The 144,179-nt window shown below is 39.7% G+C and overlaps 1 protein-coding gene across 10 annotated transcripts; it reads left to right on the top strand.

The window, feature by feature from the left end:
• The first annotated feature begins 48,005 nt into the window (after positions 1-48,005).
• Positions 48,006-140,253, top strand: MEF2A (myocyte enhancer factor 2A). 10 transcript variants are annotated; one of them, XM_075207681.1, is made up of 12 exons: positions 48,006-48,113; positions 94,029-94,226; positions 95,015-95,218; positions 112,583-112,699; positions 112,768-112,905; positions 117,260-117,482; positions 119,438-119,497; positions 131,682-131,866; positions 132,367-132,390; positions 135,254-135,380; positions 136,877-137,003; positions 138,254-140,253. In XM_075207681.1, exons 2-12 carry the CDS (start codon positions 94,173-94,175, stop codon positions 138,585-138,587), a joined length of 1,593 nt encoding a protein of 530 aa, XP_075063782.1. In that variant the 5' UTR covers positions 48,006-48,113; positions 94,029-94,172; the 3' UTR covers positions 138,588-140,253. The 10 variants fall into 10 exon arrangements, with proteins under 10 accessions (XP_075063782.1, XP_075063788.1, XP_075063789.1 ...); XM_075207683.1 differs by lacking the exon at positions 48,006-48,113 and adding an exon at positions 48,137-48,224; XM_075207682.1 differs by lacking the exon at positions 48,006-48,113 and adding an exon at positions 74,960-75,116.
• Positions 140,254-144,179: the final 3,926 nt, after the last annotated feature.

Raw genomic sequence — 144,179 nt, 5'->3', positions numbered from 1 at the left:
CTGTAGGTTCCGAATCTGGGTCTGTCATGGCCTGATCTTACTGTCACGGGCACTAGGAGTCTTTACCCAGGGATCACCAGGTGATGGGCTTACCAGAGCAGTATAGATGGTAATATGGTACTCTGGTAGCGGGGTGATCACGGAACAGGAGACAGCAGATGATAGAGATGCTCGTGGAAAGTCTATGACTAGCAGCACTGGTAATATATAGGTAGTAGTACACGAGGAACTGAATGGACAAAGGAAACGTGAGGGTAGTCAGTGGTCTGCGGCAGCAAGTTGTACCACTGCTATAGTGAGGAGGAATGTCCAGCAGCAACGAGGAGGTGATGAGAGTCAGCGGTCTGCGTTTAGCAAGTTGTACCGCTGTCTAGGTGAAGGAATGGAATCCAGGTGGAGGTATCCGGGAAGTCAGTGGTCTGCGTTAGCAAGTTGTACCACTGCTATGTGTAAGGATACTGGAACAGGTGACTCAGGAAACAGGGATCAGTGGTCTGCCTCTAGCAAGTTGTACCACTGAATATATATGTGAGGAGGAGCACGGGGAGAGAATGCAATACAGAGGATACACGGGCACACTGAACTTGATCCCACGATGATATGCACAATATAGTAATGACTGAACAGCACTGCACAATAATACAAAGTCACAGGAACTATCCGGGCAAACGATAACACAGTCAATGATGGCAATAGTCTCAGCGGATAGTAAACTCCAGAGGAGAACAACTCAGTCCAGCAAGATATGCAATACACCAGCACAGTCAATGAGAAGTATGCATACCGTGGTTCAGGAGCAGGCTGTCAGACAGGAGTGCAGAGATACCTGAACGGCTGGAGGCCGGCAGGATGCGAAGTCCCAGGAGGGTGGAAGCGGTAATCAAGTAGGTGCAGCGCACAGGTAGGTAGACCAGCAGGGATAGAAACAAATACTCAGGAAGCAGTAGTATGTAGAACTGGACTCCTGGAGAACCCTGAAGAGTAGAGATGGTCTAGACGAGATGAAAGCAGCGAGGCGTAGATCCGATGCAGACTGGCGAGTTGACACCGGCAGGAACACTGAGAAGCACGGAGAGCGGATCAGCTGCTGCAGACACGCGTAGAACTGAGGGGTAGCAGCAAGCAGGACTCTGCAGGTACACGGAGGTAGCGGACAGAAATCAGCAGGTGCAGTCACGATGAAACACGGGAGAGTAGAGCTGAGCTGGAACTGTTGAGCATGGAGAGCAGCAGATAGGAATCAGCTGGTGCAGTCTCGATGAAACACGGGAGAGTTGAAGTGAGCTGATAACTGTAGTGCACGGAGGCAGCGGATAGGAATCAGCTAATACAGTCACGATGAAACACTGGAGAGTTGAAGTGAGCTGAAGACTGTAGTGCACGGAGGCAGCGGATAGGAATCAGCTAATACAGTCACGATGAAACACAGGAGAGTTGAAGTGGTCTGGAAACCACAGGAGAGTTGAAGTGGTCTGGAAACCACAGGAATCAGCAGCGCTGAATACACGAGGAAACACAGGAACACCTTCAGAGGCTCATGGGGAATGAGACTCCAAGATCAGGCAACGAGGTATGGAACTCAGGTGCTTTAAATAGGGAGTGTTGCCTGATCAGCCAATTAACTAAAAGGAACAGGTACTGAAGGTTTGAAAGGGCTGCGCATGCGCAGACCCTCAGGATGGTGGACGGCCACGGTTCCTAAACACACGGGAAGAAGCACTCACAGTCTGGTGAGTGACAGATCCAGCTTGACAAAACAAGAAATCTTTAACAACAACCGCACTATGGTCTTCTATGGAAGACCATCCGCCGCATAATGATAGAGAAACCGACGCAGGGTCTATTTATACTGTAGAGGGTTTCCCATGACAGTGTGGGAAACCCTCCTACAGTATAAATAGACCTTGCATCTGTTTATATTTCAGCCTGGGGTTGGTTTGTCATTGACCCCCTACCAAGTGTCCCCCTACTATAGTGACAACAACCCTGGCTGGTTGGCCTAGTACTGTTTTTTTCTAAAATCTGGGGGAGCCCACGCTTTTTCCCCTGAATTTGCAGAAACAAGCATTAGGCTGGCAGCACGAGGCTTAATACTGTTTAGAGGAGGGACTCTGCAGTCTGGGCAGCACTGTAATATGTACTGTAAATTATACACTAGAAATATGTTTAATGTTATCTATATGATATAGAGGTCAACAGAATTCCACTATGGAGTTCACCCCCATGCTGAACAGGCTGGGGCCATGTCCCAGTGTGATAGGGAGATACCACGCTTTGGAGGGGGATGCTGTTTTTTCATTTATTTATGTAATTATTTTTATTTACACTGCAAAGGTCCCTTACTGTACTTTGCCTCCCCTTTTCATTTCTCAAAGTGACAAAGTCATAAGTGATGAGTGTAACATACGGTTGAATCTACATACAGTTATATACATCTCCTATCATTGCAGATGTGCAGGCCCACGGTCAGGGACTGGCTGGCAGACTGTAGCCCGGGGGGCAAGCACACAGCAGTGACCCGTAAGCAGCGGTCCATACTTAAAGGGTGGATTTCAGTACAATATATATTTATCTATATAAAAAGAGGCTATTTTAGTGTTGCTTAACCCATCAATGATAAATCTTAAATAATGAAAACAAATAATGCAACAAAAAATATAAATTCCTCTTTATATTGCATTTTATTTTATATGTTCTTTCTCCCTACAACACTTTTTTTTTTTAACATACCCGGCTGATTACAATGGAGTATAAATCATATTTTAGCAATAGATTACATAATAATGTTCAATTACAGTACAGAACATGGGCTGATTTATTAAAATGCAAAAAGCCCTTTTGCTTTAAAAACCTGATGTTTTGCCAGCAACAGGGCTTGTCTTTGCTTCGCACTATATACTAATAGGGTCATTATTTGTTTTAGAAGTAACCTAAAACAAATATGAGGGGTGCTACTGGGAGGAGCAGCAGAGCACTAGGTGTCAATCTGACACCCTGGTCCAGAGCTGGATTAAGGCTCTGAGGGTCCTAGGGCACTTTAGATAGGGGGGACCTATGATGTAGCATTGTTATCATTTTAGAAAAATACACTGGCAATACTGTGTGCACTACTGTTAGGTGCACGCAGCTTTGCCTTCACGAGCAGTACAGTGTGAAGCGGGACATACCTCCCAACTGTCCTTCCAGTCAGATCAAATCCTGACTAAGTGAGACAGTCACTGAAATTCAGGTCTGCCCCATCAGATTCAGGTCTGTTGTCAGGCTGTTCTGCTCTCTCCTACCTGTTCTTGTCACTTTCACCACCTCCTGTGTTCATTAGATCAGTTGCTGCTTGCCTGGATCCTGGAATCTTGGGGGCCCTATTTGGGATAAAAATGGGTACATGAAATTTAGAAAAACTTCAACCAACCCTGATATTAAATCAATATAGTACCCTATTTTTATAATTAGGCCTCCCTCCAGCACCAACATTAAAATAACAGTACTCACATTTGATAAATAAATCTTTTCCCTCCAACTAGCCTGACATTAAATTAATAGAATACATATTTAATAAACAAACCTATTTATCTCCATCCAAACAGACACAGCAATAAATTAAATAGCATTTACTTTTAATAAATATTTCTCACAACATCCCAGGTATTAAATAATTAATATTCACATTTAATAAAGATACCTCATTTTCCCCAAACAGCCTCATGTTCAATTAATAGCTCCCAAACCACCCTAGTATTAGATAAAAGGTCCAATCACCCCATGTTAAATTCATAGGCCCCACTGTTAAATTAAATGGCCCCCATCATCACCCCACAAATAAAATGCACCCAATAATTATCCCCCACCCGCACTCCACTATTAAATTAATACCTCCCACATTATATGAAGACCCCCTTCCCTCACACATTATATTAGTATACTGGCAGACCTCACGCACACACACACACACAATATACCGTCACACCTCAAGCACACACACACACAATATACCGACACACCTCGCGCACACACACCACACGCATGCACGCACACACACACACTGTACTGGTCACGTCATAATGTACTGCATACACACACACACACAAGCATACACACAATGCACTGGCACACGCACACACACACAATATACTGACCCCCCTCCACACACACACAGACAATATATTGGCCCCTCACAATGTACTGGCACACACACACACACAATATACTGGCCCCCTCATAAACCAAAGACCCACACACACACACAATATACTGGCCCCCTCATAAACCACTGACACACACACACACACACACACACACACATACACACACACAATATACTGGCCCCCTCATGAACCACTGACCCACACATACAGAATATAATGCCCCCCTCATAAACCACTGACCCACACACACACAATATACTGGCCCCTCATAGGCCACTGACCCACCCACACAATATACTGGCCCCCTCATAAGCCACTGACCCACCCACACAAGCCACTGACCCACCCACACAATATATTGGCCCCCTCATAAGCCACTGACCCACCCACACAATATACTGGCCCCCTCATAAACCACTGACCCACACACACACACAATATACTGGCCCCCTCATAAGCCACTGACCCACCCACACAATATACTGGCCCCCTCATAAGCCACTGACCCACACACACAATATATTGCCCCCCTCATAAGCCACTGACTGACACACACATACACACAGGGCCGGATTTACCGCTAGGCAACCTAGGCACCTGCCTAGGGCCTAACGGCTCTCGGGGGGCACAGCTGGGGAAGCAATTTGAAAAATAAAGAAAATAAAAATATCGGGCGGATAGTCCTGGATAGAAGTCGCGCTCAGCGCTCTTCATCTTCTCGATCGGTAAATATTTTTCCCTCCTCTTCCTCTCCCTCCACTTTGTATGTTTAATCTCTTAGGACTCGGGGGAGTGACAGCTCTGGGGTCTATAATGCTTACAAAGCCCTGTTACCTCAATATAGGGCGTCTCCTGGCAGCGGACATGTTAATGTCTTTCACATACCTTCTAGTGTCACTTCATGTGCCTGTCACTAGTGTGTCACTGATTGTCACTATTGTGTTTCTATCCATTGTGGGTGTGTTATTGTGTAGATCATCAGTGTGTTACTTACTGGTGTGTTATTATGTGTTACCGGTGTGATTTAGCGCCTTTGTGTTACTAACAAGTGTGTGTTACTGATTTACTGTGTGTTACCAGTGTGAGTTAGGAGTGTGTCAATGAGTGGATCACCAGTGTTAAGAACATATATTCTTAGCACACTCCTTTTTCACTGCTGGTGCAATAGGTACATTATATTTACTTTCCATACTGCACATGATTGTGCCTGGGCCATTTGTTTTACATATATTCTGGACATGGAACTGGGAATATCAGTATACCCCTTTTGACAGCATTTGATGTGACATAAATTATTAGACATAGGAATAATTGGTAGAGGATGCACAGTTCCCTTCTTTTGCATTTATAATTCTCTTAGACATCGGCCTTTGATTCCATAACACCCCCTGATGATCATTACAAGTTGCTCAACTTTTTAACAGCTTGCCAGGAAATAGCTTTACAACATTACCAGAATAACTGTATGTAGTTTATCACACAGACATGAAATACATATATCAGGAAATGTCAATAGTCACTGTGTCGTGAATTTTCTGCCACTCACAGACTGTTTCACAGCCTGGCATGGAAGGCGAGGGGGCGCTGCGGGCATATTAGCCTAGGGCGGCCTGAACCCTTAATCAGGCCCTGGGTGGGGTAGTGTATTAATAGTGTGTCTGTGTTTATTATGTGTGTGTGAGGGGCCACTGTGTGTGTAAAGGGGGGGGGGGGGGGGCCCAAACCGATATCTTGCCTAGGGCCTCATGAGGTGTAAATCCGGCTCTGCATACACACACTTAATATACCTCCCCTGCACTTACCTAGTTCTGTTTGCGTCGCGTAGTGTGTATGCTTCACACATAGGATGACACCTGTCATGTGGTGCGCGTCCCATGTGACAGCAATAGGCGGCGGCCACACATAGTGGAAGGGAGGATGGGGGGACAGACCATGGCCAATGGGAGAAGGTGGCTGGTCTCGGAGGATGGGCCAGCCACCAATAGAGACTAGGGAGGGACCGTCCCAAACAGTTTCATGATATTGTTCATTAAAAAATGAGCTAAAGTTATTTTTTATATTTTAGGTTAGAGAATAATTGCTAAAATGTAATTGTATAAAAAATATATATTTGGTAATCCATCTCACCTGTTTCACAATATTCTGCTCATGCATTTGCCATGGGTTTTCAAGTTGAACTCTCCTTTGCTGAATTACATATTTGATGTAATTGAACCTTTACAATATTACTGTGATAATAAAGGACCCACTTCATTTCTTATACATTCAACTGAGAGGTATGAACTATAGGTGAGGGTCATCACATAATATTTGTGTAATTCAGCTCAGATTATAGCAATTGGAATCTTATTAATTATAAAGATTTATTTTGCTGGTTTAATGAGCTGATATAATAGTCACGGAATTCTTAGGCATGTTTATCATTGTTTTAACTTCTAATAACATAATTAAAATTCATACAGGCGTTAAGCTAATATAATAAAATAACAAGACTCAGTTATACAGTATGTACAAATACATGCAGTATCCCAACACTGCCAACTGAACATTGTCCAGCTTTCCTACACACAAGTATCAGGTACACTACTCTGCTCTCATTTTTCCCATTTATTTTCCAAATGTAGTGACCTTTACTGAATTACTCACATTTTTTTCAATGCAGATAGCTGCCCTAGAAAACTAGCTGAATGTATATATGCAGAAATGTTTGATTTTGTAGAGAATGTTAAATGCTTCAAGCAATGGTTAAAGTAGAAAGTTGTGGGCTACATTACAAGATTTCAATGGAGCCTCCAAGGTTTCTAGGGATGAACACCCTCCCCTCAGTGCATGAGGCAGGGAGAGGCTGAAAAATAGGAGGTTGTGGTTGGAGAGCTGGAAATGTGAATTAGAAAGGTTGGCGATATTACAGAGGTGAGAGAAGCTGAGTTCAAAAGAGTGACAAATAAAGTGGTATAGAGAGGAAGGCCACTCTGAGAGGCCAAAGGAAGAAGATAGTGAGAGATATTTGGCAGCAGAGTTGGCGGGTTTATCAATAAGAACATTGAGATAACCCAGGATAGGGGATGGAAGGTTAGAGAAGAAGAAGTAGGTGAGCCAAGCCGCAAATTACAAGAACTTAGGGTACAGGATTGCTGGGAAAATAGATGACCACAACACAAACACGGATTGGATAGTAGAGATGGATGGAGTGGACTGAGGAGAAGGAGACAGTGCTTGGGGGAATGATCTGGAGGCTGTGGTGGGTTGAGAGCTGGATGCCCATGCCATTGTCTTGTCAGCCTATGGGTCTGTGTGTGTGAAAGGAGAGACCCCCGTAAGAAAGACCATCAAGACAAGTAGTGTCAGAGGAGTAGAGCCAGGTTTTCGATAATGACAAGTAGGTTAAGGAAGTTGGAGATTAAGAGATCGTGATTGGAGGTGTAACGGTCCAGAAACTGAACAGGAGTGGTGTGGCTGAAGGGAAGGCAAACTGGAGAATAGTGTAAATGAAAGAGTAGTCAATGGCAGCTGTTATAAGGGAGACATAGAAAAATGGGAATTAGATGAAATTAATAAAAAGAGTGGAGAGGAGGAGTTGATTCTGGTACAGCAGGACAGTCAAGAAGATTTTCTTGAGACCTGATAGTAAACTCTGAAATTGCACAGTGTGGGTAAAGTCCAGATAAAACCCCTCATGCTTCAGTTGCAGACTGGTACAATAATGGTCTTAGATATGCGATAAGATGAAACTGTCCTTCCAAGTTTTACAAATTCAGGTCCCATGATTCCCAGAAATATGTGCCTCAGACTTGGTGCGATACCTCTCAGATAATTCCTACCTTGACCCTCTCCAATCTGGCTTTCACCCCCTCCATTCCACTGAAACCACCCTGGCTAAAGCAACTAATAATCTCATCTGCACTAAATCCAGGGGTCACTTCTCCTTGCTCATCTTCCTGGACCTCTCCTTTGATACCATGAACCACCCCCTCCTGTTGCAGACCCTTCTCTCTCTCTCTGCCTCTCTGGTTCTGTCCTCATCTGGTTTGCCTCCAACCTCGTTAACCGCTCCTTCTCTGTATACACGTCTGGTTCTTCCTCCCCCTCCCCCTTTCCTTTAGAAGTGCCTCAGGGCTCTGTCCTTGGCCCCCTACTCTTTTCGCTGTATTTTACCTCACTAGGTGCTCTCATCACTTCTTTGGGTCTTCAATACCATCTTTATGCTGGTGATGGTCAAATCTACATCTCTTCTCCTGATCTCCCCCCCTCCTCTCTCATATATCAGACTGCCTCTCTGCCATCTCCTCCTGGATGTCTGCACACTTTCTCAGAATTAACATTGCTAAAACCAAACTCATTGTCTTCCCTCCTTCCAGATCCTCTTCCCACCTGGATCTCTCCATCACCGTTAACACAACCATCCTCTTCTGTCCCCCAACTCCACTGCCTGGGCATCACCCTTGACTCCTCGCTCTCTTCTGCCCCCACATTCAATCCCTTGCCCAATCCTGTCGCCGCCAACCTTGCAACATCATCCACATCCGGCCCTTCCTTTCTCAGGGTGCCAGCAAAACCACTATCCAAGCACTCATCATTTCCTGTCTTGATTACTGTTATCTTCTCCTCACCGGCCTCCCCCACTCCCACCTCACCCGCCTTTCTTTGAAGTTGCACAAAAAAAAAACCTTAAATACCACAGTACAAGTTTTTATATGTAATGTTTTCCATTCAATTTAAACACTTGGAGGTTTATTTAAATCAAACACAGCAAAACTCTCATTTATATCTGTTGCACCTGATTTTCTGCTTTTATGTGCCCTCTATCATGCCTTAAAAAGTAATCCATTCACCTGTAAGTGGACGCATTGTATGCAATGACCTGTGATCTCAAAGGGACTTGTTTACGAATTGCATTTAGATGCAAAATTTGCACTGAACCATAGCAACTAATCAGACAAGAGGTTTCATTAAAAAGACAAAAGGTAATTGCTGATTGGTTGCAATGTTAGTAAATGAGCCCTGATGTGAGCAAAGTTGCAGATGCAGAAAGGATACATCAAAGTGCTGCCTATTTGAACTTGGAATCTCTCCATTTATTAAACTGAACTTTCTTCTGATTTCTCTCTATATCTGTCTTTATTTCATTGATTTCCTAGAAATGTCAGATGACGGGGGCTAAAAATGATATAAAAAGGCTGCACCACTCCTGAGATAACGCCATGTTAGGGCTGGTAACTTATAGTCCATAGAGAAAAAGACAAATAAATAGTAAGCTGTTGGCAGTCCAGGTGACCCTATACTGAAGGTGACAGACTCTATGCTATTGATAGAGACACTAATCTCTAGAGCTCACAACACACGCCCAGGTGAGCATTACAACAACGCGCTCTGAAGCATTTGAGCAGTGAGTTCATGGGCACTACAGACGTGAGGTCCAGATTATGACATTACTAAACTAGAAATTGGAGCAGCCAGCTTATGGCCTATATAGAGAATAAGTAGAGTACAAGATTCACTGTATAACAGAAATGAGCTCTTGGGCATTAGGGTATTGTGTTCATGGACTTATATAGAGGAGCTCAGGGGTAATACAGAGGTAATGTCTGGGGTATGGCAGCAGTGAGCTCCTGGGCAGTCCCTGTGCACCATTTGATGTGGATCCAGGTTGGTACAGAGTATGATATGAATTCATGGAATCCTTGAAGAGTGAAACTACAGCTGCTCTTTCACATAAACATGTGTTTCTTTGATGTGATCTGGAGACCAAATGGTCTGGTGGCACATTCAGGACCTCCCAAGGAAAAGAGCTTCATATTAAACCTATGTCTACTATTGCTATGTTTTACAGAAATGTGTCTGTTTTACGTAATAGTTATTTACATTTCTACTGTATATTCAAAAATACAGAAATTCTGCATTTAGAATATATTATAATAACATATTAGTATAGCATACAAAATTAACACAGAATTACTGTGGAATAGGGTTCTAAACTGAAGCATGCATAATTTTATCACTAAAAAAGTGACATCATGCTTTGTGATGTCATGTGACTATTTTTTGTGTCATTGTGCTTGTCTTTATGGATATATGCATGAAGTTACATGCATTGTGTTATTTGCTAGGGAAATACAGTTTTGCTCATTATCAGCCTGGATATATAGAAATAGGGTACTCGGCCGCCATGCCCCTTCCCACCCATCTTACCTGTGTATAGCATGCAGCTATAGCTTGGGGTGGCAGGGAAAGCTGGGTATGTCAGTGTTGCTGCCCTTCTGTGTCAGTGATAGGAAGCACTCGGGAAACGCTCAGGTTAATTTAAATAATTAAGCGCACACAGACTTCCTCATTGTCAGCCAATAAGGAAGGAGCATATTTATTTTCAATCCATAGGGCAGCCGGCACTAACTGAAACTGCTCTCTATTCGGTCATCTCATGAAGGCTCCAGCCCTGAAAACACCCGAATCTAAGCACAAAACAAAATATTGCATGAGGATGAGAGACTGTAATGAACTAATGGGGATGGAGAATACACATATTTGGAGGTGTTTTCAATTTAGTGGAAGTCTGCAGAGCCTTTGGACCTCATGGGGCAGCACAGTAGTTTAGTGGTTAGTACTTCTGCTTCACAGTGCTGAGGTTATGAGTTCAATTCCCGACCATGGCCTTATCTTTGTGGAGTTTGTATATTCTCCCTATGTTTGCGTGGGTTTCCTCCAGGTTCTCCGTTTGTCTCCACACTCCAAAAAACATACTAGTAGGTGAATTGGCTCCTATCAAATTGACCCTAGTCTGTGTGCGTGTCTGTCTGTGTGCGTATTAGGGAAATTAGACTGTAAGATCCAATTTGGCAGGGACTGATGTGTGTGACAGATATTCTCTGTATTTAATTATATTGCATAAAATAAACATTCTTCTGCAGACAAAGCCATATCTTATTCTTATTGCTCTTTATACTTAGAGAGAAGGAATGTAGGTGGGTAGGAGTAGGGCAAGAACAGTATGGGTGTGTTAATGTAATTGGGGCATATTCAGAGGGGGAAGCAGCCACAGATACACCTTGTACTTAATTGGTGCTCGACTCCTGGCACATGATATGTAGTGTTAAAAAAAATAATTTAAATTTTTTATATTTATTTTTTTTAAAACAAAAAGTGCCCCCCACACTCACCAAAAGATTTTTCTACACCAGCGCACATAACTTGGGTTGGATGTAGCAATTTCTGGGGTGTACACAGTGTGGTTCCCCCCAAAAACAGCTGCAACTAGCACTAGGCTATGACTATGGCTGGGCTGGGAACCTTATAACAGGAAAACCTGCAGCATGGGAGTCGCCTTGTCACTCAGCTTGTTCAGCCTGGGGCTGAACATGGGAAAATTAAATCATTTTGCTATGCTTCAGCCAATCAGAGGCAAGTTACTCTGATAGGCTCTTCACATACAGCTGCTTTCATTCAAGCAAGTACTCCGCTCATATTCAAAAAGTTACAACATGGAGTGAATGTAAATTGTTTATTATTAGATATGTTTGTAGAACTAAATGTTCCAGCTGGCACTGGCTGCCAGGACATGCTGGTACTTATATTTCAGCAAGCTCCAGCATGCACTGGCAACCACTGGCAAATCTACAAACACCAGCATGTCAGTGACTGCCAGAACTTGCTATGACTTATAGTCCCACCAACGTAATTAAACAAATTCAGTAAAGGGCTGATTTTGTGTGGGGGAGGGGGGATGAGAATTTCTTGCTGGTTTTTTACATCAGTCCTTCAGGAGCCGCAACAGATACGCCTCCTAAGAGGCATGCCTGTAGATGTGTCCTATTGTAAATAGGGGGCGTGCTACACTCTGTATGTCCATGCAGTAAATCCCCCCCACTCCATAGATGAGCAGTGAAAGGGCTGTGTGACACCACATGACAGTGTTGCTCTCACCTACCTGTTACTGCCGCTTTCACAACTTGGTACTGGATTCTTGTATGCATCCTGGAATGTTGGGACCTGTTTGGAAAATGTATAGGTACAGGAAATACTGAAAACAGACAATAAGCGAACACAGTACATAACACAGATCATGTAGTATATAATACATACATTATAATAAAACATTACATTTATCACACCCTCCCCAGCTATATCACGCCACCCCCCAGCCACATTACTCCACCCCCAGTCACATCACACCCCCCCAGAAACATCATGCCAGCCACCGACACATCACATCAAGCCACCCCACAGCCACCCCCCGACACATCACGTCACTCCCTCAGACAAATTATAACCATTCCCCCTGACACATTATGACATCCCCCCAGCCCAGCATACTTACCCATACTTGCCAACCTTGAAGTTTTCCCCTCCGGGAGGGGAGATCTCGGTGCTGTGTCCTGGGGGCACGCCCCTTCCATTAATCAAGTGGGCATTATGCGGTAGGTTGCCCTCCCAACAATTCGAAAGTCTCCCGGTCATTCTGGGAGAGTAGGCAACTATGTATGTACTTAACTATACTGTATTGGTACTAAGTGGAAATGTCCTGCAGAGTGAGCAGGAAAGCTTATAGTCTCACGAGAGTTTACACTCTGTAGGCTGTCCACGGACTGGGAGCACAGAACAGCTCCCACCCCCTAACCCAGTGTTTCTCAACTCAGGACCCCCTAGCAGTACATGTTTTCCATATCTCCTTGCTGGAGCACAGGTGTATTCATTACTGACTGACACAGTGTAGCAGGTGGTATAATTATTTCACTGGTCAAATGGCAATCCTGCACTGTTAGTGGGTCCTGAGGACTAGAGTTGAGAAACACTGCCCTAACCAAACCCATACACCCCCCACCCCAATCTGCGTAGTGCGCGCACACGGTTGCCACCCGATGATGGAAAATGTTTGGTTTTTTTTAAATTCTTTTTTAAAAAAATGGAACATAAATTAAAAAAAATAAAAATAAATACCTGCGTGCTTCAGATGAAGGACGGGCCTCGCAGGAATGCCCGGGCCCCGTTAATCTGTACCCCCTCCACATCTTGGCACGGCTACTTACTGTAAGTAACTTGTGTCTGTCAGTCCCCTTTCAGCCTCTCTGGGGGGCCTGGAGTAGAAAGTTCAAGTTACATGTTCCGCAGTTGGACTTAAGACCAACCATTAGGCTCTATAGGAGCACACTATAGATCAGGGGCAGGCTGGGCTGGGGGGCAGTGGGGTATCTGCCCCCCGGGCCAGTCCCATAGTGGACAACCTTGGGATGGGTCACCTGCATTTTTTACTTTAAAATGTTCCCAATAGGCTGCCGAGTTCAGTCTTGCCTCCGGGGAAAAATCTGCCAGCCCTTCCCTGCTATACATAGGATTTCAATCCGGTTTACCTAATCTACCTATCTAAATGCTGCAATTTATAAAAACAACAGATCTTCCTATTACGATGGAAGTTTCTCTGCAGCTAGAGCACAGTCCTTGTTGAGAGATGGTAATACGGCAGTACAATACCCAGTTCTCACTTTTACAGTTCTGAATAGATTTTTTTTAATGTGAAGTTTATTTTTCTGTAACTGTTCTGATCTAGTTCAGCTTCAGTGATTATATTACCCCATTATTTCCCTTCGGTTGATGGACAGCATAGACATGATCTTATATTATGGTTACACCCCTTTTTTCTCCTTTTTATTTAGTACTATTTATAGAGTATTTAATAGCGTTGCCTAGTGTAGCTTCACCTCTAAATACAGGCCAGCATGGCTCATCAGCCGTAGCCGTGTCTAACATAACAATATCACTATTAAACACCAATCTGATGAATACAATTATTTCTGTGCTATAAATTCCTATTGAACTTGTTACTGAAATTACAAGAAGTCAGACCTTCTACTTGAGATATATTTATAATTTTGCTTCTGCACATTTTATAATTAAAATAAGAAGCTGTTAAAAAGTGACTTATGTTTCATCTGAAAGTAAGATTTGTTCTCCTTTTCTGTTAATATTATTTACAATTTTCACATTGCACACATCCTAAGCCCTGAAAGAAATAATGCTACTTTAAGAGGAGACTAGGCCCAGCTGCCAGCTGTCATAGTTCTCAGAACACCTCTCATTCTCACACCCCCAACAGTCCCTGCCAAGGTCAAAATGTCCTTATCCAGACCTATGTCACATAACACTGTCAGACACAGCAGCCATGCACCGACTGACACTATGCGAGATGGGTGCCCATGTACTGGGAGAATGCAGGAATCGGGACTGATTGTTGACACTCAGATGATCATGGCATCAAAGCTGCAAAATCATAAGTGATTGGATAGCATTTCTAATATTTCGGAAAGACAAATGTGTGGATTATTTTTCATACATTTTATGCTGTGCAAACCTGCAGGTTAATGACAAGTAAGCTAAATAATCCCATACTGTGGACTATACAGTTATTAGAAGTTATTGATCAGTTCTGTAGCCATTGTGAAAAGCGTGCAACATTCACAGAAATAGACAGTGTCATAGCCCTAAATGCTGGCTATCATAGTTAGGTCCCTAACTGGTCACTGGCCACTTTTTGGCAGCAGTCTCTCACCCACAACACAAGATAGCTATTTATGCCTCCTCCCCATTGCTGCTCTAACTGATTCCTTGATTGCTTAGACCCAGGTGCTCCACCTGGTCTCCTGTACGTGCTCCACCTGGTCTCATGTACGTTCATGCATATTTAACCCTCTCTGCACCTATAGGCTGTGGTTTCCCAGGGAAACCATCCCTCTTTCCTCTATTAGAAGGTGGCAAAGTGTCCCAATTGCCACATACCCCTCCCCTTACCATTGTCCAGCTACACGAAGCAGACTCCGTATGGAGCACAAAACTGCCCTCTTAGTCATACACCCATACCTTTGGCTTCATCAACACCAGTGAAGTGGATACTGCGGGAGGTGCATTTTTATGGAAGTGGGCATCTGGAGTTTTAAGTTTAGGTCCTAGTCTATGCCCTCTCAGTGGGGTCTCCTCATGCCAGGTTTTTAAAAAAGTGATATGTTTAACTTGTCGTTTTTGACTTTTATCCAACTGGCGGACTCTATATCATCTTTTTATTCAAGAATGGGCCCCTGTAGTCAGGTTTTGGAAAAGTATTTTTACACTTGTAAAAAAAGGATAAGCAATAGCTTCATACAGCCCTATGTATTCCTGGCCAGTAACAGCGTAGTAGAACTCTTTCCCGAGTCTTATCTCCTAAATGACCACCACAAAGATGTGTGTGTGCGGTTTCCAATATTAAAGGCACATGTACCTGCGGTGTTAACAGCTGTTCAACTTTCCTTCCCTGAACAACCCCGTCCTATACAATAAATCCCCTTTAATAAAGAAATACGGCAGACATTCTGCCGGCCTGGCAGCTTTCACCACATTAACTTTTACTACAGATCTAAACAGAGTTTCTAGGTCAGCATCATTATGTTGATCCCTAGCAAAGTCCTGTAATTAAATGAGTCTTGGAACTGGGAACCAGTTGTCAACTTCCTCTGCTGACCCTAAAGTCTCCATGACAGTGTCACTAGTAAATGATTGGCTCAATTTCCCCTTTTGTTTCCTTGGAGGAGACTTGGGACGAGTAGTGGTCATGGACCTGTATTCAGCATCCACAGGCGACAGTTCTGTTGTCTCTTTTCCCGGACCCAGTGAGAGTTGGACAGGTTTCTTTAAGATTGGACTTTCGGCCAGTGTGTCAGTTACTGATATGTCCAGCCGAATCCAGTCACTAAGAACCTCCTGGAACATGGGAAAGTCTCGCCCCAGGATAAGGTAGATTTGGGGCTATAGTAGGCACTACCTCAACAGTTTGGCCTTTTAAAGGTAATTGGAAGTAGAGTCTGCTTGTACTCCGCAGTAGCTCCATGAATGCACATTACCTTCACTTTAAGTAACCTTGTAGACACCTCTTTTGGAACCAAAGAACTGGAGACTAATGTCAACTCGCTTACCGAATACACCAGCACCAGGTCCGAAACAGCACTCGTATTCATCAGGACAGTCATGCGGAATGATGGAGGACTCCCCATGGAGGGAGACATAGCGCAGCTACTAAGAAGGGCTGAACTCCGCCGAACCATGGTAAAGTCCATTGTTTCCTGTTGCTTTGGATATTCAGCACGGAAGTGCCCAGGTTCACTACATTCAAGACAAACAAGTGGAGAAACTTTTCTTATTGGCTCTGCCAGCCGTGGTGCCCACTTTGGCTTGAGCAATAGATTTGGATTCCCCTCTGGACCCTTAGACATGCGTTGCAGTGCTGAGTAATGGTCTATCACCATAGCAAGTTCCTCATAAGATTGTGGATCCGCTTGTAGCACCCATCTCTGTAAGCTCCTTTCTAGCCCACGGACACAATGGTCAATTGCCAGTATCTTCACCATGCGGCCAGGTGTATTGGTATTTGGCTGTAACAAACTCTTTATCACTTTAGAGAGATCAGCCATCTGTGAGCGAACCAATTTTCCTGGGCGATAACACCAGTCATGGTAGCGCTGAGCTCTCCCTGCTCCAGTCACACCTATCCGGGCCAAGATTTCAGCCTTATCTTCCTGACAGACAGCAGCCTGCTCATCAGATAAATAAACGTAAGTACGCTAAGCTTCACCGCTCAAATATGGCACCAGCTTCTCTTTCCTGGTTCCTGGTGGTCATTTTAGTCTCGTGGCAACTTTCTCAAAGGCTAAGAGATATGCCTCCACATCATCTGAGGTGGTCATTTTCTGCAAGACAGGCACCTCATATCATGCACCTGTCTCACTTGTGCTAGCTCTTTACGCAAGAGCCTAGTATTCTCTATCTGGGCCTCTGCAACCTGCAGCATTTGGGCCTGCTGTGCTTGTAGTGTAGCACCTACAGCTATTAATGCCCCCCTGCTGTTCCTGCTGCCTAGTGGTCACATTCACCAGAGCCCTCAAGAGTTCATCCATACTGCTATTTTGGTGTGAAAGAAAATGAAACTTTGCTTCCCTAAGCATAAATTAAAACAGACGGGTTTGTGGGAAAGGCTGTAAGTCACTTGTAGTTCACAAACAACAACCATCAATCAATGTCATACACCTGCTTTGTGGTTAAGGTTTGAAACACCTATAAACGCCACACATTTGCAGCAAAGATTTTGTAGTAAACAGTTTTACACATTTGCAATAAACATTTGAAATAAGCAGGTTATTGCAGTACTTGCAACATCAAAAAAAAACTTTATGCATTTGCTTTTGTGTTCAGAGATTGCAATACTTTTTGCATGGAGCAAACAAACTTTGTAGTCAGGAGGTTCTGCATAACTCGCCACCCTGGATTTGTTGGCTTGGGGGACAACAATGATCTAGCTGTCTTTTGCACATCCCACAATGACACCACTTGGGAAAAGCGTGCAAACAGCTCCTCACACAGGTTTCTGCTGAACCACATTGACAGGGCCGATGCTAGGGTTCCCAGCGCCCTAGGCAAAATTTCAAACACCATAGTTTGAAAATAAAATATAGAGCATGAGGTGGAAAACAGTATAAAAATGACTATTTGCCACCTCATGCTCTATATTTTATTTACAAACTATGATGGAAAAAAAAATTAAATTTTATTTTGCACCTCATGCTCTATATTTGACTTGCAAACTATGGGGTAGAATTTCTACCCCATAGTTTGACTTTTTTTGGCACCTCATGCTCTATATTTGACTTGCAAACTATGGGGTAAAAATTCTACCCCATAATTTGCAAGTCAAATATAGAGCATGAGGTGCCAAAAAAAGTCATATTACCCACCCATTTTCTTTTTACCTCCCTACTTTGGGCACTCTCTTTTTTAAAAAATAATAAATTATAAATAAATAATTAGGTTTTATTTACTTACTCTTTTTTCTCCTGAAGTCTGGTCAGTAGATGCAGGGGAACTCTTCTAACCTCTTCTCTCTTCTCTTTTCTTTTTTTCTCTTCTCTTTTTTCTCTTCTCTTCTCTTCTTTTCTTTTCAATGCCTGCTCCACAGGAGGCAGAGCGATGCATGCTGGGAGGGGAGGGGGGTATCTAAAAAGAACTTTATTCACACTGTCTGTCACTAACAGACAGTGTGATACTTACTTCTCCGAGGCGCCGCCGGACAGACTGTCACATGATCACTGACTCAGTCAGTGATCATGTGTGAGATGAAAAAAAGAAGAGGACCGTGGACACTGACAAACCCCGCCGCCGCTGCACTTTTCTGCCAAGCCGCTGACTAGATTAGAAAATCTAGTCAGCGGCGCCCTGCAGGTCCCGGCGCCCTTGGCAACTGCCTAATGTTGCCTAATGGGAGCACCGGGCCTACACATTGACATTTATTTACTTGTTAGGATGGATAAACAGTCTTGGCAGTGTCTTCAGCAATCAAATGAAACATTCACAGAAATAAACATAGTCCCATAGCCCTATATACTGGCTATAACAGTTAGGTCCCTAACTGGTCACTGGCTACTTTTTGGCAGCAGTCTCTCACCCACAACACAAGATAGCTATTTATGCCTCCTCCCCATCACTGCTCTAACTGATTCCTTGATTGCTTAGACCCAGGTGTGTATGTGTGTGTGTGTGTGTGCAGGGGTGGGCTGGACCGGGGGGCAGGGGGGCAGTGGGCACCCAGGACGCTCAGTCTAGAGGCTGTTCGGGACGGCCGCCTCCCCCCGTCCCCCGCCGTGGATGCAAAATATTTTTTTCGATTACAGGCGGCTGCGTCAGCGCACAGGTGGCCACATGGCGTGTCATGTGATGCGGCCGCCTGTGCGCCCCCCCTGGGCTGATGCCTCCCAGCCCACACCTGTGTGTGTGTGTGTGTGTGTGTGTGTTGTGTTCGTGCAGATTTAACCCTCTCTGCACCTATAGGCTGTGGTTTCCCAGGGAAACCATCCCTCTTTCCTCTATTAGAAGGTGGCAAAGTGTCCCAATTGCCACACCATATATAAGCACAAGGTTGTTGGCCACAGTATGGATGGATTATACCTTGTATTATGTGGTAGGTTTTAACAAAAAAATCAAACGTTTCAGCATTTTTATTTCTATTTAAATAAATTTTGTAAGGATATATTTTACAGTTGTTTATACAAGTAATTACATGACCCCTGCATTATATATGGGAACATGTGCTAACTACTGTGAAATATAAGGATATTAGATGTGACTGAGGAATTTCGTGGATATATAAAAGGGCAAAGCCATAGGCAAAAGATTAATTTCATAATAGCGGCCAATTTGTCACACAAATGGATCTGTGATCCTGTATAGTGACACATGCAGCCTATAGAATGGCTACACGATCACTTTGCACATTACATTACTGTGTGTGTGGATAGTATGTGAACTAGTGGCTTTTAATAGTAGCTTTTTCCCCATTCCTTCTGATGATTTCTTTCTAATGTAAAACATCTAATGTACAAGCCCTGCAATCCCTCTACACTTTATTCAAGTAGTTGAAGCCATATTCCTTGAGCATTGCACACATACTAAAATATTATGTGATACTTTGTAGGTTGTCAATTTTTTTAAAAAAAATGCAATTTTCAGGCACAAATATTATGAAAAAGTGTCTGTATTACAGGAATGGAAATAACTATTTTAATGCGGTTTCTCCCTGCAACAAAGTTGACAGTGAAAAGTAACTTTCTTTTAATGTATTTTCGCGTTCTCCGTTGATTAAGGGTTTATGCAATTTTGTAATTTTTCTACATCTTTTTTCCCTTTACTTAATATGACAGAGCTCAGTTAAGTCGGCCATGCAAATCTAAGCGGCAGAATCAGCTCTCAAGAGACCTTTTCGGCGTTTGCTGACATCCTGGGCCTATGTGCAGTAAATAGGAGGAGCCCCTCTGCGTGCTGCTGCTTGGTGAATAATTCTTTGCACTTTGGAAGTCATTACCTTCACCTGTGCTCACAGTGTAAGTGCATTTGGTTTGAGGCCTCGGTAACTGTTGGCTGCTGAACCTGCTGGTGGGTAGAGCCACAGGTGATGGAAAAAGAAATTGGTCTCTGCAGGGTAAGAAGTATTTTCAGTGTATATGTGATATTAAGCATCCTGATGTGAATCCAGATTAACTCTTTCACTGAAAGCTACTGTCTTCACATTCATCCATCATAACTTGTTTTATCTCAGAGCATTTTAAACACAATGTTTAAAAAATATGTATATAAATACTGCCTTTGAACATAGATCAAGAACTCTGGTACATGGGATTTTGTATGACAGATTATGTCAAGAATATGGTTTATGGGGTCAGAGGTCATCTGGGCGGACGACATGTATAAAGTGCAACACTGTTTTATGGCAAATTGAGTTTCAAGGGATGTGTAAAATTGCTACACAGGCTCATGAATGGAAGATGTCCAACAATTAATCAAGGATGACACTATTGGGATATGAATTTACCACTTTATGATGATATCTTGTACTTTCATGGCATTAAGGACCAGGCAGTTCTTTTGTTATGCTTCTCATTTACTTTTAAAATCTATATTTTTCTTTTATGGGTATGACATAGGGGAAAACAGGGGAATAAATCTGCTCACATTAATCTCATACATTTACCCCTATGATTTAATTTCAGTTACTAATGCTGAAGTGCCTAGCGGCTCTGCAGTAGCTGTACAGCAAGGTAGTTATTAAATGTTTAATGAGCGATAGGCATCTTGTATTGAGAGGGTTCCTACAAAGAGCACAGAGATATTGTTATGAGTGTAAATCTGGGAGAGGCCTAACTTATTCTAAATTAGGCCAATTTAGGGAGTTAAGCATTGTGGACCATTTGCCCATTTGGCAAACAGAATTACTGTGTGATCACCTCTTTCTTGATTTAGGAGTTCCTGCTAAAGCTTTTCATTTGGCAGACTAGGCCATGTCTGTGTAAAAATTTTAGTGAAGGCAGCATTTCCAGGGAAAAAAATCATGCACATACTCTAAAAATGAGAAACTATTATTGTAGGTACATTAAGTCTCCTGCAATACTTTGTCTAGACTTTAGTTTCCTTTACCTTCCAATATTACCAACTGGAAATTTGGAACATGTAAGGTCACGCCCTGGTCTGCCCAAGTCACACCTATGTGTCAAGCCCTCGCCCATTTCCCATTAGACCTTTGGGAAAATTGGTACAGTTCATAGGTATTTTGTACTCTGCTCTGTTTGTTATTGTTTGGAAAGAAAGAGGTGATGTAGGTTCTAGTTGCCATATATTAAGAGTACATGCTGCATATTGCCTACTATAAGCATTTTCTAGCTACTAAAAGCTATGGTATATGAAATTGTGTACTTCTCAATTAGACAATGCCAAGAATGAAGCTTATTTTGTCAGATAATATCATTGTGGTACATGCACAAGGGCCATTGTCCCACATTGCCTCCCCCCCCCCTTTCCTCATCTATGCTCTATTCATCATGTGTAGAACAGAGCAGTATGAACCTGAGATGCATCTCCGATGGGGCTGGTAAGAAACCTAGGAGAGCAAGTGATGTTCAAGGCAGACACACATGGATGTTCAAGGCAGACACACATGGATGTTCAAGGCAGACACACATGGATGTTCAAGGCAGACACACATGGATGTTCAAGGAGCCTACAAAACAAATGGAAGCCATCATGGGGGGATTGGCCATGCGCAAATATATACAGAATTTTGATTCTATATTGGTAAGTATCCTTGCACGCTGTGTGCTTCTTACACACCAGTATGCTTTCTAAGATTGGAATTGTAAATAGTATCTGTGCTATAAACAATGGAGGCAGAATTTGACCATAGGGATATATAAGGACCAGTTGGCATGTTTCTCCCCACAATTGTTTAAATTAGGATTAAATCCCACATTTATAGGATTAAATCCCACATTTATGATGTTTTATAGCAGATACATTGAAATACCTTCTGTTTTAAGAAGGCTCATGCTGTATTTTATAAGTTATAAATGCTCATTTACAATAGGGGGCTTCTCTGTTCTTTGCTTTTTAGCCCACCTCTCTGTAACCATAATGCCTATTCTTTATGTTGAAAATAGACTGAAATAATAAAATGTGGTAAGCAGCCTTCTCATTAATTATCTTAAAATACCTGATAAATGAAGGTACTTGTTTTCCTTTGCTAATGCGTAACTGTCATTTTCTCCACTGGGGATAGACTGTTACCCAATTAGTTACTATATCCCCAGAGAACATATTGTAAAATTTCAAAGAAGACATTTTTCAAATGGAAATTGAGTTGCAAATATATGTTATAGTTTAATTGGTGTATGGGCGATTTTAATCATTCGGTTGTTAATTGGGACAATGGAAGTAGTGCTTCTGGCAAAGGAATCTGTTTTTTATCTGTTATAAAAGACTCTTTAGCAAGCTGTAGAAGAAACAACTACAGTGAGATCATTGCTGGACTTCGTACAATATAATGTACATGGGAGGAAAATAGTGATCACAACGTATTAACATTTAACTTGAGTTGCAATAAAATGTTTTGTAAGGGACCATGTACAAAACAATGTATTTTAGAAGGGCAAAGTTTGGCCAGCCTAGAGAAGCATTGAAGCTTGTACACTTTGTAATGTACTCTTAAATAAAATCACTAAATGGCACAGAAACTAAATGGGACATTTAGGGGGGAATACAAATAGCCACAAGGTCCCGCAATGTGTCTCTGGAGCATTCCGCATCGACATAACGCCTCAATCTTTTTACTCAAAACATGTACTCCTTTTCCGTCACGTCCCATAGAGATGCAAGGAGAAAATGAGCAGGGATTCTGTACAGTATTGGCTGGCAATATCTACAGAGGCATCTCGCCCACAATTGAATTCGCCCCATGTACATAACAAATGGCAACACAATTTCTATCAACAAAAGACAATCATCTGGGTTAAATAAGAATGTATTGGAGGTAATTGGGGAAAAGGAGAACATATAAATTGTTTAAGCTTAAAAGGACTGAAACTTCATTATCCAACTGCCAAGGAAATTGTAAAAATCTGAAAAATGGGAATCTGGGATAGCAAAGATGGAATCTGAAAAAAAAGTATTGTACATCTAATCCCAAAATGTGCATAGACAACTCTAAAAATAATACTTACAATATTGAAACATTAAATTATAAAGTAGCGCAACTATTCGTAGAAGATAAAGAGAAAGCTGATGTAGTAAATAAGGTTTTAGCTTGAAAGAAGAATAAATAGCAGGAAACAATATGTGTGGTAGTAGCCTATGCATTCCATGAAATGTTACTTGTCCAATACAGGAGGCACAGTTACAACTAATACAGAAGTGGAAGCTGCTCAATCAATTTATAGGCTCATAGTAGGTGCTTGAAAAGGGTGAGGTTATCCTAAAAAGAACAAACACACAGAAAATTCCCCCAGCACACTGCTATAGCCAGCAACAGATCTGCCATTTCTACTGTAGATAAAAATGCAAAAGTCTTAGTTGCACACATTTGCAAATGTATGTTAAAGCCACCCGCCACTCCACGGCGCTTTTGCTAATAGGGTGGTCCTAACTCTAAACAATGAGAGTCCATATATTTGGGCCATACATATGTGTTTTTAAATTGAAAGCTAACTTACCAAAGAGTAAGTCTCCAAACAGCAATTCAGCACCAGGGTATGTATGCCATGGTAATAATTATGCTAATTATGTATTAAACAGAATACAATTGGAATAAACTGAGATGGAAAAGGATTTTGGAATACTAGAAAGATGACTAGAAGTGCACAGTGCCAGGTAGAGGCTGCAAAGGTAACTAAAATCCAGGGATGCTTAAAAAGGGGGAATTAATGTATGTAATGAATACATAGTATTGCCATTGCATAAGTCACTTCCCAATGTATGAAGAACATAAGAGAACTTGAGAGGGTTCAGAGGTGAAAAATGTTACTAATAAAGTATTAAATGATCAAGAGAGGTTAGAAAAGTTATGTTTGTTTACTTTGGAAAAAGGTACCTTAAAGGTGATATAATTAATATGCATACATATATTTGATGTCAATAAAAAGATTTGTCCCTTAAACTTTTTATACCAAGGGCCATACAGAGCACAAATTGTCAATTGGAATTAGGAAGGTTCTTCCCTGAGCATAAACGAGGTTCTTTTCTGTAAAGGTGGTTGAACTGTGGGATTCTTTACCACTTGATGTGGTCATGGCAAATTCACAAACAGCATTTAAAATGGATTGGATGCCGTTCCTACAAAAATGGTATATGTAGCAAAATGAGTGGACATTAAGGGGGTGATTGATCCACGGAATACAACAAATTTTGTTTTGACCTCGTTAAGAGCCACAAAATCAGAACTTATGAAAAGCTGAACTTGACGGACCTGTTTTTTTTCAGACTTACTGACTCTGTAGTGAATTGTACCCTGTGTAAGATTGGAGAAGTTATTGTTTAGGATGATGTTTCTAGCCCCAGGCATCAAAAGGAAGAGAGGGTAGTAAGTGGTAAAAAAAAAAATTGTTTTGTTCAAGATTGCTGTCATTGGCCTTGTGCCTCTCCCCTTTAATTTTCCACATGATATGATTTATGAGATGCAAATTTATTTAATGTAAAAGAAGAGTCTTGGCAGAGGAATTCTCACTACATGCTGCTAATTAATCATCTCCGACAATGAGTGAGAGAGACTCAGGTACACAGTATCCTTTTCTTAATTATAGCTTAGTGCTGATAAAGGGGAAGCAAGATGACGTGACTGCTACATGATTTTAATAGTCTCTTTAGTTAAACTCCTTTTCCAAAATCTCTACATTTTTTACATGTCATTAATCTACATGCTTAGTAATGTGTTCTTGGGTTTCCTGGTAATAAATAGGTTATGGGTGCTGATAATGTACCTTTTGTATCATATATAGAAATTAAATGAACCTGGATCACAAAAATGCTACAATTCATGTTCATGAAAATAAATAAAAATTCTTAATTTACTGCCAAGTAACGTATCCAGCTATTCAAGTTGGTAAATTCTAATTGGATTTAATGCAACATCTAATTGTATATTTCTGTGCTTCCCAAACAGCATGTTGGACTTGTGTTACTGTGGTATGCTGGGTGTAGGCTGGAGGTGCCACAAAAGAAAAAAAGGTAAAAATATGTAATGGGTGATATCATTATCATCATTTATTTATATAGCGCCACTAATTCCGCAGCGCTGTACAGAGAACTCATTCACATCAGTCCCTGCTCCATTGGAGCTTACAGTCTAAATTCCCTAACATACACACATACACAGACAGACACACAGACTAGGGCCAATTTGATAGCAGCCAATTAACCTACCAGTATGTTTTTGGAGCCTGGGAGGAAACCGGAGCACCCAGAGGAAATCCACGCAAACATGGAGAGAACACACAAACTCCACACAGATAAGGCCATGGTCGGGAATTGAACTCATGACCTCAGTGCTGTGAGGCATCTGAAATATATTTAATTGAACATGAGAAGGAACAGACAAGATTTGCATGTTTTCACATTGTAATGGTTATCTTATTTACCACAATATTTTAACACAGGTATGACACAAATAATTGATTACTAGACAGCTATTAGCAGGTGCATCATGCCATGTTAAATGGTTGGGAACCACAGGTTCAGGGCCAGCACTACCATTAGGCAAACCTAGGCAGTTGCATAGAGCGCCAATGGTTAGCGGGAGCATAAAACACTGAATGGTTGAGTGTCAATCATCCTGTGAATTGAATCCCCTACATGGACCACTGACTCAGACATGTAGGACAACTAGTCAGCAGCTTCTAACATGTGAAGCTGCTGACTCCTCCTCCTCCATGTCAGTATTATGCTGGGAGTGTGGTACTTGGTTATGATGTCACAGCCAAGCTCCACACTACAACTTTTCAATGTGGTGATGTCAGTGTTTTCGATTGCTTCAGCTGCACATGTCTGCTGTCAGTATTCAGGAACAAAAGGGATGAAAGTCTCTCAAAACATAACAAAACCAAGATTTAGAACCAGATTTAGTGATATTGTATCTCTTATACATTAAAAGTGCATTTACCAACTTACATTTCAGTTAAAACCAATTGAATCTACAAGCAAGTATAAATAGCTTCTGGACATTCAATAGCAGACCTGGGGGATAAATGTATCAAACTGTGAGTTTCCGGCAGGTTTGAAAAGTGGAAATGTTTCGTATAGCAACCAATCAGATTCTAGTTATTTATTTAGTGTATTCTACAAAATAATATGTAGAACCTTATTGGTTGCTATAGGCAACATCTCCCCTTTTCAAACCCGCCGGAAACTCGCACCTTGATACATTTACCCCCTGGTCTCCTCCATCCTCCTGACACTGACAAGTTCACAAATGTCTGATGGCAGCCGCTATCTTGCATACTGGTCTATGCATTTGCTGATTATTTTTTCACTCTTCCTCATCTCCAAGTTATTTAAGGCACCTGTTTTAGCAATATAGTGCCAGATCTTCAACCTGTAGCCTGCTAAGCTGCTGAAATATTTGGCTCCTCTTATTCCTGGTATCCTGTATCTGTGTCTATTCTTCAGGTCCTGGTATCCAGCGTCATAGGCCTCTCAGCTAATCCTGATATTCTGTATCTGTGTATTTTCATTAATTAATTTCAGAGTACTACAATCTGTGGGGTGAAGCAGCGAAGCCCAAACCTTCTTGCAGGAGTCCCTGGTAAAAACCTTCATCTTGTTATACTCCACGTCTCTGTGGTGGGTGGAGTCAAACCAAGCAGACTGCAAAGAGTCCAAACTGGCCATGTGAATTCTGTGACAGTGTGTAACTGAGTAGAGATCGTATACCTCACAACGCTGAAAGGATGACACATAGATAAAGTCCATCAGGTGGAGATATTATCCCCATAACATACTGTAACAAAAATGAAAAGCATACATAGAGTAGTACTGTACAAGAATAATGATGTAAAAGATAATGAAATCTATATCGTGTCCAGGGTCGGACTGGGCCGCCAGGGAACCGGGGTATCTCCCGGTAGGCCCCGACCCTGATCGCTCCCCTTTTCTCTGGTGGGGGGAGCCGGTAACTTAAGAAAAATAAATAAAAATAATACTCACGTGACCTTCTCTCTGCTCTGTTCGCACTGAATGTCGGACGTGACGGAAGCAAGGGGGATTAAAGGCAGCATGGCAGAGAGTGAAGGGGGAGCACAGACAGCATGGCAGAGAGTGAAAGGGGAGCACAGACAGCATGGCAGAGTGAAGGGGGAGCACAGACAGCATGGCAGAGAGTGAAGGGGGAGCACAGACAGCATGGCAGAGAGTGAAGGGGGAGTAAACAGACAGCATGGCAGAGAGTGAAGGGGGAGCACAGACAGCATGGCAGAGAGTGAAGGGGGAGCACAGACAGCATGGCAGAGAGTGAAGGGGGAGCACAGACAGCATGGCAGAGAGTGAAAGGGGAGCACAGACAGCATGGCAGAGAGTGAAGGGGGAGCACAGACAGCATGGCAGAGAGTAAAGGGTGAGCACAGACAGCATGGCAGAGAGTGAAGGGGGAGCACAGACAGCATGGCAGAGAGTGAAAGGGGAGCACAGACAGCATGGCAGAGAGTGAAGGGGGAGCACAGACAGCATGGCATAGAGTGACGGGGGAGCACAGACAGCATGGCAGAGTGAAGGGGGAGCACAGACAGCATGGCATAGAGTGAAGGGAGAGCACAGACAGCATGGCAGAGAGTGAAGGGGGAGCACAGACAGCATGGCAGAGAGTGAAGGGGGAGCACAGACAGCATGGCAGAGAGTGAAGGGGGAGCACAGACAGCATGGCAGAGAGTGAAGGGGGAGCACAGACAGCATGGCAGAGAGTGAAGGGGGAGCACAGACAGCATGACAGAGTGAAGGGGGAGCACAGACAGCATGGCAGAGAGTAAAGGGTGAGCACAGACAGCATGGCAGAGAGTGAAGGGGGAGCACAGACAGCATGGCATAGAGTGAAGGGGGAGCACAGACAGCATGGCAAAGAGTGAAGGGGGAGCACAGACAGCATGGCAGAGAGTGAAAAGGGGCCAAAGCAGCATGCCAGAGTGTGAAGGGGGACCAAAGAAGCATGGCATAGTGTGAAGGGGTCACCAAAGCAGCATGGAGGGCGCAGCGTGATCATAAGGAGGCAAAGCATGGTGATTAACGGGCACTTTAATGTGTGTATGATGGCGCAGCGGGCTTGTGGCAATGTAATGCGTGTGTGGTAGGTGGTTGCTAACTAATGGGTGCTATTTTGTTTGTGGGGTGATGGTGGGGCAATTTAATTTTAGAGTGGGGACTATTAATTTAAGAGGGGTGGTTTGGGGGCTATTAATTGAACGTGGGGCTGAGTTTGAGGAGCATGAGGTCTATTTATTAAATGTGAATATGAATTATTTTATGGAAGTGCCGGTTGCGGGAAATAGGTGTATTATATGTAAATGCTATTAATTTATTGCTGGGGCTGTCTGGAGGGAGGGAAATAGCTTTATTTATTAAATGGGAATACTATTACTTTAATGTTGGGGCTGGAGGAAGGCCTAAGTATTAATTGTGCGTCCCACTGATTTAATGCCAGGGCTGGTTGGAATTTTCTAAATGTACCCATTTTTTTCGCCAAATAGGTTCCTCAAGATTCCAGGATCCAGACAAGCCACAAGTAAAGAAACCAGCAGTCACAGGTGGTAAAAGTGACAAGAACAGGTAGGACAGTCTGTCAAATGTTCTGAGTCTAGTGGGATAATCTCGATTTTTGGCGACTGTTCTGCCCAATCTAAGGGGCAGGTCAAGACTATGTAGTTTTTATATACACACTGTATTCTTTATATAATACACTATGATGCTAGTTGTCCTTCGTGGGCTGACTACTCCCCTTCTAGTGTCTGGTCTTGCCTCTATAATGGCTGGCCACACCCCCTCTGGTGGGCCCCTAGCATTGCAGTCCCCCGGTGGGCCCTTCATGCCCCAGTCCGACACTGATCGTGTCCCATGGGAATTATCCCTCCTCCAAGTGTATCTAGTTCATAAGATAATTCTAAAAAATGAACCACGTGAGGGGGTCCTCGCAGGGTGTCTGCTTACAAGATTCCTCACGGACACAGCGCATCAGCGAAAACTGCTCATAGATGGAAGCCTTTGTTTTCCAGAACCAAATCACCGCTCATCACATAAGGAAAGATGAAGCATTCATAACATAATTCCATTTAATGGAACATCACTAGACCTAGCTGAGGTTTTGCAGAGATTGAGATTCATCCTTATGATCATCTGTCTCTGAGTTTTGGAGACCTTCACTAGGGACAAGAAAAGCTCAGGGTAAAAGGGAAATGTTTTTCCAGGAAGCTCCAGACGTTCCATCTGGATATTTAAGACAGTCCTCAAGCAAAGGGCCGGTCTCTGCATATTAACACTGGGATAGGCATATATGGTCACACCCCACCTTTAAGGGGTTTTACCCAAGTGACAAAACCCATTACTCTGCTCTTGTCTTCCAGGTACATACCTGACAATTCACCATCAGAGCCCCTGTAGCCCCACTGGGTGTTGGTGGAGGAAGTAATAAATAAAACCTAATTTCCTTCTAATTTTTTTTTCTGCTGAGAGGGAATTGGTATTGACTAAGAAATATTTTCATTCTTCAGTCTGTTTGCCCCACTGAGGGGCAGTAATATTCACCTTGTATAACTTCACTTAACTCATTAGAGTATGCCCAGAAACATTCTTCCGTCTTCTGATATGTTGTCATACTTGGCTGGCAGACTAGCTTGGCACTTTTCTTGGAGTTTCTACAATTTTCCGTAATCATATTTTGTTTCTTGAAAATGTATTTTAAAAAAATTAGGGAATATAAGAAAGGTTTCTCTGAGTGATCTGTCTATAATGATAGTGACTTATCTGGTTCAGCTACTCAGTTCGGCGTTGTCTCCTATTGAGCAAGCTGTACATACCCTTTTTGTTCCAAGTTTCCAAGCCCCGCAGTAGTATGCTGTTAATTGACATGATGCTACCATAATAAAACATGTAAATCACTTCATAGCAACATTACTTATCTGAACAATAAAAAAAAATGTTGCAGAACATTGGTGCCGTAAGAACAATCTCCAGTATGAACCAAGTCTGTGATTCCTCAGACTTCATTTCCAGTCATTTTTTTTTTACATAACTGTCTTATTCAAAAAATGAAGAAAGAGTAAAACTATATCTATACAAACATCTGTAACAATATAAAGGGGGCTTGGGAAAACAGAATAGTGACAATGCTAAACCTAATTTTCAGTTGTGGGGAGTTGGAGGCAGGGAAAGGTAGAGAGAGTAAGGGGAAGCAGGGTGGTGGCCCACAGCCATGGTGTAGGGAGGAAGGGAAGGGGAGTAGGGTGGCAGGCCACAGCAATGGGGTAGGGAGGAGAGAAAGCAGTGTGGCAGCCCACAGCAATGGGGTAGGGAGGAAGGGGAGTGGGGTGGCAGGTTACAGCAAAGGGGTAGGGAGGAAGGGAAGGGGAGTGGGGTGACAGATCACAGCAATGGGGTAGGGAGGAAGGGAAGGGGAGTGGGGTGGCGGCCCACAGCAATGGGGTAAGGAGAAGGGGAAGCAGGGTGGCAGGCCACAGCAATGGGGTAGGGAGGAAGGGAAGGAGTTAGCAGGGTAGCGGCCACAGCAATGTTTCACACATTGCACCAACTAATCTGCATTTTGGTCACTGTTCTTACCTGTTTCCTTTGGTTCTCACTCCATGCATTCACTTGCTGGTCTGAACTGAGCATGCGCACACCTGGGGGTAAATGTATGAACCTCCGGATTCTTCATCTCCGGCGAGTTCAGTGTCTTCAGCGCTTAAATTTAAAGCAGCGCTGCCTTGTAAAGGGAAGTTTCCCTTTACAAGGCAACGCCGCTTTAAATTTAAGCGCTGAAGACACTGAACTCGCCAGAGATGAAGAATTCGGAGGTTCCTACATTTACCCCCTGGTCTTTTCAAAACTTCCTGCATTCTCTTGTCTATTTGCCTCTCAGCTCTGTCTATTTAAAACACCTGCTTCTCTACTAAGGTGCCAGATCTTCAGGTCTCCTTACCTGTTAGGATGCTGTTCTCTCTGGCTCCCATCTGCACATCAGTCTCCTGTTACCTGTTCCATAATCAAGACCTGTGGTATTATTGCAAGACCCTCGTGCCTCATTATCGGTCCCGTCCTCAAGCTATTCGCTTTCCAGGGATCTCAGTTCATCAGTTCTCTGCAGTTCACCACCTCTCAGTTGGTATCCTGTGTTACCTGTTCCATGATCAAGACCTGGGGTATTGTTGCAGGAACCTCATGCCTCATAATCAGTCCTTTTCTCAGCTATTCACTTTCTAAAGAGCTCAACACTTCGGTTCACTGCCATTCACCTGAACCTATGCATTTATCATCCAGCAGTCCTGCTCCACTCCATGGTTCCATCTCACCCTGCTCTAATCCCCCTTAGAGGACCGTGACCTGTGGCTAGAAAGCAGCTAAATCCATATTTCCTTGCGGGGATCCCTGTTGAATACCTCTCTACCATTAGACTCCTTACCTCTCTGGGGGTAAGTCTATTTAAAGTGAGGCTTCAAGGCATATTCCAAACTCAGGCTCCATGACACAATGGGGTAGGAAGGTAGGAAAGAGGTAGCGGGGTGGCGGCCCACAGCAATGGGGTAGGGAGGAAGGAAAGGGGTAGCGGGGTGGTGGCCCACAGCAATGGGGTAGAGAGGAAGGAAAGGGGTAGCGGGGTAGTGGCTCACAGCAATGAAGTAGGGAGGGAGGAAAGGAAGCATTCCAGGTGGAGCAGCGGGAATTGGGTTTATTCTTGGCAAAAGCTTAAAAATCAGATCGGTTTTCAGGAGGAGGGGTATAAAGGACAAATGCAGAATCAAGAGGACAAGGAACGAAAGTCTTGAACTCCATCCAGATGCAGATGAGAACCAATTGAAGCCAAGGGACAGTAGGTTGTCTCCATTCTTCCGCAAGCTGGCAGGTAGCGGCAACACTATAAGTCGGATTAATTTATTCTGTTGGCGTGAGGCATCTGGAACCCCCAGTGAGAGGGGAAAAAACCTGGGAAAGAGGGGCACACAGAGGTGTAGATTTAAATTAATGAGGTTCTGAATCTCACACAAAAAGGTCTATAGTTTAGGGTAGTGCCAATAGGTGTGAAGAAAGGTGTCTTCCGCACCCTCTCCAGAGCTTTTCTAAGGCCCATCTCCCATGCTATATCTTGAGGGTCTTTGGGTGAAGACCGAGTGGGTTTAAGCTCGACATATAACAAGGACAAAAGACCTTTTGTTGGTGTTTGTCTTAAATAACGGCTTCAAAGGCAGCAAGAGGTCTGTAAGTCAAGCGACTTCTGATTGTGCTATGAAAGCCTGCAAGAAATTCTTATGGGGAACCTTAAATTAAATACAGCAAACCTTGACATACTCACTGGTCTATTCATGTGCATCAAAACTCTACCAGTTACTGTTCCCAGTAGATTCATATTTCTTATGAAACCCTGAGTGAATCGGAGATTGGTCCAGCAGTTCATTGTGATTCTTTACTGGGAGAAACTGCTGGAAAAACCCAGGAGGTTAAATAGAAAACTGTCAGTAATCTGCATTTGCTTCAGAGCTTTTTTTCAAAATGGTCACATAGAGCTAACAGAGTTACTGTAGGACCAAATGAACTAGCTTTTTGTTTTGGAACTTTTTATTTACTAATGCATTAAATGAAAAAAGTAAGTTTTTTAAAACAATTTAAAAAAAATAAATAATATTTGGATGAGTGTGTCATCGTATGTTTAAATCAGTGTACCTGCTTTACTTCCTGAAATTTCAAGTTACACTATTCTTCTGGTTTCCAGGTAACAAGTTCTCACTAGTAATTGTGATGCTCTGCAGAACTTTCCATAGAAACACTATGAATTTCATGTGACACTATATAGCTTCAATTTCATTTATTTCCACTGATCTTTAATGGGGAAGCCATTTAAGACCACTTTAATCTGATTGCCTTGAGCCTCCCATGAATATAAATTCCATGCCTACCTTCTATTAATCCCACATTGGGCAGGATAGACGCACATGTATAATCATGGGTAGTAAAGTAATATTATGTGGTGCATAAATATTTAATTATTATTATTATTATTATTGTTTTATAATGTCATACAATTCTCTTCTTTTGATAATGGCTATTGTACTAATATATTGTACTGTGCCATCATGTGTTCTCTCTCTAATATTGTTAAAGGCATTCTAAGCTTAAAAGTATTTGCATAATGATGCCCTCATAGCATGCTAGTATTATCCTTATATTATAAATATTACATTTGTTACAAAAAATGCCCCCATGTTATAGCTACACGCCTCCTTTTTATACTAGCATTATACTTCCTTATTATACTAGCCTAATGCTCCCAACTTACATAAGGCTTTCTTTCTGGATTTTCTGCACCTTTGGTGTAAGTCAGATCAATACAAATAATATGAAGACAACAGTACTGAAAGTTTAATACCTCACTTAAACAGTAGACTATACAGTGTAATGCAGTGTCAGCTCCACAAGCCAGGGTTGACAATGTAAACTATCAAACAATACTTTCTCAAAACATGCCATTGCTTTGTCTGTGTGTGTGTGTGTGTGTGTGTGTGTGTGTGTGTGTGTGTGTGTATAGTAGGGAATTTAGACTGTAAGTTCCAATGGGGCAGGGACTGATGTGAGTGAGTTCTCTGTACAGCGCTGCGGAATTAGTGGCGCTATATAAATAAATGGTGATGATAATGATGAATTGCCATTTTTTTGGCTTAAAAGCACTGTGGTGTTGCCACCTTTGCAATCCTATTACCTCCGGGGTGGCACACCTGCAACTCCAGAGGGTCCCAATCTTATTAATACCAATGCCCCCACAGCCTAAGGGGCAGGTATCTTCTAGGAGGGGGTCCACTTTATTGTTAACCATCCTAGAGGCACAAGCCCTATGCTGACCAAGATGGGGCTGGATATCACTGTGGCAGGGGACTACACACTCGTGCTATAGTGGAAAACTGCTCCAGTCCTGGTGAAGCTATGAAGTCAGGGGGTTAATTTTGCTTTATTATACTTTCAATTCACAACTTTTTAGATGAAATTCAAAAGGCTGGGGTGGTATAATGAGAGGGGGGGGGGGGGGGGGGGCAAGGCTTTAATCCCCCCAATCCTTTAGAACATGTGGGTCCTATGATATGAGCCATGACTTGCTGCTAACTTTTTTTCATTTGTTTCTCAGTTCACAGAGTTGGCAGCTTTGACGGGCACTGTAGATGGTAAATGTGATGAATCTTTGTCTTGCTCCATTATATAAGCTTTATACATAGCAGTGGTGTTCATTGTGGAAGATGCAAAGCCCATTCAACAAGAGTTTGTCCACTTTTATAGCTTATAAGATACTTTCAGATCCAGGCCAATAACCTTATACTTTCAAGAGCCAGCTTCAGTACTTTTATCATTTCCAGGCCCACTGGTGATTATGTTGTATTGTACCATCACTTTATTAACAATATATCATACACTACAGTAAAACTATATATGTCACACTGTACATTATTGCATGTTTACTGCTGTTTTGTGCAGTAAAAGACAACATGTGAGTGTGTAACATGACTTATCAGACACTGACACAATTCTGTATAAAAAGATTGTACGTACAGAGGCTATTCTACATCGCTTATCAAATCAGATAATGATAAAAGCATACTTTTGTACATTAAGTCAGATTTATGTAAGTTGAGTATTACATCAAGTAGGGAATATCTGTATTGTAACAACATTGCACTCATATTACATCAGCATTCACCTCATTTTATATAAGTAATGCCACAATTATGTTGTCACTACTTATTATATCAGCACTACCCCATTTTATACAAACATTACCCATCTGTAATGTAAGCCCATATTATATCAGCATTGCCCTCATGTTGTACTGGAGTTGACCTATGTTATACCAGCATACCTTGGTATCAAGCCACCATTATCCCAACATGAGATCACTTTTGCATTCATATTATGCTAGCACTGTTCTCACATTATCTCAGATTGTAAGCTTGCAAGCAGGGCCTTCTTACCTCTACGTATGTATGTATTACCCAGTATTGTTTTATTACGGTTTGTTCCCAATTGTAAAGCGCTACGGAATCTGCTGGCGCTATATAAATAAATGTAAGTGATGATGATGATGATATCAGCAATACATCCATGTTATACAGCATACCTCCATATTATATCCGCATTGCCTCTATATTAATTATACCATTTTTGCCCCCCATGTGATCTCGTGAAGCGATGCATACATGTGCTGGTCTGTAATGTCAATGTAACTCCATCTCTTCCAACCAGCTTTTGCTAGATCAACTTAGTTGCAATGTAGTTGGGCTACCCTCTCATACTTCAGCCCCAGGCCCCATACACCAACAGGCTCTAGCTGGGAGCCAAGGATATCTTGTGGGTTTGCTTGCAATGTGGATGTGAGTTGGTTCTACTAGGTTCTCTATCCTCGGTTTTTGGGGATGTACAGAATCCACAAAATTAGAATTTACCGTAGTTAGATACTGAACTAGGTTATTCTAGAAACGATTCTACCAAAGGCCAACATGAATTTGTGCATATTAAAGTTCAACGGGACCTAAATGATAATACAATGTGTGTTTTTTTTATGTTTTGGTCTGTGAAAAGAAAAATCTGTTCATGGCAAAATATTGTGGGGAAAACAGGATTCCAATTTGGGGGGCTGAATCCTAAGAATCTGCCTGCATGCCTAACTAAATAATAGATTCAGTGTATCCCTGCTTGTTCAGTATTAGTGTGAGGAAAGTGGGATGGCGGCACTACTAATTGATTCCCTGCACATCTCAATTGGCATAGGTGGGCCTAGATTTGCATTGTATGGCTTTCTGGAACAAAGCTATTGGTATAGGTCTCATCCTATAGAAAGAAAACCCACTTTCACTTCAGCAGAGAAGCCTATTTCTAGGTACAATGTAATGAAAAAACTTCACACACACAAAAGTGCCACATGTAATAAAGGCAATCCCAATGTTCTCCCCTTTTGATAATTATTTCAAACCATAAACAAGGCTAAACGTATCAGTTTTTGTAAGAGAAGTTCTTCAGTGGTAGGAGGTTGGACTATCCAGACACAGGGCTGCCATCAGAAACTGTGGGGCCCAGTACTAATCAATCTGGCCGGGGCCCCCTCCCCATACATGTGCACCCCTCCATCTTCGCCATACATGCGCCCCCTATCCCTCATCACAGTATATTCCCCCCCACTCCCTTATCACAGTAAATGTTTCCCTCTCCCCTGGCTGCAATCACAGTAAATGTCCCCCTCTCTCCCCCCCCCCCACAGTTAATGTCCCCCTCTCCCCCCCCACAGTTAATGTCCCCCTCTCCCCCCCAATCACAGTTAATGTCCCCTTCTCTCTCTCCCCCTTCCACAGTTAAGGTCCCCCTCTCCCTCCCTCCCTCCACAGATATGGTCCCCCTCTTCTCCCCTCCCTCCACAGATATGGTCCCCCTCTTCTCCCCTCCCTCCACGGATATGGTCCCCCTCTTCTCCCCTCCCCCCCTCTACGGATATGGTCCCCCTCCCTCCCTCCACAGATAAGGTCCTCCTCTTCCCCCCTCCCTCCACAGATAAGGTCCCCCTCTTTCCCCCTCCCTCCACAGATAACGTCCCCCAGGCTCTCCCTGTTTCCCCCCCCCCCCTCCACAATTATGGTCCCCCAGGCTCTCCCTCCTCCCTCCACAGTTATGGTCCCCCGGTCTGTCCCTCTCCCACCCTCAAAAAAATAGTAGCTCAGTAACTTACTTTCTCCTCCGCGATGCTGCAGCTCTGCCTCCCGGTCACTGATACACTGGGAGTGCGATGTGCAGTGATGACGTCACCGCGCCGGCCACACTCCCAGCCTATCAGAGTCTGGGAGGCAGAGCTGCAGCATCGCGGGAAGGTAAGAAAAAAAAAAAGGGGAGGGATGGTTGGTGACTTCGGGGCCCGGACAGTCCAGACGGAGAAGTCTGTCCGGACCCTTCACTGCAGTACTGGCCATACCCCCCTGATGGCTGCCCTGTCCAGACACATTGAACATTGAGTGCTCTTCGTACATAAGACGTGTAGTTGTATGCAGTATATTAAAATTGTATTATGATGATGTCCAGTGGTTAGGTTATGGTGTGGATTTGGAATGTCATACGTCCATGTAGACTGTTGTGATGCATCAATTCTCCTGCCAAATAAAAGGGACACTGGAAATTGCATTCAACTCTTGGCAACTGATATAATTGGTTGCTGTTGTACATACAAAGGTTAGATCAGAGAGACCAAATATGTATTTGTAAGTATTCATACAGTATTGTTGCTAGAAATGTGTATAAAATAATAATACTGAATTAAAGTCTCTTTCTGTGGCTTTGGTCATGTGGCCTATATCTGTTCAGGGGCAATGATATATTACATTGTAAAAATCAATCAATTTGTAATTCTGAAATGCACAATAGCCAGAACAACAAATATTTTGATTTAAGGATCAACTCAATTACCCAACCATCGTTATACTTAATTTCTGTGGGTAGCAGAGATCTGTCATTCAACCTTTGCTCTAACTGTCTTTACCCAGTTGGGAATAAACAAGACAGGGGATGTTTTACAGAGATTTAGATACTTTATGACTATAATTACAGTTTATGGCAACTTTATGTATATAACAATACCACTAGTCATCCTGCGCAATAAAACACACCAAAAAAGTTATACATTGAGGGCTCTTTCACACGTATAGGTTTTCTTCACGTTTTCACTAGTTAATATGTGCATTAAAATACGAACAAATAAGAGATAATGGTGTCATTCCACCATTGCATTGTAAAATTTTAAGATACAGGTGCTACTTGTACAACAGATGGTATTGGTCAGTTGGGGGAACTACCATGGGTGCAAGGTGTACAGCCTGGAGGTAAGGGAGGACTGGTGTCTTCATCTCAGTGTGTAGGGAGGGGGGAGACTCCCCCCTCCCCACACACACTCTCCCTCGTAACCTTGGGTCCCCCACACCACCCCCGAGGCTACAGCGCTGCTGTGAACAGTGCAAAGTCCTCTTCTGAGAGGCACATACTATTTGGACACTCCGGTTATGCGTTTTCAGAAAAGAACCCCACTTTTCAGAGCAGAGCGGGGGACCCCCGAGATTACAGCTGCATAGATGGGCCCCTGACCAAACTTTGCAATGGAGCCTGGTGATGTAGAGTTCCAACACTGGCCCTGGTAAAAGCGCATCACAAAATAAACATAAAAGATGCACTAATAAAACATGTCAAAAGTCTGTGTTAGCTGACGTGCCTTTGTATCCACTTTCTCAGTGCTTTGTGTAAATGAGACCTGAGAGAAGGTGAAGGACCATATACTGTACTGGGACTGTACTAGGATTATAGAAGTACGAGGCAAACCTTTGTGTTGCTTCATTTAAAAAAAAAAATAACGTTGCTTGTTTGTGCCTTTGCCGAGTAGAGGCTTACATACTGAAACAGCATTGAGGATGCTACAATAAATGTCAATATTTATGTTAGTTGTACAATTTTATTAAACCAAGAGAGCACTGTAGATTTTTTGGTAAGAACTCCAGCTCTGATGCCATGTCTGAAGCAAGGCAATGTTTCTTTGTTACCTTTAATTCACTGCTTACACACAGTGCATTAAGCCACTTTGTGGAAGGTATCCTATCAGTGCTCTAGTTCCCAGTGAATTGTTCGCTCACTGAGGAGTAAGACACAAAGTGAATATTGGATTCAGACCACACAATGACGGACACAGTGTAAAGCTACACTACAACCTAAAAGGTGCACATTTTTGTCTACTTTTAAAATGGCTGCAGAAGAGAACCAATCAGAACCTGGCAGGGGCGGGCTGGCCCGGGGGAAATCTCTATACACAAGGTAGCTATTGCCCTAGTGGTCTACGGTTTTACTAGTTAAAAACCTCTCTATTTAAAGACAGAATGATTCAAGTTGACTTTCTTTCCTTTTTCGCATTATTTTGCATTGCAAATTGACATCTAGGGCTAGATTTAATAAGCTGTGGGTTTGAAAAAGTGGGGATGTTGCCTATAGCAACCAAGTTTCTAGCTTTCATTTATTTAGTACCTTCTACAAAATGATAGCTAGAATCTGATTGGTTGCTGTAGGCAACATCCCCACTTTTTCAAACCTGCAGCTTAGTAAATCTAGCCCCTAATGGTTTATCCAGTCAAATTGTGTAAGACAAGGCAATGGACAGCAGGACATGAACATTCAGGGTGCACAATTACAAGGAAAGTGCTGGCAACATGTGGACCTGTACCATTGATAAATCTATAATAGTCTTTTGGGAAGGAGTACAGAGATGGTTAGCTAGCTCAGCAGCAGTGCCCTCCTGCAGTATAGTCATATTATTATTCTTTCCCATTTTGATGCTTTGCAGTAAAACAGTTAATATGGGACGCCGACCCGCAGGAAGCAGATACATGAACGTATTAAACAGTGACTTTGTGCAGAAGCACAAATGAAGCATCATCAATACTGTAGGTGGTCTCCCTCATTTATAAAACCAAGAGCGGTCAGGGTTTATCATTATCACCATTTATTTATATATCTCCACTGATTCCGCAGTGCTGTACAGAGAACTCACTCACATCAGTCCCTGCCCCATTGGGACTTACAGTCTAAATTCCCTCACACACACACATTGTCCTCATGCCCAAATTACTATTACCTCCCATGTTATTTTCTACATTAGGGCATAAATTATTCACAATATCTTAGATAAAATAAACACTATACAATAAGGTTTATTTGGTACTGAAAGTGTGTAAAATTTCAGGGCAACGTTCTGGGTTATTAGATAAGTATTAAGTTACAAGGAAACTGTACCTAAGAGTAATTTTCATCAATTTTCCCCAGTCTCTAGAGAAACTACTTTCCTCTATAGGACAGTTGACATGACCAATATTTATTGGCCAAGCGAAGACATCCGACAGAATGAATCTGTCCAACTAGACTAGTATAACAGAGCGTTGTTGCTGGGTGATTTTTCTCTGTTTTTTCTTTCTTTCCGGATAACCCCATCCTTTCAAGCATCTGCTGTGAACCTATAAATTGATTGAGCAAATTCCATTTCTGTACTGTGTAGAGGCATGTTTGGTATCTGAGCTAAGGGGGAGTGATGGTCCAATATTGCTATTTGGAGGCTCCAAGGGGTACCTCATGGTAAGTTGTCTCTCAATTTAAAAGCACATATATGTATGACCCAAAAATAGGGACTCTCATTGATTAGAATTAAGACCACCCTATTAACAGAAGCGCCTTGACGGGTCGAGCGGCTTACCATACATTTGCAATTTGCATAACAGAATTCTGCATTTTCCTGTACAAGTAAAATAGCAGTATAACTAGACAAAACTATTATAGTTCATATTAGTATATATAGTTCAAAACTATTATAGTTAACTATTAAGGTTATGAGGCAGCAGGAACATTTTCACAACATTCTACTGGGAAAAAAATATCTGTTAGATGATAATTTCCCCTTAAAAGAAAAAACAAACAAAACTTTTAGTAGTAGTAGTAAGCAATTGTATGCGTTTATATTAAAAAATGCACAGTACATCAATGTTACATCTAAGTTTTGGTGCCCAAAAGAAACAGAGACTTGTCCGAGGTTACGTGACCACTTTGGAAGCATTGCACTTTCTCAATAGATGTTCATTACAGTGTTACAATAGAGATAAAACGGATTTATAGATTGTAGTCGTCTGCTTCTGCCCCTATATAACTCAAACATTCTCTTTTTACAACTATTTTGACAGCAATAATGTATAAGGTGTACATATACCAAAACTATATTGCTTTATTGAACTACATAGCTATAACAGCAAACAACATTATATAACCTGTATAAAAACACAGATACTCCTGAATTCTCTGAAGTGTTGCCAAAATGTTATCTTTTTTTTTTCATCCATTAAAAACACGATTTTAAAAGGGTAACTGTTCACCAATATGCAGGGAACATGAAAACACAAGGTTTGAGATTTTAGTACCAAAAGAATTCTAAGTATGTTTTGTGAGGGAATATTTAATTACCAGCTGGGATGTAATGAATGGATAAAGGCTTTGAATAAGGTGCCCCCATGAAACTGTGAAATATATGACATTCCATGGATGGATAATGTAAACACTGATGGCATCTCAGACTTCTTGTCTACAGAACATAGCTGAAATATATTGTCCTCTGGGCGACAGACAACTGCCCATAAAAGTAAAGCAAATATTTCAACAGGGAGCAATACAAGTACGTTAAATAATTATATGCATTGCATTTGCTTCCCAGTGTGTTCTGTCCTGGAGTTTCATTAATTTTTGTTAATGATATAAATTATATAGATGCCAGATATAAAACCGTTCTGACTATACCCAGGGCCGGTGCTAGTGTCCACGGTGCCCTAGGCATTTTTAAAAAAGCTAGTAAGTGGAGGGGAGGAGACGGAGCAGAGAGGCGGCGGTGGTGACAAAATAGCCTCTTCCCCCCTCCCCGTGCATCTGAATGCTGTGCGGCGGCCATGACAGGTATGGTCAGCGGTCGCCGCACAGTTTTAAAGTCTTTTAGTATTCTGTGGCGCCCTCCAGAGCCCGGCGCCCTAGGCAAGTGCCTAACCTTGACTAATGGGAGCGCCGGGCCTGACTATACCACCACTTGCAGTGTTTACTACCTCCTGCACCTAAGGTAAGTTTCTATGTTTTTTTTTACTCCCTGCACATGGCCATGTTGTGTGCCTTTATGTATATGTAGGGATACAAGCAAATTGCTTATTACATCACACAGTACATAGTAATAAGAACCAATTATAAGCTTCCATTATGAAGTCTACATAAGTACCTAGAGAGAAAGTTGAAGTATGGATAAAGCAATTTAAACATTGACTATAGGAAAGAAGAAACCCCTCACTCAAGTACTTGTCTAGATGTTCTCAGAAATGCTATAATTAGGCAAACATCAAGTGAATTTCAACAAAAACGCAAAACAAATAATGTATCGTAGCAATTCACAATAATAGAAAACCAACTGACAAAACAGAAAATAAACAAAAAACATTCTAAAGACAATGGGGATTTCCACATTTCTTAAATTAAAAATACAAATTTTAATGTATTATTTTCTAAGAATAAGATATTGTAGGTGTAATGCTATAATTTTTTGGATAGCAAGTGGCCCCAGTACAATTTCACAAAAAGTAACCAGTACAAAGAGACCTCGGACTAACTGCAATGTGAGATGGGAAAATGTGTCCAGCAACTAAATAAAGAAAAGTATTAAATTAAAAGAAATTATGCAGATCATGTAAAAAATACAAGAAAAAATAGAAAGCAGAATTAAAAATAGGACTGATGAAATAAACAATGGGCCATAAGCAAGAATTCCAAGACAGAGGAGGAGGGGAAAGGTTCCACAGAAACTGATCCCTCATCAGCCTATCTTTCACCTATGCACAGACATATTAATAATAATAATATGCACACAAATGAATTTCACACAAAAGAGTATATAGAAGTAAAGGGTTAAAGGAGTAATCCCAGCTGCTATTGCTTGTTAACATGCAGGAAGGCTTGAACACCACAAGAGACTCTGGTTTAATCCCCCAGACAACAATCTGACTACTGCCAGTCTGAGTCTTTGGAGAGCAATAAGCGTAATGAAACAATCTATAGGATGGCACGACGGCGTGCACCAAAGCATTGGAAGCACAGGTGATTTCTAAACGTTGTGCATCATTCATGCTATTAGGGTGATGAACAAAGAACAAACTAACACAATGCAGAGCAGCTATATATCCCAAATGTGTCTACTTTTACAGGTCAGCAAATCCCCCCTATTTCTGCTCCATCCATCCACCACATTCACTTGTGTTCCACTGGCACCTACTGTCTTTCAATACCACCTCTAGAATGTAAGCTCTCATGGGCACGGTTCTCTATCCACATGTCTGATATTGTATTTTTTTACGTATATATTTAAGTATGTGTATTCCTATATTTGATATATTATATTCTTGCATCTAAAAAATAATAGGGAAAATAGGACTGGCGCTTACAACTTGATAAAATTAACAAATGAAATAGCAAATGAATAAGTCCCAATGCGACAATATATACAATGGTTCAAACTTGATTCATAACAAGTCAGAGAATCCAGAAAATCTATGCAACCGAAGTTCCTATGGAATTCTGATAATCTCCTCCACAGATGTTCGTAAATAGAAATAAACCAGAAAATCACATCATAACGTAACATGTATTCGCTGACTTTAGTGATATCGAAAGACCCTTCACGGTAATGTTTACATCACCAGGACATGCATATGTCGATCGTGTGGGAGGCAGTGACCGTTCTGCTCATGTGATTATGTTAAGGCAAGCGAGATGTCATGAACTACTTAGTCATGGACATAGAATGTATCCTCAACAGCACAGAGTATTTCAAAAGAGGAGCGTGCTAATGTTGTGGGAGGCAGTGACCAAGCCACTGGTGGGACTATGCTCGTGAAGACAGAACTGCATATGACAGGGATAGCTAGGGGACTGGAGATAAGCAGGAAGTCACAAGCAGCATTAGATAATGGAACGTACAGGGTTCCCAACAGCACAGAGCAATGATGTGAGTTTCCCATCAAACTTGTGCAGCAAGATTGTGATGTCAAATAGCTGTCCCTTACCTTTGTATTAAGCAACGACAAAGAGAGTGGTAGATTAATATATATCATGCATGTTATAAATACATATAGTAGGATTATTGCTGGAAACTAGCAGAAACCTGAATTTTTTTTACTGCGCCTGTTCATTTTTGTCTGCGTCTGCTCTATTTATAGACCACTTGTCTGTACAATCACCTGGAATAAATTCCTATACTGTGTGACAACAGTTTTCTTGTACCAGATAGAGTGGATAGAGCTCATCATCAACCATGCAGTTACTAGAAAAAATGTCATGATAACATCTTGTAGATTTCCCTATCTTCCATTTGTTTTATTGGCAGTGTGAAAGGAACTCCCTGCTTCTAGTCCTAAAAGACTTCTTGGGATAGTAAAACATTGCTCACTGCAGAACAATGGACTAGAAACACAGTAAATCGGTATTTGGGATATACAATGGCACATGTCAAAATCTAAAAAATTCCAAGACCAATAGTGTGCATGTGTATTTTAAATGTTGAAATACCTGTTTATTACTTTAGATAAATAATGCAGACTTATTACAAACTATCTAAAATGAATTAACTATTAAACACTTGAAACAAAACCTGTTTACCCCAAGTGTTAATAAGTGTTATCATCCTTCACTTTGCAGAGAATGATCATGGCATTTGCACACAAGGAGAAGTTTGCAAAGGACAAGGAGAGAAGTTGGGCAGAGTGACTGCAACGGACAAGTTAGATACACTGGCACGGCTTGCTTAGAAGAGCAATGTAGAAACAAGATTTCCTTTTGCACAGCGTGATAGAAACCTAAAATCTGAATTTGACAGAAAATAATTCACAGCTTCATCTAGTTGCTCTTTATATCTGTGTTTTTCTGCATTGTTTTTTCTCTTATATTTAAGAGCTAAATCTTACCAATAACAATAAGTTGGATTCCTGCAGTCTTGAATTCTTATATTCTGAGTCTCCACCCCAATGCTGGAAGACTATTTTATGGATCTATCATCCTTTTTGTAGAAAAAAATATGACTGTCATTTTGTCTGAACTACCAGTTGTATTCAATTGGGGATAAAATCCTTCACAGTTATTTTTTTATTTAAGTATATTGTATTCCATTTAGATTTGTTAAGCAATAATTCACAAATGCAATGCATCATCCGGCCATTCGTTCCCAGGATAAAGTTAATTGAATGTCTTGAAAAATACAGTTTTTAAAAAAACAAAACAAAAAAAACAAACAAGAATGATAAACACTCAAGTCCGGATTCATTAAGACACAAATACTGAACGTAATGTGCGTTCTTGCTTTTTTTTAAAAAACGCACGTCCGAATTCAACGAGGAGTGGATGTGAAGATACGTGTGGTGATGACTCTGGGTGTAGGTCTGCTCTCCTCTACTGTACAAGATACAGCAGGATACGTACAAAACATATATGGAATATAAAATCACAAAAGAAGGCACAGAAATGAAAAAACTATACAATAACATTCCTTATTAATAAGATAGTCGTTAATGACAAAATGTTTTTTTGTTTTTTTTTCCTTGAAATATATTTATGATTTAAATAATGTATATTGTACTTAAAATACATTTTTACAGTTGCTCCTGATTTTACAAATGCTAGGATACATACACAGCTGTCATCACTAATCTGCACTTAGACTAGACCTGGAGCAAGAGATACGGTTAACGTAAAAGTACCTGAGTGATGCCCAAAGCTTGAATCGGACATTGCTGCGTGCGCTCCAGATTGGCGAGCCCTTACTGTACAATGACTACGCCCAAACACACCTTCCCTGCCCCATCCCCTTCCTGAAATCGTAGGCTATAGTAGGTGTCCTTTGTGCTTGAAGATGAATTGGAAGTTGCTTCATTCTGTGTGAGTAATTGTGTGGTTTCTAAATACAAAATCGCCATTCACATCATTAATGAAGCAGGCCCAAAATTCCCTAAAAGATAAACACTAAAAATCAGAAACCTTCATTATAATAATTTAAAAAATATATACAAATTCTTAGTTTAAACTGTTGCAGCCACAATTTGACCCCTCTTTGTCTCTGGATGGAGAATGCAAAGAAGATCACAGGTGGGCTTCTCCTGTGAGCTGTTAATTGACCAGAAGAACATGTTGTTGGTGGACGATCTGAAAAAAGGCCAGGTCAGGTAGGTAGGTGTGAGAGGAATCAGTAATGTCTGCTTCACTCACCTTGCTCCGGATGACCCTGACCTTTATCAGCTGGAAACATGTAGGGGGGCCCACTCGAAAGCCTGAACAATGGACACAGGTAAGTAACCTTTAAGGACTAGGTTTCCCTTAGGATATTGTACCCAGAACTGAAAAGCTCTCAGGTTTTCGCGTTCAGGGAAGACAATGTATTGTCCATGGACAACATACTTCCTATTTTGTTTTCTTTTACAAAAAAAGGCTGCCTCAGCAGGAGTGTGGAGAGACCCCCACGGTTTACTATTGTCTTGGGATACTTTCCTAGTTCCTGCTGAGGAGGACTTTTATTATAGAGTCAGTGTTGTCCATTGCTGAAAGATGAGAGGACAATCTCCCTGGTAAGCCACAGATGTTGAAGACCTGCTGGATCGCTGAAACACTGGAAATAGTTTGCATTTATATTTAACTTAATCTCAGAAATAAATTAATCAATACATGTAATCAAAGAGAGAGACACCACTCTGTAATAAATTATTAGGAAGCATTTTAATGGAAGACAAACATGTGTTTTAAGCTATAAGAAACACATCTGACAATTCAATGTGATGGAGCATACCGCTTGGAGAGTCATCAGCTGCAAATCACTGTCTTAGAGGGATACCGACTAGGACTCATGGAGGGGATGCTGAATGTTGTAATTTGTTTGTATTTTGTAAACCATGAAAAGTTAGAAAACAAAATCCACAAAAATCAAAACAACCACACACACACACCTTTGTCCTTTAAAATAAAATAAATACAATGTGAATATAGCGGCTTATAAATCACACTTTGGAAAAACTAACATGTAAATAGCTTTAAAAAAACAAAACACTAATATGTAAAATATAGTCCTAAATACTAGTCCCAAAGATCATGGTATCCAATATTTTTCTTTTCTGATACCTTGCATTCCCCTTAACAAAACATAAGTAACTAAGATCCTGTTATTTTTCAGTTTCCAGCATTTTTACAGTATCTAGCTTTTGGAGACAAAATAAACAAGTTACAGAAAACAGCTAAGAAAAAAGTAATTATTATTCTTAACTGAAGCCTCCTCTGGCTATAATAGGAATATGCTGCTATGGTAACCAACAGCATCAAACTACTATTTATTAATTACCCTTAATAGTAAAACAAAACAATGCTTCAATGCACAATATTGAATACACACTCATTTGCATTAACTGGAACATTACATACTAATTATGGGAGTAATTAAAAACTACTACATTCTTCACCAGTGATAACAACCACTATAACAATCATATGATGTAATAGCTTTAAACCGGTTAGTTGGGCCCACACAAATGGGCACTAATGTACCGCTTACACCCCAGTAGCTGTGCTGAGAGTTGTAGTGTTATTTGTTTACTGTATTGTACTGTTATACCATATACTGTCTTGTTGCTTTTCGCTCTGTACAATGCTACAGACCTCATAAGGCACCCTATTATAAATAATAATAATAATAATATGATGCCTAACATGCATTGAGAGCTCCAGCAGACTAATGCACAGCTCTCACACCTTGTACATAGCCGATTAAAAACATTGACTGTAAGCAGCCGCACTGATCCCGCCTCTCTTCCTCCCATATTGGCTTAAGCGCACGTCAATCATGCCCCACTTAGCTCCCTTCCTTTCGTCTCCTGTCACTGTACTGGCCAATCGCCCGCAGCAATGGGGTGGATGACGTCATCGGTTGCTAAGAGGAATCCAACGTGCGAGCTGTCAAGCTAGCGGCCTCATCTCTCCCGCCTTATCTCCTGACAGGACAAGGGAACCGTTACCGTGACAATTGTTTTTGTGTCACGGTTGCCTTCCAGCGTCCTGCCCCTCACGCCGAAAGCCACTACGTTCTCTAGTCAGCGGGCTCCTAGATTTTTTTGAGCTGCCGCTGACGTCATCAACCGGGCCTTGGCGCGGAGTGATCCGCCCTCTTCAGCCCCCCGAGTTCCAGGTGGTGAAGCGGCTGTGGCGGAGTGTCACTAAGAAGAATTTATTCCCATCCACTGTTTGTGTGTGTGGGGTGCAGATTGGAGAAAAGGAGTTCGCTGGGTCCCGGTGGGAGAAACGTGCCTTCAGGTGAGGGGAGTATGGGAGGGAAGGCGGGGTATGTGTGTATCCAGCAGAAGGGTGGAATACATTGTATCACACAGAAGGCTCAGTGACAGTGTACATATAGGAGCACATTGGGTGAGTATACAAAGTGGTCTTCATGGAGGAGGGGCTGTATACAAGTGCTGTCATTGTGTTTTATAGTATATGTAGTCCTTGTACAGTCAGTGTGGTGAAATAATAATGTTTCTTTTGATAGATCCACTTTTCCTCAGCTGTCTGGTTCCCCAAACTGAGTGCTTCCTTCTAACATTCCTTGTAGTTACCAGGGTCTGTACCCTGCTCACCCCCTGAGCTGGGCATACACTTCACTGAGTGCCCCCCACCCACCCCCTAGCTGGGCATACACTTCACTGAGTGCCCCCCACCCACCCCCTAGCTGGGCATACACTTCACTGAGTGCCCCCCACCCACCCCCTAGCTGGGCATACACTTCACTGAGTGCCCCCCACCGACCCACTGAGCTGGGCATACACTTCACTGAGTGCCCCCACCCCTTGAGCTGGGCATACACTTCACTGAGTGCCCCCCACCCCTATGTTGTGCCAGTGACCTCGCTGATATTGTTTTCAGTGCGTGTGTCCACACCCCCTGTCAGTCACCCAGCGCACAGTAACTATACACCGATGTCATGATTGACAGCTCAGGGAGCTGCGGAGCCCACAGTCTGCTCTCCCTCCCAGGCAATCTCTGTCTCCTACTAGGATCAGACACCCTGGTCCTGCTGGAACACTTAATAGTTATCCAGGGAAACACACCTCATACACGCGGCATGTTGTATGTAGGGCTTACACTGAAAGTGTCTTGTTTTTATGATAAATATTTGCATTTTATTACGGTGTTTTAATAACGCTGGGTAATCTAATGGGAAAAGAATGTCTATAGCTGTATTGCACAGCAATAGTTTTTAAAAATGAACTCGGGTTTCATACAACCTCCATTTGTGGTAGCTACAAATGCATTACAATGCATACTATATGTACTTTCCCCACTTGATATTCATGTAATTTATATTGGCACTATAGTGGACTCATCGTTCATGTTTTCTATTTTCCATGATTCCCTGAATATCTATCTATCTGGCTATCATAGTGTAATTCGTTTCTTGTTATGCTCTTTGCCATACTCCTACTGTTAGAATAAGACCATACTGTGCAGTAAACTAAAATATTAACGCTCTACAGTTTTTGTAACTTTAGAATTGTTAATGAAAAAAATCTATATGTTTAGTGGATTATTGAGTCAATAGAAACAATTGCTATTGCAGCCTCTGTGTAAGCTTTGACAGTTTTCAGGGTCTTTATTAATAATATAACCTTCAAACAAACTGTATAATTGGGAGAATGTGCTCCCAGTGGTAACTTGTGTACTCACATAGAGGTATATCCAGATGTTCCTCTTGCTAGTTACTACAATATTGTCTTTGGGGAAAATGATGGATAAACACATTTGAAAAACAAATGTAATAGTCAGATTTTTTTGTTAAGAAAGTTCTATTGTGACAAACATGTTAACCTTCCACTCCTTTGTTGATGCCAAGAGTAGAATGTGATAATAATTTGGTATAACAAGCAAAAACATTTAATAACCTAAAGCGTGTAAATACTGTATTCTACGTTAGCTTCAATGGTTATTTGATGTCAAAGATCTTTATACCTGTATATGAACACATTTTAAGATTCTCCCTCACATGTACTGGCCATCTGAACAATTTATATTAAATTGTCCACCTCTTTTTTTTTTTAATACATGTTTATTTATTTTTTCCTAACACAGCTGTGAGTGTGTGTATGGAGATATAGATGTGTGTGTGTGTATATATATATATATATATATATATATATATATATATATATATATGTATGTGTGTGTATATACTGAGCAGCTTCCATAACAGCTGGGTTTTGTTGCCTAAACATAAAACTGGATACATAATCTTTATTTCTAAATCATTAACACTTACTGTTTACCAGATTGCCCACGTTTTAGTTGTTTAAATGTGTCTATTCCAGCTTGTTAACGAGTGTCTGTCTTTTGCAGAGCCATTTTCAGTTTTAAAAAGTTAAAGTTCTGTGATTTTTTAGTAGAGGTACATACAAAACAGCCCAAATACATATTTATGACAGGTCTGCTTTAATTGTAGTGTTAGGAGACTCGCTACACATCTGTCTGCAGTGACTGTATGGTTGATTTTCATTAGTAGACACTGTCACAATAGACACAATTCTTTCTGTGACCCTGTGCCTCTGCTGCGAGGCATTGCCATACACTGCAAGTTGTATTTGGTTTATTTTGCTGCTTATTTAGTTAGTGCAAAAGAAAAAAATAATTACACATAATGTCCATGTTCCATGTGACTATTACTAGTTTTAGTTCAGTTGACATTACACTTGCATGGTAATACTGAACATGCCCATGCTTGCCCATGTCAGTGGAGTCTATGAGGGGATATTTCATTTGTTTTACTTAACCAGGATAACAGTATAGTAGCTCCTACTCATGTTAATAAGTAAATTGGTAACATTGCTCTATGCCCATGTTTTTCAGTATGTTTAGAGGAAAATATAGTTGCTGAAAGTGTTCTATTGTGTAATTCAGTACTAGATGCAGGAAAAACATTGATTTATTTATATATATATATCTATATATATATCTATATATATATATATATATATATATATATATATATATATATATATACCATTGCCATACATGATGAAGATACCTAAGTAATGTTGACAGTAGCAATTTAAAACTATTCAATTTGCCAATAAAGGGTACAGGATTCAATACCAGCAAAATATAGCGTAGGATGCATTTGGTTCGATGTTTAATGATAAACATTTCCCCTTAAAGGGGTTGTGTACTGTTAAGCAAGTTATCTCCTTTTGAATGTAGATTACTGTTGCGCCTGTCAGCCACTATTCGCACACTAGTATCTGATGGCCATCTTTTATTTAGAATAGGGTTGCCTTGTGGTACGTCCATGCCTGCCCTGTCCTGCACATGGACAAAGCTGTCTCATGTATCGCATGACTGCAGAATCCTCCTCCAAGCACTGTGTCTGAAAGCGCATTGCTAGGACATGTGTAGTAGACTTCAGGAGGAAGAGCAAATGGCTAGAAGTGGCTTTAATGAAGCTAAGCAATGGACTTTACTGAAGATCGCTGGCTGGGCATTCACTCGCTATAATGCTGCAGAGAAGCATAACCACAGTGGAGTGTGCCCAGAATCAAGGAGCGCTTGGTATTATTGAAGATGTTATATAGTAGGGGCACATGGCCTACAGACCATGGTAATGTTGACTGCTGGAGTTAATGGTCTCCCAGGAGCTGAATCTAAAAATGCACTGCACCAAATAGCTTCAGGGAAGACCCTACATTAAGGCAGGTAGAGGCTTCAACCCTTTCCAACCTACCAGAAAAAACCCTAAACAGTTGTGGCAATCATTTGTGGACTTAGTGTTTGGAAACTGGACAACTATTTTAAAGAAGAAGTCCTTCTAGTGTGAATAGTTAGGCCTAATTATGTTATGGATTTCAGGGTCTGATGGCTAGCAGATGATGTTGCAGTGAGAACTGGGCTTATGCTGAGAACTCTATATGCACAGCAGCTTGAAAATACGGAGATTGGCATCACAGATATCTGTTAGATACACACTGCTAGAGTGTAATTAACCAGTGATCAAAAATATAGGCATTAATTATATGTGCATAATATGAGACCTCTGAGACTTTCACTGTTTTCTGGTAATCTCTCTGTTTAATCATGGGATGACTGGACATTCTACTTCCCATGCTGACAAAACAATCCGGCAGTTACTGTTAGGCACAGCTAGGCCGCTATAGATGTAATGTAGTTAGTGAAGAGGTCAGGTTGTCTTAAATTGGATAATAAAAGGTGCACAAGCTTGTCTTCCCACTGTAATTCTGATTATATCTACTGTAGGTAGCACCAACGCATGCCCTACCTGGTATTTCCTCCAAACGGTTCTGTTAGTGTTGCTTGTAGGAGAGAGCGGAGTTCTGTGGACAAGTTCAAAGGGAATTCTTTGTTTACAATGAACACTGGAACTATTTTATAGCCACTCCAGTTGCCATTTACTTATTAAATGTATATTATTTTAAACTCCGATATAGAAACATGTAATCTACTTGTTACACTCCCTAAAACTTGCTTTGTTATTATTTACTGATAAATAGTAAAAAAAAAAAAAAAAAGATATGAGTATGATTAATAATATTCTTTCAAACTGAATATTGTATAGTCTCAGTTTATTTCATAAAAAAATGTGTTATATCTGCATATTCATGTTTACAGACAGCAGGTGTTAGTGCTTCTAGTACGCTCTGTAAACAGGTTTACCTGGTGAATAAAAGCTGTCCAAAAATATAGTAAACAAGGACAGTAAAACGTGTGTATTTGCCTCCTTGTGAGATGCATTACCCATGAGAAGTACACAGAGCATAAAACCACTTATTTGCAGACTACAGAACTCCAGGGGGTATATTTACTAAACTGCTTATTTGAAAAAGTGGAAATGTTGCCTATAGCAACCAATCAGAGTATGGCTGTCATTTAGTAAAATGTACTAAATAAATGATAACTAGCATCTGATTGGTTGCTATAGGCAACATCTCCACTTTTTCAAACCCGCAATTTAGTCAATATACTCTTAGGTGTATATTTACTTTTTAAGAAAAAAAATCCCCCAACTAGTAAAATATTAGGTGTCCCCAACTTGCTCTGCTGTAGTCATGAAGAACTTTCACTTGAAGATGGCCTGCAGCCAGTGTGTTTGGAAAACTGAATTGGATGATCTGCACTTGACCACGGGTGCGGGACCATTGCCTTTCCCCTCTCTCCTTTAAATAAAAATAGAGCCACTTTAGTGGCTGTAAGATAGAGATCCAAGTGCTTTGATCAAGCTTTTCTGTGTGCTTTATGTGAAAGGGCTCTAAATATGATCAAAGCTAATTAACCTTTATTTTATTTTTTTGTATCCAAATAAGTTGCTGTTTTCAATGATACATTTTCAAGGCAGAGATTTGTGTCAGTTTAAGTAGTGCTTCATCACCAAAAACATAACGAGACCAATGGTCTCTTAACCTTTTTGACAGCCAGCACCCTTTTTATTCTCAAAATGTGTTTTCGCACACACTTGAAAACTTTCTGGCCATTGTGTTTATATGCAGAAGAGATGGAAATCCCATCTCACAAAGGTAGTTGGTGGCAAATGGTATCTGCATTGGCAATGCTGCCAGTTGTGCAAATGGTATTAGCTGAGCACACCAGAGTTTTCAGTCCATTTTCTTCAAATTCCATTTGAATGCATGCAATGAGAATAAATTACCATTGCTCATGGAATTAAGGTCAAAACACTATGATTGAGTGAATGGTCTTTTTGTGCATGTTTGTGGGCAGAAAACTCCGGTATAGCATGGCATTTATTCAGCTGGTTACTGCCAGCTTGCACCAATCTTTTTGCACACCGATTTAACAAATTACTTATTTTGTGTACAAAACTAGATGTTAAAAATATTTTCAGTTAAAAAAATCTAGGGTCATAACTCGCACCCCAAAAAATGTTGTCTCGTATCCTTATTTGTGCATGCACCCCTGTGTAAGAGTCTGAGCACCTTTCAATAGATGAATGTGCTGATGTTGTTGGAGGCAGCAACTTGTCCACTTGTGTGATTTTGTTAGTGAAGATAGGCCTGCATGTGACAGTGTTATGAGATGAATTGGTTAATGAAAGTCAGACCGAGATGGACTGTGGAAGGAGAGGGTTTACCCAACAACACAGATAAGTAACAAGAGGTTTTTTTATTAAATTGGTTCATGAAAACTGTGGTGTTAAACTCGCCTCTATTAAAAACTAATTTCCTACATTTAGAAATAAATGGTTCAGTTAGACTTTTCAGACAGGTTTATATGACTAACATTAAAAGGAAAATGCAGGCCAGTTACGTGAAATACTTTCAGCACATTCTAAATCATGCTTTGTTTATCCCTCTTTAAAATAGTTTTGTGCCTACTACCAGATTTGTTGAAATCTCTCGGAGATTATTTTACTATTTGATATAGTGCTGGTATGGTCCTATTTTTAATAAAAAAACAAACAAACAGTTTAAAGGGGGGACTTTCTTTATGTTGGCTGAACACATACCTCCAAATGCTTATAATTTATTGTGGAAATGTCATTATAAAATGTCGGGTGAAGAATTAGAATACAACTGAATTATGGTCATTTTTCCAGTAGAGGAAAAAAAATATCTAAATTTCTTTATTATAGTTAGCGTTTTGCTATATAAACCGTATTCTCTGGTTATAGTCAGCATGGGTCCAAAACATGTGTTAATTAGGGAAAGCTTTCTAATAAAACTGTATTGTTTTATACCAAGTAAACATTTGTAATTATTTTATTTATTTATTTATTTTTATACCTTTTTTTTTTTTTTTTTTGTATAAGAAGTAGGTGGGAATGCCAGCATAAGTTATCATCCATTGTGCACTCTTGCATGTAGATAAACGCTCAGGGCATTGGGACTGGCTTAAGGAGTAATCCATAGGATGTTCTACCTAATATAATATATATAGTAGTATGTGCACAGATAATTTGGTAATGATCCCTAAATATCTGCAGAAAAGACGACTACTTCTGTTCCATCTATAGCTGTATTAGTAGAAAGCCTAAGCTTATTTCTAAGTGTGTAATTTTTCCCTAATTCCAGTCTATATTCAATGTGAAAGTGAAATGCTATGCTGGTGTGTAGATCTCCCTCTCTCCGTGTCTCTCTCTGTCTCTCTTCTTTTTTTCTAATATATATATGTATGTGTGTAAAGTTCATACGTGTTGTTTTTTGTTTTACTTTTAAAAACGGTTGTCCCTGGATTACTACAGTTGTGCCAAATTCCACGGTCAATATTTTAGAGGATTTTTTTTCTCAAAGAAAGTCTTTTAAAACAAATATAAATTACATGTCCTCTGTGACACCTACTTGCTATCAATGGTGCAGAATAAACTGCATCAGTGATACCTTGGTAGCATCTACTTATAATAAATTAATTATGTACATATAATCATCATCATCATCATCATTTATTTATATATCGCCAACATATTCCGTAGCGCTTTACAATAGAGGACAAACATAGTAAACTAATAAACAAACTGGGTGAAACAGACAAAGAGGTGAGAAGACCCTGCTCGCAAGCTTACAATCTATTGGATATAATGATACAAGGCATCTTTTAAAAGAAATAATTTAAATACCATGTTTTTTTATTCTTTGGTACAAAGAAGGAAGATGCCCTCTGCTTTGTAGCTGGTACAGAAATGAAGTTCCCTATGAATTGCATGCACTCAGGACAAAGCATTTTATTCGAAGTGCTATTTATCTGCTATCCTATCTGCCGGGCAGGCTGTCTTCAGACCGCAGGAGAGCTGTGCGGTATAGAGGAAGCCAGCTCAGGAAAGTGCTCTCTATTCTGACAGCCCTGCTGGCATCCTGTATACCTCACAGCTCTCCTGCAGGAGGAAGCCTGCCTGCTAGAGAGCTTAGCTTGCTCAATAAAATGCCTTTCCCATGGAAAAATATATAGTAGAGCAAAAGAAAAAAAATAAATCACATCATTGTATTCTGCAGCTAAACCAAGACACCTTGTTTATTTTCCTTGGTCTCAGGATAACAATAAGACCACCAGTGGTTTTTGGCAGCTTGTAGGATAGTGCAGTTCTTGAGGAAATAAAGCAATAGATGGTACCGACCATAAAGTTGGATAATCGGATATAAACTATGGTAACCAGTTGGATGATTTTTTTCATTGTCTAGTTTGCACTAAACAGATAATGGTCAATTGCTGATTACTTGCTGTGGGCCAATGCAAAATTTCACCTAACCGCAGTGTTGGAAATGGTAAATATGAATTGGTGTCCTTATTTGTCAGGAATACTTACATGTATGTTTCTGTGATGACTATTTTTACTTCAATGCAGTACTGTGTAAAAGTAATTTTATAAACTAAATTCACTGTGTCTGCAAACTATCATTTTACATTCTGTTCACTGTATTCCCCACCCACAGATTTCTAATCCCTTTCTGTTTATCTAGCATTGTGTTCTTGGTGTACTTTATAATGCTAATTTATTTCACATATGATGCAAGTCCCCACCTTTATAGTTGTTAGTAAATCCAAACTGACTTGTTTGGTAATTTAATACTGTGCTTACATCTTGAGCATAGCACTGGTGCTGCATATCTTCTGCATTGCACTTTTCTATATTAAGATCCTTCAGGGACAGGGATCAGACTAAAGATGGGTAAAATTGTGTTGGTGGCTAGAAGTTGGCTCTTATGTGTGTGGGGATGGCACCATCTAGAACAGTCTCTGGATTTAGATGCCAATGTAGTAAGACCTATTTGGTGATTAAAGTTTCAATATCTTCAGCAGTAAGGTTAAAATTGCTTATATAATACATTTATCTAGGATAGTGACGTGATAAAATATAAGGCTTTGTATACTTGTCCTGCCAATACATTGTGATGTTCACTGTGTTTATATGTGGGAAAAACACAGAAGTACTCAGTTTTCTCAGAGGGCAAATAAAAGACAACTTTTAAACCTTGTATGTAGTTTTGTTAGATTTGCTACAAGTGTGTGTGTTTATTTTTTTGTTTTCCTTTTAAAGCAGCAATCCCATGAAACAATGAAGCATGTTTTCTAAAAGAATAATGCTGATATTTTCCTTGGTATTTGTTTCTTTAGGTTGCTATTAATGATATATAATTCTGCACAGTGTCATGGACTACCATGGCAACCACAGTCACATGATGTAGTAAGCAGAGAGGCTATGGAATTCCCTTCTGAGCTCTGCCTACTTTGTGTACTGTAAAATCCTCTCTTCCTTCTCCCCCCTTGTGCCTTCACATGAGACTGTGTCTGTGTATGAAAGATTTTGAAAAGGAGATCCTGGTTTCTAGAAGGACAGCTAAGAAAAATGCACGCTTAAAAGGTATTTAACTCTCTAGTTAAATAAAAATTAAAATAAATCTTTGTAAGTGGGATTGCTGCTTTAACACCATTTAATAATTTCCTGTTTTAAAGCACTCTTCTTAAAGACTGCAGTCCTAGAAAACATAAAGTATACATGTCATGGTCAAGTAATGCTTTGGCTACACTCTGTATAATCAGACTGATGCACTGTTCCTTTTCTTGCAAGTCCATTTAGTAATTAAAGGAGATGTCTGCCTTTTTTATGTTTTATTTTATTCCATATATTAAGCCCAAGGAAGCCTTTACATAATACTGTACATTTTCACCTTTGTGTTTCTGCTGTGGTGCAGAAAAAGTTTTGTAAGAAATATATAACAACTATACAGAGATTAATAACTAAGTAAGGAATCCCTTCTATAAAGCCATATGTAATCCATTCTCCTAATACTGTTCTATGTACAGCATGATGATTGGCAATTAGTGCAGCTGCCTAGCCATTTTGCACTGTTTGCTGAGAAGTGAGGTCTCCTCCATTCAGATTTAAGTGAAGGACTTAAATTTTTTATCAGCTCAATCACTTGGCAGTAACTCTGCAGGCATAACTATAACGTATACAATATTCTTTGGCTTATTGAGGTCATAGCATGCTTGTAACTACTGTTTTAATGTGCTACGCCATAACAGACCCAGTAAACTGAAATGTCCGGTCTTTAACATATACAATGACCCCAATTCCTGCTGGTAGCCTATAATGAAATCTGCAGTTAAAAAGTTGTTTGGGTGAACACCGTTGCCTCGTTGGTTTTCCATAGTCTCTAACGGGTAAATCTGCCACAATGGGCCATACACTTTATTACTTGTAAGGAAATTCCAAGCGCATATTACCCTCATTCATTTTCAGTATGTTGGTTATTGCCGTCATATAGCCTGTGGATGTCTCTGTTTCTTTCAATGAATGCTTTGCCTAGCCACAAATAGAAATAGCAGCAGTGGTATCTGAAGGTTATAATAAAGTACTATATTCCATAAAATAAAAAGTTTACTTATGTATGTGGAAATTCAGTAAACCCGTGATAGTTTCAATGACTGGGAAATAGAACATATGTAGAAATAAGAGTAAGTGAACATTTTGATATCTATATTCTTTTATGATCACGTATAATCATTATTTGTATATATCCAGGTTATGTATGCATTGTATGTATCCATACTAGGTTTTAATTTATTTATTTTTAATGAACAAATTGTAAATAATTGACGCTGTAAATATAGCAAGAGGGTGTATATGTATGTATGTATATATGGGGAGGTTATTTTTTTTTTTACTTTTTCCGTGAGATAGGCATTTCCATGCAGCGCATGCACACCAAAACTGTGTATGCATACGTCGGTACCTATATTTTTGTGTATCACTGACTTGCGTCCTCCTACTTCTGGAAACGAGGGGAGAGCAAGTGTAAGCTGAGTACGTATTCACATAGATGCAACACCGTCGGATATGGACACATCCCCATAAAACGCCTTTAAGAGGCATATTCCTTGCAGGTGCTGGAGGGATGGTGCAACTATACAAGATGATGATGATGATGGTCACTATGTAGCCGCTACTGATTGCGTATTGGCCCCACTAGCTGATCGTACTTCAGACAGTAGCTTTGTGGTTCCATTGTAAGAAGTTGCGTTCGTCTATTGGCATTACAGACTTGGGGGCATATTCAACTGTTTACTTTTTCCGCCGCAGAAAAAGTAAACAGGTTATTACGGTAATTCTACTCAGATTTCAGCTCGCAGCTCCCTGTGGGCTGATGTGAGAATGCAGGTGTTAAAAGATAAAAAAGTAATAATAATAGAACTATGAGAAACTCTACAAGGAACAATGTTTAATCTCACAGCGTAACAGAAGTTCATTCTACCGTCTACCTGTGGATTGTAATTTGTTAGAAAGACTGGCTTCTGTATGAAATGTATGACATTAGAAGAATACTCTTCTTCCTCCCAGGCATGTACAGTTTGTTTGCTTGTCTATTTAAGCTTGTTGCAGGAGCAACCACTGGGTTAAGTGTTTTTTCCACCCTTTATTTGTGACACCAGTCGCACGTGTGTGTGTTCAGTAAATAGATTTCGCTGCCAGAATCCCGCCTCAGATTAGAGCGGCTGGCACACATCACATAGGATTTTTTTCTAAACTGAATGCTGTTAATAGTTTTAACTGTAGCAGATATAGTATCCAATGAATGAGTAAAATATAGCAGCGATTCAAAATAAACACCCAAATAGATTTGCTCACTGTACTATGCAAGACTATTTCTGGCTATCCTATTCCCTGGGTTGCTTTCCAGTCAACACTTGTACATGACAGAAGATGTTCTCAGCTCCGGCGTTCTAATAACCACTGAGAATTTGTCAGATATGGTTTTATATTCTTTTCTTTTTTTCCCTGACATTTACCTTTGTTTGTCCATAAGCCCACATGGTGTGTGTATAGTTATATACTTTGTTTCAATGGGGTTTTTTGGGGTTTTCATTTGAGATGAGAACTACTAAATTTTCTTAATAAAATAAATAAAGATAAAATAAATGATTTAATCACTTCAAGAAATAAGACATTTTATCCAGAATGCCACTGCAATGGGTTTGTTTAATGACATTTTCAAGCATTTTATCAACTCTATTTTATGTTTGTCATACTGTTTCTTATAGAATGTAATGCATGGCAGAAAACCTGTTTTGGAAATCACACTCCCGCTACCGTGTCACAGGTGTCCTAAGCCTGACGTCACTGTTGTAGTGGCTACCGATGTTCTCAGAAGAACATTGTATTGTAATACAGCTGTTCTTCACTGAACAGCCACTGTAACAAAGTATATCTAGCCGTTGTTAACTTTCTGAGAATAGTTCTGTATGCAAAATAATTTCAGAAAGAGGTGTTTTAGTTTGATACAAATATATAGGAAAATAGGCAGAAATGCCACTGAGATTGTTACGTTTTAAAAATCTCTAGATTCCAGCTTGGACATGTAATGCCGGCTTGGTTGCTAAGGGTTACTGCAAATTTTTGCCAGCTGTATCCAGTTATAGAAGATCTAGAGGAAGATTCAATTAGCTGCGGTAGTGCATTTTTACTGTAAGTATTTTTATTGTTGTTTTTGCTCGCACTTTTATGAGGAAAGAGCCAAAATCAGAGAAGATTTTGCTAAAAAAATACAGGTGAGGTGTCTCTGCGACCGCTCTGGACACACATATTTGTTTCCTAGTTGAATCTCCCTCCTAATGTTTTGTTCGGTGCAGCCACAACAGTTAATGAAAGATATATATTTGCACACTAGTTTTCCTGATACCTAGACTTTATGGCACTGATTACATGCACAGCGCTGAATAAATGCAGTCAGCTTCAGATTAAATTAAAATCTGTTTCTAGCTAGATATTGAGCTGGTATTATGTGTTATTTCCACACCTAAGTTTTTTCCCAGTGGTTGAAATGTCACAATTTTGTTAAGAAATATAGATTTTTCTATTCTTTATTCATACATTAATACAATCACAACTTATCAATGGCCAGTTAGATCAGAAAATTCATTTTTAGGCTGGCAGATACACACTATATTCAGTCATAGCTTCTATTGGTTTGGAAATATTTGATTACTGGTGATAAATTTTGTTTATCTGTTATTCACAATTCTGTTCATAACTTTGCAGTTATCAGGATTTATAGCAGGTCCTTCTATGCATTGCAAAACAACATTTTAAATTGCTGTGCATGTGGAGCATGGGTTTACAGAGCCACACTTGCAGAGGAGCAGAAGTTTGATAGGGGGAGGTATCTTTAGGGGCGTTGCCTGCTGTGCGTAGTTACAGATAGCCGCTTCCACCTTGACTAGAGCTAGCGATCTTCTGGTTTCATAATATACTTTTTACGGGACTCATTTTGCAGCTCCATGTTGCAGTTCGGTAGAGGAGCGCATTTAACAAAGAATTTGATGACTGGTGGGGAAAAAAGACAACAAAATCCTACAGGACCATTTAGCCTTTTTTTTGCATATGTTGTTTTGTTTTTTGTTTTTAATTATTACTATTTTCTGAGTCTTAAGAGCCATATCTCCTATGGATTCTTGAATTCTTAATCTGTGAGGCCCACTCACATCTGCTAAGATACCATTCCATGGCTCTATCATCCACTCTGTACAAAAACTCAAAAATACATTTTATGTTGCTTTTGAGACTCCCATCTTTTTCCAGTATCAAGGTGTGTACCCTTGTTTATTTTTATTTTTTTTAAATGTCTTGATGGAACTCCACAAATACTAAATGATTCAAATATTATATTAATATATTATTTTTTATAATGCCATCACTATCCCTTTCCCCCTGAAAGCTATACATGTTCCTCTCTTGTAGTCTTTCATAGTAAGTTTTCTAATGCAGCCTATGTAATATTTTGGCCCACTCTACTTCAGCCAAACCCACTCGGCAACGTAATACAAATATATATAATTGTCCCCTTACTCTCGTAGTCAATTTATTTAATGTATGGGATAGTTCTAAAGTGTTAGAGGGCTGGATTTTGATATGATGTTTCCACTTTTGCATATTGCTCATCCAGAGAGCGCAGGGTATGTGTGCATCTAGAATGCTTTGTAAATTGCCTCCAATAGGTCATGCTAGTTCATGGGAAGTATTTTTAGGTGCATGTTTGTATCTGTTTTATTTTACACAAATATCCGTTCAAAAGACCCATGCGCTGCTCAGCATACTAACCTAGTATATTATTGTCCGTAATGGCAGCCATAGTATTGGCTATCATCATGCTGTGTGCCGATGAGTTGTGCACAGTAAGAACGCTGTTAGCTGAGCATCCTAGTGGTACATGTGGCCTCTGTATTACAGAGATGATGAATTTATGGGCGCAGTGACAGGCTGGTTCCTAATATTTTTATTGCCTTGTGTATATGTTAATTTTCTCTAACTGTTATGCCGTTATTAATTTCGTAAAAGTAACCATTAGCAGAATAATTGAAAAGCATATTTTTGCATGTTTTACCCTGAATTAAGAAATTTATGTAATTTTTTTTATTTCAATAAGCAATCAAATGAGAGCCAGAGGTGTCCTGAGGGAGGTGGATTAAATTGGCTGCAGTACACCCCCCCCCTACCCCACCCCACCCCCACAAAAAACATACATTAATGGTAAAACTAGTGCTTAGCAAAACTATTAAAAAGAAGTTTAAAAACTATAAGTTTTATTTTGTTAAGTGTTGGGGTATGTTTATAAATACGGATAATTACACTTCCCTGGTTATTGAGACAACCAATAACTGTATAACAATCTTGGTATATCTGGCCTTAAATAAAGCCAAGGTTTAAATATTGCGTAAATAATAGTGCATTTTATGCAGTGGTTATTGTGGCCAAGGGAAGTCGCCACAAATGTAACGTTCACATTGCTCATTCTTTGAAGTGCTGCACACTCTCTGTCAGTGCCTGTTTGGCTTCTGCCTTACTGTAAGTTGCCTGCCACAGTATGTCTGAATTCACTGTGGTAATCGGTGTTTTGTTGTTTTCAGGGATAAGTTGTACAGCCCCCTGCACCTGCAGAAGTTACACATTGCATCTACATGCTCGCGTGTGGCTTGAAGTTTCTTAATTTCTGTTTCATTTTTTTTTCTTTTGTCTTTTACCAGAATACGTTTGTAGATCTCTTTTAAAGACAACGTTTCCATAGAGTGACATCAACTCTACCGTTCTTTTCATCAAAGATATGTTCAATCTGGTAGCATGCATCACTTGCGGGGGAGGTGATTGCTTGTAAATAATGTGCTCCTTATAGTTTTTGTTTTCTCTTGTGTTATTTAAAGGTTTTAGAAAAAGTGTTAGTTTATATCAATATACTCCTCGCTTTATTCATTGGACAATAAAGCCAATGGTCTACAGTAGGTAATCTTCACAGATGTGCGTTTTGTTTCTTGTTTTTGTTTTGGTTTTTTTTAATACTGTTTTTTTTTTTTTTTTTTTTTTTTTTTTGTGATCTGGGTGAGAGATCAAGCAGAAGTGGACAGGGCTTTATAGAGCTGCACTGAGACGGTGTTATTTAAAAATGAACAATAAGTCAAACATTGGCAGTGCTGCATGAATATGCAACTAGTACATATACGAACATCCTCTCCACCATGGTATTGTGTAAATAAGTGGAAGACTGGCAAAAACCCAATGGGTGGAAAAGAAAATTAAAGGGACCGTGATGAAATTTCCCTGAAGAACTCTGTCTCTTGAATTGTGATCTGGGGTTAATGGGGTTCAGGTGTTTCATAAGCCACATTTACCCAAGGTTCATTGGCTGACATTGAACCTCCATTATTTGCAGGTTACAGCAGTGAATACCTGTAACACTGTAAAAGCACTGAGAGAATGGGAGGGGGGGGGGGCAGATTGTTGAGTAAAAATGAAATCTGATTGGACCGCTGTTCAGTAAATAGTGAACTCTTGGTAATCAGTTAGTACTGTGTAGAATGTACCATTATGGGGAAGGGAGAAGAACCCTTTTCATTTTACATTGTGATTAATTTTCTGAGCTTAGAGCTTTCTTTTTTTTCTTCTTTTTGTTTTTGTGTGTTTGTATAGTGATGGCGGCATTTTAATGCAAGTATTAGCATGCCTAAACAACCATTCAAGCGAGTTCTTTGAAATAACATGGTTTCCAAGTAAAATACTCCAAAGTAATGGTTGACTGATGTTGGCAAGACTTGTGTTAGAGTACAGGGAAGAATACATGTGTTTTCTAGTTAGCACTTCTAAGTGTGGGAACAACTGTTCTGGGAGAGAATTTTATTTAATTCCATGTTTTACTGCTGTAATATAAATATTGACAAATTGTCTATCTCTTTCAGCCGCCATATTTAATCCTTTTGTTGTCAGAACCACAAGGTTAGAGCGCATTGCTGACAGCACAGCTGGAAACAAATGGTTTAAAGCATAAGATTTAGTTTCTTACAATAAAACCTCCTTTTATGATTGGATGTTCTGGTTACAGCATCGTGAAGAATGAAGAGAAAAAAATCTTTCTGCTTACACTGCTAGTCTGTTGATGTCTTAAATGGAGAGTTGTTTGTATGTAGCCTTTTTAATGCTACATATTACTGTGTGTGTGTGTGTGTGTGTGTGTGTGTGTATTTATAGATATATATATATTATATTCTGTAGCCTCTTCCATTTAGCCTATTCCAGGATTGTCAAGAGAATAAGAGTAATTTTACAAACTGTAAAAATGACAGATCCTCCATGCTTCGCCATGAGTATGAGTGTGCCACATTTCATGGTGCATGTTCACTCCACTTGGAAATACCACCGGCATCTACATTTACTACATTTGTGGTTTGGTATGCTACTGTGCATTGTGGAAACTTTAAAAAATTCAACCTACTTCCGATTTAGGATCACCTCTTTATATACTGCTTAATTTGACTTTATTTATGTCTTTCATTAATCATGGGTGAGGGTGACATCTAGACTGTCAGGTGTTTTACATATGTCTATTTTCTGTGGGTGTTTTTTGTTTTTTTGTTCGTTTTTTTTTTTTTTTTTAAAGGTTTTCATTAACTTTGCAGTTTGCCTAGGAATGTACTTTTCTGCAGAAGGGAAGATGGAAGGTACAAAACGCGCTCCATTTAAAGCTCAGTGACTATATCCACTGGGGATTTTTTTGCAGGGAAAAAGTCGGTGTGCCCTCCTGCAAAACTAGAGATGACCCTGTAAGTGTGCTCTTCTCAACCCTTTTAAATAATCTCATCCCACTAAACAAAATCTAATTTTTGCATATTGCTGAACTATAGTCTCCAAATAAACCACCTATTCCGCCAAACTCCTCCCATTGGCTGGTGCACTTCCCTGTAAAAACAAGTGCCATGGTGCAAAAGTAGTCATATGACGTTCAAGAGCATTTGTGCAGCGGCTTTGAGGTTTTGCATTTTCGTTTTCTTGAATGTTCTTAATGCTCCCTTCCTTAGCAACCCTTTATTAATTATCTTCCCTTTAGCTGTACATATATTTCTTTTTATATATATATTATGTTTTTTCCAAAGATAATGTATCCAGAGCCGTAACTTAGAATTCTAGCACCTGGGGCGAGAAAGACAAATGCCGCCCCCCTAGCCCTCAATTTTAACCAAATGAACCTAAAATAGTCCTAAATTGCGCCTCCCTTCATCGTTGCACCCTGGGCGGTCGCCCCTGTCCACAGCCTTAGTTATGGACCTGAATGTATCTAATACTTAAAATACAGAAACAAGAGTTGGTTGTTGTTTGTGGGCACTATCGGAATGCATAGGACAAAAAATATTTTAAAAGCAATCCAGATAGGTCAGGTAAGCCCGACAACCATTTTTAATGAACCAAGGCAAGCTTTCCCTTCCCCAGCCCTTGTCACTGTGAGTTAGTTTACGAGTAGGTTACCAGCAGAATGTGGATACTTGGTGCATACCAGATTAAAGAACATACACTGATAATTCACTGATAATTCACTGACAATTCACCCTATCTGTTTTGAAGGTGATTTGTATCATGTCTGCTAGATCATTCAGAAAAACTTATGACTCCTATAGATCAATTTCTTGTAGATAGAGCATTTATTAAACGCCAAACCCTGCACTTCTAAGGGAGGAATGGAATTCACAATCTGTGACTGGTATTTGTTTTTGTGACTGAAATAGTTGTGGGAAATAATGTGATTGTACTTTGAGTGTTCAGCTTCTAGTACTAACATACATGCAACATACAAAATAAAACTTTGGGGATTTATTAACAGTATAAACAATTTTTGAGATGTTTTTCAAAACTGTAAAAATATGTTTTTTGGAGAATCAAAATTTTGTTTATAAAATTTTTATTAAAACATAATGCTGTTATATATACTGTATATATCGTATGAAAGCCCATAAAAAGAGGTTTAAAATGAGATCTTGCGCAGCTCTCTAGCTCAATCAGCTCAGCTACAAATGCAATTGAAATAAACGTTAAAGGCAAGTTTTTCGTTAAAGTGCATCTCTAAAGTCATATAACTTCAAAACCACTGCACATATCAGCCTAAGATTTGGGGATTTTCTTTACACCCATGACAGCATTTATTATACCAAATTTCATTAATATCTGAAACGGTCTGTTTGAAACCCTGTGTTGATTTGATGTGGAATGACCCGTACGCCCCATGAGGTACCTAGTCATTTGTTACCAGCCCCAAATGATGTGGCGGGCATTCTCTCTAAAAGAAAGAAAAAAAAAAAGAGACCTATTGGAGTTTTAAGTTGTCAAATATAGAGGTTGTGTAGCACGCTGTGTAGACTGTGCATATTTACGCCTGTGTAAAATAATAAATTAAATAAAATAAAAATTATAGCGAGAATGAGTATGTATATATGTGTGTATATGTATATATGTGTGTGTGTGTGTGTGTGTGTGTTTTTTGTTTTGTTTTGGTTTTTGTTTTTTTTTTGCAATTATTATTTCTATCATGTCTAAGAAATAAACTTTGGGAAGGCTGAAATTCTCCATTAGGAGGTGTAACAGTCCCTTATTTCTATCAAGTTTCTAACTAACAAGGTGACAGCCCAGTGCTTATCTTTTAGATATAACAATTCTGTTGGTCAAATAATTTGTGTAGTCCTACCACAATATTCAAATAAACCTGAGTTTTAGTGCCATTTTTCGGGCAGGTAGAGCAGAATGAGAATGATGTTTACACCTTTTTGGGATATTATGTGGTGAATTCAATTGGCTGCGTTACTGTAAAAATTAATGCGGCCTGCGCGGTATTACTGACGTTGCGGTAATAGTGTGAGTAATTATCGTTAATACGGTAATTTCAAAGCACTATTACCGCTCTCAGTGCGCCCTGCCTCGTGGCTCCCTGAGCTGGGAGCAGAAAGCAGGGCTAAAATTACCGTAATAATGGTAACTGATTTAGCGCTGCGTTACTCACGCCAGAATTGAATACCCACCCCCCATCTGTCAGTAGTTCTTTATTACTTATTTGCATTAGACTAACTTGGTCTATAAACTGAATTGGAGCATGTTGTCTGTACAGTTTTTTTTGTTTACTCTTTAATCTATTTTTTTTTTTCCCGTCAAACAAATATTTGCTTGAAATATCAGTGCCTGTACTGCGTGGGACTTGAATCCCATTTTCCTTCTCCCCTCTGCACATTTCTTGTGTTCTGCAGCTGCCTGGCATGTGAAAAAAACTGGAAAGCAAATGTCCTAGGAACAGGCTAGATAGAGATCTGCAGAGAGGAAACATAGACTATGAGGCTACCGTCCCACATAATTCAGTTTATAAAGCGGATGTTACAAGAACACAATCCTCCGTTCGAAAAAGAGCATTAAGGAGCATCCGTTTCCAGACTTCTTTAATAGTGTAGGGTTTTCTATTCATTGGGAAACTGGTTGATGTAATAACTTTAGATTGTACGCTCCTTTGAGCAGGGTTATCTCTCCTCCTGTCTTCATCACTTTAAACTCTGCTCTCCAGCTACCTTGCCCTCCTCCTCTCTGTTCCCTCTTGCTCCCTCCTCACCACTCTGGGGGTTTCCCTGCCTTCCGTGCCCTCTTGGGCTCCGCCGTATGCGGGACCTTCCCCTCTCCCCTCCCCCGCCCCTCTAGCTGTGCTTTGAGATCTCTGAGTTACTGTGCGTTTTGTTTACTGTATCGTGCTGTCTCACCTTAATTAATAATAATCATAACTTATATGGTACCAATATTCTAATTGGGACACAAGCATAACTGCGGATGAAAGGTGAGTATTTTGGCCCAGAGAAAGGTAAATCCTACAAACTACCTGTTTAATAGTTTGCAGCATTTTGATGTGGTGCATTGTTATTTTGTATCCATTGTCAGAATAAATTATGTAAGGTATTCTATTGAGGATATGTTAGAATTGTCAGATGTGTGACTTTGGTTCTGCTTTGTATTGAGTGGGCTTTGCCAAGCAGCATAGCTTCTCAGATCATGTGACACATTACCAAACATGTGTACACACATTGCTTGCTGCCATGGTTACCCCATGGCTTCTCCAGTCTATTGCATATATGTTTTCAAAATGCTTTCTGCCATGTTTTTGAGTGGAATCACATTTACAAAGTCTGGATTTAGTTAGAACGTTTTCTATAACCCTACAATTTTAATGTCTAGAGCATGAATTAGAAATTGAATTTTGCATTGTTTTTGCAGTGTTCCATATTACATTTCAAATATATTTTTAGTGCATTTCTGTAGTTTCGAAGCCTGTTGCGTTTTATTGACCAGGTAGTTGAATGTAATTGAGTAAATGTGAATGTTTTTTATTACATGGTTATCTGAAGTTGTTGGAGGTCCCTTTCATGTCTTTGCACTGACACTATTTAACATTTATGTCATGCAGGCCTATTCAAAAGACCACATTCAAAACCGTTTAATACTACCATTGAATAACCGCCTTGAACACACTGTGTAGGCAGTGAAGTTTCTATAGATTAGTGTGGCACTCTAAGCTGTAGGAGTGCCACTTGCTTGTGGTTTTAGGACAAGGCACAATGAAACCAATTTCGTCTTTCAGTTCCTCTTATTTTTACCACACTGGCATATATACAAATATCCTAGTTGCATGAGAGCTGCTGCATGCAATCCATGGGCGCCTGCACCATCTGTTATATATAGTGTCCATGGAGGTGTTAAAATATGCTAACATTGCATGCATTTGTCTTTAGTATCCAAATATAAGCAAATTGTACAGAGCGTGCGTTGGAAGGGCAGTGTCCAGCGTGTGTGTATGTGTGTGTGTGTATGTATGTGTATATATATATATATATATATATATATATATATATATATATGAATATATATATATATATAATATATATATATATATATATATATATATATATATATAATTTATATAATCTCTATCATATACTACTTTGCAGTGTTGATGTTTTTAAAATAGACCTGTGTGTGTGTGTATAGTACACATATACTGCATACAGTATATACTATAAAACATGCAATGTACAAAACATTTCTTTTATCCCTCATAACTGATTTTCTGGGCTCTTCAAGAGTATGAACACTCTCCTTGCCCAAATGCTTGTGATAACAATATAATGTGCACTGAAATTGTAATTCTCCACACATATTTGCTTAAGTGACGTGTAAAATACATTATATAGTAATGGAGCCTGGATAGAACAAGCCACAATAAAACCTTCTCACCCTGATATCTGTGAAAGAAGACTGCCAATGTTTTCAAGAGAGCAGTTTCTTCTTTTGAAGTGAATTGTTAAATGGAAAAAAAAATGGGTCAACTTCAAAATAATGTTTTTTAATAATACTAACCTCAATCTTAAAGACATTGCACTCCCTGATTTGTTTTAAATGCTGTATTTGGCAGCTATTGGCAGTTTTGAGGTGATGTGTACTGCTCATAACCAATTATTAGCTGTCCTCTATGGTGGCGGTTACCCCCCTGGTTTTTTTTTATGGTTTTTTTTTTTATTTTAGTCCTGCCACTGTTATAAGCAGCATCAGCAAGGGTAGATGTACAACCCCTTTTACCCAATAAGTTTAAAGAGTCCTCCAGACAATGGAGGCAGACTTTTTTTTTTTGTGGACTGAACCAATATATTTGAGAACATGGCCTATCCATTAAATAGGTGCTAATTATAACACAAGTTATGTAATTAGTTGCTGTTTAATTCATAGGCTGAATATCGGTATGGCCCTCTTTGTAGGAAGCACTTTAATCCTAAAACCCTCTTATACCCCTAATATAAGCACTAGTCCTAAATATGAATCTACCCCATTAATATGGTCTTCAAGCTGTGCCCACTAATGTGTTAAGGCTGCTTTAAAGTTTTAGATCCTGTAATGTGCAATCCTGCTTGGCTGCTCGCCTTTGTGTCTAAATTCCTAAATCTGGGTTCTGTAAGAATCCATGTTTGTGCCAAGTTCTACTTGGATGATGTGCTGTAATAGTCCATATATAATGGACTGTTAGAACATCTGAAGGAAAATTATACTTTGTTAAAGTACTTGATGGAAAATTAAGTGAGGATTCTTCATGTAAATGTGTGCCATGTTTATAGAGACTGGCATACTAGTCTATGAAAGCAAATTGAAATATTACTAACTTTAATTTCCCAGGGGTTTCTGAATTGTAGACTATAAATGTGTAGAGCAGAAGACCATATGTAGGTCGCCAGCAGATGTTTTACTGTCTCTACCATCCATATAGCATTTAAACCGGGTTTTAGATGTAAATGTAACTACAATGGCTTGTAGGCTAAGCTTGGACTTTTTAGTCAAACAGCTGGAATGTACTATCATTATCGTTTATTTACATAGCACCACCAATTATGCAGCGTTGTGGAGAGTTGTAAGACCTTCAGATATAATGTTAAAAACTCCATATTGCTTCTTCCATGCCATTACAACACACATTTCTCAAGCAATGCTGCACTATTGACCTATCTATAAAGAGACCACTATCCAACAACTATTAAAAAATTGTGGCTATTTCTGTCTCCGTTGCAATCTGCTGTGATGTTGTAGAATGTTATATCTCATCCAATAACTCTGATACTTAACAATTGTTACTCTACTTTTTAAAGGCATTGCTGTAATCAAAAGAATAAAAACATAAAAAGGACCCAAAGACACAGTAAAATGGAGTATTATATGATGTTCTTAACTCTAGTTAAATGAGAGCCATAGCAGACCTGTCGTATGGAAAAGCCTTAAACAACACTTTTGTGACATATCGACATGCAGATAAAGAGGTGTTTTATGGCCGGTCAATCAGTCCTCAAGCTCGGCAGAAAGATGCCTGGGAAAGCTCTCTATTAGTGGCACAAAGTATGATGCCATACCCATGTGTTATTACTTACATAGTCCAGCCACTCTCACTTGAGAAGTTCACGATAACAAAATGCACTATTGTAAAAAAATAAATAAATAAATACTTCTGTTTTTTCTAACTAAATAGTATTGAAAAATTACATTTTAAGTCCTATACTGAAATACAATAATGGTTTCATTGACTCTAACAAGAAATACCTCTCAAACACATTATATGTAGAAAGACCTACAATAAACTAAACTTGTATTCTTAAAATAGTGTCATTTTCAGTTTGTGTTCTGGCTAAATAGACTCTTGCATGTAATTTCTATTCACTACACGCCCATAATTATGCCTTAATCTATTTGCCACAGTATATCTCCATATCTATTGATAATGTAAGGAACAGTAATATTATTGTTTGTTATTTTGTAAATCTGGTTTCATGAGGTTGTAGTTGAACCGTTTTATTAATTGACCTCTTCCTGTACAGGGCTCTACAGTTTGTGTTTTGCTTTATTATGGTTTATTTTTGACACAAGCCCTCCCACCTCTATATAGTACAATGGCGGGAGTGTGTCTTCTTGGACCCTGCGTCTATCTATGTACAGCCCATTGAAGATTGTATTCTCCAGGCATTGGTGCCAAGAGAATTTTCAGAGCAGAATGGACTGTCTCAGTCGCACGGTGGTACCCGATGTGTTCAGGACCCTGACACAGCTCAGAAGTAGTACGTTCACTATAGAAAGAAATGGTGACCTTTCTGCTTGGTTTTTTGTTTTTTTTTTTTTAACTAAAAACCCAGATGTGAGCATAAACTTGTAAACTAAAACCTTTTATTTTCTACTCTACTTTTTTAATGCTGTATCCCTTATGTTGAGTTGCGTTTTGCTAGAAGTGCATCAATGAAATAGGGCTTTGAACAGTGTAACAGACATTGGGGTAGATTCATCAAACCTTCTAAAAAGTAAAAGTGGAGGTGTTGCCCATAGCAGCCAATCAAATTCTAGCTATCATTTTCTAGAATGTACTAGATAAATGATAGCTAGAATTTGATTGGTTGCTATGGGCAACACCTCCACTTTTGCTCTTTAAAATGTTTGATAAATCTACCCCAATGTCGACTTCACAATTTTTTGCAGACAAGTTCCCGTCTACAAATTTAACACTTTATTTTCTAAAGCAAACTGTGAAGCAGCATCTACAGTTTTATAGAGGTAGTAAGATAGATTTAACATATGAAGCCTCTGGGCAAGATTTGCCAATCGGTTAAATCTGTTGTGCATGTTTCAACACAGATTGAGGTATTAAAAAAAACAAAACAAGTATATGATGTATTACACAGTTGGCTTTGGTTGTGTAAAAGTGTGTTATGTGTTCATGTAGTATTCTTTGCTACGGGATGTTTTTTTGTTCGTACTAATGTGTTTCCCACAGAGGTCTGGTTCTGAGCTGATGATACATATGTATTAAAAGGATTTAAAACGCCAATGTCACGTTATTTATCTGTGTTAAGAAACTGGCACCGCGTCTTCCAGTAAATAGAGTGGAATCCAAAACCCTTTAGGGCCTCCATGTATCTGCTTCTGAAGAAGTACTCTGAGCTGTTCGTGCTGCACATAATGAACCACAAAACGCAAGATATTAACTGTATGCAGTGTACATCACTGGCTACTGACCTTGAATGACAAGCTCTGACTATACATTGTACCTCAGAGTGGCAGAGGACATGATTGTATTTCAGCTGAAGCTTACAACCCCTATTTTTGTTCATAGGCAGGTCTATCTATTCCTCTTGGTTCGCAGTAATAAAGAGACATTCTTCTTCATAGAAAATGTACTGTGTATGTTCATGCCGCATATAATCTGAGTACTTCCTAATGCATTATTTATAATTTATGCAGAAATTGTTTCATATTACATTTGATTCGCTAGTACCATTATAGCTTGCTTGTGTTGCTGTGTAAAGGCAGTCTTTATTTATAAAAAATGAAAAACAAATGGCTATCTAAAAAAAAATATACATATATAGTTGATGATTTGTGTCTGCTTTGAAAGATCCTGCTGGCCGCTGACTGGCTTCTCCGTTGTTTGTGTTTGTATAATTGTAACCAATGTAACCAAATATTCAATGTTTTTTTTTTGTTTGCTTGTTTTATATAAATAAATTCAGTTACTTTTCTCACACTTAGTTGTTGCTATGGTGATTTGCATTTTGTTATATTGTGTAGCAATAATTTGCTGTTTTGTGGTATAAGCTGTACAGCCCAGTCATCTGGTGACAAACGTTATAGATTGGAATACATGAAATTCTCCATTCTTTCAGAACACCCAGGGATTGTGTTTATCTTTTTACAATGTGCAAATGGCTTGTTTATGCAGTTGTCCATTTTCTTTGGTGTTGGGAATTATTGAGAACAGCTAGGTATTTACTAAGGGATTTACTTTACTTCGTTGTCTTCTGGGCTTGGATCCTGATTCCTTTTGGGGCTATTGAGGTTATGTTACCATGAAGAAGACGCCAGCTGCAATCTGGTCCGATTGAGAAGTGTATGACCTCTAGTGACATTGAATATGTTACTTTCTCCAAGTGTTCATTGCACCCAATTCCTAAATGTCACTGGACACAACCTCTGGGGTTTAGAGCCGTAGTCCTTAAAATTCATCGGACACTACTGAAATGTTTGTTTGTTTTACCGTATATATATATATATTATATATTAGAAAGGTGTTGGCAATTGGGGCCAATGCCCACAATTTTTTTGTGTTGTACACCAGGTGTAGCGGCAACCCTTGAAGTAAATTGTATACATCTCTGATATGACAACTCCGGTTAATCTCAAACTTAATAAAACTTTTTTTTGTGTGTGTGAGAGGTCAGAAAGCCCATAACATTGGAGAGATGTTTACAGGGTCTAGAGTTTCTAGTAATATTGCTCAATAGCAGATTTTAAGTGGACATTTGATATTTCTTGGTCAACTATACCAATAACGTTTTATCTTGGGTTCTACTGACAAAAAGTATGCATCCACATACAAGATACTTTCAGTTACTGCTGGTATACATAATATATACTCTGTAGAATGTTTTTAGTCATGTGATGTTTGCATTGTTTAAAATACGTCCCAGCTATCCCAGATATTTACCATTTTCACAATAATCGCTAGACTTGAGACCAGGCGATACTTTGAACTGCAGCTATTCTACGTGACACCTATGAATGATTTAAAATTCTACAACCTTTTGCAGCAGTTTTAAAGAACTTTAGTTGCAAATAAACACTTTAATGGACCAATGTAGTACATTTTAACAGTAATTACATATAATACAGTATTTTGTTTCTCCAATTTGTACTTCATATTGAATATCTTATAAACCTCTGAAAATGGTAGCCAGCGGTATAAAATGTGTTTACGAGTCCTTAAATTACCATGGTCTCATAAACAGCTCTATTCTCCTACAATCGTGTATTTCTATAGAGCTGAAATCTATATTGCTTCCTCATTACATAGGGCTGCAGTGTTGTTGCTGTGTTTTATCTTCTGTACTTTTCCTGCTTACATTTGTGCTTTTGGGGCTTTTTAGGCTCCCGTGTTTGCAGCACTATACGAATAGGGAGACCTCCTGCTCCAGACTGATAAGTATTGTGTTGTGTCCATTGGCATATCTTACCTGTCGTCATAAGGAATAAGAATATGTGTGTATTATGTAAACGCCTATTAGAAGTAGCAACATACTTGCCACGTTTTCTTTCCTTGGTCTTTTAAGAAGAATTGAGACACATCAAAAGGAGCGCTTAGGGCCGACAACTTCCCACTTCCAAGCACTATCTTTGCTGATGCAGGTGAAATGAAAGACGTAAGGCAGTGCTATCTCAGCTGTTACCGGCCCACCATCAATATTCATTGCTTCAGCTGCTATTGCTCCTCAAAAGGGAATCCGAGGGGGAGAGAGAAAAGGGGACGGCAGTGTACTGTGAGAAAGGTGCTCTCTCTCGCTCTGGGTGACAAACTACCAACACTGACTGTACACTTACATCTTCTCTCTCTGCCTTCTGTGGCACACACTGTCTGGATGTCTCTCCTGAAGCTGACAAGATTGGTTTCTGGCCAGCGATCTGTATGTATATTTACTATAAGTTCCTTTTTCTGCTTGATTGACAGCAACTAGGTTTCTGAGAAGTGTTTTATAAGGACAGAAGCACACTTCCTATATACAGTTTTATAGGCTGTAGTATAGAAGTAGGTGACAGCTATTACTTGTGCTTTCATACTGGTAATATTTAAGATTTAAATTAGATGTGTAACAAGAGGCACTTTTCTACTTCTTAGAATTCTTACTCCTGTAACATCTCAGAAACTTCTAAATGACTGCCTACAGTATAGAGTTTAAATTGCCAATAAAGGGTAAGGGTTAACCTTTTTATTTATTGCTTCTCTGCTTGTTTAAAAGGTTTATTTAAGAGGGGAGGTGGTATTTGTGGTTAGTTGGTTGGATCTAAATAAATATAACTTGCAAATTCCCAGTTGAGCAGGTGCCAATGCAGATGACATATTATGTCTTCTGATATTGTCTAATGCCTCTGTAGTGAAATGATCTGTCTCACTCCGCATACAGTACTCGGATCAGGTTGCATCTGTTTCTGCTTTTCAACTTCTTTTTTTCCCTGTTGGATACAAAGGTTTATCACTATGGGAATTCAATGTGGGGTGTATGTCTCAGCTGAGCTCCCAAACTGTTTTTTTCATTTTGACATTTAACCTTTGCTACCAGACTTAATGTCAAAGCGTATTCATTACATGGGCATTGCTGCATGGACCTTGTTAAACACCTCTTAAAGACCTTTTGTAAATATGGATGAGGCATTCAGTGACTGAAGGAGCTAAGAAATTAATACAACTTTGCAACCAATTCTAGCGATTTCTATTTATTTTTCATCCTCCTCCATGTAAGGATTTGGACAGTAGCCATGGGGGAATGGCTAATATCAATATAACATACACAAGACCTCCCTGTTCCAAAGATCGCACAATGTAATGGGGGTACTCGTAGATTGTTCATTGACACCTCTCTGCTTTTTTCACTTTTTGGTGTTTTTAAGTCGGTGCATTGATATCCTTTTAAACCAGGGCTGTAAGTAAAATAAGATTTTCAAAGTTGGAAGATGTTGGGGGTATAAATGGCACAAGAAAAAGATTGTCGGATGTGATGCAGGCACTGGCTGTATGCTGCGTTTGGCTGTTCTCTTTCAGCATTTCCTGAGTCAAAGATTCGGATGTGCCAAAAATGACTGTTCTACCATCTATAAATATTGCAGCTGTACTGTGTATGTGGTTGTTTCAACAATTATGAACAGTTTCTTTTGTGTATATTAAATGTCAAAATCCACATTAAAGTATACCAAAACGTAAGAGAATTTTTTTTTATATATATCTTCTGAAACACAGGTGACTAAAATAACATCTGTAAGTTCAGTGAGTTTATCTGTAGTCCTAAATTGGCAGTTACAACCCGTCACTTATATTTTACCCTGATTTGTGTATAGATGTATTTTATTTATTTTTATTTTACTTCTGTAGTTCAAACTGTTCCTGCATTCAGTTGGATTGCTGATAGCTACTTAGGTATGTTGGTTTATATTTGAGTAAAGAACTTTGCACACTTGTGGCTCTATTTAAATAACCTTACATTTCTGAGTACATTCTCGCATGAATCTTTTGGGAGCACCATCTAAGCCATTATTTGTGTTTCATGAAATGACTGACTGTGTTTGGGCTATAGACCTATACTGTTACTGACCTCTTGCAGTAACTGATATAGTGCTAATGCAATAACATTAAACTATGATCCTAGGCCCTAAATATTTAGAACATTATAGCAGTGGTTAATCTGGCATTGTCCTAACCACCTTGTAATCTACTTGTGGTTAGTGTTTTGTAGATTTGTCATCCCTGCTTACTAAATGTACAATTGTTTAGAATGATAAAACTTGACATAGGAAGTGACAATGCACATGAGAGACATTAAATTTATCTATACCTAAGGCTCTGGCTAAAATAATACCGCAGTCACCCTTAAATTCTAATGTCTCTGAATATATGGAAGCCGGGATAATGTATAATCTACATTACATTCATGTATATTCTACAGTATCAATGTATCAGTTAAATTGCACTCAGAAACTTAAAATTGAAAGTGTTTGCTTGTAACTTAATATGAACATTTTATTCTTATTATTGATATCTATCAGAGAACGAACATGATTCTGGGGCAGTAGTATGTCCTGAAGTTCATCTGTCCCAGTCCAGATATTTGCCCTGGCCCCCTCCACAACCCAAGTATTCTGCAACGCCTTACTTATCACACCACACAGTCGTTTACAACTGTCCTTCTATAAGCATAAAATAACAGAAGTAGGTAACCAGACTACCATCCACTCACCACAAATGTAGTCCTAATAACCAATTGCTAAAGTACTGCCCAGTTTCCACTGGAGGTGCGATTTCATCATTTATTTATATAGCGCCACTAATTCCGCAGCGCTGTAATGAGAACTCACATCAGTCGATTTGCCAGGGGAACTCAAGTGCCACTGATTGGTGCACACAAACAGTGACTGTTTCAAATGCTGAGCACACTGTCTTTGCTAATGTACCAGCTTTCCATTACAGTTTGTAGTTCAATAACATAGATATGCCAAAAAGTAAAAATAACACGTGGTGGAGGGGCGTCATCCTGCAGTTCTCTCCAGCAGGGTTGTGATCACTTCACACCATGTTCGAATCCAGTTGTTGCACAACTTACCACCTGTACATTGCCCGTGGCTGGTGGCCCAGCTGTCCCCTCCTTGTTCTCTTCCTGTGGTGACACATTGTTAAATAGATCCAACTGTTCTTTTCCATTGTGTCAGACCTTGGAAGAGCTGCTGCAAGTGTCATAAAACAAAGGGTCACTAATGTTTTCCCCATTACGATCTGTCATCCTGAGATTTGTTGAAACTGCACACAAACTGTCCTAAGGGATTCATTACACTGTGGGTAGGACAATGTTTCAGTCAGATGTTCTACAGCAGTTTCTGAATGACAAACAACTTTAACAATTAACCTACTAATGACATTGATGGGGGGTTTTAATGTGGTTTTTTTTATGCATTCTTGTATCTATCTATCCTACCTATCTGTCTAGCTGTGATACAGTCTACTACAGTGTAGTATTATCCCACATTGAGTTTGCTTAACCTTTAAGGTAGTAGTATACAAGTGTAGCCAGGTCCTGTAAAATGTTTGTGTTTGCAGGGGCAATCACAGGATTTCAGATGGGGGCGTTAAAAATCTAAAATATATAGTTAGAATGACAACACGGGATATATATAACTTGACTTAGAGGATTGTGTCCACCAGCAATGCCAGTGGCTGCCTTTGATCCTTTTTAGTGGAATAATATTTGCAGAAACATTAGCTCATATACTTTGGGGTTGATGAGCACTGATGTGTTCCTTTTTTATGATTTTATATTATATATATATTGTGTCCATAGAGTTGTGCACTTCAATAGCAGGCAGATCTAATTGGAAAGATGTTTTTTTGTTTGTTTTTATTTTTTTATGTTGATGTTTGAACTCCCTTTATATTCTGTTAACTGGACACATAAGACAACACATAGTATGAGAGTGTATAGCACAGTAATCATTGTATTTCTGTAAAGACCTGCACACATCCGCAGCCATTCTGTGAGCCAAATAATACTCAGAAGTATACTTATCCATTCATTAGAAAGCTGTAGCATCATTGGAACCAGGGATATTGCTGCGCAGAAGGCAGTGCCTTTAAATGCTAAGTAAGACGGTGCATTTTTAGTATATGGTGCCACTCTTAGGGCTCGTATACACAAGCGGCAATTTGGTAATATCTGTATGCATTTGAAACGCATCTGGGCACATGCGCCTGAAAGTCACATGGACATGTATTGGAATGTACACACAAGTGCTTTTTAACATTTGTTGGATATGCTTTTTCACTAACTTGCATGAAAAGGAGCACGTCCTAATCACTTCTGTTCAACGCACATCTTTCTATTGAAGTCACTGGAAATGACTTACAGTTGCAGTTCAACACTTTGTATATGTTTGGCCTTTGTAACCAAGCATTTGTCTCATGTTTTACAGAGTGAACAACTTCCTGTGGTCATAACAACACAGGAAGTAGTTTACATGGCATTGTTCAGTCTCCGCTCCGGAACACGCTGCTATTAGAGCTAATAAAGAGAAAGTAACAAATGTCATTATTCTATATGGACAGATTACAACTGCACACTCTTGACCCAAGTAAACGCCTCTCTCCTCACTAAAATAAAACTGTTCCAAACAGGATTGTTATATGTAACAATAAATAAATTCTATTCTGTATGGAAGCAAAAACTAGAAAATGGACAGAGAAAATTTGCAATATTGTTATCGTGGGTCTTCTGCTTCTTGAAGCCAGCAGTAGACTGCAGGGAATACAAAAGAAGTCTGAATGCTCTTCATTATTGCCCTCTGTGTTATTTTGGCTGGTTTTATTACTTTTAAATGTTAGTTGAAAACATATGGATGTAAATTGTGTTTTCTCTGCATATTGACCTTTATTACTATGCATAATGAGATCATTAATTCTGTATACTCTAATGGAGGACATTGCCTCTAGTGGCCAAATAACTTGGCGCTACCAAGCCTTAGCAGAACATCTCTTACACATGGAGTTTGCTTACTTGTTTGTAATGCGGTTAAAGTGTTACTCAAACAGATGCACATTGGAACTGAATTACAAACTGTTTCTGACAAGATAGCAGAACTGCGATCTTACAGGGGAGCTGGTACAATGAACTTCTTCAGCTGTATGTTCCATTATTTAGGTTATCTGCTACACTAAACATTCCTTTCAGGCTCCAGGGCAGTATTAGATGTTGCTATATATTTCTGTTTTGTTTTCAGCTGTTGTGGAACAGAGGCTGGTAGGGCATGATGCTGTGAAGGGCCACATTGCCTATGTTTTATAGTTATTTATGTTTGGCATTCTCTAGATCACTTATCTTTTTCGGGGTAACCTGTCTGCCATTTGACAGTCATACAAAGCAGGTGCATAATGACATACTGTCAAATTTTAAAAAAAGAAGTTGTCATTTTTTCATTTAAAGAAAACAAAATTGTTTTTGGAAATTTTGACCCTTGGTCCTCTAATTTATTATTTGACAATAATTATTTTTCTAAATCTTTGAATTCCATTTTTTTTTTTTTTTCTGTAAAAGTTTAATTGTAGAGCGCACAGCATGTCACATGATGGTCTGTTTTCATGGCATACAGGAAAAGATATCTGGCAACATATATCAGCAGACATTTACATTCTTAAATGTTTTCAACTAGCAAGTCCCGAATAGCCTGCTTATGTTTAATCTCTGACAGCCTTAAGTGGAATGTGTAGCTACATTTTCTGTCTATTTTTTTTTTTTTTACTGTCTGAATTTAATAAGATAACAAACCATTCTGTGGCTTTGAAGCAAGAAGCGTGTTGGCAGGACCTTTTTCTAAACCCTGCACTTTGCTGCGAATGTAACTGTGACTGGATCTGTTTTGAAACCTGAGTGATTGCTCGTACAGAGATGCTTTTGAAAAGATCATTTCTTTCCTGCTTTGCAGGGTGGGAGAAACTTGGATTGATTTTATTTTTTTTGACCATACAAAGTGCACCCAAGTTGCCATTGGAAAGGGATCTGTGAGGTGTGATATTCTTTCCGTGTCATCTAGTCCAATCTCCTCAAGCAGTTTTACAGAGATTAAAGACTTTAGTGTTTAGTGTAGAATAGCTCCAGGCCAGACTGCGTGGCAGCTCTCTCTTTACAACAAAAGCACACTCTGCTGATTTCTCTGTTACCTACAACATATGACAAGTTAGAGCAGTGTTTGTCAGCTCTGTTCCTCAAGTACACCCAACAGATCATGTTTTCAGGATCTCCTTAAGCATGCACAGGGGATTTAATCAGTAAATATCTCGCACAGAAGAAAAATCTGAAAACATGACCAGTTGTGGGTACTTGAAGATCAGAGTTGAGAAACCATAGGTGACAGGTAAAACATAATGGGGTTGAGGTTGGGTACATATGACATTTAGCAGGATTAGAGGAAATAGGACACATCTTAAGCTTTACATTATTGCAAAACTCATTTGGGGATGACATCGTGTGCATAAGTGAACAGTTTGTTGCTTGCCTTATACCATAACAGGTTGCCTGCTTTTAGGGTGGACATGCTGCTTTCTTCCACAGTTGTGAGAAAGGGGCAGACCATATGGAAGGTGACAAATCACAAATGTTTTATTTACTTTATTTTTCTGGCATCAATACATTATATAGCGCTGTATAGTCAGAAAATATTTTTTGAATTCCCACCAGGCCCCAGTGGAGCTTACAATCTAATTTCCCTACCCTAGGCACACAAACCTACACCAGTGTCGTTTTAGCAGTTAAACCTACCAGTATTGTTTTTGTTTTGTTTTTTGGACTGCATGCAGAATCTCACACAAACATGGGAAAAGATGCACATTTGTTTGCATGCAGCAGTGTCTCGCTTGCTACGTTTTTAGATATATTAAGGTAGAGTTAGGAAATATTGAATAGTAACCATGCTAAAAGTTGCTGTAACCCTTGGCAGCCAGCCAGCTTATTACTTTTATATTCTGATGCCCTTTAGAAATTGAAGTCTAATGTATGGTTGCATTGGGATAGGGCACCTTTGCATACATTTGTGTTTATCGGCAGCTTTCACAGCTTTGATATCCAATATAAGTATATTGTAAATGCCAAATGTCATCAATAATTTGTCTTTAAGATTTTGTGTCACACACCCTGCTCAGCACCTACACAAACTCCAATAGCAATATTGTCAAATATTCTGTTCTATACAGTATCCTCAGTGTACTGGGTAAATTAAACTACATGATATGTTTTTATATTTAATACTGTGTCTTAAAATATCACCCTTTTAGGTCTATTTTAAAATAAAGGTAGATCTATTAAACCTTGTACCAAACCATTGCCGTTGTAATCACTTTGGAGTCTTCTTTGTAATGGTAAGATGTGTTGTACACAGCATTTCCTCCTGGAAATACCGAAGCCCCATAAAGACAGAAATGAAGCCAGAGTTGTGTTTTACCAGAGAAGCTGCAATGTAATCTGAAGACCATTGAGACTTGCATATTCCCATTGATCCATTTGTACAGTGATGCTTACACTTGATAAATCGGTAAAAGTCATACAAGCACATAAAGCACTCAGACCCTGCTTGTATAGAAGCCCTCTCTGCACGGTGGAGAGTGCCTCCCATTAGCATCATCTTTCTGCTGAGCCATAAGCCCCTGTGTGCTGGATAAACACATTGTGGCAAACGAGGACAGCTGATAGAATACCTGGACAATGATGTACTAGTCCCATGATGTGTGTACACTTCTTTCAAGATCTCCAGTCACTTTAAAACAGCAGAAAAAGCAATAAAACAAATAGCCACTTCTCATCCGAGGTCATTGGCTGCAGAGAAAATGCTGATAAATATGAATAAATCTTGCATCCGTTCTGTAGAATAAGGCCAACCTAGCAATTTTCTGTGGGATTTGGCCATTGGGGACCTGGGCCACATTTAGCAGTCACTCCCCAAAAATAAGATCTAATCAGATATCCATTTTACAGCAGAGCGTGTTTTGCATGTAGAATTATTGGGGGTTGTTTTATAAGAATAGCCGTTAATATGAATGAGACGTTTTAATAAACATTATTACATGCTGTATAGATACGTATAACTCAACATACCCCATTTTTTTTGTCCAAGACTGCCCATTATCAGGTGACCAGACTGAATGGATCCAGCCACTTGGCTTCAGTGCAGAACAGCAAGATTTCCTTTGATCCAGTTATTACTGGAAGGGTTTCCCAAGAACCACATTTACCTGTTAGAAAGCATTTTATTCAGCACACTATGCTGTCTCCCAGGCAGGCTTCCACACAACAGGAGAAGTATGACCTGTAAAGGGAGCCTGCTTGGGATATAGAGTGTAGCTCAGAAAACAGAGCTTTCCTTTCTTCTGAAGGAACATTTTTTTTTTTTTAGTTTTTATTTTTTGCTAACTACATTGGCCACAAGGCATTATTTAGTTAAGCAAAAAAAATACCTCATAGATCCTGGTGACACGACCTCTTTAAAGATTCAAGGTCAACTTTATGTTCATTTCTCTCCCACACACTGTAACACAATTCATTTACACTGTAATAAACCTGCCTGTATACATAAACTTATATATGTCTCAAGATTTTACCAATTGGCTAGAGGAGTTTTAATATTTGTAGTATTTTAAATTGTAGTATTATTGGGGCTGTCTAATGCTTTTGCGTCTTTGTGTTTATTTAATTGTTTGTAAGGAAGAAACGGTAAAGATATAGATCTATGAATACATGTAAATCTAGGCCTTACTATTGCAAGAACATTATTCCCCAGGCTAGTGTGTCAGTGCTTTAACAGAACTAGCAAAATGTCAAACTGTGATATGACTAGAAATGTAAATGTATCTTCAATAGATGCTTGGAAGTAAAGCATTGACACTAGCAATAAGAAGTTAATATTAGGGTCAAGCTGCCCTTCTATTACAGAAGAGAATGTGATAAGAGAGCTGCAATCTCTGTCTTATTGTTCTATCCATCTAGACTGGCATGGTTGTAAATCTTATATCTAGCTGGAGATTAGAGGCAGCACTCTACAATGTATTAAAGGGACATTATAGAAAACATTACATATCCATGAACATTTTTCTTTTAGCTGAATAAAATGGTTGCCTTCATTTCTATGTTGGTATGTTGTGTGATAATTTGACCAGTAGGGGCAGCGATCCTTTGGAGTCCATGGGCTGAGGAAGCAGTGTGGAAGGCCCATGTGTGGCAGCCCATGTGGATAGGTTGTCTGGGTTACTCATCCCTGCTGGCCATGTTATATCGGGTGGTTATGCTAACTTTTTTTTGGGATTTTCTCTTCCGCGAATCTTTAAAGCAAATATATTTTCAGTTTTGCAGCTTTCAGCAATACATAGACATGTGTATAAATGTAAAAACCCTTTTTTTGAGTCGCTTTAATGTGAATAGGCCAGTTACTGTGAGGCATAAATAATGAAATGGGAGCGATTGCACATACATTGTAAATTGCGGCCCCCATCCAATTTCATTTCTGTTACTCCCAACTGACAGCTGAAAGATTTTTATCAGTATCTGATGGACATTTGTTTTGGGCCCATACAGACTGCAATTTGTTTAAATTTTTAGGTCCAAAACAACCTAGCAGGCTTAAAGTATTGCATCATTTGGAGGCAGCCCCTATGTTTACAACCATTTAAGAAATATATTTTAGCACTGATAAGCATCTGAAACATATATTTTATAGAGAAATATATATCTGTAGATTAAAAATATAATTACTTGAGTTATTTGCGCCAAAGTCGATACAATGTGAATAATGGCGTGGCCTCCTGCGGTGCGAATTCGGCTCGGTTCTCTACCAGTGTACAGGTTAGGTAACTAATGTTAGAAAAATACATTTGGTTTCAGTAACGTCACCCAGGCAGGTTACTGCACTTGGAACAGGCACAGAACACTTCTTACATGGTATAGTTGGTATAAACACACTTATCCCTAGTTAAAAGACACTTACAATACCAAATGTGTATATAGCATTGTTCCACTTCTTATGGAAAGGCAAATCTATGTGCTATAATAGTTTCAGTTTAGAAATTCATGTTCTTTTCCAGCTTAAAGTACCTTTCTGTCAAAGCTCAGAAATGTTCTTTTATTCGATTGACTGTAAAGTACATTCTTATGATTTACTTGGTAGTGTTCAATTCTTTAATGATTGGGGAGTGGGAGGGACTCAGTGCCAGCAGACCTCATTATTGTTGTAGTTATTAATTGACGTTCTCTAACTACTGTCATTATACTGATATGAAGTTGAACAGTATAGTGTTACCTTCTGGGTTACATGCACAGGATTGTGTTTTCCAGGTCTTTGGCTGGTGTAGATTGTGCAAAGGTTAACTGGGTGACCCCCATCATCTCTAGCAGTAAACTAACCATTGACAACTAATGTCAGAAGCTAATCGGGAAGCACAGAATCAGAATTTTGGGGGAACATATTCAAATTGGTTTTTCTCCACATATAACTTCAAATGGATCTTCTGTTTATATTCCCTCACTTTAGAGAAAAGACTGAAGAAAATGTATTCTGTAGTCTGAAGAATAGACACTTTTTTATCGCTGTACAGAAGACCATGTATGTAGAGTAATTTGCCTTAACTTCTCTATATAATTTACCATAATTTTAAAGTCGCGTTCCGCTTGTGACTGACGAAACCACATGATGAAAGGGTGTCTGCCTATACTGTTTATACGCAGACGTTTACATGTATCATAAGTGGAAACCTCATATTGCAACCTTCAACCTACACTGCAGCATGTCCTCTGATGTGTTGTGAAGGGTTAACCAGCTAGCAGTGTGGGATCATTCAGATGGCACACCCAGATGCAACGTGTTTAGTGGGGTATTGTACATGCTGTGACATAGAAGGAGGATTTCATAATGGGTTAGTGATATTTAGGTGTTTGTTCGCTGCATGCTTTACACAATTCTGCAGATCGAAATCATAACCTAGTTTTATATGAAACGATGAACAACATTTATCGAAGTGGAAATCATTAGAATTGGAGGTGCTGTAGCGTTCTGCTGGCAATTCCCGTCGGCTAGTTTGACAGCTAAGTTTCATATGCAGACTCAGCAAGAGGTGAAAAGATTGACAAAGAGCACCCTGGCTAATCTTTTCTATGGTTAGTAACGGTTACCTGGTCATCTCTGCAAACTCCGGTCACCTTACACACTACATCAGCTGATCGAGAGACGTGACATTAATACACATACACAGAGCTTTCAATGCTTATACTTGGGTCCCTGGTCTGTCACAACCCTATATGCATGAGGAAGGTGATCAGCAGCAAGTCATACATGTTAATGTGTATATTCCCCAATAGCTGTCTTTTACAGGTTTGCAGGTAGCAATATAACACAGAAACTATAGTAACTACACATTTCAGACAGTTGACTATACTTATAGTACACTGTAGATCAGCAGTATGGTATTACTTATAATACACAAGTGTTCCCAATCAATGCAAATTGGGGAACATTTAGAAAGAATATCCACCAGCTTTTATGTGCACTGTTTTTTTTGTTTCTGTTTTATAAATGTTAGTTTTTATAAGTGTCCCCCAATTGGTGCCAGGCGCTTGACCCATGCCAGGTCTGATGTGGTGTAGGACGAGTGCCAGATTTAACTTGGCACCTTTTTCATTTTGTCACTGTGCCCCTCTCCCCATTAAACCCCTGCCACATTTTCATGCTGAATAGCAGGGGTCTGAGATAACTACAATTTCTTGTGCACCCTGCATTATATGTGTGGTGCTTTACAGAGTGAGTGCCATTAGTGCCAACATATTCTTTTGCCCTTATTGTCCATAGTGATAGATATTATATACATTTCTGTAGCATAACATTCATATACTAGACTGTGTATTTTGATATTAGTATTTCTTGCTCTCTGACATTGGCTTGAATCCACAGTTTGCAATAAACCCCTCCAGCATTCTGAAGGTAGAAAACTCATCTGAAGCGTGAATAGGAAACACTATTTTACTATCGTACAGAAGAGCTTCAGCTGTGAATGCTTTTATGTGACAGGAATACAAGGCTTCCCCCATTTTTTTCATGTCACAACCCTGGAGAGTTTAATGTTTTCTGGTTATCATGTATAGCTGATCACCCTAACCCAGCGGTTCCCAAAGTGTGTGCCGCAGCTCCCAGCGCGGTGCTGTCACAGGGGTGCCGTGGTCAGGGGACTAAAAACACCCAAAAAAACTTTCTAATCCGGCGGCGCCCCGGGACCCAACATCCTCCTCCTTCCTAGCTTCTCACTGAATGTCACGTGTGACGTTGTCATGCCCGACATATTCAGTGAGAAGTGGCAGGAGAGAGGAGGATGCTGGGACCTGGGCGCCGCTGCTTTGGTAAGAAGAAAGAAGAGAAGACAGAAGAAATAAAAGAAAGAGGGCCAAGTATGGTAAGTAAAGAAACACAGGGGAATGTGAAAGGAAACCGTAATGGAGGGGCAAAAGAATGAAGGAGGTGCAGACAGACAATGAGCGTATGAAGAGGGGCAGACAGACAGTGAGCGGATGAAGGGGCACAGTGTGATGATTTTTGTACATGTTGTTTTATTTTGTTTGTTCTTATTCCTCTTAATATTAGCTGCAAATTATTCTTTGACAGAAATATAATTGAAAAAAATATATAAAAATATTCTTTTCCCTTGGATTTATGTGTATTATTTTTGCAAACAACTTACTAAGTATTTCTGTCCTGACCTAAATACTTATTATGTTATTTTGACTCAAATACTTAAAAAAACGGGACTGCTTGGTAATTATTTTGGAGGGGTGCCTTGAAAAAATTATGGAGACTCTAAGGGTGCCGCAAACTTAAAAAGTTTGGGAACCACTGCCCTAACCCATAGAGATACTGCTGCCTCTCTTGGTAGAATCAGGGCCTGTCAGCTGCTAGTTAGATTCCAGCGCTCCCATGTTGTGAAGGTCAGATGTCTACAGAGGTAATTGTTGAATTGTGCAGCAGCTGCTCTCCTTCACTAATGTCCAGGATTATCTGCTTTGATCAGGTGCAGCCTTATTACACCAGTTTCCAGGAAGCAGCTGATGCACAGGTGCCTGACTCTGCCTGCCAGAAGGTATACAGTCATGTGCGTCTACTGCCTCCATGTTGCTAAAAGACCTTTCTTTTCTATGTCCTGTTTTCTAATCCTTCAACATCCCCCACACCATAACATTGTCTCATATTTATATCATTGTCTCCTATTTATTATCATTGTCTCCTATTTATTATTTTAGGTTTCCAGAGGTGTTCTGTACATCAAGGTTCTTATCGTATTTTTTGAGTCAATGATAAACTGCGTGTGTTTTTAAGTACTTTGCATTTATGGTTCATTAGAAAGAGAAACCTATACGTACAAATTTGCCACTTTTGGTAGACCTCTATGACTTTCATCCTTCATTTAAGCTGTGGTGTCTACGTACTTTTCTAAAATGACGGGATAAAACTTAAACGGGGGCCAAATGCATGTACGTGTCACTGCACTAAAACATGGTGACTGGCTTTCTCTGTTTAATTGATAATGTATGTAGCTGCTAGGAAAAATATTCTTCATCATTTTAGTCATCTGGGGGAAGACCTTTCACTTAATTGAACTTTCCTAAGCTGCGGTTCTCTATCTGATTGAAGTTACAGGTTATGATATGTTTGTGTTGCCCACTTACTCGTACTGCAATGAATGAAAAAACCTGCAACAGGTGGAAAGTTCTTTTTTGTGTATGTGGTGGGTGCTGGAAGAAAGTGGAGGTAGACATGAAAGAGCAGTGTCATGGAGGTGCTTATGCAGCAGAACATTGAGGTTCCACTCTTGGGCTACCCAGGTTCAAATTCTGCATTTCAGCACATGTAAACCGATGTGAAAATACAAGAATTTTGTGTCAAATGATATGGTACATATTTGCTTTATTTTTATGTGATAAACTTGTGTTGAATGAATGTTTGTTTTTGTTTTGTGTTTTTTTTTTTTTTAATTTTCTTGTTCCATTTTGGTGCATCTGACACATTCATCCCCATAAGAGCACATTGTAAAGACACTGACGTGATTTAAGAAGTATTTACATGAAACTTGGCTCTCCACATCACATTTCATCTATTTAACCCTTCCTTTTGGAGGGGCTGGATGGTAAATGCTTTTCAGGACAGCGAATCGCCTGCAAAACTGATTTGCGTCTGGTTATTGATGAAGACTGGCGTAAATTTACTTGAGCTCGTATAGGGTTACTACATCTGCGAGGTTTAGACAAATTCAGGTTTTCTTTCTCCATAGAGCCCCACATCTCCTCCACCTCTCTAAATTTAGTGAGGAACAAGCAATGTCCTGTCCAAAGTGTGGCAGAAAGCGGGGTACCTTTTGGCACCTGCTTTGGGACTGCCCATGAAGTCTAGATTCTGGGGTGAGGTCATGGACTTGCACAGTACAATTGGGAGGGAGTGTGACCCCCCCCCCCCCTCCTCCATTAGTCCTAGAATGTGCCTCCTTTGTCATGATCTGGCGGGCAAGATGCACAAACTCATTAGAAAGCCACTGATTACGTTGTTCATGTTGGCCAGGAAGTGGATGGCTCCTGAGCAGCTGACTGTGAGTGGATTGGCCTGGTTATTATCACTCTTACCATGAAAGGTTCATGTACACGAGCCGTAATTCGGTGGACAAATATGAAAAACTCTGCCACAGATGGAGTACGTCTCCTTTTGATAAGGAGGAGTTGTGGGTGATAGATCCCCGACATGATGTGTACAACCACTCTCCAGCTGTTTGGTATAGGGGGGGGGGGGGGTGTATCACGCATTTGCGTTTGTTTCACTATAAGATGTTATAATTGCACGCACACGACTTTGTATTGTAGGCTATCTATATCAACTTTGTTCCCTGCAGATGTGTAATACATGGTTGGTTCATATGTATGATTTTGCAACTGCACAATGTTGGTTTTCATGATGCATGTTTAATGCCCCTGCGTGGGTTTAGCTTTAGTGTGTAGTTAAAGAAAAAAAAAAACCTTTTTTTTTTTTTTTTTTTTTTTTTTTTCTTTTTAAATTATGCCTTTATATATGCATTTGGCTTGCACAAGATAACTACTTCCTACTTTGTCTGACTCATCTTTAAAAAACCATCAAAAAAACCCGAAAACATTAAATGCTTACATAAACACAATGCGCTTTATAAACGTTTTTGTTTTACTTGCGTTTAACATGCATTAAAATATATATTACAAATGCTAGTGTATACGTGGCCTAACAGTACTCTGACGTTTTCCATTCCACTAGTTGCTTCAGCCACTGTAAACCTGCTCTGCAAGCAATTCGTGCACAAGGTCTTCCTTTACTTTATTCCAGGAAAAGAGTATAAATATTATATTATTTTTAGGGTCCGGTTCAATTCGGCCAAGTTAGCGTAGGAATAACGCAGCGCTAATTGTATTACCATTAATACAGTCATTTTTAACTCAGATTTTTGTTGACGGCCCCTAAGGCTACAAGCACAAATCAGCGTTAAAATTACCGTACTATGGAAATACTGTACACTTCTACCGTAATAACAGTAATAGTGCGCAGGCGGCGTTATTCCTTGGATAACGCGACCAAATTAAATTAAGTGTTGTATATCAAATCTTTTCTTCTGAAATCATTTGGAATGTTCATTAGTCAGTGTGTTGAGGGCTCTTTCTATAGTCTTGGGTTACAGATTCCCATGTACTAGAGGTTTTTTTTTATATGAAAGTGTTATGAGAGCACCCGCTCTCTCCAGGCACCCTCATCATTATCACTGATAGACAAGAGAGGAGAACAACATCACTGCTGCTGGAAGATTTTATTATTGTAAAAGGCAGCTGCCTTGATGACTGCTTGCCGTGTAGTATAAGCACAATGTGAAGAAGAGGGGCCCATTTCTATACTCCTATAGTTCTTGGTGCAGGTTTGTAGTCCAGTGTCTCCTAGTTCAGTGCACTAGTTGACAGCGCATAAATGGCTTCACAATCTAACAGAGTTCTCAATGTATTTCAGCTGATTTAGAATTGGTGACATCCTCTCGGCTTTGCATAATTTTCAGTAATTCTTCCCAATTTCTGTGTATTTTAAGGACAGACCTGTTGATCCTTTCAGACTTTGTTCTTATTTCTGTGCTGCTGCTTCCTGATGTTTCAATGACTGCTGATGTCATATTAAGCTAGGTGTTACATTTTACCCCATATCATGTACCTGCTAAAGTAATTTAGTGCTTGGAAGATTTATCCATTTCAATGGGATTTTGTCAGCAACAAATGTGTGGAGCTGTTAATTGGCTTGTTAGTGTATGTGTGAAAACTGGCATGGCTGTGAGTAGGAACCTTGACAATTTCTCGGTGAGGCTTTGGAATTTGACAAGATGTGGAACCGTGTGAAATAATGCGGATTTGGTCTTTATAACCTGTACATTTTATTTATTTGCTGCTCATTGTTTCTCTCCATTATTTTATTTTTAAACAACACTTTTAACAATTGGACTGGCCCAGGCAACCTTATATATTTGTTGCGGTGTCTCAATGTCCTGTTGGTAGAGGGCTGTATTGATGCTGCTATTGGGGTCCATTTGGAGTTTATTGTTGAGGAGTTAGAAGGAGCGTTACAAAGGCACGTGTGAGGGCTCGGGAAACTAAAATTAGTCAAAGCCGTTCCTTATTAGAGGTGCAGTCTAAAATTAAGGGTGTAGAAGGAGAGTGATGAGTGTCGCAGCGATGGGACCACAGATAACTCTGTATATAAGTAATCAGGATGAAAAATATGGAAAAAATAAATATACACAGACAATGGATATGTAAATATAAAGTGGGAAACCTGAAATATGAGAACAGGTTAGTTAATGAGGAATTAGAAGTGAGATGGGAAAGGAAAGGTACTGATAAACTGGAAGATGGATGGAAATATATACATGAAGGTAGAATTTAATGTAAAATGTTGAGAATAACCGTGAGATAAACTATATATAGAGTGACAAGTGCGGAAAATGGAAATACAATTACTGAGCTTACTTTGTGGGCAGAATGATCCTTTCCCTTCATTGGGGAAGCCATCATTGTGTATATGGTACCTAGATCTATAGCTCTCCTAATACTTTAGCCTTAACTTCACTTAGTTAGGATTGGCATGAAACAACATGAAAAAATAGTTTGTAATTAGTGCTTGTAATTTGGTAAATTGGTTTAACAAATCAAGAAAACAAAAGGACATACACTTACAAGAATGACAATACTTAACCTGAGAATGGTCACCTAAATGATTACGCTGATATAAGTAATCACTGTTTGACTTCTCATGCTCTCCTTATTACAGTTGGTCACCTGTATCTTTGTAGTATGCTAAAAGTGAATGATAAGTGGAATAGAGAGGCTGGAAGTTCCTCGCAACTTCCTAATATTATTTTTGTGTCTGTATGTCTTGTATTGTAAGGTATTTTTCCTTTTGTATTGTCTTCAATAAAAAACGAAATAAAAACACTTTATATAAAAATGATAGAGCAAACAATGGGGCACATTTATCATTATTCACATAAAGTGAAAAGTAGTTTTCAATCCTTATCGCAATGATAAGGATTGAACTACTTCTCACATTTATGTACAGCCAGCCGTGCAGAGAAACAGCAGTTCCGAAAAACTGCTGTTTCAGTGATAAAAAAAAACATACTTACCCCCCCCTCTTCGGAAGCGCTGTCTTCGGGTCTTCTCTTCACTCTTCAAGTGCGCATGTCCAGTTCCAAGAACTGGACAGGCGCACACAGATCCCCTCTCTGTCTCTGCAACGATAGTTGCAGAGAGAGAGCGCTGAGTGACAGGGAGGGATCATGTGATCCCTCCACACATGCGCTGTCCAGCTCTGCTCTCCGGAGCAGAGCTGACAGCATTAGATTTCCTCAATTCGGATGACGCTGCAGCTGGCGTACATTAACATGACAAGTTCCCGAAAAAAATGTTTTTTCGGGACTTGTTAGATTGCGGCCAGGAGCAGTCACCATTCTGTTGAATGGTGACTGCTCCCAAAAACGAAGAGGAGTGCAAAGCAGCAGATATCCATGATATCTGCTGCGATGCCCCCTTAATAAATTTGCGGAGGACACTGTGGGACTCTAATTACCCGTTAAATTAGGTCCTGGGGAGGACACTGCGATATAATGGCATCCCATACTATAATAATCCCTGTTTCTACACCTGTACCACAACTGCTGGTATTGTACAATAAATGTTCCTATAGTTTTCGTGTTGTTGGTCCTTTGCCAAAATAAGACCATGAAAGCAGACTATACTCTGGGGGGGGGGGGGGGGGGGCATTTTGTCATCGGGACCAATATTCTGCCTACCCATTCACTAGGAACTAGTAATGAGACACAAGGTAAGTCCTGTGTCTGTGATGTCACTCGATCCTCATGATTTCATAGGCTACGTTCTATATGTAAGTGGCAGGCCGGCTTTAAAGAACAGATTATGGCAAAACTAAAAATATACCTGCACTGTTGATAGGGAGAGGAAGGTCACTCCTAAGTGGCTTTCATGGTGGGAATTGGCAGTGTGCTTTGCCCTCACTTGTGTTGAAACAGTTAAGACGAGCACAGCATAGAATAAATTCTCACCAGACACTGTCCACATGTCTCCCGCAGCTTTACATCTGCTTACAGTCTGCTAAACATCACACACTTTGCATGATAAATAATTCCATGCAAATGAACTGAAGTATGGCACTTTTTTTTTTTTTTTTTTTTTTTGCTTCCTGCTTCTACTTTAGGGCTACCTCAAAGCATCATCCTAGTATGAAGGGATACAAAGTGAAAGAGCTAGTTTCAGGTATCTCCAGCTGTGAATAGGCCCAGATTTCCCCATCAACTGAGACAGAACTTACAGCAGAAATGCAGATTGATTGAATTTCGCCCAGATGCATGCTTATCAAGGAAATTTAGGTCACAGCTTTGCTTGCTTGGTCAACTAGTGCAATACAATGATATATTCCTCATGCCAAAGATTCATCTGAAATGTGTATAAATATGTAACTCTTTAATCTAGAATGCCATGAAAACACTCAGGTTTTCTCTTCAGTTTGCTTCAGTTAAACTAGATGAAATGCAGGGAACTGCCAATGTCATGGCAGCGTTTAATTTGATCTTTCTAGGCATAAATGTTTTTATTTTAGGGACATTGTTATTAGTAGTAGTAGTTGTAGTATTGGTGTATCTATAAAACCCAACTTGTGTGTGTTTTTTGCTATTTCTTTACCATTTTCATTTTGCTGTTTTTTAGATTTCTGGCTAAGAAATTGAAGCCTTGGGCTGTACCGAGAAAGCAATTGGAGAAAGCTGCTGACCATGCGTTAGATTTCAGGAGACTGCCATAATTTTGGATTATAACATTTATTCTGGATTGAATAAGGGAACGAAAGTGACAATGGGGAGGAAGAAAATACAGATTACTCGGATAATGGATGAGCGGAATAGACAGGTACTGAATACACAGCATATTATGTATATTTCCCCTTCTGTGGATCCATCATTGCAGCAAAGTTATATGGACACAATTTTCTTCAGTGAATCGTAATTGCAGAACCTTTACCTGTACACTTCACATCCCATCTGGCAATCCAGCTAAAAAGCAATGACCGTCTGCAAATAAGCAATTAAACAGCCTGTTATTTACACATCTTTTCAAGGCCACCATTCATGTAGACGAGCAGTTACCCAGAAGTGCTGACAACCGAATGTTTGTCACACAGCAACTATGTTTAGTGTTGGTCTACCTGTATGGTACCTTTTAAAGATGTGGGGAGAGAGAGGACAGTTTTGTACTCGTTTGAGGACTTCCATGGCTTCTGTAGATCTCTATTAGCAGATGGGATTGTGAAGTATTTTCAGGTTAGTGCATTTATTGTGTTCGTTTAAATGACAATCTCTGAATGTAATTTTTTGGTGAGCTTTGACACGGGCTGTAGTATTTTTTAAACTTTTTTTCACATCGGGATTTTGACATTGACATATTGCATTATGGTTTGTCCTCAAGTGGCATATTTTACACAAGAAAATATTATAAACTCTTGTGAGCAGGGCTCTACCATTTGTGTCTGTTTATACTTGTACGTGGTTTTCTGTTGTGTTTTTGTATGTATATGTCACTATCTATAATTTTTCTCAAGTACTGTACAGCAGAATAAGTCTTAAAATGCTAAAACATAACAGAGCAAAACACTGTTAAATAGATGGTGAGGATTACAGTATCCATTTTTGTCCCCACAGGTCACATTTACCAAGAGGAAATTTGGGTTAATGAAGAAGGCCTATGAGCTAAGTGTACTCTGTGACTGTGAAATTGCACTGATTATTTTCAATGGCTCTAACAAACTGTTTCAGTACGCGAGCACCGACATGGACAAAGTCCTCCTCAAGTACACGGAGTATAATGAACCACATGAGAGCAGAACCAATTCCGACATTGTGGAGGTAACAGCACTACTCTTGTTTGTGTTGTGTGCAGCATTTGTGGTACATAGATTAAGGGACCTCCACAGGCTGGCGTTTGCATGATTAAGGTTTCTCACATGCACGGACAAGTGTTTAGAAATAAAAAGCACTATGTAAAAGATATGCACTTGCTCTAAGGGGTAAAGATTCCCACGTAGCGACTGATGGCCATCTGACAATACAAGCAGCTCTCTTCATGTAACAGCAGGGTTTTGGCACTTGCCAAACCAGAATAAAAAACGAACAAAAGCATATTGATTTAAGTATATGCATTAATGCACTGACACACGCTACATGTGTATTTATTAACCCGAAATTCAGGCTAATTCTGTGTTTCTGCTGCATGGGTGAAAGGACTTCCAAGTTGTGGGTATTAAAATATTGGATTTTGATGAATGTTATTATCAGGTTTAATTCACACTACTCTGGTGCCATATATTGAAAGCACTTGGAGCATTCATCCGTTTCTACCAATGTTTAATCATGTGCAGAATTTGCTTTTAAAGTGTTTTGTACCAGGCAGGTGGGAATTTTTTTTTCACGTTAATGGTAAGATTGAGTAATGGCTGGTTGCAATGGACATTTGTTAACACGCCGTTCTTGGCATTCTATGTCCCTCCCTTTAGCTCTCTTTTTGTACTCTCTGGTATCTTGCTGATGACGTAATGCAGATTATCTGTTGGCGGGGCTGTCATGTGGTCTCATGTAAGCTCATGTGGTTGTTCAGAGCCAGTCAGGGGCCATTAATCTAAACTGATCTACTTCTCACCAGCTGAAGTCAGAGTATTGCCCTGGAGCACCGTGAGCTTGTTCCTACCACTACTCTGGTCACTGACTTCATACAGACCTATAGATAGGTGAATATGGGGAGACGCAAATGGCTGTAACAGACCATAAATATGACAATAATAATGTGTTGGTGGCAGGAATACTGTAAGTGATACATCGCTAATTGTACAGCTAATACAGTGCAGCACTCGCTGTGTTAACCGGCACAAGATGCTCTAATGTGGCGGGTGCGGGTAGAGCCAGATGGATGCATGGCACTCGCTGGTTGTACTTTATGTTGGAGATGCAGTTTTGTGGCAGCACCTCTGCTGGACGGTGTTTTGAGAACTGCCCACATCCCCTTCTGAGTGATTTAAGCTGTGATTGTTGGGGTACATTTGGAGGTAGGAAGTGGTGGGATTTGTGTAAGGCTCTCATGTGTAAAGTTTTCTGAGGGCAGTCCTGATTTCTTTTTTTTTTTTTTTTCTTTCTTTGTTTGTTTATTAATGCTTATGCCTCCGACACCCTTCTCAATGTGTTGTATACTGACTTTAAGCTGGGTACATACTACAGAGAAGTAAACGATTAACGATATACCAATGACAGAATAAATTAAAAAAATCCTGATCAGCATACCGATTGACTTCTACACACTATACACGATTATCATCAGATCTCTGCTCTTCATCTGTCAAAATTATCGGCTGCAAGGTAGTCCATAAAAGGCAAATGACAGCTCAGGTCTTAATTCATTGAGAGATGTTCAGCGGAGCCCGGCAATTGTATTGGGCAGCCTGTCTTGACACAGCACTGTGTTAAGTGCCGAACTGTAAACAGGCCGTAAATTCTGTGTGAAAGCTATATCTCCGGCAGCTGAAGTTTAACCCCAGGAACGGAAGGACGCTGCTCTAATCTTCTCATGCTGCACTAATCTTATCCGTTCCAGCCAGCACACAGAGGGTTAAGACTACATGTGCAGGGGGAGAGAGGGGGGGGAGTACCCTGTACCATCCATATCGGTCTCTTCTCTAAAGAAAAACAGCCACAGACAGTTAACAGAGACCGTGGATCATGACAAGATCAGCAGCAGGCAGACTGAGACCTGTCACTCTGAGATACATTATTGGCCGATAGTCGGGTGAATTCATACACACTGCAGGATTGGAAGGTGATTGGTCGGCAAAAATTAAACAGTACGACCAACCAAACGACACGATGATCGGCACTTGGGGGCGACTTTAGATTATTGTGTAAGTATACACACTACACGATATCTGATCAAACCGTCGGATGTCGGCTGATTTGTCCAATTATTGGACGAAAAACCTGTAGTGTGTACCCAGCTTTACATACACAACAGTCTGATTTATCAGCATAATGACCTTTGTGTGTTATGTAACATGATCGAGTGTTGTGTTGATGTAACATATGTTAGTGGGTGGGCATGACTTTGAAAACTGGACTTGGAGGGCCCCTATAAGAATTGTCAACTTTGCCCCTCTACTAGAGAACTCATATGTGTTCTTATGGATGTGGTTTATATTACTGTGTCTGACTTTTCTGGGGCTTTTATGTTTAACTGGTCTGTTTTCCAGTCTGATTTTGGGTGCCGTCCTCAGCTGGAAACGGGTCTTTACTCTGCTGCAATTTTGGAACATTTGAAGATTATAATTTGTTACTATAATATGGCATCTTTTTTACCTTGCGGTGCTCAGAGTTAAAACAAAACTAAAACTCAAAAATGATAGAAACCCGTCATCTCTCTTGTAATTCAGTGATCTGGGCGGTGACATGTCTGGCATTGATGTTACCTTTGCAGTTTCAGTAAGTACAGTAAAATTGGGAATCACCTTAATGTTGAAGATGCTTGGGTCTTTTGAGAGGGCATAGTGATAGCATACTTTCCTACACAACGGTAATGAAATATTTGGTGTCATTTTATCTCCTCCTCCCCATTTATATAGCAAAATCCTTTAATAATTTTTCTGACGACCTTTAAGTCCTGCAATTCCTTGCAATATATACTATATACTTTTTGTTGTTTAGCAGCTATGATTGGGCTAGGACCTCGCTAGTGACGACATCTGCAATTGTGTCTCATTCATCCCCAAGGGACTATCTCATGAGAACTCAATGTCTGCACATCTGCAGTCACCAGTCCCCTATGGGTCCAACTACTCTGGCTTCTTAATTTGGGAACTGGTAGTCTGGTCAACTTGTGTTCAGCTTCAGATCGCTTGTTTCTTTAGTAAAATGTTTTACTTCTAAATAAAGCTGTGTTTTTCCCTTTTTACCTATTTTAAGTGGTGTGTTGGTGTGCTTCTATGATTGTGTTAGTGAGGATGGAGGTGCATGTGACCAAGGGGCAGTGACATGATGTGAGGAGGGGAACGGAGGCAAGCGATAGGCCACAGACTAAGAGATAAGTGAACAGCAACATTCTCAGAAAGACATAGTAGTGATGTGAGGCTTCCGTCACACCGTTCAACAACGCGCCTCTGTATAAAACAAAGGTCATGCATCCAACTTGCTTTTCTCTCAAATTGGAAAAAGACAAAACAAAAACATCATCCCTGGGCCCTAAAAAATAAATAAACAAAAAGAACCACAAAAAAATCCAAACAAACTCAATAGCTTCAAATGTCTGGTAACACTTACAAAGTCATATTCAATTGCTTAATTAGGAAAATCCTGCAAAGTATTTGATGTCCTAGAACACAGCGGTACATAGGCAATAAGCAAGTGATTAATATGAAGCACGTTCCTGGGCAAAAAAATGGAGAATGTGGTGGTTGATATTGTGGCTTTAAATTAAACTCAATCATTTTGCATAGATGGCGCATTATATATTTCCCTGCGCTAGACGCTGATGACAAGCTGCAATGGCTGCGTTCTTAAATACCCCACATTCATCTAGTAGCAAAAACAAGAGCCGGTAAAAGCTCTGCATTGACACAATGAGCATTTGATGTCTGTGCTCTAATAAGACTTCCTGGTGTAGCTCTCTCTGAATTCCTGCGCCTGTGAAGTGTTTTCACAGATGTTTTCAAGCTTCTGTAGAAATGCATTAGATTACATTGAGAGCAATAAAAATGGTAATTTTGGTAGCCAAATAAAACAGAATACTGCAGTTTGGTATCTGGCAGCTCTTATTTAATCACATAACCTAGATCAATATTATTGAAGCTGTTAGGGCAAATTATAAAGCGTCCGTGTCTCAGGGAGCTTAATTCCTTTTGCATATGTGCTTCATAAATAGGGAGGCAATACATCTGGCAGGTTTATATGACAATTGAATACTCTAGTTAATGAGTTTTGGCAAGAGCCTTCCGTGCCAGGAGAAATGAGATCAGTGGTTTTCAGAGCAACGTCTTGAAGACAAATTGCAGTGTGTTCCTTGGCCCTGGCTTTGGTTGAAGAGCTGCCTGTCTATTTTAAACATTTTGTTGGACGAAAGTGAATGTGTTTTGGATATGTTGTGTTTTGTTGGATGGGACTATTAAGATCTCAACCTATAATTAATGGGCATTTAGGTAATGTACTTTTTTGTTTGTTTTGTTTTGTTTCATTACTGAAGGGTGCGTGATATCGGGATGTTTGAAATCTGCAAAAAGAAAGTTATGAATTGTGGTTGGAAGCCCTTTGCTGTTTGGTATACACTGCATACTTATTCTAGCCATTAACCCTGGGTTATGTGCACAGCCATAGGAAAATATACTTTGGAAAGGCTCATTTCACTTTGAGTGCAGTTAAAAGTATTTTATATAGTTTAGTACACTGGGAATGTGCTTTCTCTGCAGTATCACATCTATAGTCCAGGGTCTATTTGCCCTCATGAGACCTAGATGAACACTTGTTACTGACACTTGTCACTGGCCTGTCAATGCATTACTTGCCAGACAAAACAGGTGAACTAGAGCAGACGATTTGGCTGTAAATTTCAACCTGTGGCAGTTTCATCAAAAATGGTCCTTTTGTGCTGAATATCCTCATACGTAAACCCTCATCACACTTGACAGTACTCGTTTGCTAGTTCAGTGAGTCAAAGAGCATAGGTAGTGACATCCGCCAGTACAGGTTTTGCGGCTGCTATGAGGACTAATGGTAAGGGGGTCTGGCAACGACCAGTCACCCTCCCAAGGCTCCAGCTTTGCTCTCAGAGGAGCACAGTTCGGGGTCTCTTCTGGGCATTCATGCATGCTCAGAAAAGGAAAGCGGGGACCTTATTTGAGCACTGACAGTTCTGGCAATGCGCATTGAAGACCCATTCTGAGCTTTATAGTGTGTGTGCCTGTGTGTGTATAGCACCAACCTATAGAACACATCTTTTGATTTGTTTTTGTTTTTTTTATGCCTGTGGTGCATTTTCCCAACATAGTTTGGGTGCAGTCATACCTTAGAAGGACCTTTTTCCTAGGTGTGATTAGCTTTGACCTTTCTTTTCAAGGTGTCCCCTTCCGAGGAGACATGGGGGCTTCTAAATGTAGTTGTTCTTCCTGGGTCTCTGCCAGTTCTGTATTTCAGAACTGAAATTAATTTTGTTACCCACTATTAAATGATGGCAGTGGGGGGATGTGAGCTGGAGGACCAATCACAAGTTACAACCTTTTATTGCAACTTGTGATTGATCCTCCCACCACATACCCACCCCATGGTTTTTGGCTGGGTCTATGCGAGAAATGGAGAAGCCTGGGGAAAATGCAGCCCCCCTGGAGCTCCAATTAGGGAGTCGGAGCAAATGTTTTCCTAGGCATTAGTGCAGCTTTAATGGTACTCACTGATCATATTCACCCCATCTTCTTCCTGACAAGAGGGGTGTCTTCCAGGATGACCTGTTACAGAGCTTGTGTGGTTACCTAATGGTGTGATGATCATGCCATTGAAGTTATCCACTTGCCTTTTTAAGTCACCAAATGTGAATCCGATCCAGCAATTATGAGATCTTCTGAGGCTACGACTGAGATTGTATTTTCTGCCACCATCAAACAGGCATCAGGTGAGCGATTTTTCTTGTGGAAAACGTTGCTCCATCCACCTGGGCAATAGCAGACATTGGTAGACTTAATGCCACAGTGCATATAGTCCAATCTGGCCACATATGGTAGCTGTTGCCCTACTAAGTGTATTTATTTTGGCGTTCCATTATAAAAAAAATTACCACCTGTTTTATATGGAAATGATGAATTTACATTGAAGAGGCACAATGAAAGTTTAAATAAACCATGTTTTTTGATTTGTAAAATTTTATTATATTATACGGGCTTCATCATCAGTGGTGCAATATTTATATTTTTATGATATGTCAACACTTTATATTTCCAGATGGGGTGACCATGTAAAGTACAGACTTGCGACACTGCAAGTGCTCCTGTGCATGTTGACACTAAAATTAAATTTGGGCCACTAATTTATTCTTAAAATAAATTGCCCTCCAAAAGAAAATTCCTAATCATTTTTGCCCTTCTACAACAAAAAATATGGTGTGCTAACACTATCATTGTTCCTCCTGTTTATTGACATTGACTAGATAGCTTAAACTACTTGCTTTTATTTCTGTTCAATCTCGGGAGAGTTTCAGTTTGTGTTTTAATCTCCGGCGAGTTTGACTACAACGTGGGTGAGATAGGTGTGTTAAAATCGACACAAATGGACAGAGATTGGATTTTGGAAAGTCAAGTTTGCTACTTAATACATACGGCGATTTTGCACTTCAAATCGTTAATTCTCGCGATTTGAAATCGCCGAATAAAACCTAGCTTGATACATTTACCCCCAGTAGTGAAAAGTTTGATATACATTTATAAAGATGCTCCATAAGCAGATTTCGGATACACTGGAATCAGGATCTATATCTCTTCATATAACAAGTTGATTCTCACTATCCAAAATTCAGGGTATTTACAGTTCAAATGAAAGAACCTGCCCATTTGTGAGTGACACTTCAGACAAAGGCTAGTGTAACTGTGAATGCGTTTCACCAACCTGGTCTTGTAGTGGCAATACTCGTGTTTTATATACATATGTGTTAGACGTTCTTGCTAATAAAGAAACAAGTTGTGCATTTACTCTCATTTTCCTTCAAATGACTAACAAGTGTTTGTGGTGGAAACAGTATTGCTATGGTTCTGGTGGGTGGTGATCAGAAGGAGGTCTGTATTTATCAGGTACCAGAATGACTCTGTCTGTTCTCCTCAAATACATTCCTAGTATTGTTCGAAAAAGTGTCTGTGTTCTAGGGTTTGTGTTGCCCATATAAATGCATCATGTTTGGTAACTAGCACACACATGTACACTGCGATATAGAATTGAGTTAGGAAGCCCCGCCTGCCCCACCCCCCCTGCTGCACAGTATGGGTGCCAAGGTGCAGTATTGGACCTTCTATCTGGATTTACTCCAAATGAGAGCCCAAATATACAACTACATAGCACACTAATATTAAACTAGCCTGTGTTAATCTGGAACTCTAAGATATCAATGAACACAAAATATGAACAGCGTTGTACATAGGAGTTCCACAGGGCAATCCCTGCAGACAGACTGATCTGTGCTTTATCAGGTTTATGGATAAACCTTAAAGTCTGTGTAATCTTGAGCATTTTGAGGGCAAGGACAAAGCAAGTGCTCTGAGCATTTGGAAAGCCTGTGCCTGGAAGTAATCTGCTTGCAGTGTGGAGACGTGGCACCTGTGTATGCTATAGTCTTTCACAGTCGTGCCCATACTTCACTATATGTTCCTTCTAATGTCACTAAAAATATTTTAGACTTGTATACTCGGGGCTGTGTCACAATAAAGCTGTGTTTAAAGCTCAATGTCCAATTATTCCAAATTTAAATCATTAATTTTATATGAATAATATGGAGATGTCACGTAAACGTTTTAATCAGCAGAGCCGTTTTCAAATGCAGTCAACATATTGGACAAGTGCCCAAAGCTCTCCATAAAAAACACTTTTGAGTTAAAACTCATTCTAACTGAGCAGAATTGGTTTATACAGGGTGTTTTAAGCGCTTATTTCAAGCTGTGAGCTGTAAACGCGTGCACTTTTCCAGCTGCCACTTTAAAACGCTATTAAATCTTCTCAGGGGGACAAAGCACTACTGTGAATGCCTCCCATAGGCCACTAGCATTTTGTGGGTAACCAATCATTTCTGTTATTATGCCTTTGCTTGCTAATATATTTGGTACACTAGTGTTGTCAAACATGATGATGGCTAATTAGAATCACTTTAGTGTTTGCAGAATGGGCATCTTCAGACAATAATTAAATGGGGAGAAGTACTTCCAAAAGTCAGATTTAAGACCACTAACTAACGTGTCTATATATTTGTAAAGAAATTGTAATTAATTGCATTTAAAGGAATAGTACATTTTAAATGGGGTTTTATATGAAAACACCACTGCTAACATCCACACACACACATATAGTGTCATAAATGTATCAGAAGTAAATATAATTGGTCATGGGGGAAAGTTTTTCTCCTTCAAATAAACCTGGCTGCTAACAGTAAACAAGTTAAAGTGCACCGATCACCTGCGTACGCTGGGGGCAGCTTGTTTATTGGCTGAGGCATGAGGCACTTGAATTAATGACTATTGGTTTGGCCCAGAAAAATGCCACCTCCACTGTGAGCAGGAGACTGGCACAATGTAAAGTATGCAATTTTACTTTTAACATATCAATATGTCTCCTGGCAGAGCTTATAGAGAGAATTATCGCTGCTTTGTTTCCCGCTGCGGTACCTCTCACAGCCTCACCTAGGTTATAGTCCATGAAATTATGATCACGTTTAGGAATGATTAAAGAAAACACCCTGTTATTCCTTAGCCGTGCTGTTTTGCAGTATACATGTTTATATGTTGGTATCCCTTTAACTCCTTTCTGCTTTTGGAAGGTTAAGCTGTATACCCTACAGCCTCTGAGCAAGTATACTATGGAGGGAGATCAGCAGTGTATATCTGCAGTACAGTCCCATCCTTTCTCTTGTAAATCACTGATGACTGAGTAATACTGGCACGCTATAAGCATGACACAGATTATTCCTGATTTCCAGAAAGCTTGCAGGACTGACAGAAGTTACTCTGCTGCCAGTTAATGTCATTATGAATTACCTGATATTTTATACATAATAGGGCTTTGAGTCCAATACTAAATAGATTACCAGCTGCAGTGTGGATGCAAAGTGCTGCTCTGGTTGATAATGACAAGTTTATTAACACTGGTACGATGACGAGAGAATTGGCGGCTACTGTGGCTCATGGCAATTTTGGCAAAGTGATTTGAACCAGAACCAGGTGCTCTCTTTTTTTTTTTTTTTTTTTCTTTTTTTTTTAACATGCAACTAGTAAGTAGTCATCTGATCATCTCATTTTCCAGTGTGCTTTCACATAAATATTCAGGCATGTAGCCATAAATGTATTTATTCAAATTGCTTGCAACAAAACAATTTATTAGAGCATACAATTTCCAGCATTGCTGACTTGCCCCCCCCCCCCCCCCTTGATGAACATAGACATTAGATTTTGCAGATCATACACTAGCACATACTTTGCTGTATGCTGTTGTTTTTTGTTTTTTTAATTTAATTAAGCATGGTAGATTCTGTTAATAAAATGAACCTTTGTTAACACAAGCCAGTCACTTCCTATATAGTTACTTATAGTGTTAACCTGCAGTATAGAAGCCACCAAATTTCTGTCACGCCAGAATGGAGATGCTGGACTATCGTATAGGGGAGACTCACTTGGAGCAGACTTTTTTCAAAGTGCATCTTAAATCCATCTGTATAAAGGATTTGTTACCAAGTAAGGATTGGGACATCGGAATATTTCTCCTATGTTTTCACTGCGTGGTTTCTGAAGGCAGCTATTTCTTTCACTACTAAATCTTGCTGGAATTGGCCTGCTAGGGAGATTGTGGCCAGCTGGCTCCTCAGTCATATAAGCATAGTGTACAGCAGTGTAAGGGTTAGGTGTTGCAATGCATGAGTTTACAAGCTAGTGTCATTTTGCAACATGAATAACCATCCAGCCTTGCTGGTTTCCTGGTAACGGTTAGAAGAGGAGCACTTACCTTCAGTAAATGGCTCTTTGACGTCAGCTCTGTTTTCCTGTCAGAGGTACAAGTGGACGTTTTCACATTCTCAACTTTTTCTACTCTGATTATTTCTAGTAAATAATAGCCGCAAATAGTCTAACTGAACACTAAACCATTTAGTAAAAGCCCTTTACCCTAATTTATTTGAATAATACCAGAAAGCCAAGTTATATGACAAATGCATGAAGAGGGATGGTTTGTGTGCATTTGGGAAAGTACTGGACTTTGCTTTAGAAGTACAGGAAGTCTGTGTTGGAGACCCTCTGAAATGTGTTCTGAATATTTTTCACACAATAAAGGATCTGAGGTTTTTTTTTTTATATTCATTGTAAGCATTTGTAAACCAGTAATCTGAAGACTCCACCGCTCATGATTTTGTTTTCTAATATTTTAGTAAAATGCATCCCCCTAGACTTCAGTGGTATTTGGAAGACACACGCATCTAAACTCACATTTTTTTTTCTTTTTAAATATGATGCCACGTGGTGTGAAAGATGGTTTGTGCTTTTTTTACTGCTGTAAAAATAGACAAAAAAAATGCACTTAAATGCGAATAGTGTAAATAAAGGAGAACTGCTAAAGTGAACAAGCAAAACGTGAGAGCTGCCATGTTTACCTCCGAATCGGGTGTCCCTTTACAGTGCTGGAAAGCCCACAAGTGGAACAGTGGCCCAGAGATGTCAGCTAGTGGATTATTAGGTCTTTTGTCTTTCTAACAAATCTCCCCATCAATAGTACGTGTTACCTAGAGAGCAATTCACATTGGTTTTATAATGTAGCATGTATTATCATCATCATCATCCATCATCCATCATCATCATCATCATCAACAACAACATTTATTTATATAGCGCCAGCAAATGCCGTAGCGCTTTACAATTGGGAACAAACATTAATAATACAATACTGGGTAATACAGACAGACAGAGAGGTAAGAGAACCCTGCTCGAAAGCTTACAATCTATAGGACAGTGGGAGTTAGAAACACAAGGGCATGTGCTACATCATATTGCACAATGGACCAGCCAGACTGCAAAGGTAAAAGTACTGAGTGGGCTGTGTGTGTTGCAATGTTGGTCAGAAGGTATTATACTAATGTTTTGTCTGCCTTCTATAGTCAAGTTGGAGGAGCATACTTTTCATTCTATTCCCTGTTTATTCAATTACCCCTGAGGTAAATGTTCTTGTCACATGACTTGGGATGCTGCTGTCATTCCTACTTAATCATACAGTCATAGTAAAATGATTAACCAAGTACCTGTCCTGGGTATAATCACGGTTCTATTTAGAGTTTCCACTGATGGATAATTGTGAGGGAGTACCCCCTAATAAAAAAAATTAATAATATGCACCTTTTGTATATTATGTCTAAAGTACAAAAACCATACAAGTAACCTACGCCATTTATAGCTACTAACTAAATTGCGCTACCCATATTGCCTAGTTGGCCTACATCAGTGGTTCCCATTATTTTATGACGTACCAATCTTTTAATATTGGAATAAAGTACCATTATAGAATAAAATTATAGTTTACCTACTGCACAATTCCATCTTCTTTTAAGGCATTAACCCCATATAACTGTGATGCATCCAGCCTATTACAATGATGCACGGATCTGTCCCTGACTACTGAGATATCCGGCCAGGGCACATCACATGTACCAACGCTGTAGTGCTATAGAACCAAGCTCTGTCTGCACTGTAGCATGTGTGTTTAGGAGTAGTCCTCACAGCATTATACTTATCGCTGCAAATTAGCATCACAAAAGTTTGGAGCTTATCCATGTGATACTAATTTTTTTATTTTATTTTCCCCCAATAAAATGTCTTTTCTTATAACCATAGTTTGATTGTCTTGCAGTTATGCCTTTTATAAATTTCGATGTCAACTGCTGCTGCTTCACATTACCATGTATTGTGTAAAGTATTGGTTTGTAATGTATAAGGTTTGTAATGTGCATTGCAAATGCCAAGACTTCCCTGGTGGATGTATCCCCACAATTAATTATTTAAAAATACAATACTTATTTGGGCATTAGCAGGCAAGCAAACCCCATTAATATTTGTAAGAAACTAACATCAGCAATTCTCCAGTTCTGTAGCAACCATTATTACTTATTTTATTTTGTACTAATATTGTAATTGATTTTTTTATGTTGATTTATATGAGATATTGATGATTCAGTAAGCGGCATTGTGGCCGCAGAGCTAAGGTGACGGCGTTCTGTACATTTCTTCGCTGCCAGAAACCTTGCATTGCATTTTTCCTCCGCACTAGTTAATCTTTAAGCAGGCGCCGCATATTGCTTGTGCCTACATACTTGGTTGTCCGTGTATTCTCACTTTGAAGCCTTCCTGGTATCTTGGAAGAATGTGATAACTCTCTCTAGTCCACATGAGTGAAGAGATAAAGGTAAAAATTGCCAGATATTGGATGTGTTCCAGGTTAGGAGAAACGGACAGTTTTACAAGATAAATGTTGTAGTCAGCAATCCATATATGCCCAGTATTTCCATCTATAGTCATTTTAGACCTAATTGGCTGCACATTGAATCATATATGGATAGGAAGAATGCAAAATGCAGTCTGACAATGACCACATCAGGCCATGTATGTAATCACACTCTAGCTGCCCTAATGGTACCCTGTTGGGTTCAGCCAGAGTGCCAAATAACTGGATCTTTCAGGATTTTGCAAGTTGCTCAGTGAAGCATGCCATATTTCAGTGAAAGTCCTTGCCACATCCTTGGTCAGTGACCCAGGTTAAAAAAAAATAAGCTGCAGTGTTATCTGCTAAGTTTGCTGCAAAGATGTTTTTTTCATCATTTCCCTGTTATAAAAATTAATAATTAGACCATTTGTCTCAGCACATATGGCACAGTGCAGCCTCATGGGAGCACAGCAACTCCCGCTCAGTATGTATGAATGATGTATCTATTTCAAAATACCTTTTTTAAATGTTTTTTAAAGGCATTTAAACAAATTGTTTAGTTTCCATTCACTTTATAAAGAGGTCTTTGTATATGGTGTGCAGAAAATGGGTATTGTTAAAATAGTGTTTCAGTTTATTTAACTTTTTTTTTTTTATTGCTGGCTTTGAATTGGTCTGTGATTTGAAAACTAGATCTTCAGTGAACTTCCCTAATGGGCCATCGCCATGACAACCTTAGTGGCTGTTCATGTGTGTTCTGTTTTTATAGAAATACTTCCAATGTGTTGCCTGGTATCGAGGGAAGAAAGTCTTACTGGTGGTTTGTTTGACTGCTTGCCACCTGATTTCACAGCTTGCCCGTGGGAGGAGATCAGAAGGATGTGGAGCCAGATCTTCTGCTGGTCTTGTGTAGTCATTACTCCTCTGCAGCAACCACAAACTTGCCAAACACGCTTCAGCTGTTTGGATAGCGACATGACCTAACCCAGACTCCTGCCCGGTTCTGGCTGCTTGTCTGCATACTATTTATGTTACAGTATAGTGTTGTTGATGGGAAACAAGGTGGCACAGTGGCTAGTATTGCTGCCTCATAGTACTAGGGCTATGTCTTTTCTATTCTAACCGGGGCCCAATCTGGGTGTAGTATTGGAGCCGGGGCCCTACCTGGGTGTAGTATTGGAGCCGGGGCCCTCTCTGGGTGTAGTAATGGAACCGGGGCCCTATCTGGATGTAGTAATGGAACCGGGGCCCTATCTGGGTGTAGTAATGGAACCGGGTGCCCTATCTGGGTGTAGTATTGGAACCGGGTGCCCTATCTGGGTATAGTATTGGAACCGGGTGCCCTATCTGGGTGTAGTATTGGAACCGGGTGCCCTATCTGGGTGTAGTATTGGAACCGAGGCCCTATCTGGGTGTAGTATTGGAACTGAGTATTCAAATAGTGCATGGAAACCTGGCCATGATGTGTTTTGTTTGAGAAATAATTTAACAGGTAAAAGTTGCAACCAGTCAATTTAGTTTTAATTTCGTCAATTGATTTGTTAAATATTATTGTTTTCTGCCATGTTCTGGTTGGGAAAAGATAACAATATTAAAACTTTTCCACCAAACTTCCTGCAAAATTCTCTGAAGAGGGAATGAGTGGAGTAAAGAGAGCTCAGACCACTGTCGCAATCCCTCTTCCTACATGTCGTTGGAAATCTCCAGCTCACAAGTAAATGGGTTAGAAACAAGTTTAGTGCTTATTTTCTATCTAAGGCAGCACAAGATGTGAATGAGCACTGAAGGTGCAGACCAGTAAAAAGCGACAGCCCAGAAAGGATTTTGGAAGATGGAAGCCTGTTCTTATTCTTACTCATGTAAAAGTTTTCTGTTGTGGAACTCTTGGCAGTGGGCACTTACGCACTGGCGCCAAAATATATGCTCTGAGCATTTTGCGAGTGTTTACACTGGGGCATGGTTTTCTCTCCGTGCCTGCACAAGTGAACGTATTGGGGTCATTGGAGTATCCTCCATTAACTCCCGGGATGAAAGTGCAAGCGGTCATTAGCTGCTGCCTGGGTGTTGCTGGCGTATGAAGTACTGCCAGTCCTTAAAGGCCCTAACGTGTTTTTATTACTCTGCTTGGCTCCTCTTGTAATGTTGTTTGTTTATTGGCTTCAAGCAAAGTACAATATTTAAACTATAAAATTGCACACAATTATGTGTCCTAAAGCGGCCATGAATTTTGTTTTGTTAATGTTTCTAGTGCGCATGTATAAAATGCTCACAGGTAACACTGACCTTTCTGTGATATCCCCTCATTGAGGTGGGAACCTCCATTGTCTTAAGCTGGGTACACACTACAGAAATTTCAACCAACTTTTTATGCAGAGCGATTTTACATGCGATCGATGATCCGATTGCTCGGTCCATGGACTGCATACACACTAGCCTTGTTTAGGACGATAAAGGGAAGAGCGGTCGTCCCTTTAGCAACTTTTTATGTTGTCGTGAGCAATGACTGTAATTTTGTACTCACTGTTGTGGATCGGTCGGAAGTTTATACACACTACACAGCGGAAACGAGATTGGACCGAAAATATTAAACGGTACGACCAACTAAATGAGGCGATAATCGTCTATTTGGGCAGACTTTCGACCATCGTGTCACTGCACACACTGACCCGAATTTTGAACGAGCAGTCGTATGTCGGCTGTTTGAGCCGATTATTGGATGAAAACCGTGTAGTGTGTACCCAGCTTTACTGAGAGCCCATCTCCCACATACTTCCCAGTCATTGCCGGCAGATTAAAGCTTTCCCCTATAATACTATCTGTTGGAGAATTCTGATTTGCTAAACATGCTGATTTGTTAGTAATGCACTAATCTTTATCCAGTGCACTGGAGACAAAGATAAATGAGAATTGCTGTCAATTTAATGTAAACACATTTACCCCACATAGTAAAACCACATAAAATAAAATGAGTTTCCTTAAAACTTCAGCAACATCTTTTTTTTAAACTACTACCCTGTCCAGTGTAACTGTCTGAGCCATTTGTTTTGATTGCATGTCACCAGCTGTAGGAATACCTGCCAGTAATCGTGTCCTATTACAAATGTACAGTATGCTTTGCTTTTTTTCCATGTTAAGGCTTATTAGGGGTCATTGGTTTAATATGTGCTTATTCATTTACCCCACTCCCCTTCCAATTGTGATATCCTAAAATATGATGGAAATCGGCAAAGCTGGTGGAAAACTTTAATTGGCAAAATTAAGGGACATTAATGATGTAAATGGCACAGTGCTCTAGTATAGGAAATTATTGTCACATGATCAGTTTATGCCACAGTACTATCTAGGATTTGGTGTAAAGATGGGGATGGGGGGAACATGCATTAGGAGGAGGGTAATAAGATGGGGATTAATGTACAATAAAAATCAAGCAAGATCCTTTGTGAAAACAAACTTGGCACACCAAAGCATTCTCGCATGTAGAAGGGCCTCGGATCTAAGCTGGTCATATAATAGCTTCACTGAACTGCTAAGACTGGCACAATGTGCTCGGCATTAGGCAGGACTCCCAGCGTGGTGGGGGTTAACAATAACAAGCAGATAAAGTGACCACAGATTACTGACAGCCCAGGAAGGTTTTGGAGTAGAGCAACATCCCGACCTTCAAAGACTGAAACAACAGCTCCATGTATGGCTGTGTCCGTGCTCTGACCCACCTGATTGGCCGGGCCCTGCTCGCCGCAGTGACAGGTGCTAGAGAAAGCTACACCTGTTCTCTCATGTGCTGATGTAGCCAGGTTTTGGAGACACAGAATACATGTCAAAGTAATGTAAGAGGATCTAGCAGGACATTTTAGCTAATGATCACCTCCAACCTGCCACAAATTAACCAATTACAGTGTATTGTTACAAAATGTTTAACCCATCTCTGCTCAGCATTATGCAGAATCATGTATTAATAAGGCAGACTGGTGAATAATAAATTACAATTTATATGTGGCATAGCAAAATTTGTATATGGGTTACCAACCACATGGCCGATACATGTTTAATTATTAACTATAAGAATGAATGGGGCAATTAATTGTACACAATACTAAAGTGATTTAGATTATTTGCTTATATAGAATTGTTCCTCTAGTGCTGAGAATTCTATTGCTGCTTGGTTTAGAAGATTAGGCGGTGTGCTCTGGGAGAGGCCACTGATGGGTTATTAATCTGGCCCATGACTCGGTGGATGAGTCAAAGCAGACACGGAAATTCCCTAGTCTAACCCATCCCATAATTGTGTGACACAATTATAGGAAGAGACCTAGTAGTGCAAAAATCTTCAATGTCATCCTTGAAAATGGACATTCTGCAGCTAGAATCTTATGATCACATTCTAGATTTAGTAAGATAACGTATAACTTGAAATAAAAAGATAGTGTAGCTACAGTGTCTATTTCTGCATTTTAGCGCCAGGTATATCTTTTTCGTGTGTAGCTACAGTATCTATTTATCACAGACCCTTTCTTTAACTGTTTCATGGCTCATCACAGCTTGCACCTATCTCTAGTGTGAATATGGTGAATATGTATGGGTGGGTGAGTGTATGTATGTATGTATACGTGTATATGTGTGCGTGTATTTGTATGTGTGTGTGTGTATATGTATATATGTGTGTGTATATGTGTGTATATATGTATATGTATGTGTGTATATGTATGTGTGTGTATATGTGTGTGTATATATATATATATATATATATATATATATATATATATATATATATATAATAAGCATATTTTCTGTAAGCGCTCCTATCTCTCAATTCCAAGGAGGGATAAAATCTCTGTCATTTCAGCCAAAACAAAGCGGTGACACCTCACTTGTCCCCATTGTTTGGTTTTAGTAGCTGAATCTGCAGTCAAATTGCATATTTGAAGCCAAGATGAAAAAAATGGAATAAAGGAGTATTTCAGTCTATAACGGCAGGACTCATTTAGACCCAAATTCTGCATTCTCGGTTAGTGCAGTTTGCGTGTGAATTTTCCAATTGTGTTTCAGACTCTCAAAAAGAAAGGCTTAGATGGCTGTGAGAGCCCAGATGCTGAGAGATACTTTGAGGAAGACACATTCAGCAAACTAAATGAAGATAGTGATTTTGTTTTCAAGCGAGACCCTGTAAGTATTTTTCACCCTCCTTCCCTTCCTTGTATGTGTTGATCCTTTTTATTGACTTCACTGTCTAGGCACTGAACAAGAAGGAACACAGAGGGTGCGACAGCCCGGACCCAGATGGCTCTTATGTCCTTACCCCCCACACCGAGGAAAAGTACAAAAAAATTAACGAGGAATTTGATAATATGATGCGCAATCATAAAATCTCTGTGAGTACAAGTGTTTGTTTGGTTTTTATTCCAGATAATGGGAAAGAAGTACCAATTAGGTGCCATAAGAAAGAGATCTTAAAAGAGCATAGTCTGTAGTAAAAATAAGGACAATATAGGCTTTCAAAAGAAAACCCGGGAATCTGTTCTAAGTTAATAAACATTAGCCATTAACCATGAAATAAAAGGCACTGGGTAAAACTTAAGTCTATATGAAAAATGTTAAACTATGATATCATGGCCTGGTGCTAATATTAAAGAATACTTACCCTTAGAGCAGATTCGGAGGCGAGGTAGGAAAAGTGGTGGTGGGCGGACATTGTGTCATTAAGAAGGCAGGGCGATTATGTCGTCAAGCACCTGCAATCTCAGTAAACACTGAGCGTCAAGGTTGTGATGACGCTATTCATATCATCATGCCCCTGCCTCTCTGTGTTTACTGAGGTGGGCAGGGTTGGTGACTCGATAAGTGTTATGTCCCTGTCCACTTTGCAGCAGGTAAGTGTTCTCTGGGAGAATTGCCCACTATCCTGGTAGTCTGGAAGGTCCCCCGCAAGTTCACAAATCTCCTGGACATTCCAGGAGAATAGGCAACTCTGTTGTAAAATAAACCCATGTAGGCAGCCGTTTTGTGGTCAGAGATTCAGGATATGGCAGGCTGTTAATTCATTGAGAACCAGTGACCTCACTGAGGCACGGGTGTAGTACCTATTACTGACTACCCCGACACTGAAGACGACGACATGAGGACTCCGATTCCATACTACAGCGACCTGGAAAAAAAACTACTTTCCAGAATGCAGATGACTTGATGGGACGACTTGCTCTGTTGCTGACTCTACAAAATGACATCATGAGAAACCGCGGCTTGTGTTAAAGCGGCGATGGATGGACCCACCTGTCATTTAATGTCATGTACGTATTATTTTAGGGGTTAGGGGTAGGAGTTAGGGTTAATCCTAACCCTAACCCCTAAAATAATACGTACATGACATTAATGACAGGCGGGTCTGTCTCATGACATTATTTTGTAGAGTCTGCAACAGAGCGAGTCGTCCCATCAAGTCATCTGCATCCTGGTAAGCAGTTTTTGTTTTTTTCAGGTCGTTGTAGTATGAAATCGGAGTCGTCTTCAGTGTCGGGGTAGTCAGTACAGTTTAACTGACTACCACCGCTGAGGCACAAGGTTACTGGTTTCTATTAGGGTACACTTAAAAAAAATAACAACTTTCATACACTTTTAATGCCAAAAAGAGGACCTAACACTTTATAAAGTAAGTCATTTTGTACTGAGTTCAATTAGTGTAATAAGCCCGCGCTATGCCAATATAGAATAGTAGCGCAGAAAAACGAATGCAATGTTTGTCATTGTAATTTATGAAAAGTAATCCCCTGCAGATACGAGAATAATGTTTGTAGAATTCATTCTTTTATTTGCCTCAGTGTGTACTCCATTCTTTCCAGGAATTCAGTGCAATTATTTCTATAAACAGATGGGCTTTCCTCACAATCTGCCAACATGTTTCTGGAAATGTAAAGCTGTTTTTGCAAGTTATTTTTCTTTTTCTTTTTTTTTTTTTCTATTTTGTTATGCATCCCTGTTTGTTTATTAATATGTTAAATTACACAACTCTGGTATTTGGTGCCAAAGACTGGAGGTAATGTTACTTTACCAGGTGAATGAGCTGCAAAGCAGATGTAAATGCTGACTTGATTGGGGTGGAAACTCATTGCATTTCCAGCCCAAACATCTGACTCCAGAGATTGCACATCTTCAATTTATCAGATTTAACTTGAATTGAAGGCATATTGCTTCTAGATCTGATCGATGATCATGTGAGATTGTTACAATTGGTGAACTTGCTGCTCAACAGTCCTTTCATCTTGCCAACTCTTAATCCAGCACTTCCATACCTTCATTAAGCACATGAAAATAATACTTTACTACTTTACTTAAGCATATATATATATTCATCACAGCAGTATGCCCCAGCTGGAGAAATGCCTGCAACAGTGCAATAGACTAAAAGGGTTTCCCCCTCCCCCATATTAAACTTACTAAACACATTGCATTATCTTGATCCTAATGTGCAACCTTTTCGTTATCACAGTAAGTAGGTATATATGCAAATTACTTCTAGTATGAGTTCTTCTGTAAGACTGCTGCTCCTTCCAGCATCCAAAACCACAAAACAGATCAGCCTTTTAGATATAAAGTAGAGCAAGAAAATAGTATAGTCATTTTTTATTTTTAATACAATGTTTTGCCCAATGAGAGATCACTACATGGATAGGCAAAAAAAAAATCTGTTTCTGACCAGTTGTACTCTTGTTTTAATCCCCCAAATCATTTAAACTCGTACCATATAGGAGTTCTGTGGTGGGAACCTATCTCTGAGTCCCTGTAGTAAAAGGAATGTCACAGAAGCCTATTGTATAAGGACAGATTATTATTTTTATTTTGCCTCTCCTGCACTGTACTCAAATCACCAGTGCCTGGATTAGTGATCACTTGTGGGATACATATTGCCAAGATGCATAGAAGCCTATACAAATTGTGCCTTTTAATGTGTTTTATTGTATAGCGAAAAATGAGAACTTACTAAAAGCTTTTCCATCTTATTTATTATGCTTAATCTCACATTGTTACTATTGTATTTATACCACTTGAATGTACTGCATTTTGCATTTTGCCTTTGCCTGGTCTATATTTTGCTTATTGGTCCATTTTTGTTTCTTTTCCATTGTGTGCACTGTGTTCTATATCTTCTGTTTTCAGCTCTGTGGAATGTGGTAGCACCTCAATATATTGCAGCTCCGTACAAGGAGATTGTTTGTTTCATTCAGCATGTCAGTTCCTGCTTCAGTTTACTCCTCACGCACACACACAAACATGTATGTACACCAGGGTACATTCAGTTACAGTGCAGCATGTCTGTGGGCCATGGGAGGAAACCAGAGCACCCAGGAGAGACTCACACAAACACAGGTGTGACATACAATTTCCCCTCTCATAGCACCATGGAGTCAAAACCGATTTCCCAGGACTGCGATGCCGCAATCCTAACCACAGTGTTGAATGAGAGGGCTGCCAGTACAGCTAGCATGCACTGTATAATGGAGGGCTTGATTTGTCCCATACTCGGTGTGTTTACATGGAAGGAAGATGTGAGGGAGTGACTGCTTTTACAGATGCAGAAAGAAACCTCTTTATTAAATATTTTACATGGTCTGGGTGTAATGAAACCACTGTTCTGCCATTGCTCGCAGTGGAATGCAGTCTTGGTTAAGTCACGTGATCTTACAGACATCATGTGGGAGTTGTAGCATCTGAATACAGGAGAATCCAGCATTGATACCAATAATGTAACCTTAGACGTTGTCCATTTCAAAGTATTTAGTGTAGGGAAGAAAACTCCTCTACATTATAAAATGAATACATATTCTATTTCTAATAGGCTTAGGCAACCAGCTGTTGCAGCTGAATGAGAAATCTTCGTATGCTTTTAGCTAGCAGGAAATGCTGGGACTTGTAGTTCTACTACGGCTAGGAGAATTGTAGAGACTCTCAAGGCATGCAGGGGCTTATAGTGCCAAAGCGGCTGGAGAGCCACAGGTCTACTTTATACCAGGGGCGGACCCAGACATTTGTCCTACCCCGGGCGATTTTAGGGGGGGCAATTTAGGCCCCGCCCCCTTTCTGTGTTCTAAGGCTGCCGGCGGCTGCACAGTATGTCCAGGTCCGTTCAGTAGTGAAAGTGTGCTGTCCCGCTGCTCTGATTGTGTTTAAAACACAATCAGAGCAGCCGGGCAGCATACTGTCACTGCTGAACGGACCTGCACAGTGTGCAGCTGTCGGCAGCAAGCCCCTGATAGGGGGGGCGATCGCCCCGATCACCCCCCCCTGGATCCGCCACTGCTTTATAATGCATTTACGGTATGTAACTGGACCACAAGTATAACATATATTGTTAATAATACTCTTTCCATGGTCACTTAAATATTTCAGTTTTTATGAAATAATAGATATAAAAAGATAAACAATTAGAGACCTTGTTTATTGTAATCTCCAGGAAATTATTTGCTTATATTTTATTTAGTAATACAAACATCTGCTCAGCGCATAACGTCCACCCACGTCCTGTCTTTATACTGTATGATACAATATATTATGCTGACATACCTATGAACACTTTTTATGTTTATGCTATTGACCCTTTAAGTGGATATGTTTCATTTTCATTGCTTGGTTTGCATTACCATTCAAAACAGCATGACTGCAGATTTTAAACACTGTATTAAATTGTTTTCTGGCTTTTGGAAGTAATACTATTCCCCATTCTTCTTTCTACAGCCCGGACTGCAGCAGCAAAGCTTCTCAATGTCTGTGACTGTCCCAGTGTCCAACCAAAACACTTTGTCCTACAGTTCTCCAGGGAACACGCTTGTCACGCCTTCACTGGCTGCCAGCTCCTCACTTACAGACACAGGCATGCTGTCCCCTCCTCAGACAGCGCTACATAGAAACGTGGGTTCTCCAGGAGTGTCACAGAGACCACCTAGCACTGGTAATGCAGGTAAGAAGCCATGGCTGCTTTACATTTAATTGCCCATTCTAATGGGTGTAGCTAAAAGCTGCAAATGTAATATCAAAGTCTGACCCTGGGCCTGATTTGGATTGACAGTCGTCGATATGGATACACTGGTGGACTATTAATTCCCTCAGATAACTCAGACAGAGCATCCATTAAGGTTATGTTGGGCTAAAGTGATCCTAAATCCCTCCCGCCAGATATTACAAGATTCATGTACTCTTATCTCTAAAACAGGTACCCGATTAGGTCTGTGATATGTGTCATTAAAAATATAATTTTCCACTTTAGAATGGACCCTTCATTACTGGTGAGCTTCCATACCTTTTGTGTGTCACTGGCTTGCTTCCTTTTATATATAGCAATCATCATCATCATCATCTATTTATTTATATAGTGCCATGAATATCGCAGCGCTGTACAAAGAACTCCTTCTCATCAGTCCCTGCCCCATTGGGGCTTACAATCTAAATCCCCTGACATACACACATAGACCGAGGGAGAAAATTTAATAGCAGCCAATTGACCTATCCTTATGTTTTTGAAGTGTGGGAGGAAACCGGAGCACCTGGAGGAAACCCATGCAAACACGGGGAGAACATACAAATTCCACACAGATAAGGCCATGGTCGTGTGTATATAACTTTTATTTTGACCCAGTTAGGGGAAAGCACTGGGAGCAGGCTAGTGGGTTAGCATGTTGTGCCGGTTTCCTGTGATTATGGGACTCTGTGCTGCCATTACAGGTGTATCTGTAGTATACAGGGGGTTTAGTCTGCACACCCGAATCTGTGTAAATGTCTAGAAAGGTGCTCCACAGCTGTGACTGCATTCAAGGTACAGGATAAGAATGCAGGAGCACACTTTACACACAAAAGAACATACTTAAGACATACTAATCCCAAGAAGAATCTTTTGTGTATTATATTGTATGGCCGTATTACAGAATTTAATATCTGAAAGAAACATGAGCTTTCATTTTGATCAAATTGTGAAAGGCCATCTACGGTGACAAAGTGTCCTCATTCAGATGGTGGTGCCTACACTAATAAATACTATTTATAACAGGACGCGTGTGTATATGCACGTATGTATGTACAATATAAATATATATAATGTGCATTTATTGGAATATAGCAATATGTCTATTTTGGGGCACAGGATATAGTACTTGCAATCGTGTTACAATGTAATCTGCATTTAAATGGTTTGGTTTGAAATCCAAAAAAAGTGAAAAACAAAAAAGAATGTAAATAACCTTTTTTTAGGAAATACAAATATTTTATTTTCCTCAAACTGTTTCCACCTGCAGCGATTAGATACAGGAAAGGTGTTGAACCTATGAATGGTGGCTACTTGATAAGAATAAACGCTGTGTTATGTGCCCATTGTGTTTCAGGATGACTACATTGCTTCGTGCTTGAAATCCATAATACATAAAGGCATGGCCTCTCTATGTCCCTATCCACAGTACCTAGGTGCAGCTGTTTTATTGTACAGTTCTGGTGTGGGGGCTTGTGGACATATTGTATTAAATGTCTCCTCTAACAAATGTGTTTACTGCATTTTTCCCAGTGCATGCATTTGTGTTTTTCCTACCACAACTTTTCAGGATACCCCATCTGAGGTTTGAGATAGTCACTTGGACTGGTGCTAAATGTTATCTGGAATGTATCTGTTGGGTGTCCAGCTGCCTAAAGTTCCTGTTATGGTGTCAAGCCTCTTAATCGATTCACTCCCTGACTGTGCCGCAGACAGAACATCTATACATCGTTCTGAATGGCGCAATAGAACAGAGTAGGTTTAGAATGAGTGCACATTAACTGCTTATGTCGCACTGCGTAGAATAGTAAATATGGAAGCAAATGCTGTTTTGCCAAATGGATTCAATTCTGTATCACAATCATTTTCAGTAAACTTCTATCATAATATTTTGACAGGTGTAATGTTATGTGCGTCCGACATTTCTGTACCAAATGGAGCCAGTGCCAGTCCAGTGGGTGAGTGCGATCACAGCTTCTATTTTCTAGGCATGGGGACTGCACATTAAAATCCGTCTCTATGGCTAGGGGAGAAACCTACCTCTACATACAAGTGACCAAATAGAGACTAAGGGCCTGATTCATTAAGGATTTTAACTTAAGAAGTTTCTTATTTCAGTCTCCTGGACAAAACCATGTTACAATGCAAGGGGTGCAAATTAGTATTCTGTTTTGCACATAAGTTAAATACTGACTGTTTTTTCATGTAGCACACAAATATCAACTTTAAATTTCAGTGTACAAATAAGCTATCAGGTATTTGTGTGCTACATGAAAAAAAAGTTAGTATTTAACTTATGTGCAAAACAGAAAACTAATTTGCACCCCTTGCATTTTAACATGGTTTTGTCCAGGAGACTTAAATAAGAAGTTTCTTAAGTTAAGATCCTTAATGAATCAGGCCCTAAATGCGTTAGTTTATTCATTATTGTAAACAAAGTATTCTACATATTCCCATCACTACAAATGAAATTGTGTAAAATGATTGGCTCCCATAATATGTGTAAGCAGTACTGTTCACATGTGACATTTTGGTTGCTATATTTTACATGGAGGGAAATTTTTTCAGCACTTAAAAAATGAGTGTGTTTGCTCATACGCAGCTATTGCCTCATCTGTTAATATTCTACCTGTTTAAAGAGTTTCAGCGTTCCTGGACCATTAATTTAGCATTCTATATTCATGTGGGCCTTAATATAATAGGGTTTAATTTTGATTGGTAAGTCTACCTTTATGTAGGAGGACCTTATCTTATCTGTTATATGATACCAAGATAATTGTCTTATCAGCAGGGGTCATTCACATAAAAATAAAAAGTGCTATGAAAAATGTTAGAGAAACGAGGAATGAAAGCATTAGCAGCAGCCTTGCACGATGTGTGACTGTTTATTATGGTACTCGGAACATAACTATGAGGTGAAAGACAAGGAAAAATTAACAATGGTAAATGAAAAAAATGGTACATTATTATCTTTTTAAAGCAAAATGTGTAATACAAGAAGCTGCCACAGTTTAGCAGAAGTAAGAAAACGGAAGTGGATCTGATGGCACTACTTATTACATGCGGTCATCCAGCAAAAGGGCCTAATTCTGCCTGTATTTATGGTGACGCTGACCAGAAGTTCCTGTTGTACCTTCACAAAAAGTTTTTAATCTTACCATTGTTTATGGTGTAATCTGTATTTGTTGCATGTTTACTGTAATATATTACCTAGCATACTGTGGAGGAAATGCATTGCAATAATGCAGATAAAGGGCCACCTCACAAGAAACATTCTGGAAGTATAAATTTACTGCATTGCAGGAAAGAGTAATTTTACACTAGGCCTGAACTTCACTAGCCTGACCTATCCTAAATCAGGGTATAGATAACTGAGCTATGACTGAACTTACCACTGCTGACATTAAAGGGCAGATACTGTAGGAGCTTCATGCAATGTGTGGCCACATGGGTATTAACGGAACCCAGAACATCGCTTAGTTTTGGCCGCAGCTCTGTGATGTTTTGGGTACTGAACTCCCCGCAAGAATCTGAGGGTAGTTCACTACTAATTGACTGCCCCCCTATGAATGTAAAGTAATTCTTCAGGAACAATTGAGAATACATGAAATTTTTAATTCTTTGTTTTTAATGTTATGTGATCTTATCAGTTCTGGTGTTCTGTAAGAGGGTGGGGCATGTTAAAATTACACTGAATAATCCAACAACACTTACCCCGACATGATGACTCCGAAGGGCTCCTTTCCGACGAGGATTGATGACGACTGCTGTGGGAAGCGACTGCAACCAATCCCGATGAATTAAGAATCCGCCACAACTTGATGACGTCACTTACATCCGCGACGCTGTTATCGCTACTGTTAAGGGGGCAATGTAAGTATGCGGCCATGGACAACATACAACGCTTTGTAAAGTAGATTGCACATGGCACATACTTACGTTGCCCCCTCAACAGTAGCGATAACAGCATCGCAGATGTAAGTGATGTCATCAAGTCGCGCCGGATTCTTCATTCCTCGTGATTGGTTGAAGTCACTTTCCACAGCAGTCCTCGTCGGAAAAGAGCCCTTTGGAGTCGTCATGTCTGGGTAAGTGTTGTCGTTAGCATCGATATGCTGACTACCACCGCTGTAAGAACAATTAGCAGGACCTGTTTAAAGCGGGAATTATCATTAAAGTTTTAAACTTTGCTGAAGCAAAATAATAAGTAGAGCATTTTCCTAATCTGGCGTCCTTAAAATTCTCCAGGATATTTTATTGTCTGCATTTTATTTAATTTTTGCCGTTCTTTCTTCTGAGATTCTACAAACAGTGAAAAGTCAGTTGTAAGACATGTACCTGAAACACAACTCCACCCAATCTAGTATTGTGTTACTACAGTGAACTCCACACTACATGCCTCTGATGCATTTTCACCTGATCCATCAGCCTTGAATGGGCCCCGCTGTTTTTCTGTTTAATAGTCCATCAGGCAACTGTGTTATTAATGCGTCTCCGCTCCCTCTGCTCCACTGCATGCCCACTTCTAATTTACCTCTTCAACCTGTCTCTTTCTCCACTGGAACATATCCATCCTCCTTTAAACATGTGCTCATCTCACCAATTCTAAAGAAACCGCCTCTCGATCCAGCCTCTCTCTCCAAGTACCGCCCTATTTCTCTCTCCCCTTAACTCCAAACTACTTGAACTATTACAGTACAAACAGCTGTCTCACTTTCTCTCCTCTCACTCCATTCTCAACTGCAATCAGGCTTTTTGCCCACAGCATTCCACTGAAACTGATCTTGCAAAAGTGATCAGTGATCTACTTACTGCAAAGTCTAAGGGTCATTTCTTCATACTTCTTCTGCGAGACCTCTCTGCTGCTTTTGACACGTTTGACCACCGTCTCTCCTACACACCCTTCAGTCTATCGGTCTTCGTGACATAGTTATTTCCTGGTTCACTTCCTACCTATAAAATCACTCCTTTAGTGTTTCAATCCCTTGTACATCCTCCCCTCCACTCCCGCTATCTGTTGGGGTCCAACAAGGTTCTGTTCTTGGCCCTTTTAATTTTTTCATTGTACACCTCTTCTAGCAGGACACTAATTCGCTCATTCGGCCTCCAATAGCACCTCTACACTGATGACACCCAAATCTATATCTCTTCCCCTGACCTCTCCCTTCTGTACCAACTTGTGTGACCAACTATCCTTCAGCTATCTCCACATGGCTGTTCCAACGTTGCCTAAAGTTCAACATGTCCAAAACAGAGCTTATTATCTTCCCTCCTCCCAGAATCACCACCTTCCCTCAAATCTTCCTCACTGTTAATAACACCACAATTTCCCCAGTCTCCCAAGCTCGCTGCCTTGGTGTCACACTGGACTCTGCCCTCTGCTTTATTCCTCACATCCAGACTCTCTATCCCAGTCCTGTTGACTCCACCTTAAAAACATTGCCAGAATACGCCATTTTCTTACTCAACATGATACCAAATCTCTTATCCATTGTCTCTTTATCTCCCGTCTTGACTACTGCAACCTCCTGCTATCCGGCATTCCTGACACCCATATATCCACACTTCAATCCATTCTAAAAGCTGCTGCAAAACTGATTTTCTCTCTTACCACTCCATATCTGTTGCACCACTTTGCAAATTCCTACTGTGTTCTCTAGAATTCAATTCAAATTACTCACCCTTCGCCACAAAGTCCTCAACAGCACCACCCCTTCATACATCTCAAATCGCATATCAAAATACTCTCCCTCTCACCCGCTTAGGTCTACCTCTGACCTGCGCCTTGTCTCGTCTCGTCTCTGGTAACCACCTCTCACTAGCACCTACAAGACTTCTCCCATGCTGCTCCCCACTTATGGAATTCCCAACCACTGCCAATGAGGCTTTTCCACAGTCTTCAAATCTTTAAACGTTCTCTAAAAACACATCTTTTTTTTTTTTTTCTCTTTCTTTCTTTTCTAAAACTTACCTTATCCCTGATGATACTATTCACACTAATACACCGTCACAGCTGTCCCAATCTCCACTGTAAGCCACACTCGATCCTTTCGTTTCAGCTGTGCCCTCTTCCACTTAGAATGTAAGCTCTTTAATGAGCAGGGTCCTCTACCCTTTGTTTTCATGTCTGCATTTATTTTGTCTCCCATGTATTTTCTTGTTTTATGTATGTCCTTGTTTTATGTATGTCCTGTTTTCCTTACTGTACGGTGCTGCGGAGCACTGTGGCACCTTACAAATCTACGATAATCATGATATATACTTCCACCTGTATGTGAGTTTGGATCAGGCCACTGGGACTAGCATACAGAAGGGCGGTGTTGGACCATTTGCATTTTTGGGGGATCTGGCAGGTCGGGTGGTTAGGACATGAGTTCTAAGTAAAGGACAGAATTGAATGTTTATAAATAACTCCACCCAACTCTAGGTTATGTTTTTAGTGGAATTCTTCCTTAATGAGTCAGGAAACAATAAATAGAATAAATATTACTACTTGTGGCAGCCCTATGACTACTCAAGTCTATTTTAGAATAGCTGGATGGTCATAATGGTTCAGCAGTATGAACTAGAGCCCTTCAAGTGTGCGCTTTTCTTATGTGCAACACAACAGTAGTGCATCAGAGTGAGCAACACAAGGCGAAAATAGAGCGAGTTAATGCAACAGACGATGAGAGGTCATGACAGATTAAAATCTTGATGCAGGTGTATTTAATATTTGGGACAATGTGCTCTGTACTATAAAAACATAAGGATATATTAGGGTCAGAGATGTGTTGTAACCATATAAATGCACAAGGCCACAGGTAAAGTGCCTGTATACAGTTACAGACCTCCAAAGTGACTTATAAATTTGGGGTGCATTATTTGTTATAATATACAAGTTTACCTAATTTATGCCAGTGATAGGCAACAGGCAGCTGGAGGTTCACCTATGGCCCCCAGCTCAGTCTCTAATGTATCTATATCCTTCTGGCGATACAGCCTCTTTAGAGCTTGTACTAAGAAGGGCATCTAAAGTAGTGACCTACATCACAAAACTTACCCCGGAAAGGTCAAAAGATGTATAGTTTGGAGCAGATAAGTGAAAAGGGGGACATAAGAGAAACTTTCAAATATATTGAGGGTTTTAACAAGGTACAGGAGGGAAACCTCCTTCAAAGGAAGAGAAGTACAAGAACACGAGGGCTTGCACTGAAACTGGAGGGAAGTAGGAAACCTGAGGAGAAACTACTTCACAGAAAGGGTACTGTATAAGTGGAAAAGACTTCCGTCAGAGAAGGTAGAGGCTAATATAGTAGAGCAATTTAAACATGCTTGGGACAGACATAAGGATATCTCTATAAGGAATAAAGGATCAAATATGGTTACAGGATATCATAGGTAATAAAATGGGCAGACTAGATGGGCCAAGCGGTTCTTATCTGACGTCAAATTCTGTGTTTCTTTGAGGCCATGTGGTGAGAATAATAGCTGGGGCAGATGATGCATTTAGTGGAGAAAATGACTGGAGGAGCATAAGTAGTGAAGTAAGCCTCCCTCTGCTTACTTCATCAACACCAGGTACACAATGGTACACAAGCTGTGTTATGTACCATCTACTGTAAAGTTGGCATTTTTGGTCCCACTTACACATCAGCAGACTTTTTTTTTTTTATCATGGGGAACATTAAAAACTAGTGCAACAGCTTGGTGGATGGAAACCTCTCTGTAGAATTGTGCTGTCTGCCCCAGCCTTACACTTAACTTTCAAAAGTTGCTGGAAAATCTGCTACCCAGAAGCCACACTGAATTGTCATATCTGTTTGTTATACCTTGTAACAGTTATTTATCTTACATTGAAATGCCTGCTGGTATGGTATTGCAGATTGGTATCTTTGATTAAATGTCAGACCCTTAAAGGCGACCGAGTTGCCCATCACTGGTTTATACAGACTGTAATTTCATGAGTTTATACATTTACTACCATCACTTATGTATTATCACTTATGTATTATCACTTATGTATTATACTTATGTATTATATTTAGTATCCTTTTTACATGAGGCTTAGAGCCTGGTGCTTTCAAACACATAGGAGAGAGGCATAGAAATCCTATACTCAGCATAAAGACTGCTAAATCCATCAGCACAAATTATTACTTACCAAGCACAACAGAAGAGTACAACATGGTACAGTGTCCTCAAGAAGAGAGTGGGGGTATCTGGTTATTATATATGCTTGTCAGTTATGTCACTACTTCTGTATGTAACTTGCATACTGTCGGTGAAGTGAGCACAGATTAGAGTAGAAATCCAGATGCGCCCTAATTTGCTGTCTTAATGTGGCAGATGCTTGTTTGATTAAGTGTCTCAGTGAAAGGGCAATCCATGAGTTATACACATATACACTAATTAACCTTTAGGTTGCTGCAGGGCATGCAAAACTAAATTTGTTTTATTTCATTGAAACAAAGACATACACTCAGTGGCCACTTTATTTGGTAGACCTGCTCGTTAATGCAAATATCTAATCAGCCAATCATGTGGCAGCAATTCAATGCATAAAAGCATGCAGACATGGTCAAAAGATTCAGTCGTCGTGCAGACCAAACATCAGAATGTGATCCAAGTGACTTTGACGATAGAATGACTGTTTGAGTATCTCAGAAACTGCTGCTGATCTGGGATTTTCACGCACAATAGTCTCTAGAGTTTATAGAGATTGGTGCGCAAAATAAAACATCCAGTGAGTGGCAGTTCCGTGGGCAAAAGCACCATGTTAATGATAGAGGTAAAAGGAGAATGGTCAGACTGGTTCAAACTGACTGGAAGATGACAGTAACTCAATTAACCATGTGTTACATTTGTGGTATGCAGAAGAGCATCTCTGACTGCACAAGGTACAGGAGGGAAACATGCTTCAAAGGCATCAGAAGATCACACCGGTTTCCATTACTGTTGGCTAATAACAGGAAACTGAGGTTACAGTGGGCACAGGCTAAGAACAGCCAGGTTACAGTGGGCACAGGCTAAGGACAGCCAGGTTACAGTGGGCACAGGCTAAGGACAGCCAGGTTACAGTGGGCACAGGCTAAGGACAGCCAGGTTACAGTGGGCACAGGCTAAGGACAGCCAGGTTACAGTGGGCACAGGCTAAGGACAGCCAGGTTACAGTGGGCACAGGCTAAGAACAGGATGGTTACAGTGGGCACAGGCTAAGAACAGGAAGGTTACAGTGGGCACAGGCTAAGGACAGCCAGGTTACAGTGGGCACAGGCTAAGGACAGCCAGGTTACAGTGGGCACAGGCTAAGGACAGCCAGGGCACAGTGGGCACAAGCTAAGGACAGCCAGGTTACAGTGGGCACAGGATAAGGACAGCCAGGTTACAGTGGGCACAGACTCACCAAAACCAGACAGTTGAAGATTTGAAAAATGTCCCCTGGTCTGACCAATCTTGATTTCTACTGCAACATTCGGATTGTAGAATCAGAATTTGAAATAAATAACACAAATCCATGGATCCATCCTGCCTTGTGTCAATAGTGCAAACTGGTGAGGATGACGTAATGGTGTGGGGAATGTTTTTGGCTCGCAATATCAATTGAGCCTTGTTTTAATACCACAGCCTACCTGTGTATTGGTGCTGAGCATGTGCATCCCTTTATGGTTACTCATCTACTAATGGCTACTTCCAGCTGCGTAAAGCCCCATATAACAAAGCACACGTTATCTTAAGCTGGTTCTACAAGTATGACAATGAGTTCTTGTACTCCAATGGCCACTCACCAGATCTCAGTCCAATAGTGCACATTTGGGATGTGGAACAGGAGCTTTGCAGCATGAATGTGCAGCTGACAAATCTGCCCCAACTGCATAATGCTATCATATCATCATGGACCAGATACTCTAATGTTTCCAGCACCTTGTTGAGTCCATCCCATGAAGAATTTTGGCTGTTCTGGGGGGGGGGCAAAGGGGAGGATACTACCCAATGATAGAAAGGTGTACCTATTAAAGTGGCCACTTAGTGCATGTCATGTCATTTATAATCGTATTGGCCATTGTGAGAAAATTCCATCTTGTGTTACGTAATAAATATCAAAAGTAGCTGCAGTAAATGTAACCATGAATAAGAGTCCAAAAAACACTGTATACTCTTTTTTATTTAATTTACATAAACTATTACTGAGCGTACTGTTCAGCATACACTGCCCTCTTACCACTTATTCTTTTGGAAAATGACCATGATAAATATTTAATGATGTGAGCATTGCTTCATCTCACCACGGTAATAAGAGCATTATTATTGGCAGTCTTCCTGTAGAGAGGGAAATATGACCTGTATTGATTTATTTTTTCTTTCCTTCTAAAATGCAAGAGCAAGAAATAATCCTGTTCCTTGGGTGCACATAATAAAAAACATTTCCATATTTTGTATATGGTGAAGGTACAGAAAACGCATGCAAGTTCTTATTCTTCCCCCCCCAACCACATTGTGGTGGTGTTCTGTTGCTGTACATACAATGCATACACTTGGCTGATGGACACTTCCAGCTCAACACTCTCTCTGTACCCTCATTGTCTACACAAAGTGGACATAGACATTTTGTGAGCTGAATCTACATTCATTGAAAACTTCACTGGTTCCTGATGAATATTTACGTTGAAGGTTCATAATGGCCACCTCCAATCCATTATTTAAAATGCCTGGTATAAAATCGCTGGAATGCTCCAGTAATTTTACGTCTTTTCCTTTTCTGTATTTTGAAATGTTCTGGATAACCAGCTTCCAACTAAGAGATCCCATGTGTGTACTTTAATGCACCAAATTTATTACTACAATATTTTTTTTTAATTGGAATGTGTCTCTTCTATTAAACCCTATGGGCCTGATTCATTAAGGAAAGGCAAATCCAATGAGTAACTTTGCTCCTGGACAAACCATGTTACAATGCAAGGGGTGCAAATTAGTTTATTATTTTTCACATAAGTTAAATATTAGCTGTTTTGTCACGTAGTGCACAAATACTTGATAACATTAAATATGCACTGAAATTTAAATTTGATCTAGGACATGTCCTACCCAAACTATAAATCTGTCCCCACATTTTACATTCACCCCACCCAACATGGTTTTGCCAAGGTGCAAAGTTACTCCTTTTTTTTGCTTTCCTTAATGAATCATATGTTGATGAGTGGTACATTTTTCTAACAATACTGGAAAAATGGAGACTGTGTGAAGTTATTGTACCGAAGAGATAGTGTTAATAAAGATCAGTAGACCTGCGCCATCTAATAACACATATATAAGGGAGATGAGGCAGTATTTCTCTAAATTGGAGAGTTCTGATAAGTCTGCACACAAAGGGTTTGTCCAGATGAGCTTTGTAATGTGTGGTGAGACATACAAGATGGAAGTCATGCACAATAGAGGTCAGTTGATCTCTGACGCAGACATCCATTTCTTGTGGTCACCGACCTCCACATTGCACATTTTCTCACAATTACCTCTGTGACGCATATAATATTCCACTCCATAGAGATAGTCTATGTGGTACAGTATAGAGATCCATTGATCTCTATCCTAAACTATTTCACCCATGTTTTCTTTGATATTTTATCTTCTTACTTTCTACTTGCAGAACAGTCCAACTGGGTAAGACCTTAACCAAAACCTTCCATGTGGGAGATATCCAAACAGAAGGGCTGCAGAAATTCACATTCCATATCCTGGCTGTGGCCTATTTAAGCCATGTTTAACACCCTTCTGTGCCAGTGCTGCTTTGACAGCTATTGGTGGTGTTTTGTAAAACAGAGGAGCGGGAAAGGAGAAGAGCCCTTAATGGTAGTTGACAGAATAGTATTTGACTGGGGAGGGGATGTCATTGTTTTTGTTAATGTATTTCCTGACTGGGATTTAGTCACATTGGCAGACTCAGGCATACTTCGATCCACAGTCTCTGGCACAGAGTCCATCGTCTCTTCCACATTTTGGTCTTTTCTCTTCAGCTGCTGCCTTTTTGAAGTATGAAAACCTGACAGAAAAATGTCCCGTTATGTGTTCTTTATCATTTTACGACAGTACTGTGTTTTGTTTAAATCATATGTAGACCACCGTTTTACCACAGATTTCAGTATTTTTTTCCACATTGTATTTACTACCAATACTTATACATGAGTTAGTCATTTGACAGCCATTGATATGTTGCTATGGGGTTTAAGTAAGATCCCTGCTTCTCATGAGGTGGGAGCCCAGCCACCATTCAGCAGCACTGTTCTCTAAAGCCAGTGTTATTCACACAGGACTGGCACTTCAGCTGGATAATTGCCTTCTGTTATGACAGCAAAATAGGACTGAATCCGAGCTTATTAACAGCAGAAGTGACTGCCTGGAATTCTGCTCCCCAGTTGGTGCCTGATTAATTTTGGAGCTTGGCTGCAGAAAGAGAGCGAGAGAGCTGTTTTTTTTGACAGCACTGTGAAGACGATAGTAAGTTTATTAGACCTTGCTTGTTAAAAATAAAATAAATATATAATACCCACTCAACACAGGCTGTGAATCAAGGGATTCATCACTCAGAGCAGGCCCTCCGAAGAATGTATTGATTGTGGTGTTCTTGAGGTCCGTGCTGTTTTTACCACTTTCTCATTTATATTCCCTTCAACAATTTTGTTGCTCCCCTTTGTGTCGATAACCTATAATCTTCCTCTAGTTAATGCCTGGCCAATCTGTGGCTCTCAAGGGGTTGTGTAACTACAAGTCCCAGCATGCCCTGCCAATTATCCTCACAGCACCTGGAGATCTACAGGTTGTCTGGGGCTGCTGTAGTTTCTCAACTTTTAACTCTTTACTCCTTTTATCATCCTGTTATATGCCACCAGTGTTTAATCCAACTAATGCACCTTCGACCTGCCTCTCCCCACGACATCCCCTTTGTCTCATATTCCTTTTATTCCATTAGGTATAATAGTATTTAGAAATGTGTAATATTATGTCTCTTGATCAATAGACATACTTCCAAACTGTCTGGATTCCAGGAAAGTGAGGGGTTTACATGAAAAATGGGCATGGTTGGTGGCTTGTTTTTATGAAGTGAGGGTGGGGCTTGTACACTTCAGGGGCTGGGCTTATTTTGCCTGGGTAAATGTTGGGTTATGAATATAGGATAAGACTTAAAGGGCCGTATTCAATTGTTAGCGTTAACGCTAAAAAACGAGCGCTCAAAAAATATTACCGTTTATACAGTAATATTGCGCGCGAAAAGCGTTTATATGGTAGTTTACTCGCAAAATTTCAGCTCGCAGCTCAGGGAGCAGCGAGCTGAAATTCCGCAAGTAATTACCGTATTAACGCGAAGATTTTTTGAGCGCTCGTTTATCAGCGTTACCGCTAACAATTGAATACGCCCTAAAATGTCTCTTACTCTCTCCAGCAGTTAATGTGTAGACTGTAAAATTGCCAGCAGGGACCTCTTACTTCTATGTGTGTTTGGTAGCCCAGGCTTGTTTTATTACTGTGTTTGTTCCCAATTTTAAAGCGTCGTGGAATATGCTGGCTCTATTTAACTAAAGATTAATAATAACAATAATAATAATTTTTGTCTCACTTGTTCCATTCACTCAATTACCCTATGTCAGCCTGTCTTACATTGGCCAAACATGGCATAATCTGAATGCCTATGCAAGTCTCCAAGCTGGTGGATCAGTAAAGAAGGCTGAAGGCATCAAATTTTAATCTGGAAAAGTGGAGGCCCCACATGTGTGCAATAGCCAACTATTCTAAGACCAAATCTGCACACGTGTGCCAATGTAACCAACAGACAACCCGTTCGGCTAATTAGAGATAACACAAAGTTTTGCAGTACAATTGGAAGTGACAATTTGGGATTGAAGGAAGCAATGGTACAGAAATATCCACTGCAGTTGTAAAATCTGGGGAAATATATTTCAACAATAATACAGCGAAATGTATGTGTGCAATATTTTATCTTCACAACACTGATGTTTACGATCTTCTTTTTAAATAAAGGATATACCATTTTGATGATTGGGTCCCTCTTTTTAGGGAGTCACTCGGAACAGATGAACTTGAGACTTAAATATGTTTAATAACTAATAACAATGAATAGCTAATAACTGCTGTTTTTCCCCTCTTTTTAAGGTAATGGGTTTGTAAACCCAAGAGCTTCTCCAAGCCTACTAGGACCCGCAGGTGGCAATGGACTGGGAAAAGTTATGCCCACAAAGTCTCCACCTCCTCCTGGGGGCAACCTGGGAATGAACAGCCGGAAGCCAGACTTGCGTGTAGTCATACCTCCCTCCAGCAAAGGAATGATGCCTCCTTTGGTTAGTGTCCTCTCTAATATGTGGTGTTCAGTCAATGGCTCCTGACGAGGGTTTTATATATGTAGCAAGAAGTGATTAAATCTAAAGTAAATAAAAGGCTCTGAAGCAGGGTTTGTCTGGAGACATTTGGTGAGTTTAAGCTAACGGATGTATCAGATCTGGTGCTTGGCAGAAGCTGGGTTTGGTAGTTACCTGTACAGTGGCCCAGCTTTGTAATATTCTACAGGTGGTTTTCTGATCAGTAGTCCCACAACAGAGTCTGATCTGGTGAACTACTTATTTCACAAAGTGATTTCCAATTCGCCGGCCTCCAGTACACTATCTGACTTTCTATCATCGTCACATTATACATTTTACATATACTAGTTCTGGAAAGAATTCCTAGGGTGGGTTATTGAGCACAGTGGTATTGGCCAGCCTCTCTGCCACCTCAGTTTATTATAGAACTTTCACACCGCGTAATATCTACTATAATTCTACTTTTCCTCATTTATGTACAGACAGAAGAAGATGAATTAGATCTGGTGAGTTAAATGTATGCTTGGTAGAAATAAAAATACATATCTTATCACAAATGTTCCCTTTAAAATCTTTGGAACATGAAAAAATTATAAATCTGAGACAATTAACCTATAACTAAATGAAATGGACAAAATTAATTATTTAATAGGAAAGAAATGAAAGGGCTGTTTTTTATTAGCTGTTTTTAAAGGGAACATTAGTTGTTAGATGCACATTGTGTTTTGTGTCTGTAAAAGCACTGACCACATGACTATACCCCACATTCTCCCACTCACCCCTTCCCCCACCACCATATCACTATTTGTCAGGTTCCTGTAAGTTTCCTGTAGCCTGGTAGGATTGCTGCACAGTTCTGTCTTCTTTCACTGAGGTTACATCATCCTTGGTGAGGTCATTTCTTGACAGAGCTGTGAATGATCTCATCTTCCTCGGGAGGGCTAAAGCACAAGTCTGCTATGTATACAGACAGCACTCATTGGTGTATTCTTCACACCTAAATACATATTTATTTTTAACCCTTGTGAATGATTTCTGTTGCTCCTTGAGGCTCCCCCCACACCCACCTGCATTTGAAATGCCAGTCTCTGTACCATTATTTTGGAAGCCTCGGAGCTTTTCTACAGAGCTCCTCAAACTCCTATTCAGGGAAGTGTTTTGTTGTGTTGGTTTTTTTTTTTAAATAGGATATGACTGAGGATTGCAAGTGCTATCTATACTGCATGCTTCACTGTTTTGTAGGAAAAGCAACAAAATATAGGTATGGGATCTATTATCTGGCCTTCTTTTCATTTTCTATATAGAGGGATTTTCTATGATATTAGTTTTAATATACTAAATGGAAATGTATTACACCACACAAGTTGTCTCTGGTATCCTCTGCCTCATTAAATTGTTTAGCAGGGCTCTTCACAGTGATTAGGTGAGGACTCCTAGTGACCATGTCTCTGTATTTGGCACTACAACGGAATAACCTCAATAATTTCCTTTTTATTTTGTTGCTGATTTTTGGATCTTTTTGGAAAATGAGTGCAGATAAGAGAGCTGATGCCTGTACTTTAATGTCAGTGACCAACCCCCCCCCCCCCCCCCACCCCTCCCTGTACCTCATTACATGCCATTATCACATTTTGCTAGAATTAATAAAATGGAATTTTCACAAAGATAATAATATAGGCACAATTTTAATTTTGTATTTTTGGGATGGGAATACCTAGCAAACTTGTGTCCTGAGCACCCACAAAATTCACAACCTATTTGGGTGCATGTGCATGATCTACTGTGCTGTATATGTATAGTGTGTGCATGCTTTGTTGTTGTTCTGTCATCGATATATATTACATAGGACAAATACAAACACAGTACCTTTTAAATCACAAAGCACCCCCTGCCTGCCTTATGACGTGTGTGTGTGTGTGTGTATGTATGTGTGTGTGTATATATATATATATATATGTGTGTATATATATATATATATATATATATATATATATATATATATATATTTACACACATACATTCCCTAGAAAGCACTACATGTAAGTATTGTAGCATATTAACACAAATAGTAAATTATATATACTTTATTACAGGCAGTCCTTTATTCATTTGCTTAATCTGCCATAAGGAGAACAAGACTGACCTCTGTTGGTTATAGCATTGTTATCTGTAAATAGAAATTTTATTGAATACTTTTATTACTTTATTTTTATGTGTTTGATAACTGCTATATTTTTAAATATATAGTTATATCCACATTGCAATAGTTAGATTTATTTATATTTCTAATGTTAGAATGGTTGATATTCTTGGCTCTGGCTAATTTGACCTTTAACTGCCCTTCAATAGAACTTACCCTTGTAATACTGAATAAATGACTGGTGCACTGTGAGATGACTAATTGTACAGCATAGTGATGGCAGCGAAGGCCGAGGCTCACCCCCTTACCATAATGCTGAAAATGTTATCCCTGCATCTTGTAGTAGCCTTTTGACTGACTAGTTTAAAGTTAAATGGGTCTGGTGTTCCCAAACTGGGCTGGTAGTAAAGCGCTTTTTTAAATAGCAAGTCCCCAAAGGCAGTAAATACATAATCACATGAAAACATGAGGTATTAGTTCATATTTTGATCAAAAGACTTAAGCCTGCATCCCAAAGTCAAGGGTACCTCATTATCTGCATATAATGACGTTGGGATGCAGGCTTAAGTCTTTTGATCAAAATATGAACTAACGCCTCATGTTTTCATTTTGCTAGACACACACAGATATGCAGTTTAAAGGATAAGCTCTGACAACTGTCTTTTTTGTCACTGTAAATTTAAGCATATTTTAGAAAGTAAATACAACAACGTAAAATCAACAATGCCAACGATAATAGTCTATTTGTCATATAAGGTGATTGGATTAATTATTGCAAATGTTCTAATTATTAACACCCCTGCACCTTCCTGACGTTTGCACTTCCCAGACATCTGTCTAAAATTACAGAGTTTCTTCTTTACCTGTTTTCTTAAATGTAACATATTTTTCCTTTTATTTTTAAATTATAGCAAAAAAGGTTTTGCACAGTGTTATGACATTAACACATGACTAATATGTAAACCTCCCAGTAGATTTGCAGTGAGACCATCATGGTGTTCAGGGGTTGGGTCTTGAGGCACAGGTTGAGAACCTGTGCATTACACCCTGTGATTTATTGCTTCTCTCTTAATTTGATTTGGTTTCTAGCTCCAGTTGTCTCCTTGGCTATTTATAACAGTCTGTCAAATATTCTCTTGCACTGTAATACAAGGCAGTACCATATATGGCAAAATTAAATGATAAATACTTGGTTGTTTTTTAAGCCTTGTATGTGTGTGTATTTACAGAATACCCAAAGGATAAACAGCTCTCAGTCTATACAGTCTCTTGCTACTCCCGTTGTCTCTGTAACTACTCCTAGTTTGGCAACACAGGGCCTGGTGTACTCTGCCATGCCTACTGCATACAATACAGGTAAGTCTAACCAATATCTGTTCTTACTTTTTCGTGTGTGTGTTTGGTCTGCTCTCCACAATTAGAGTGTTCATCTTATTTAGAAAACACCAATCGTATTCCACAGCGCTGTACAGAGAATATTGCATCACTCACATCAGTCCCCCACCCATTGGAGCTTACAGCCTAAATTTGCTGCCAGACACATTAGGGTACATTTCCACCAGAAGTCAGGCAGTCTACCAGTATGTTTTTGAAGTGTGCAAGGAAGCCGGAGCACCTAGAGAAAACCCACACAAACATGGGGGGGAACATACACACTCCACACAGATAGGTCCCTGGTCGGAATCAAGCCAATAACCCCCTAGTGATGGAAGCCAGCAATGCTAACCTCTGTGCCTTTGTACTGCCCCCACGGAAATATAAAAAAGGTTTAGCTTTATTCAAGGCCTTTTATACCTTGGATAATGTATACATATTGACATATTTTATACTTCTACACACGAGAACTAGATGATTCGTTTTTGTCTGTCAAATGTGATCCGGTCAGGAAGATAGGAAACTCCCCCAGTCATGTAGACGTGTGTGGATATGTTTGTGTATATATGGTTGAGCCTCTTCCGCTGTTGGAAATTGGGGCATAACCAGTAGCAGAATGCAGGGATCATCCCTGTCTGTCATATTGGATGCATTAGCTTAGAGAAATTGGCACTATCCACTTCAGAATTCTTAATGGGCTATTCCAGTGGTTTCCAAAGTGTCTGCCTAAGCTCCCTGGGGTGCCTCAGCGATCTCACAGGGGTGCCTCGGCCAGGGCCAATGGTAAGCAAGGTGGGGGACTACTTGGTAATTATTTTGGCTTAGGGGTGCCTTGAAAATATTATGGAGATCCTAAGGGTACCTTGAACTGAAAAAGTTTGGAATTCACTGGGCTAATCCACAAAGTGACCCTCTGTTTGGACTTAAGCAGTAATAAAGTAGGAGAGCTAAAGAATCCATCACATCATCATCATTTATTTATATGGCACCAGCAAATTACATAGCACTTTACAATTGGGAATAAACATAGTAATAGACAATACTGGGTAACACAGACAGACAAAGAGGTAAGAGGGCCCTGAATGAAAATGCAAGCTGACTCCTGAGAGGATGGTTACAGAACTTGTCTAGTAAGGACTCTGCTGTCATTTGTATCCCTGCGTTGGATCCCACCACCTGTGGCTTGTACAACAGAGGTGACAGTAGGTATGGGAGATACTGCTGTATATAAAACACTGTGAGCGTACCAGGAACCCCCAGTCACTTACTAGTGTGGGAGTACGTAGGGTTGTATATAGAGACTTCATATTTCAGGTATATGTGTAAGGGGAATGACAGAAGGCTTGGGTAAGGTGTCCAGCCCTTTTGATTTGGTGGGGTTTTTTTTGCTTCCCGATTTAATATTGTGTCTCGTGGTTCTTTGTCCATGGTCTTGTCTTGAATGATGAAGTAAAACCGTTCATTTCTTTGTTGTACAGATTTCTCTCTCACCAGTGCAGATCTGTCTGTTCTACAAGGGTTTAACTCCCCCGGAATGATGTCTATTGGACAGGTGTCTGCCTGGCAACAGCATCACTTAGGACAAGCAGCCCTCAGCTCTCTTGTGTGAGTGTCAATACATAGCCATTACTTCATCCTGTACTCATCTCTACTATTTCAACAGTACCTCAAACAGTATCAGATGTTGTGTCAGCAAGTGCCTTATAGCCGATAATATGACATACATTATAACTTGTATATAATTTATTTATAATAAATAGCAAGTAAAGGGCTGCAGCCAAGTGTCAAAATAAAATAATGTAAGAAAAACAAGGACTAGTGGTAGTGCCACAGGCTTGGGCTGCATAAGCATGCCCAAACAGTCAGTGGCTGTTATACAGCCACAAAAGTACTAATTCTAGTTTGATTATAAGCGTTCCAATTTTCTTTTCTGGACAGATTTCCCTGTCTTGACCAGGCTGAAGCTGGTTTCATGTTATAGCAGGGGTATTTCAATCTGTGAGGTCCATAAGGTTGTTCTCTGCTTTCTCCCATGCTCCTTGCTTTAACCAGCCCAGTTTCCGGTTACTAATTTTGACTGGGGCTGTACACCTGTCAAACCATAACGCAGGTGTCCTAAAGTGAGCTTGGGGAGGACAGAAACCTCCCATGGAGCAGAAGGGCATATATATAATATTTTTTTTATTTTTTAAACTGTAACGATACAGGCCAATGCTGTAACCAGCATCAGCACATATCTGTACACCATGTCTCCAAGACTCTTAAATGAGACGCTTTCCAATTCTGACTAAGCCGTATCTCCAGGGAGTGTGCTACACTTAAGAGTTCATCCCTCTACTGTATTCTACTTGCAGTTGGCCACCCCCGATCTGCCTCTCTACGTGTAGGTGGGCACAAGTGCAAACCTGAGTCAAACTCTTGGGCAGTTAATGGGTATTTATTTTAACACATTTGAGACAATTTTCAGGTGTGGTTTTTCTGCCCTAATCGCTGTGGAATAACCACCTATGTGGCAATACGCGGAGGAAGGGGGGTATTCTATAAAAGTGGAGGTATCTACTCGTCAATTAAGATGTAAAAACTTCCTTTATCATTAATATATTTTTTTAAGGTATTTTTATGTCTGTGCTTAAGAAAATAGACATTTTTTTAGTCTGTATCATCTAATCTCCATTCTCTTGAGACATCAATTACTAAATACCATATATTCTGTAAAAAGGAAGGTTAATTGTGGCTTTAGTTGAACCTAAATGGTGGCAAAATGGTCAACGTCTACCACTTCTGCTAGTGACCTGTTTTATGATTCCGCTACTTTGTTTCTTTCAATAACCAGTGTTGTTTTGTTCATTCTACAGGGCTGGCGGGCAGTTATCTCAGGGTTCAAACTTAACCATCAATACCAACCAAAATGTCAACATCAAGTCAGAGCCAATATCGCCTCCCCGTGACAGAGTGGCCTCATCTGGATTCCCTCCACAGCATCATCCACATCAACACCAAGCCCGTCCAGAAATGGGGAGGTCGCCTGTCGACAGCCTAAGCAGCTCCAGCAGCTCTTACGACGGGAGCGACCGAGAGGACGTCAGGAATGATTTCCACTCCCCCGTCAGCATGGGACGAAATTCCAATAATGAGGACAGGGACAGCCCCTCCATGAAGCGCATGAGGATGGATGCGTGGGTGACATAGTCTTGTCTTTCATCTTCTGTGGCAGAGTCCCCGGCATATCTAAAAACGTTTACAGAGGATGCAGAACCCTTAATATATATGTACACAGTGTGTGTGTAAAATATATATATATATATATATATATATATATATATATATATATATATATATATATATATATATATATATATATATATATATATATATTTTAGACATACACACAAATATAGGGAGAGAGAGAAATATATAACAAGTCTATCTTTTGTGTGTTTCTGTGAGCTCACTGGTGTTTAACACAAATCAATCAGGTACCTGCTGCAGTGACTGTACACAGACCTACAACTTAATATGGCTATGTGGCACCTACATGGAGTCTGGAATATTCCTTTCCTAGAGGAAAAAATAAACTTTCTGCATCTTGTACTGTTCCACATTGAGACTGCTATAGTAAAGGGATGTTTCATTTAGATAAGGATGCGGGCAGAGAAAACCTTTATCATCCCTGTAGTGCAGTGTGGTGTTAGAAGACCCTTTACCACCTCAACTGACTTGACCCCCTCACCACTGGAGGGGGTTTGCATTAACAAAAAAAAAAATGTAAGCAAAGCTGTGTGTTCTTGGCCCTTCTGTGAGCAGAAGCTTTGAAGACATGGCTTTGTAGCAGGAATGAAAACCTGAAAGCAGGAAACAAAAGAAGCAATACTGTATATGAAAATGTTTTATCCTACAGAACCATGCCTAAATCCCCCTCACAAAAGGAGTATATGAAGGGCTTAAGCCACACAATCTATTTTTGCACGCGCAACCCAAACAGCAATTCTACTAGGGAAGAGAAGGGAGGTTCAACTTGACAAGTGTGTGACTTTAAAAAATGTAAAAAAAAAATTGGAGTGGAGGGAGCCGGGTCTAAGCATCAGAATTTATACGCCTGCTTGTAGGCATTAAAAAAAATTTAATATATTAAGTTATAATTGGGACATGTTTCAGAACATTTTTTTTTACATTCATACCTTGAAAACAGATAGAGAACTGATTTTAGCTTGTGTATATTTTATATTAAAAAAGTAAATAAAACAATACCCATATGAATTAATAACTATATATAAAAGTTATATACTTTTGAACACTTTCTGTAATGAATTATTTATATAAACCAAAGCTATATGTTTGAGCTTTTTGTAGACTATAGCTCTATCCTATTATTTCATGAATTTTTATTATATTATTTTCTTTTTTAAATTCCCTTTTTTTTTTTTTTTTTTTTTTTTTTTGCTTTGAGAGTAAAAAAGAAAAACTAAAAATAAATAAATGCAACATCTACAAAAAAAAAGAGAAACAAGCCATGCTACACTTAGAATTGTATGTGTAAATTAATCTTTGAGCCAAACTCTTGTTCTTTGTATATAGCATCCTAAATATTTCACCACAGGAAATAAGTACCAATGTATTGTATGCTCACCAAACTTAAACAGGAGATATATAATGTTATTATAAAAATATTTTTGTGGATTGCTGCCAACTTGAACTGATAAAGGCAATATCCTATCAAGTAGAAGAGTATTCAATGTGTAATGTACAATTTTGTCAAAGATGCTGTATTCCCTTTTGGGTATTAATTGCTAGTACTGTTGCACAACTCCTTTTTTTTTCCGGAGAGTTGTATAAAAATTTGTTTTTGTGGTTTTCACATTGGTGTTTTTTTTTTTGTTTTTTGTTTTGTGTTTTTTGAAATTGAATTCACTAATATTCCATGCACAGCAATGTGGCAAAGCATATATGATGATTGGTTATAGAAGAAAATTGCTCATGTATTAACCTGTAGGTGGCGCCCTCTAGCAAAATAGACCACAGCATACAGTGCCACTAGTGGACGAAGAGAGGGTATTGCACGTGATTGATGAACATGTTTGCATTTTCAGTCATTATTTAAAGCATAAACCCTTAGTTTAATTAGCAGAAATGTGCGTCAAGCCTTTGTAAGTACACTTGTTATACTTTGCAGAGGGATGGGCCATTTCCCCATTACCGGTATCCTTGGTGCTAGATCAGTATAACTGCAGCGGCATAGAGACCTTTTGTCTTTATTATTCATGGACCGCAGTATATATGGTCCACACATTGTATACCACCAGTGGTTGCCCAGATATCTTTCTATGTACCATGAGCACCAAGCATCTGGAACTGGAGTTCTTTTTGGAACATTATTTTATCAGATTGTTTTAAATTGATGTTAGCCAGCTTGTTATTTGTATTGGACTTCCTCCTATGACACACAGTACTAGGAGTCACACAGTATTTCTCAGCAGAGAATTGACCTTTTCATTCCTGCCTGTTAACGCCATCAACACACAACTTCTGAATAAAAATAATTCCTCAATTTCAGTACAGCTATGTAACTTTTACAGAGGTGTTGCTAGAATTTTACTGATCCCCTTAAAAACTTTACCTCAACATTATCCTGCTCCTCAGCCTCCAGCTTTAACTCTAGCACACATCATTGTCTGCTCCATGGCAAAACATACCAATTAACAAAGCTAATACTACAAACCACATCAATGAAACAGGGACCCTATATATCTATATACCTGGAGTAAACTGCATTATCTTGTCATGCCACAATCCAATCATTACAATAAAGGATTTTATTTTTTAAGAAAGGTGTTTTGTTTGCGTAGTCCCAATCAAAACATTAGTCTTAGAGGCTATACATTTCATATATCAGGTCAAGTCTTGGTTTATCTTTTAATTTGGGTTATCTTTTAATTTTTAAGGAATAATAATAATGTACTTTCATTGGATTATTTTTAATACTATCTACACAATAATAAAATAAACTAATGATTACAAAAGTAGATACTAGTTCTAAATGTCGCATTTGGATAATTTGTTTCCAAAAAGAACTGTGCTAACCCAACCTTTAAAATAAAAATGAATATTTGGGTTAAGACCTATGGTTTAAGAACCCTTGCTTTACAGTTATGTTTTACTCTGGTTTCTGGGTATCCCTTATCAATAATATAATATAAATGAAATATTGGAAAATTGCAGACTGTTTAATATTGGAATATTTTTTTTTCTGGTTTGTGATTTAGGGCTAGATTTACTAAGCTGGGGGTTTGAAAAAGTGGGGATGTTGCCTATAGCAACCAATCAGATTCTAGCTTTCATTTATTTAGTGCTCTCTACAAAATGACAGCTAGAATCTGATTGGTTGCTGTAGGCAACATCCCCACTTTTCCAAACCCGCAGCTTAGTAAATCTAGACCTTAGTGTTTTTAAAGAAAATACATTTACAACTCAATCCACAAGTAACATTTCTTTCCTAACTGCATAACCAGGAATGCATCATAATTTTGGTTATAGGATGTAGGATCCTTTCCCACATTGCTGTGTATGAAGTAATTGAAACCTGCAACGGTGAAGATGATATATTTACTTTTGTATAGGGTTTTTTTTAGCTTATGGGCGCCTTGCTCCTAATTGTGAGTGTAAATATACGCAGTAAGACTTCCCCCTTTACTGTCTATTATCTTGTGTGCCTTAAACAATGGCTATGCTGACTGTATTATTGTCCTATGCAGATAATTCCTCTTAGAGCAGTGACCTGCTCAGTAACGAGCTACTTTTATGGGCCAGAGAACAAATTCTATTCAAATAAGCTTCACATTTCATTACTATCTAAAACATGTTCAAACATAAGACACTAAAACCTAAACATAATATCCATCACCCATCTTCTAAAATAATATTATTTTGAAATGACAAACTGGAGCGAGACTCGTTTCTGTACAATTCCCCAGAGTAAAAAAAAAAAAAACTAGGTCCCAAATTGCATGGAATTGCAATGTAGAGAGGTTTTGTGGTTGAGATTTGTCTGTCAAATTTATATCAGGAGGTTTATGTGTCTAGAGTACTCCATATAATGCTAGAGAAATTCTGTACGTACTGTATGCCTCTTAAGGGATAAATGACAAATATGCATTTAAATATGTTGTGTAAAAAATATATATATATATATATATATATATATATATATATATATATATATATATATATATATATATATGTCCTGGAATTAAAACACTGCAATTTCTTTTATTCTGAAAAGTTATGCAAGAAAATATTTTGTTACTTTTTCGAATTTAGGTTTGTTTTTGTAACGTCCATGTTTTTCCAAAGTCGATAGTTGTTTAAACTGTGACTGAAGGCTCTCCCCTGCAGGATTGTCAGAACATCCGATCAGCAACCTGTGGTTCTTTCTGCACCTGTTATAGAACTAAGGGGTATATTTACTAAACTACAGGTTTGAAAAAAATGGAGATGTTGCCTATAGCAACCAATCAGATTCTAGTTATTTATTTAGGACATTCTACAGAATGACAGCTAGAATCTTTTTCAAACCCGCAGTTTAGTAAATATTATACCCCTAAGTGTCAGGAAGTCATGTTTGCTATATTATTAGTTTAAGTATTTAAAGTCTATAACAAAGGGCAAGTGTCCCAAATGGATGTAGTCTTTATCATGCTTTTTATTTGTTGTTTCCTACTACATAAAAAGGCTGAGATCCTCTTCTTTCCCCTCAGTGAACTAAACGATAGTGGTCTAAAAATGATTTTGGTCCAGTTACTGTAAATGTGTTTTATGCATCTTTTGTCAATGTTCCTTATTAGATAGTGGTCAAAAATGTTAATGCTTTTAGAATGCAGCTTGCAGTGTTCCCAATAAGATAGGTCTGCAAACCAATACATAGAAAATAGGTTCTAAATTAGTGTGACCGCACCTGGTAAGCTCATGCAAAATATTAATATGTGAATGAGCTATAAAGTACTTAAATTATATGGTCTAATGCTAGAAATTCAATTTTCCTCGACCACTTTGATCCAGTAGAATGGCTACAAGTGGCATGATTCTATTGGCTACTGAGAAGATGGGGAGGGGTTAGTGTGTCTATTCAAAAATGTCTGTCTTTTGCCCTTGGTAGAAAAAAACATTGCATTTTCTATAGATTCTTTATTTTATAATTATAGGACATGTTTGGTCATGTCCAGTTTTTGCTTTGGTTGTAAGTGGCACTACCCTGACTAAACAACTAGAAAATTAGGAAGACCATTTTCAATATGTGCAAATGCACAATTTTCACAACTACTAAGCTTAAAATAATAAACACTATCTGTCCTCTAAAATGCATACTGGGAATCCTTTTTTCTGAATTGTTTTCCCCTAATGTTTCACCAATACATGCCTATTTCTAAGGTTTATTTTTCTATTGATGCCAAAAATGTCAAGGTTATTAAAAAAAATTAAAAAAAATAAGAAGCTTATGGGAGGGAGGAAGGGGAGGGGGTAATTGAAAAACTTGTAAACTTTTATTTATAAAAAAAAAAATGATTTTTAGATTTCTGGGAACATTGTTGAACCACAGCTCCTATTATTCTATCTACCTAGTTGCGAATCAGCTTTTACAGTAGCTGGACAGCCTCCGACTGCGTAACCCTTTTAACTCTTACACTAACAGAGGCCAGTAAGTACTGCGCTGGACTCCTGTTAAGACTAACAAAGTTGTGGTTTAATGTGGCATAACATAAAATAGATCTATTTGTCAATTACACTGCC

The sequence above is a fragment of the Mixophyes fleayi genome, chromosome 4, assembly GCF_038048845.1.
Source record: "Mixophyes fleayi isolate aMixFle1 chromosome 4, aMixFle1.hap1, whole genome shotgun sequence".
In the NCBI taxonomy this organism is placed as follows: Eukaryota; Metazoa; Chordata; class Amphibia; order Anura; family Limnodynastidae; genus Mixophyes; species Mixophyes fleayi.
This window is presented reverse-complemented; position numbering and strand designations above follow the sequence as displayed.

What these genes read in the sequence shown, in the direction of transcription:
- MEF2A (XM_075207681.1), top strand. Translation starts at nt 94,173, where the DNA reads ATGGGGAGGAAGAAAATACAGATTACTCGGATAATGGATGAGCGGAAT. An exon ending in CCAATTCCGACATTGTGGAG is followed by an intron (nt 95,219 to 112,582) that starts GTAACAGCACTA and finishes ATTGTGTTTCAG; the next exon opens with ACTCTCAAAAAGAAAGGCTT. An exon ending in AAGAAGATGAATTAGATCTG is followed by an intron (nt 132,391 to 135,253) that starts GTGAGTTAAATG and finishes GTGTATTTACAG; the next exon opens with AATACCCAAAGGATAAACAG.